The 101,164-nt window shown below is 49.4% G+C and overlaps 1 protein-coding gene across 1 annotated transcript; it reads right to left on the minus strand.

The window, feature by feature from the left end:
* Window positions 1–11,501: 11,501 nt before the first annotated feature.
* si:dkey-246g23.2 (solute carrier family 66 member 2) lies at window positions 11,502–92,818 on the minus strand. Its single transcript, XM_038806321.1, has 5 exons — window positions 91,814–92,818; window positions 68,598–68,730; window position 67,961; window positions 27,362–27,578; window positions 11,502–12,116 (listed from the first exon to the last, which is right to left on the minus strand). The coding sequence occupies exons 1-5, from the start codon at window positions 92,014–92,016 to the stop codon at window positions 11,942–11,944; spliced, it is 729 nt and encodes a 242-aa protein (XP_038662249.1). The 5' UTR covers window positions 92,017–92,818; the 3' UTR covers window positions 11,502–11,941.
* Between the last annotated feature and the right edge of the window lie 8,346 nt (window positions 92,819–101,164).

Below are 101,164 nucleotides of genomic sequence, written 5' to 3' on the forward strand. Positions count from 1 at the left end.
ATTCACACATCACTTAACAAAAGATCAAGTACTCAGCTTGTAAGAAGGGTCAGGCAGTAATGCCATATAAAGGGCCAGGCATTTAATTTGCAAGTATGGTAATTTTCAATAAATTCTGCTGCTGCCGTAGAGGATCTGAAAGTGCCCTGGAGTTTCTTTTGGAATAGTTGTGGTGAGTTGCTGAATTTCTTCAGGAATGTTGCTGGATCCTCACAGGGAGGTTTTGTGCACTTGTCCACACAAAGGCTACAAGAGCTTTGGAGCTGAAGGTGCAGTCCCTTTGAGCCCACAACACAGGAGGGAGATGCAGCAGAGGTCATAGAGTGGGCAAACTCCGTACTATCCAATCTCCCAAATTGGAATTGGACTCGTCCCCAGTGAAGGAGGTTTGCTGGCAGGCCTGCAAACCTCCTCTGATCTGCTTCTAATGCATTTACATCCTTCCTTACGTTAAGATCCCACCTGATATTTACTACTGGACAGGAAAGTCCCAGAATGGAACCCTTGTTCAATGGACCATAACTTGTACTTTTCTTTTAGAAACGTGGATGAACAGAGTCATAAGACTGCCAAATAGCTTTTAAGAACAGAATAAAACAATTATTGAACATGAAAAGATTGACTCTAACACAATACTCCTTCAATCCACCTATATCTTCACAAATGCACACAGATGTTTAAGAATAACTCAAATTGCAGAAAATATCTTATACTATATTATTCTCAGCATGTGCACACAGTCCCTGTAAACCAACAGGCCAACTATGGTTAGGTATACCCTACTCTGAAACCGAGTGACAGGCGCCACCCAATACAACTTCTCTGGATTCCTCATCAAATTCCCTCAGATGCTTATCACACTGAGAGCCATCTCGTCTCTGATTTGCACATGAGTATTTCCAAGCTCCAATCGAAAAGACACGGCTTAGAATCTTCTCCCAAACAATGTTTTCTTTCAAGGGTCTTCACCAAGCTTCCACTTCCAGGATTTCTCCTTTCATGATTTCTCTGCCTTGAATTCCCATGGCATTCAAGCTTCCACACAATCCCTCAGGCGCCCAGCCATGCCAAAAGAACACCTCTGCTTCACACGCTATATGAAGGTATCACCAACCTCAGGATTATTTCAGATGTCTGTCTTTTCGCTAGCCAACTTCATCAGGTCTGCATCCCTCAGCTCTGTATTTAACTGGGAGCCTCTGTCTGCCCCTATCTTTACTTATAATGGACAGTGTCTTCTTCAATTTCCAATTCCTTTTGTCCCTTTGACTTCAGTCTTCCTGCACCTTCCAATTTCATTCTCTGATTTCTAGGTTCTGGGTTTCCTGGCAGCGGAAACCCTGTTGACAACAACGGGACCAGAAGATCCCGCCAGCCAATGGCAAGCTACCTCTGTGGAACACGCGACGAGAGGCGTGGAAATCCCACCAAAAAATGCAAATAATGATTACGTAAAACTATGATTATTATCTGACACATAATTAAGGAGAACAACACTGTACCCAGTACGTCAGATGAGGCCTCACCAGTGCTCAGCATAACTGAAGCATAACCTACCTTCACATTGAACCATAGAAAAGTTACAGCACAGAAGGAGGCCATTCGGCCCATCTTGTCTATACCAGCCCGAGGACACCCAGGTGCCCTTTCAAATCCCACCCTCCTGCACCCGGTCCATAGCCATGTAGCTTACAGCACCTCGTTACTTTTTAAGAGAGTTTAGGCTCTCTGCCTCCACTGCCAACTCGGGCAACAAATTCCAGACTCCCACTACCCTCTGTGTAAAAGTTTTCCCTCATGTCCCCGGTACACCTTCTGCCACTTGTCTTGAATCTATGTCCCTCAGTTCTAGAATTATGCATCAAGGGAAACAATTTTATCCTGCCCACTCTTTCTTCCCCTCATAATTTTGTGCATCTCAATTAAATCACCCCTCAGCTTTCTTTGTTGCAAGGAAAATAACGGCAACATATCAAATCTCTCCTGGCAGCTACAGTTTTCTGGCTCTGGTAACATTCTTGTAAACCTCCTCTGCATTCTCTCCAGAGCAATGTGGTGACCAGAATGGCACATAATACTCCAGTTGTGACCTCACCAGTGTCTAAACCTTTCCTATCCATGTATCTGTCCAAATGCCTTTTAAATGTTGTCAATGTCCCTGCCTCAACCACTTCCTCTGGAAGCTCATTCCACATATGTGTAAATATGTACACATTTCACCCTCTGTGTAAAAAGATTGCTCCTCAGGTTCCCATTCTATCCCCTCTTAACTTAAATCTATGCTTTCTAGTTCTCGATTCCACAACCCAGGGAAAAAGACTGACAGAGGGATTCTTCCGTCTGGGGGACTAAGTCCCCACGTCGCGGGAGAACCGGCGCCAACCACTCCGGCGTCAACAGCCCCCAATAAGTACGGAATTCCCTGCACTTTCGGGGGCTTGGTGGACGCCGGAGGGGTTGGCACCACTCCAGCCGGCGCCGAACGGACTGCACGAGTTCGTGCATGCACCTAAGGGCCGGTGTGATCTGGCACATGCCCGGAACCTCTGGCGTGGTTCTGCGCATACGGCCGGCGTATTTTGGCACATGCGTGGGGGGTTCTCTTCTCTGCGCCGGCCCCCAGGCAATGTGGTGGAGCCCAATAGGGGCCGGCACAGAAGGAAGAAGTGCCCCCATGGAACAGACCCGCCCAGAGATTGGTGGGCCCCGATCACGGGCCAGGCCACTGTGGGGGACTCCCCGGGGTCGGATCCCCCTTGCCCCCAAGGACCGCCCCGCCAACTTACCTGCCAGGTCCCGCCAGTACGTGAGTTGAGTGATTCACTCTGGTGTGACTGTCCAAAAAAACGGACGGCCGCTCGGCCCATCGGGTCCCGGAGAATCGCCAGGGGCGGGGGGGGCTGTCAATGACCCCCGACAGGTGTGGCAGGAATCCTGCCCGAAACACGGCGTCGGAGAATACAGCAGCCGGTGGCGAGGCAGGATTCGCGCCACCCTCCGGGGATTCTCCGACCTGCCGACCCTATCCATGCCTCTCATGATCTTACACACCTCAATAAGATCACCCCTCAGTCTCCTGTGCTCCAAAGAAAAAAGTCCTGGCCTGTTCAATCAGTCCCTTGAGTCCTGGCAACATCCTTAGAAATCTCTTCTACATTTTCTCCAGTTGATTAACATCTTTCCTATAGCAAGGTGATCAAAACTGAACACAATACTTCAGGTATGGCCTCACCAACGTCCTGAAAAATTGCAACATAACTTCCCAACTTCTATACTCAATGCCTTGACTGATGAAGACCAGCATGCCAAAAGCCTTCTTCACTGCCCTATCTACCTGTGACTCCACCTTTAGAGAACCGTGCACCTGAACGTCAAGGTCCTTCTGTTCCATGATGAACCCTAAAGTCTGACCTTGATTTGACTTTCCAAAATGCAACACCTCACACTTATCTGTATTGGACTCTATTTGCCACTTTTCAGCCCATTTCCCTGGGTGATCAAGATCCTGCTGCAATTTTTGATAATCTTCCCCACTGTCTACAATACCACCAATTTTAGTGCCATTTGCAAACTTACTGATCATGCCCTGTACATTTTCATCCAAATCATTGGGATAGATAACAAACTGCAATTGGCCCAGCACTGACCCCTGAGGCGCATCACTAGTCACAGGCTTCCAGTCCAACAAGCATCCTTTCACCATTACCCTCCGCTTCCGACCATCAAGCCAGTTGTATGTCCAATTTGCCAGCTCTCCCTGGATTCCATGTGATCGAACCTTCCAGAGCAGCCTACCCTGTGGAACTTTATTAAAGGCATTACTGAAGTCCATAAGACTATGTCTACCACCCTGCCCTCGTCAATCTTCCTGGTCACTTCAGCAAAAAACTCTAACAAATTTGTACGGCATGATCTCCCAGGCTCAAAGCTGTGATGACTACTGCTGACCAAACTGTGCCTTTCCAATTGCCTGCATATTAGCCCTCAGAATCCTCTCTAGTAATTTGCCCACCACAGATGTTAGGCTTACTGGTCTATAATTCCCAGGTTTTTCTTTGCAGCCCTTCTTAAATAAGGACACAACATTTGTCACCCTTGTAGCCATCTTGGATGGCCACTTCCAGAATGGATGTTTGCAAAGACTATAGGGAAACATGGACAGTGCTGAGCCTGGATGCGTATTGAGAAGGCAACTCCCAGACAAGACTGAAACTGTAGGTCAATTAGCATATTGATGGCCCATCGCCGGGAAAAAAGGAATAGCATTCAAGTAACCGATAGTAAGGCAGACACCCCGGCGCCAGAGAGACACAAAGAAAGCAAGGCCAACGGCCACCTAAGACACGCCCAGCCATCAGGGCACCCAGCCCTTTATTAGTCGAGATCAATACTGATGATCAAGATGCGGTCCAATTAATTGGGGCTAGGTTCAAAGCCCGCCCAAAAGCGCGCGAAGCCCCCTTCAGGTACAGGAAGAAGCCCCCGAGAGAGAATTGCTCTCTTGGACTTGGATCTCGAAGCGAAGAGACCCGCCCACCAGCTGCACCAGAAGCAAGTAAGTCCAAGGTCAACGCTCGCCATCAGACAGACGACCTTAGCTGTTCTCCTGTTACACCTTCGCATCCAACAGCCTCAGATCCAAACAATGGGCATTGTTCCTCTGACTGAGCGGGCACCCGAAGTTAAGTATAGGCGTTAGCGTGAGAGATAGTTTAGTTTATGGTATTTGTGCACGAGTAGAGATTATTGTGTGTAAATAAATAGTATTGACTTTGAACTAACTAACTGGTGCATTGGCTCTTTGATCAGTATTCGGGTTTGAACCTTGTGGCGGTATCGAAAGATACCTGGCGACTCTAGAGCAAAACATAATTAGGATTAAGGAAGGCGACCATATTTAGAGCCAGACAAACAGAGCAACACCCTCCAGTCTTCTGGTACCTCATCCTTGGCTAACGATGATACAAACATCTTAGCCAGGGCTCTCACAATTTTTTCTCTAGCCTTAAACAGTGTCCTTGGATATACCTGGTTAGGGATCGAAGATTTATCTACATTCATATATTTTAATATGTCCATCACCTCCTTTACTGTAATGAGTACTGCCCCCAATATATCACCACTAACCTTCCCTCGTTCCCATGTCTTCATGTCTTTCTCCACGGCAATCAGAGGAGAAATATTCATTGAAAACCTCGCCCATCTCCTGCGGTTCCATGGTCCTTGTGGGGTCCTATTCTCTCGAGTTATTATTTTTCCTTTAATATACTTAAAGAATCCCTTTGGATTCACCATATTTCTCTTGGCTGAAGCCACCTCGTGCCCACTTTTTGCCCTCCTAATTTTCTTGAGTATACTCCTGTATCCCTTGTACACTAAGGGGGCAGCATGGTAGCATAGTGGTTAGCATCAATGCTTCACAGCTCCAGGGTCCCAGGTTCGATTCCCGGCTGGGTCACTGGCTGTGCGGAGTCTGCACGTCCTCCCCGTGTGTGCGTGGGTTTCCTCCGGGTGCTCCGGTTTCCTCCCACAGTCCAAAGATGTGCGGGGTTAGGTGGATTGGCCATGCTAAATTGCCCGTAGTGTCCTAAAAAGTAAGGTTAAGGGGGAGTTGTTGGGTTACGGGTATAGGGTAGATACGTGAGTTTGAGTAGGGTGATCATTGCTCGGCACAACATCGAGGGCTGAAGGGCCTGTTCTGTGCTGTACTGTTCTAAATTCTAGGGAATCCCTTGATTCCAGCTGCTTGTACCTGAGCCATGCCTCCTTTTTCCTGGCCAAAACCTCAATATGTTTGTCATCCATGATTCCCTACTCCTGCCAGCCTTACCCTTCATCCTAACGTGAACATGTAGACACAGAACCCTAGCTATTTCACTTTTAAAGGCCATCCACTTGCCAGAGATCCCTTTGCCCTCAAACAAGCTTCTCCAATCATCCCTTCCATCAGAATTCGCCTTGCCCCAATTTAGAACTTGCACCTGTGGACCAGTTTTGTCCCTTTCCAAAACTATTTTAAAATTAATAGAACTATGGTCACTGGTCCCAAACTGGTCTCCCACCTGTTACTTGCCCTGTCCTATTTCCTAAGAATAGGTCAAGTTTTCTCCTCCCTTACCCCCTGCAATAGGCTCATAAACAATCCATCTGGCCCTGGCAACATATCAATTTTCAAGGACTCCAACATTTCAAGTACCTCCTCGCTATGATTATCCCATCCAATATCTCACAGTGTTCCTCCTGGACTACTATATCTTCATGGTCCACTTTCTTTGTAAACACGGAGACAAAATAATCATTTAAAATCCTTCCCACAGTCTCTGCATCTATATACAAGTTCTCTTTTTCATCTCTGATAGGTCCCACTTTTCCCTCAACTAACCTTTTACCGTTAATATATTGGTAAAACATCTTTGGGTTTTCTTTAACTTTACTTGCGAATCTTTTTTCATGCCCTCTCTTTGATTTCCTTATTTCTTTTGTGACTTTGTCCCTGCACTTCCTGTTCTCGTCTAGGCTATCTGCAGTGCTTAGCTCATTGTGCCTTTCGTACGCTTTATTTTTCTGTTTGATCTTCCCCTGTGTTGCTCAAGACAACCAATTGTAGGAGTCTAGATTTGGCAGTACCACTCATATTTTTGGTTCCATGTCAACTTTGTACATTGAGGATCTCACTTTTTAGTGCTTCCCATTGGTTTTCCACTGATTCATCCTCTAGCTCAATATGCCCACCTCGTCCACCTTAGCCAAGTCCCTTCTCATTCCTGCAACATTTGCCTTCCCCCAGTTCAAAATTTTTACTCCTGCTTTGTCTCTGTCCTTTTCCATGGTAACACTGAATCTAACTGAATTGTGATTACTCTGCCCGATATGGTCGGCAACTGTTACTTCGCCCACTTACTCTTCTTCGTTCCCCAAGACTAGGTCTAGAATTGCATCTCATCTCATTGGGTTTGTCACTAATTAGTTGAAAGATTTTTCCTGGACCCACTGCATTAATGTTTCCCCCTCAGTTCCCCTTAAATTGTTTGAGTCCCAGTTGATATTGGGATAGTTATAGTCTCCTACTATTATTGCTCTCTTTGTACTTACAGGCACAAATCTGCCTACGTATGTATATGCATTAGGATTAAATTGTTTAAATATATATATTAATGCCGTTAATATGAAATAAATGAGAAACAAATTTTCATTTAAGTATTTTAATACAACACTCCGATATTTTACTTCCATATCAGCAATGAAATATTAAACAAGTCATCAAAGTGGAACATTCTTAAGCCATTTAGCAGAATAACATACATTTGTAGAGTGCAAGCTTTTTTTCCTTACAAAACGACATTTGAAAAATGAAATGAAAATCGCTTATTGTCACGAGTAGGCTTCAATGAAGTTACTGTGAAAAGCCCCTAGTCGCCACATTCCGGCGCCTGTCCGGGGAGGCTGGTTACATTTGAAAGTAAACAGGATAATTCATAGATACATTCTTAAAAGTTATATTTGCCCCGGAAGGTTAAAAAGAGACACAAAGGCAGTTTCTTGCATAGATCAATATAAACTTGTCTGCGATGCCTTTGTACATATCAGGGGAAATGTTGCGAAGTTTCCAGCATGGCATGGTGCGTCACCAGAGAAGGAGTGCAGGTCGGAAGAGGAGATGTCACACTATCAGATGAATCAGGTGATCCATTCATCTAGCGAGGCACCAGCGCTCTTTCTTCACAAAATCACACCCCTGCACTATATTTGCACAATTCAGTGAACTACGAGGTGGAACCCCAGTGAAAAACTCTACAGGGGCATAACCGAATCCAATTGGAGGAACTGGAAACATCTCAGATTTGACACCAGTGATGTTGGCAGCACATGAAACAGAGGTCTGGCTCAAACTCTGCTGCTGCTTCAATACCATTCTGAGAGTAGTTCCTACTTCAAATTCATGCAGAGGTCTCTAGTATAAATATGTATATAAAATCACAACTCAAAGCAGAAATCTGATCGAGTATGTGCTTGTTCAATCACTCGGGACTGTATATTGTATCAAAAATGACTTCAAAGAAGACTTGTTCCATATTAAAGCCTCTTCAATATTATCACAAGCTGCTGAAAGTAAAGTTCTGTCGTGCATATATGAATGAATAGCTGAACTAAACTGGACTGCTGTTATATCACATTCTGCATGATTGGTTTTTGAAGCGACTGACTACAATTTCAGAATGCCTAATAAAACCAATCCTGCAATGACTGTCGGCATTTATTTGTTACAAAATTTAAAAGAATAAAACGAAAATGTTTCAGGTAATACTGATTTTAAAAAATGATCGAAAACCTATTTCTGCGGGAGTGGGAGTGGGAGAAATGTGCGTTACTGCCAAAGAAATTATTAAAAGGCTTTGGTAAAAGAAATGACGGATTCATGTCAAATGGTGGACTGCATAGAGACATGCAGCATTCCTGTATTATCTCGATACCATCTTCGCTGTATAGAAGCATGTATTAGACAACAGTTCAAAAACAGTTCAGACAATAAATGACATCGACGTCCCAGGTAAATTCACTGCCAGTGTATGACCCATGCAGAAAAAAAAACATGATAAATAATGTGACATAAAATCGCCCAGCCCTGCTGGGGCCTCAGTAAAACTGAACCTGAGAATTAAAGCGGCAGTACATTTGTAACAGCACAGACTAAAAAACAATAAAGCCTTTCAGAAAGGTGAGGAAAAACCTCATCACCTATAATTGCATATGCACAAACCATCTCAATATTAATTTTTTGCATTGCACTGCTTGAGTCTGCTTTTTTTCTGCAATCTCAGTACATTTTGGAAGACCAAGCTGAATCTTGTGTGCAATTATTCACAGACCAGAAAAATCATATGCAAAAGTTTCAAAATGCGCAAGTTGCAATCCCAGTAACTGGCTGATCACCGTTGGTGCAGTATCACTAAGTATGCCACAGTTGTGATGGTGAGTAAGAGGGTACATCATATCTATAATGATGATAATGATAATAATCTTCATTGTCATAAGTAGATTTACATTAACACTGCAATGAAGTTACTGTGGAAAGCCCCTAGTTGCCACATTCCAGTGCCTGTTTGGGTACACAGAGGGAGAATTCAGAATGTCCAAATCACCTAACAAGCAGGAAGTTAGCATCACCACCGTTGTGGCCATATCTCTGGCACCTGCCTGTCCCACGCGGTGGGAAGTTCAACTGTCTGACTTCCAAGGTCTGAACTTCATCAGCAAATGAAGGCCTCATAACCTCTGGATATACTCCGTGATCCTATCATTTTTACAGACTCACAACCTAAAATGGGCGTAAGGAGCAAACTAAAGAAATAATTCTTGCCAATGTATCTGAACATCTACGTTATGAAATAGTGGGGGTGATTTTTAACTGCTCCAGTCGCTTGAAGTTCAGGCGGTGGCTAACAATTGAAAATCGCTCCACGAGGTGGGATGGATGCATAAAATCTTCCCAATGGAGCTTCCAGAGGAGCGAGTATCCTGCACAACTGAAACAAGGAGCAGAGTGCAGAAGTTTGCAAAGCAGTGCTTATTTGTGCTAGTTATCAGTGCTAGTTGGAGAGCTCAATTGCCATTTTTAGGCCCAGACTGCATTGTCAAAGGCCTGAGGGAGCTCATGACCATAAAAGGAGGGATAAGGGCTTATGAAGGATGGGTGGGGGAGGGGGGAGTGGATGTGAAGAGGCCCCCGGATGATTGGGGGTCTGAAGGGTGGATGGCCTGAAAGAAGGCATGGAAAGGGAGGCCCTCAGTGACCCTCTATTAGGGTGTCCTCACAGGGGGGGTGTGGATAGTGCCCATTTGTGTGGAGGATGGCATTGCCCGTGAGTGGGGGCTGTGGGGGGGGGGGGGGGGCGTCACCCTCAAGTTCACTTAGAGATCGGGGCACCCTTCCAAAATGGTGGCCCGATCTCTGAGGAGCTGGTCTGCCCAGCGAGTCCAGCTCCCCAGTGTGGGCTAGCCCGGAGAATAACTCGGAGAGGAAAATGACTAAGTGTCATTCGATCGCGGTGGGGAACTCGCCCACAGAACCGGGAAGAAGCTTCCAGCAAAACCCACCTGATTTGGATCTCTCCCGCGATCTAACCAGCCTGCACGGATCCTTGCCTGGCGCAACGTGGCCGTTAATTTGCACCCAAAATCTTTCAGCTACAAACAATGTGGGACAATGAGCGCATTCACATAAGGTCATTAGCTGCTTATCTAAACGAAAGGTGCACTACGTAGCTTTTAAGAACTAACTTCCTTAACTTTATCTTAAACAACAGTTTGGCAGGGGAAATCCTAATTTCCTTTTAAGGTAGTCAAAAAATCCTACTGAGCTGGAAATATAATTTAAAACACTTTTGTGGTAATATGTAAATACTCCAGACTCTAGTATTTTCAACAATAAAACACATACTTCTCACTATCATTATTCAAGATTGCTTTTCCTCCAATTATCCACTCACAGGCTTCATTCAGTGCACATTACAGCAAATTGAATTTGGTGTGAACTTGACATGTTTGATTTGGACAACATAATGCTTAGGAAACAGGCCTAGAGTAATGCCACATAGTTGTTGCATTTTGTTCTTTTCAAATAAACAATTGGGCAGGATTCTCTGTGCCTGGTCCCACCGCAGACTTAAAAAACGGGAAGTAGAAATGTTGTAAAACAGTAGGAGCAACATCAATAATAAGCTATTTTCAGTGTTTCCAACAGACAACAAACATCCTGTAGCAAAATGCTGGAATTGATCCTTTCATAGATTCCATTGAAAAAATATGATCCCACTGATTCAGGGTTCAAATCGGCAGTACTTTCCCAGAACTCCCAATCATTTTAAATGGAAATTCTCCTCTATATAGTTTGGTTTTAAAATATTGTCATTACGTGGGACACACGGAACGCTGTAAAGCTTATAAAAACAGCATCAATTGTATTTAGATTTTAAACATTTGTCAGAAAGTATTAAACGATTTAAAAGGGAGTCTTTTTTCTGAATATGGGCTAACGGTGACGGTGAATATGTGCTGACGGTGAGGAACGGAGCACATCACCTGTGCATAGTACAAAAGGACAGACTACACATTCGCAGTGAGTAAAGCTCCCGCCACCAACTTATACACAGAAATTTTAGACAATAATACTAAATGACTATTATCTGAAGGCTTGAGGAGTTTTTTTAGAACCATTTGGGGCAGCAGGGTAGCATGGTGGTTAGCATAAAGGCTTCACAGCTCCAGGGTCCCAGGTTCGATTCCCGGCTGGGTCACTGTCTGTGTGGAGTCTGCACGTCCTCCCCCTGTGTGCGTGGGTTTCCTCCGGGTGCTCCGGTTTCCTCCCACAGTCCAAAGATGTGCGGGTTAGGTGGATTGGCCATGCTAAATTGCCCGTAGTGTCCTAATGAAAGTAAGGTTAAGGGGGGGGTTGTTGGGTTACGGGTATAGGGTGGATACGTGGGTTTGATCATGGCTCGGCACAACATTGAGGGCCGAAGGGCCTGTTCTGTGCTGTACTGTTCTATGTTCTATTCCTATATTCCAGCAATAGTCATCCTATCAGACCTCACTGTCTGCTTTTAACAAAGGTGCGTACTTCTCTGTTTTTGTTGATGCTGTTCTTGTTTATCTATCCTTGCTGAGAGCTAAATCATAAAAGACATTTAAAGTTACCCCCTCCCATTGCACGTTGGAGGTGCAGTTTGGTTGTTGATTTGGAGACTTTAAACAGAATGCATCCTGTAGGAAAGAAATTATCACAGGAAATGTTTTCTTTGGTTAAGGCACTTTCGCTGCTGTAAATAATTTCACAGCACAGGATATATTCTTCTACAGAAATGGGAAGGAAAAAATATTCCAGCCACACTGTGCACAGTATTATACAGCCCAGGCAGCCATTCTCTGTCACTATGCAGTCTTGTTAGACGTATTTTTCATGCTCTCCTTGCCCATAAATGAATACCTGAAGGAAAATTGCAATGTCAATGCAAATCTGAACAGTTCCACAAACCCAGAATTGTACTGGAGCTGCATTAGTGATGAAGTACGTCGTCTTAAAGATATCACCAACAGTCCACAACAGCACCATCTTCACACTGGAAAAGGGATTTAAAGAAAGGAAAATTATTATGCCGCATTCAGGTAATGTGATTTATCAAATGCAAATTTATATTTACAATGTGAAACAGCAATTCCAGCGACTTGCATTCTATATAGCACCTTTAACATCGAAAAATATTCCTAGTCACTTCATCGAGATGTAAGGAGATAAGAATGGGGAAAAATGAGCTGGAGGTCTAAAATCAAATTAACATCCCGCATCACCCTAATCCACCACCTTTCTGGGGTTAACAACACAGTAAGAGGCCACTCAGCCCATCATGCCTATGCCTGCGCTTTGATGGAGCTGTCCAATTAGACCCACTCGCTTTTCCCACAGCCTTGCAAATTGGGGTTCAGACGTACAACCAATTATTTCCTTTCAAAAGTTACTAGTGAATGTGATCCCACCTGCCCAGCATTCCGGATCACAGCAACTCGATGCGTAAAACTAATTCTCTCATCCCTTAACTCCCCTCTGGTTCTTTTGCCAATTATCTTCAACTCCCACTGATTTGACATTTCACCTGTCGCCCCAGTATTGCTGCAATATACCAGAGTGCTGACCTACACATCTTCACCGTCACAACTTTTTCAGATTGCACGATTTTCGCTCAGCTCCTTAACCTTATTAATACGGTGCATGTCTCAGTCTCTACAGTTGCCCACCTGATCCTCTGCCATTTAAAGAAAATCTGGGGGTGAAAGTTAACTTCAACATGTGCACAAGAGGCGGTAGAAAAGGGAAATGGGAATTCAAACAAGGTGCAGAACAGGTGCTTATTTGCTACCACTCATTGTCCACCCCCATTCCCCCCTCTGCTGAAGGTTCGGTTCCCCGCCCCCCACATCTTTTAACTGCAAGTATTAAAATGCAGAGTATCTGGTGTAAATCAAGAAACAGATCAGCAGCAATGGCTTAAAGAAAGGAAAACTGTGCTAATAACATATTGCGCACAAACTTATCATTAAATTCACACATTAAACTCTAACATTGCCTTTTTGATGTATCTTAATTTGTATCCTACTTCAGAGTTTTATCAGATTTAAAATAAAACTTTATTTTATCGTTTATCATGACTATGATTAAGTGCGACGACTTAATCAAATAAAAATACCTTCCATCAATGCTCACTACGCTGAGCTCCAGTCCTAGAGTTTCCATTCATCAGGAAAGCTCACAGGCAGATAGTCAGGTCTGTTTATTACTCAATCACGATTGCTAAACAAGAAGCATTACTGTCTCGGGATCAAATCAGTTGTTTTTCAAATTACGCTAAAAGTAAAACAGCTATAGCACTTTTAATGTAATAGGATATCCCAAAGTATTTCACAGGAGCAGCATCAAACAATGTTTGATACTGAGCCACATATGGAAGTATAAAGCTAGATATCAAAAGCTTGGTCAAAGGGGTAGGTTTTATTCATCATCTTAAAGCGAGGTGGAAATATAGAGAGATTTAGAGAAGAAATTCGAGAGCAGCTGAAGGCACAGCCACCACCTATGGAGCCATTAAAACCAGGAATGCGGAAGAGACCAAAATTGGAGGAGTACAGATATCTTGGTGGGTTGAGAAGCTCAAGATTGCAAAGTTTTAAAATTTTTTTAGAGTACCCAATTATTTTGTTTTTCCAATTCAGGGGCAATTTAGTGTGGCCAATCCACCGAACCTGCACATCTTTGGGTTGTGGGGGTGAAACCCATGCAGACATGGGGAGAATGTGCAAAGTCCACACAGACAGTGACCCAGGGCCGGGATTCGAACCCAGGTCCTCAGTGCCACAGTCCCAGTGCTAACCATTGCGCCACAAGCCGTCCTAAGATTACAAAGATGAGGATGGGTGAGGGGCCATGGAAGGGGTTTGCAAATAATGATGGGAATTTTAAAATCAAGGCATTGAGAACCAAGAGTAACAACGACAAAGAAAGAACCCCAGTGTTAAATTGAAAATTTCACAGGTTACTCTTTACTACCTCCAGAAGCAGTTTAATAGCTCATGACCCCATATTGATTTGCAACTTCAGAGACACTGAGAGTGAATTTCCACATGGGTTCTTCAATCCATGCCCTGTACCTGTGGTGGAAATCCCAGGAAAATGAAGTTATGGCAAATGAGTGAGATTTAATGCCCCTGACAGGCAACAGCAGCTCTCTCTGCCACAATAACGCTTTGCGAAACTGTAAAGAGCTGTGTGCCGTCTTCATGCCTTCCATATAATCTGCTTTCTTGTAAAGAGGAGCCTTTGACCTTCATAAACGTGCAATCAAGTAAGTCACTCTTTGGTAATTCTGATTGATAACATACTTAAAATCCTTGGAGTAGATTTTTTTTTAAAATTTGGTATAAACAAAGGTCCACTTGACAAGAACCATGGTTTATTCCACAATTGGTATTAAATGTCACCAGCATTACTCCTGTAGATAAAACATTTCAAACTACAGGCAATTACTTTTACGGATACAGCAGCTATCTACTAGATTAAGTGGGTAATTATAAAGGTTATATAAAGCTTACTGAAGTATATCTCATTATATGCCTTCTGAAGTAACATACACCCTGAACAATTTTTCTCCGTAGAGTTAATTTTCTTCTCTCCACTCCGAAAGCACTGACTTCTTGCTGTAGCAGAATATGTTGCCGAAACAGCCAGTGGATTTCAGACAATTTTGGACAGTTGACCATGACTGTCAATGCCATCAAGACCAATGTTCATTCTCACACACACACACTTCCTTGAAAGCCCAACATTATTTCCTTCTGTCAGCAAAGCATGCTGAAAGGTTAAGACCATCTTGCTTGAGATCAACAAAGTCAGCACCCAGCAATGCAGGACTTTCATGTCTTCTGACTCAGCTAATCACTGAATGGAGTCACCAAAGAAGCCAAGCGAAGGTGCCAGGACTTGCAAAATGCCTGCAAATTACATTATTTAAGTTGTCTCCCTCTTGTTCATTTATGGTATTTCAAAGATGCCCACAGGCACTGAAAAATGCTGTGATAGGTTCGTTATCTTTCAAATGGTTAGTGTATTTTTATGTAAGACTGATAACTGAAAGTAGGAAGATATTGATAAATTGTGAACAGATTGTATTTCCCTTCTGCAATATTGGCAAGAGGGAAATAACTTGCAATTTATATGGTGGTCTGGATTCTGCACTGGCGTGATTCTCTATTGTGCCGGCAATGCACTCACATCCGGGGATTTCCTGACGGCGTGGGGAAACCCCATTGGCCGGCTGGCGGGACGGAGAATCCCGCTGCCGGCGGGGACACACCGCACCAGAGAATCCCTCCTCGTGTCTTTCATGACGTCGGCAAGTCCAAATGAAGTTCTTTTGGAGTGTAGTCCCTGGTGTAATGCAGGCAAATCCAGCAGCCAATTTGCATGCAACAAGATCCCACAGTCGTGTGATAATGACCAGAAAATCTGCTTTGGTGTTGTTAGATGGGACACATGAAGAACCCCCTGTTCTCATTCGGAGGGCACCATTGGCATCTTTTAGATTCATCTGAGCAGATAAATTTGCTTGAATGTCTCATCACGTCAGCAACAAATGTAGCAGTGCACTTATATGGCACTGTTTGACTGCCACTTGTATAACGTGGTAACAGAGTTCAGCTTTATTTTACTGGATCTAATTTAATATATTTAAAACAAAAATTCCAATTAAGAGGCAATTCAGCATGACCAATCCACCTACCCTGCACATCTTCGGGTGGAATTTAAGTTGAAAACCCCGTGAGGTAAGAAAGGTGGAAAGGTGAACTATATACAGGCACAGAGATCTCTGAAACAGGTCTTCACTCTATGACGCCTTGGTCCACAATGCCCGGGCCCCTGCTCCCAGGGCTCTGGGCTTTTTCTCCATTGGTCGGGGTTCGCCCGCTCAGGCACGATAGGCCCTAAGCTGATCACATGGCCAGTGAGAGATCGCCCCTTAAAAGGGCCCATGCTACCACAAAAACATTATAAGTGTTCAAGAAGGAGTTTGGCCAGCCTCTTGGGCTAAAGGGATCAGAGAAAATGGGGGAGAGTGGGAACAGGTTGCTGAGTTGGATGATCAGCCATGATCATAATGAATGGCCTGTCCTGCTCCTTTTTTATACGTTTCTATGTAACTCTGACTTCCAACTCAAGACAGTGAGAATTGCAATTGTGTTCTGACAACATCAGTTGAGACATCAGTTAAAATCAGGAACAGTCAGCTACTGGCATCTCTCATTGCAACCAGGTAATATGAGCAATTTTAACTGTCCACTTGCCTGATCGGAGGAGGAGGTAATTGCATTGCAATATGGATTAAAGGTGCTGAAAAATGCAGTAGTAGTATTTTTAAAAAGCATTTCAATGTGCGCCGTATCATGCTTGGACATGAAGCAGATTAACTGTTGACATCTGCTTTGATGGGTTGGCACAAAAATAGACCAATAAATTAACACACCTAATATAAATAAAAGCAGAACACACAAAGGACTGATCACGAAGATGCAATCTGAGTTTCTGTTTTGAAAATGATGAACTCTCCACTCCTACTTTGATTACCATCCTGAATGTGTGTCTGACATCCAATTCTACCCTCTTTGCTGTTTGTCTTAGTTCTGTGTGCTGTACTCTGTACATGTGCCATGTAAATACCTTGCTACTTCTGAGATTTCAGCCTTTTAGGAGCTTTCGTCCAGCGGCTATACATTTTTATTCATTCACAACATTAGAAGAATCTCTGGCAAAGCCCATTGCTGATTGCCCTTGAGAAAGTGGTGGTAAGCCACCTTATCAATTGTTAACACACTTCTACCGGTCAAAGAAACCTTGGTTCATCCTGGCAATATATATATGAAAGCTAAAGGCCACAAAAAGCTGAAATAGCAATCACTAAGTGCAACAGGGCTTTTGTAATTTAGAAATTTGTTTCTGTTCCTTGTGCCCCATAGCACAGACTCCGAAAGCTGACTTATAGATGGACGTGCTACTCTGGAAGAGGAAAGAAAAGTCATAGAAAGGCAGAAGGAGGCCAGTTGGCCCATCGAGTCTACACCGGCCCTTGGAACGAATACCCTACTTAAGCCCATGCCTCCACCCCCACCTAACCTTGTTTTTTTGGACACTGAGGACAATTTATCATGGCCAATCTACCTAACCTGCACATCTTTGGACTGTGGGAGGAAACCGGAGCACCCGGAGGAAGCCCACGCACACACGGGGAGAACATGCAGACTCCGCACAGACAGTGTCCCAAGCCGGGAATCGAACCTGGGACCCTGGAGTTTTGAAGCACCAGTGCTAACCATTGTGCTACCTTGCTAGTAGAAGTAAAACCTGTTAAAAATATTCTCTTTAAAGTGGTACTGATAATGTACAATCTTTCCCAGTGATAGTTGAGCAAAGTCGTAAATTAAGAACCAGACTTGTCACAGAATTAAGTTGCTTTATATCATCACCAGATATGAGCAAATCAGTGGAAATTATTGATGCTTCATCTGTAGCACTTTATAAGCAACGTAACATTCCTCTCGGCTCCTTACACTTCCATGTGTGTCAGTAGTCAGGGTTAGATAACTGATAATACAGCAAATTCAGTTTATATGTAATGAAAAATGTCAGGTTAGTTTAGGATTGTAATCCCTTTGCCTGCGAAATTCTGACTAAAAAGATGAGGCATTTTAAACTAAATGAGTGCATAGGTTTGGGTACGGATGAGAGGGTTAAAAGTGGTGAAAGTGTGAGGGCGCAAGACGCTGGCTCCACAGTTGGCTCCAACAGTAACTCAAGTGCATTCGACCATTTGTGCGCAGCTCTCGGTAACGTACACTAATCACTAAATTGAAGCAATGGCCGGGATTTTCCACCTCTCGCACCCTCCCGTGGTGTGTTTTCCCACTGCAGAGGAGGAGCCTCACCATTGACCGCCAGCGAGATCTTCCGGACTCATTGAAGTCAATGGAAATTTGCATGGCTCGCCAATCCAGCCTCCGGGGAATCCATGGCGGGGGTCAACTTCGACGGGACAGGAAGACCCCACCGACAGGAAGGGCCGGAAAATCAGGCCCAATATTTCAACACACTTTCAAAATTAAAGTTGCATTTGTGGATTTCTCAGGCTTCCTGAAACTTGGCCAATAAAACAAAGATGAGACCGGAACAGCGTCTAATTAAAAGTTGCTGCAATCAGTATTCAGAGCTGCCTCCTTACACATTGGTGGGAGAGGGTTTATTCACAGTGCCTCTGCTGGGAGTTTTATTCCTAGACTTTGAAGACTTTCTGAATCTCGTTAAAGTGACTGCTTCGACTGGAGCTCAAACAAGCAGCAATATGATTATTAACACAAACAGCAGTTCCGAGTTGTTCAGAGACCAGCACCTGGACAGCAGAGAGGATGGCAGCAGAGCACTGCAGCTCACAGGAGGCACTAACCATAACACAGGGCGTACACAGTAAGAAGTCTTACAACACCAGGTTAAAGTCCAACAGGTTTGTTTCGAATTACTAGCTTTCGGAGCACAGCTCCTTCCTCAGGTGAATGAATAGGTGGGTTCCAAAACATATATATTGACAAAGTCAATGATGCAAGACGATACTTTGAATGTGAGTCTTTGCAGGTAATTAAGTATTTACAGGTCCAGACAGAGCAACTGGAGAGAGGGATAATCACAGGTTAAAGAGGTGTGAATTGTCTCAAGCCGTGACAGTTGGTAGGATTTCGCAAGCCCAGGCCAGACGGTGGGGGATGAATGTAATGCGACATGAATCCAAGCTCCCGGTTGAGGCCGTACTCATGTGTGCAGAACTTGGCTATAAGTTTCTGCTCGGCCATTCTGCATTGTCGCACATCCTGAAGTCACCTTGGAGAACGTTTACCCGAAGATCAGAGGCTGAATGCCCTTGACTGCTGGTGTTCCCCGACTGGAAGAATCATAGAATTAACAGTGCAGAAGGAGGCCATTTGGTCCATCGAGTCTGCACCGGCTCTTGGAAAGAGCACCCTACTTAAGCCCACATCTCAACGCTATCCCCTTCACCCAGTAACCCCACCTAACCTTTTTGGACACTAAGGGCAATATTTCATGGCCAATCCACCTAACCTGCACATCTTTCGACTGTGGGAGGGAACTGGAGCACCTGGAGGAATACCACACAGACACGGGGAGAACATGCAGACTCTGCATAGGCAGTGACCCAAGCCAGGAATCGAACCTGGGACCCTGGATCTGTGAAGCAACTGTGCTACCACTCCGCTACCATGGAAGAGAAGGTCCGTTCATCTGTTGTCGGAGCGTCCTTTCCTGCAGCGTATGAGGTAGACAACGTAGGCCGAGTCGCACGAGTATGTACCATGTACCTGGGGGTACAGGGTGTACAGGCAGAGGCTGCGTTTCCATGACATGTCGGAACAGCGGTGTTTGAGGAGGTTTAGGTTGTTGCATCAGGTGGTGGTAATCTCTTTTCTAGGAGACAGGCTCCCCGCTGGATCTGGTGGCCATGTTGTCCACTGCCTGTAAATGTCAACATCACATTCCACCTTTTCACCTCTGGATTCGACCAGATCCAGCATATGCTACCTCCTCCTTCTACTATTTTTAAACTGTAAGTCGGACAGGAAGCTTCCTTCACTCACGCCAAGACGGACACCTCAATTTACCTTGTCCTCACCAAGCCATGGCTTCCTATGACTTCATTTTAAGATACAGACTTTATTTTAGAACCCCTCTGTGACCTTGTCTTCTCTGCCTCTGTTATTTCCTCCAAGGTTCTCCACCAACCCAATCCTGCCAGACAAAACTGTCCTCTGACAAGCCAGATCCACGGTGAGCCCCTGGACAATGTGAATCATTTCCCATACCACAGCAGCCTCCTCTCAGCATGAGCAGGCATTGATGATGAAATCCAGCATTGACTCTAATGCACCAGTGCAGTCTTAATACGCCTGAGGAACAAAGTTTCGAAGAGCGAGACTTCAAATCCAGCACCAGAACTGCCGTGGTCCACGACCTCATCAGAAACATGGACAACGGACAGAAGGCACCTCAGATCCCTGAAGAGATATCACGAACGTTTTCTCCTCAAAATCCTGCAAACCCACTGGTACCAATGCGAGCATCCTCTCACAGGCCAATATCCCCAGTATCGAGGCACTGGTAATGCTCAAACACTCTGATGGGTGGGCCACATTGTCCGCATGCTCAACACAAGACACCCGGTGCTCTACTCTGAGCTCGCAATGGCAAGCAATCACTAGGAGGGCAGAGGAAATGCTACAAAGACACTCTGAAAGCCTCCCTAAATAAATGCAACACCCCTATCAACGTTTGGGAATCACTTGCGTTACAACATACAAACTGCAGAAGAAGCATCCGCGAGGGCGTAAATCACCTCGAGCGTCGTAGGGTGGAGCATGCGGAGGCTAAGTGGAAAGAGAACGCGGAATCCAGAGTGTCCCACCCACCCCATCAAACACCACCTGCCAAACTTGTGGCAGAGTCTCCGGACCTAGGATTGGACTGTTCAGCCATCGCAGAACCCTCCTCCAGTCATCCTCGACCCTGAGGGACTGCCCAAGACAAGAAGTTCAACTGAGATTAAAGCTAGGTAACTTTGTTCCAGTACAGTTTGCATTTCACGTCCAATCTTTTGCAGCATTTTAAACCTTGAGCCGTGAATACTTGATTCCAACACTGGGAAAAAGTAGATGCAAATATTCCATTTCCCAGTACAAATGAACACCAAGATCCCTATCCCCAAAACCAGATTTTACTGGCCTAAATTTTGCAGTTAGCAGTAATGCAAGGGCCCTCGCCACTGACCTCGCAGAAAGCCATCCACAAAGATCTAGTGATCCCTGTACATGGTTTACCCCTTTGCTGATGATATCAAACCACAGAATCTCTCCCCTTGGCACCAAGCAGGTAAGCAGCCAACCACATTGAGATATTCACAGAAAGCACACCAGGAAATTTAAAAAACATTTAACATCATTCAGTTCTACTTAAAATTTAGAGCAAAGTAAATGTTTATGATTGGATTAAGTTCGAATTTAAAATAAAGAATCTTTTGTTTTAAGTAAAAAGGAAAAATATTGATTTTTGAATTTAAAAATATGGATTACTTTTTGGCTTATAGAGACATTTGACTTTCCACAAAAAGATCAATTCTTCAGGGCTAGTGATGGTGTTTAACAGTATCTGTGAAATTAGTGAGCTGTTAAAAATCCAGTTACACCGCATTCAAGAAGGTGCAAGATTTACAAGGATTTTTACAGCATATCTGACAGCTCAGAAGTGGAAAGTTTTGTCAATGTATTTCTCTGGGAACAGCAGCCTGTGAGAGCCTGTATCAGACACTTGACAGAACAGCAGATTCAGTGCATTTGCAGGCTCCCCAGACTACTGTCACTCTCAGTGGAGTAAAGACAGCGAATACTGACACTTCCACCATCATTGCCACTACAAAAACTCAGCCCACTATATTTGTCATGAATAAGTAATGAAAACATGGACAGAATTAAAGTACATTATTGTAGATAATCTGTAAATGTTTTAGCCTTTGACAATCTAGAACATTACAGTTACTGAGCGAAGATAAGTATATGCATGGGGTGGGAGAAGAATTTCTGTAAAAATGTTTGGCGGGGCGCAAGAAACATCCCATAGTCTCCTTGGTTTGTGTTGCTGTTTCTTTATTATCCAAAGGAGCAGCCAGAATCTGAATGAAATATTTAATTGAGGGACCTTGTTTCCACATTGGTGTCTCAGAATGTTACAATAAGGCATGAGGGAGGGTCTGAAGCAAATCACCAATCTCCTAAACTAGGAAACATTTGTTACTGTTCTTACTCAAAGGAATGAGTTTGCATATTTCGATATTCAACTTTACTAATTGATGATGGAGAAGCTGTTAAATAAAGTTGATTATGCAAAACTATTCATCTCTTGAGCATTTGACCACAATGATTCAAGGCGTCAGATCTGTGCCTCAATAATCTGTGATGCATTACGCAAAATAAAATTAGAACAAGCTTTGTTTTGATCAAACGAAGTACAACATTTTGTTATTAAACAAATAAAGGAAATATAGCACACTATTTATAATTAAAATGTTTGTGAACCTACCAAAAAATCAAATGTAGGTTTTTAAACAGAACAAGTAGAAGTAAATACCATATACAGAATTAGCAAAAAGTGTATCTGCAGCGTTCAAGATGACGGGGGCGATTCTCCGAGCCCCGCACCGGGCCGGAGAATCGGCGCAACCGCGCCATGACGCTCAAACGGCGGCGTGCGATTCTCTGAGGTGCGGAGAATAGGCGCCATTTGCGCCGGCGCGGCGCTGGCCGCTGGAATCAGTGTGGCCGCTGATTCTCCGGCCTGCATGGGCCGAGCGGCTGCGCGGATCTGACAGAGTCCCGCCGGCACCGTTCACCCCTGATCGCTGCCGGCGGGAACTCTGTGCGAACGGTCGGGGGACGGCCTGTGGTGAGCGGGGCTCCTTCACTAGGGTACGCTCCGATGGGGTCTGGCCTGCGATCGGGGCACACCGATCAGCGGGCCGGCCTCCCCGCCCTCCCCCCCCGGGCCTACTTTCTGGTGCGGCCAGCCCCTGAACACTGATGCCATGTTGAGTCGGGGCCAGGGCGCTAAGGAAGTCCCCCACGCATGCGCAGGGCGCAGGTTGGCGCAGCCCAACTGGCGCCGGCAAAGGAGGCTGGAGCAGCGTGAACTGCTCCAGCACCGTGCTGGCCCCTGTGAACGCCGTTCACGATGGCTTGAACACTTGGGCTCCATATTGGAGAATCGCCCCCGACATCTTTAGTCTTAGAAGTAATATGCTTTGTGCTCACTGATATTGGTAAATAGTATTAAATATGTTGCAACTGATTTCAAGTAATCACTTGAATCTTGGTGGAGCATTGGGGTTTGAAGGGGAATCTATTCTAGAAATAGGTAATTTTGTAAATCTGTGAGAAAAAAATCTTAATTTTTGTTGGCCTACTCACAATGAATCTTCTACGTTCTTTAGTAATGATGAGGCACTGCATGATGGTGCAAAGCTGTTAATTTAGAATGAGACTAAAGTGCAGGCAGAAACAAACTAAGTACTATCTCACATCATTGACAAACTAATGGCTCAGAGATTATGTCAAGGAAGCCAGAAGAGACACCAAAGGACATCTCATGCCTTAATGAGCACATCAATAACTTGGTTTTATCAGAAGTATGTTAACTGTGTATTTCAAATTGGTCTGCCAAGCTGTGTTGCTGCTATTCAACACAGTATGCTATAGTGCAATTGGAATGGTGACTTTAAATTAGTTAAGTGGTTTATGCACCAGTAACTATTTCAATCTGATGGATTGTTCAACTATAAATTTGTGCTCGAGTACAGAGTGAAACTTGGCACAAGTAGACAAATCCCAATGGTTTGGGTTGTACCAAGCCCAAAATAAAAAGGTCTGTCTATTGATCTTTTATGCAGTCTACCCAAGAGAGGTACAAATATTTCATCAATAAGCAGACACAAGCTTGTTAGAAGCCCGATGATGGCATCAGCCCCGGTAACTATGCTGTCTGCTTTCCCTTTGTATTGGTTTCAAAGGAAAGAAAAATTGACTGATGTGTGCAACAGGTAGGTGGCTGGTCCAACATGCCAAGGTTACGACCCAGCAGTAAGCATTCAACTCTGCCCAACCTGCTATTATTTATGTTTTGATTAAATCTTCCCACTCCCTTTGAAAGATCAGTGAAAATATTGCAGACCGATGTCCACATTGGAATTCGGTAAGAAGTCTTACAACACCAGGTTAAAGTCCAACAGGTTTGTTTCAAACACGAGCTTTCGGAGCACGGCTCCTTCTTCACCTGAAGAAGGAGCCGTGCTCCGAAAGCTCGTGTTTGAAACAAACCTGTTGGACTTTAACCTGGTGTTGTAAGACTTCTTACTGTGCTCACCCCAGTCCAACGCCGGCATCTCCACATCATGGCTAACATTGGAATTGCCCTACTTTGCAAACATTTCCATAATTTTCATCTGGCAAAGCCTTGCACAAAATTACAATAAAAACACTAGCCCACTTGCTGTCATTTGTATTTCCAACTCTTTCTTGAAACGAATTTAGATGACCCAATTATTTTTTTTTCCAATTACGGGGCAATTTAGCGTGGCCAATCCACCTAGCCTGCACATCTTTGGGTTGTGGGGGCGAAACCCTCGCAGACACAGGGAGAATGTGAAAACTCTACATAGACGGTGACCCAGGGCCGGGATTCAAACCCGGGTCCTCAGCACTGTACTCGCAGTGTTAAACACTGTGCCACGTGCTACCCTTGTATTTCCAATTAACAAAAGGCATAGCGGGCTGGATTTTCCATTTGGAAGACTATGTTCTCCCGCCGGAGCTGGGCTGCCTCTGGTTTGCATTTGCATTGGGACTGGCACCCAGAGGCGTTTCAATGTCCCTTGCCATGCAGATTTACGCAAACCCTGCCATCATAGAATTTATAGGATTTACAGTGCAGAAGGAGGCCATTCGGCCCATCGAGTCTGCACCGGCTCTTGTAAAGAGCGCCCTACCCAAGGTCAACACCTCCACCCTATCCCCATAATGCAGTAACCCCACCCAAGACTAAGAGCAATTTTGGACACTAAGGGCAATTTATCATGGCCAATCCACCTAACCTGCACATCTTTGGACTGTGGGTGGAAACCAGAGCACCCGGAGGAAACCCACGCACACACGGGGAGGATGTGCAGACTCCGCACAGACAGTGACCCAAGCCGGAATTGAACCTGGGACCCTGGAGCTGTGAAGCAATTGTGCTATCCACAATGCTACCGTGCTGCCCTTGAATGGCGGGCCGCCATTTTCAGTGGCACGATTGCAAGGCCTGAAGGCTGGCCCCCCTCTTCCCGACAATGCCATTCTTGCCCCCCCCACCATGGGAATTGCTGGGTCCCCCCCTCCCACATAATGCACACATGAGTGTGACCCAACCCCCCTCCACAAGAAGCCCCCAGCATACACTCCCACCAGAGACACCCCACTATCAGAGATCCCCCCATATTAGAGCCCCCATATCAGAGACCCCTCAAAATCAAAGAACCCCATATTCGAGATCCTCCCCTTATCAGATTTCCCCCAACCACCCATATCAGAGATTTGGCCATATCAGAGATCACCCTCCCCTTAGAAGTCACCCCTGCCTGGAAGCTGAAGAGCAGTCAAGACAGAAACAGTGAAGAAAAAAACCACTGCTTTAAAACTCACCTGTCCGCTACAGCTGCTGCCTAAGATAGAGAAAGCAGCAGCTTTAACTTCATAGAAAGTAAAATTCACATGCCCAGGGAATAAACCCCTTTGATTGGCAAGGTTACTATGTACTTCAAAGAGAGAAAGTTTTTACTGGGCTGTAATTGACAGGTTCCAGACAGCCAAATGTCTGGATTGTTTAGTTTCATTTCCCTTCATGCTTGAATGGATCTCAAGTAACCTGCTGTGAAACTAACAACAATGTTTATAAACATCTAGCTGTCATTGACAACTGATGACCAGATCAAAAGCAGCTAAGAGCTTTCTGCTGAGAAAAAGGTGAAGAGACGGCACTTAACTCCTAAATGTTTATAAACATTACAGTCAGCTTCAAAGCAGGATGCTTGAGATGCATTCAAACATGAAGAGAAATGCTCTTTCACCTCCAGTAGGGCTGACTGATAGGGGCGGGCTCTCTGTTATGGGAGGTGTGTCTGTTATGTGAGTGGTCTCTGTTAAGGTGGCGGTCTCTGCTATGGGGAGTCTCTGGTGGGGAGGGTCTCCAGTGTGGTTCTCTGGGAGGTTTCTTCTGGGATCCTAGGGTTGGGTGGTCAGGATTTGCTTTGTGGGTGGAAGGGGGTCCTCCAATGGACGTCGGGGGGCGGGGGGGAACCTACCTTAAATACTTCCCCCAGTGGCCCACCACGTCAGGGTCGCGCTGGAACTACTTGCACCATTCCACATCCGCATGAATCCCAACCCAGAGAGCTGGGGAATCCCGAAGGTTTGGACAATCCGGTGCCCAGGCCATTAATAGGATGCAAATGGCTCAATTTCACCTATCCTCCTGCTGTGGCATGAACCTCAATGCCACCGTCAGTGGAGCATCGGGCACCATTTCCGTTCTATCACCGATTCTCCACTGCATCAGGAAGTCCACTACTGGAGATAGGTGGCGGTATAGTCTCATAGTGCTGGTATCATTCTTGTAAACTTTTTTTCACCCTCTCCCTCTATATTCTTTTTACAATATGAACTATACATAATACACTGAGTGTGGACCAACCAAGATTTGATGCAAGTTTAGCAAAACCTCTCTACTTTTCTTTACTTTTGTAAAATTGCAGTGCAACTGGGTAGGCAACAAGCATAGTGCACTCCTCCCCAGCAAGTCACCCATTTACATCACCATTCCCCACTCTCTCCATCAGCTTGCTCCAGTGTGAGGGAGGTGGCTGCCTAAAATTCAAGCCTTAGTGCTCTATTTGCTTTTGTTATGATTTTTTGAGTTGTGTTATAACTTGTAATGATTTTTGTATTTCTACTTGCAGAACACTTTGCTCCTCTATTCAATTTTGGTTATTCAGGGCTGGTTTAGCTTAGTGGGCTAAGACAGCTGGTTTGTGATGCGGAACGAGGCCAACAGCGCAGGTTCAATTCCCGTACAAGCTTACCCAAACAGGTGCTGGAATGTGGCGACTAGGGGCTTTTCCCAGTAACTTCATACTTGTGACAATAAAAGGTTATTATTATTATATTCCAAACGATATACAACCTCCTTATTTTTCTTACCAACATTTTCTACATTGAAATTCATTTGCCAATTATATGCCCATTCTGTAAGTTTATTATTATCTTCCTGTACTTTGTGGCAGTCCTCCTCAGTGTTGATTATCCCATTCACTTTGTTGTCATTGGCTGATTCAGAAATTGCATTGTTGACTCCAAAGTCATAATTGTTAATATAAATTGTGAAAAGGAATGGATCTTTGTTGCAGTCGGCTCGTTATCAATTCTGTTACTTTTTCGCTCACTCCGCATTCACTAGTCTACTATATGGAACCTTATGAAAGGCTTTTTAGTTCTCAAGATATATTACATTTACTTCATTATACTTTCCATAAACGTTCAAAATGAATATTACTACTATAAATCGTCAAGCATATTTTTAAGGGCTTGCACAATATTTGAGCTTTTATGACAAAGAATATTGTCTCACCTCATTCCTGCAGTTGATTTGTTCTTGAAGTTCCGGAAAAGCTGAGGTACTCCCAACATGGCTTCAATGAGGACAGCCGAGAAGCCAAGAGTTTCCACAAAGAGTTGAGAGTCAATCAGGAGGTACGTAACAAAGAGGCACAGCACAGTGAAGGCTAAACAAAACTGAATGTAATCAAGGAAGCGACTCCAGGCCCAAAAATATTTTGGATCAAAGTCTATGAAGAAAATACAAAATAATTTTCAGTGGGCACGAACCTATTGAACATCAATATTAATTTATCACAAGACTACAATAGTCTCTAATAGTCACTATATATATGCTGTTATTTGATGATTGATGTGAGGGACATAAGCTCTGTAGTTCATATTTAAAGTGTCACAATGTCTCGAGAGATTATACATCCCTTCCTAACACCACTGGAGGTTACAGCCAATGTACTGCAGCAGTTCAAGAAGGCGGATAACCACCACTTTCTCAAGGGTAATTCCACAACAAGTCCTGGCTTAACCTGTGACCCTCACATCCCAGCAAAAGGTTTTTTAAAATGTGCAGTGTACGGTAAAATTTTAAAATTCCATCACCCCCCTCCCCCACTCTGCGTACTCTTTGCCTCCTTAACCAAGAGTTCTAAAAGTTAAAGTATTGTAAGTGTCCCTCTTGTTTATTCCCTGATTTCCCCTTTTCTTTTTACTATTGCTGCTTTGATCGATGGATGAGTAATGCGCCTGTGACTTTAATGCAGCCTGTATCTTTGCAAAAGCAAAAAGCAATGACCTCTGCTTTTAATTCTAGCAGGAAGCATCCAGAAGGCATCAGTGATGACTCGTTTTCATTGACTCGGCAGGTGGCTAATGAATTAGCCCAAGAAGCTATGCTCTGCCAAGCAACAGGCAGTGATTGGATATAATTTCTCTGGAATGTCTTTCAGAGTCACAAGGCAGGAGTTAGCTTCACTTTTGTTTGTGTCATAACAAAATACACATATATAAAACAGTTACACAGAATCAGGTCAGGTGGCCCAATTAATTATTTTTGTTATTTATCACCCATATAGGGCAGCATGGTGACGCAGTGGGTTAGCCCTGTTGCCTCACGGTGCCGAGGTCCCAGATTCAATCCCGGCTCTGGGTCACTGTCCGTGTGGAGTTTGCACATTCTCCCTGTGTTTGCGTGGGTTTCGCCCCCACAACCAAAAAGATGTGCAGGCTATTGGAATGGCCACACTAAGTTGCCCCTTAATTGGAAAAAATTAATTGGATACTCTAAATTAAAAAAAAAGTTATCACCCATTTGAACAATTAGACTTTGTCACATTTAGAATATTCCTTCATTCCCTTTCCCTTCATTCACCAATCCGATTTAATCTTTAATCACTGCCCGGGTCGTGCCCTCGGTTCTCCCGCCCCAGATGACACTTTGCCAAAATAACAGCAAAATTCCACCCATGGTTTCTGTCTCAGTCACTAACTCTGGAAATAAATTCCACAGGCCCCCAACTCTCTGTGTGATGAAGTTAGTTCTGCTCAAAAGAATTTTAAGAATGTAACTGCGTAATATTATTTTACAGATCAATACATAGAACAGTACATAGAACAGTACAGCACAGAACAGGCCCTTCGGCCCTCGATGTTGTGCCGAGCAATGATCACCCTACTCAAACCCACGTATCCGTAACCCAACAACCCCCCCTTAACCTTACTTTTTTAGGACACTACGGGCAATTTAGCATGGCCAATCCACCTAACCCGCACATCTTTGGACTGTGGGAGGAAACCGGAGCACCCGGAGGAAACCCACGCACACACGGGGAGGACGTGCAGACTCCGCACAGACAGTGACCCAGCCGGGAATATTAATGAATGGTTAACTCCCTAGGAAAATTCATGGGCACCTACTGTTCTTCTAGTAAGAAGCTTCCCACCCTTAAAAGAAGTACTTACAAAGTATTTCTGTTTTGGGAATGTATTCTCATGACTTCGAACCAGGCTGGGGAAGTGATGAAGCAATTATTCAATCTTATGAAGCACAGCAAGAAGCCTCAAGAATCGAGAGGCGAGACATGGCAGGACATACTAGAGTACGGAAATTGAAAGTGAATTATACTCAAACTAATGAACAATGTGCAATGTGAACAAAAACTTAAATCACCAGCCATAGGCAGAAACCATGCTGTACACTGGATTGGCCTGCACAAGATTAGGAAACATTCTTTTGAAAGATTCAGTAATATAGTGGCCAATGTCTTTTAGCGCAGAAAGTGTGATTCAACTTTGGACAGGATACATCAATCACCTTTGCAGTATTAAGAAAACAAGAAAGACACATAATCACATCCCTAAGGGTCCCTTCAAGAAAAAGAAACAAAGCAATTAGTCAAACCTTGTTAGCACAATGCATTTTTAATACAGCCAGGGGAGCTGACAAATTATACAACGGTAAATGTTCTTTTGTTGCTCCCACGATCCGTGGCAGGAGTACATAATCATTTGGATTTTGTGGTTGTGATGACAGCAAAACTTCCGTGTTCAGCGACATTCCAACTGTGAAGCTGATAGAAACTGCACTCACGCAGTTAATGGTGAAAAGGTTGCTGACAGTGACGGACTGCTCCCCCACAGGGTGTGCCACTGGAATCCTCAAAAACAGAAAACTTTAAAAATCACTGAACAGATGGCAAACCTCCCATTTTAGTCTCGAATATCTCTGTTAAAACGCATGAAAAGACTACGGGTGGGATTTTCTGGCTCTTCCCGCTGCCGGTAACTTCCATTCCTGTCAAAGGTGGGGGCAGGGAGGGGTACACATCGACAGGACCGGAAGATTCCGCCGGCAACCCGTACACTCTTTGGGGGAAGGGGTGGAAAATCCTGGCCTACCCCTTGTTGATCAGGTGTCAGTGAGGCTTTTTGCTCATCTTTCCTAATATCTCTTTATATGGCTTGGTGTCAAACTTCATTCCTGTAAAGCACTTTGGGCAGAATTTTCCGGATGGATCAAGACAGGAAAATTGGCGCAAACTCCTCACCGATTCTGGTACTGGTGAGGGGCTAGCACCAGCGCCGCGTGAATCACCAACGGATCGCGTGGAAAATGGCCGGAGAATCGCCAAGTCCCGGGTCTCACATGCGCAGGCCTGACGAGCAGCTCCGGTCACAACGGAAAACATGGTGCCGGCCATGCTGGAACCCAAATCACCCTGACCCCACAGCCCACCCCCTGTTCACCACCCAACACTCCCCCAGCCCGAGCAGAAGCCCCCCTGGCCAGCGGCACGGATCCCGGACGAGTGTAGTGGCGCTGGACACTGTCCGCAGCTGGAACGCCGGATTGCCAACCGCTGAGACCACGCGTGGTCCGCACCATTGGGAACTCGGCCCATCGGGGGCAGAGCTTCACGAGTGGTCCGGCTGAAGACGCGCCGACGGCCTTGCGACTGCTCGCGCCGTATGTCCTGATGACACCGGTTTGAAGGGGACGTTGCATCGCGAACCGGCGTGAAACCGCCGCCTGCCCCGGATCCGGCGTCGGAAGCCATTCTCTGCCCGATCGCCGATCCCAATTTCGGCGTTGGGCTACGGAGAATTCCACCCTTTATATTTCTGTGGAACGTAAGTATTATAAAGCATCAGTCGTCATTGGCTCAGAACGTTATCAGTTCAAAGAGTACATTACCTAAAATAATACTCTGGTGCAGCACTGAGGGTATGCTGCATTGCTGGAAGTGTAATCCTTCAGTTGAATCAATAAATCAAGCCCTTGTCTATTTGGTGATTTAAATATCCAAATAAGGTGTTGCGGCCGATGTAACCTTCTGTCCCCACGAGAATGGTTCAAGAAAAATGTTTTTTCAAATATTTAGCTCTTGGGCCCTCTTCTGGCGAGGCTGACTGGGTGGCAAGGTCACAACTATTTCTCTGCCTCGGCTCATCGTTAAAATGGTAGTCAGGCCTCAAAGATATCAACAGAAGAACGGTTTAAAATCGAAGACTGCAGGAAAATAATAGGGCATCACATGGCTTTTCCACTATGTGGTGAATGTAATATATATGATATGATAATTCACACTGTCTTTGTAAGCGCAGTAGCGTTATCCAGCCACTAGGCGGAGTAGCTCTGAGAGTACTCAGGAACTTGTACTGGGCTCCACCCGTGGCTCCGCCCATGACTCCTCCCCCTAGTGCTGCTGTATAAATACTCTTGTCCAGAGTCAGCCTGAGTTCACTAAGAGTTCATCAACGGGTAACAGGCTGGCTCTGAAGTAAGTCGATTAAAGCCTAGATTCATATCGGAAACACGTGTCTGGTGAATTGATGGTTCCATCACACTATTGGAAAATAGTGATGCTGCTTGCTTTTATGATTTAGCTGTTAACGACTCCTCTGTTGACAACTGAATTTTCAAAGACATCACACATTTAAAAAAAATCACAACTACAATTGATGGGGACAGCTAACTGCTTTATTTCATGAGAAAAGGAACTGAAAACTGCCACTTTTAGTTAAGTGTAATAATTGGTTCCATGTAAGCATTTTGTACATAATAATAATCTTTATAATAATATAATAATCTTTATTGTCACAAGTAGGCTTACATTAATACTGCAATGAAGTTACTTTGAAAAGTACGGCAGCACGGTAGCATGGTGGTTAGCATAAATGCTTCACAGCTCCAGGGTCCCAGGTTCGATTCCTGGCTGGGTCACTGTCTGTGCGGAGTCTGCACGTCCTCCCCGTGTGTGCGTGGGTTTCCTCCGGGTGCTCCGGTTTCCTCCCACAGTCCAAAGATGTACGGGTTAGGTGGATTGGCCATGCTAAACAGCCCGTAGTGTCCTTAAAAGTAAGGTTAAGGGGGGGGTTGTTGGGTTACGGGTATAGGGTGGATACGTGGGTTTGAGTAGGGTGATCATTGCTCGGCACAACATTGAGGGCCGAAGGGCCTGTTCTGTGCTGTACTGTTCTATGTTCTATGTAAAAGCCCCCAATCGCCACATTCCGGCGCCTTTTCAGGTACATAGAAATGAAATGAAAAATGAAAATCGCTTATTGTCACGAGTAGGCTTCAATGAAGTTACTGTGAAAAGCCCCTAGTCGCCACATTCCGGCGCCTGTCCGGGGAGGCTGGTATAGGAATCGAACCGTGCTGAATGCCGAATTCACCTCACAGCACGTCTTTCGGGACTTGTGGGAGGAAACCGGAGCACCCGGAGGAAATCTACCCAGACACGGGGAGAACGTGAGACTCCCACAGACAAGATGGGCATTTCCCTCCCGATGTGTCTTTCATTTGCAGGACAGAAGGGCTGGGCAAAATAAGCTTTGTAAAAAGTCTGTTTAGCAACAAAGATGGGACAAAAATAAATGTAGCTCTGCAAGTGTAAAATATACAACGTTTGTCAATGTTTAAACACGGCATTGCTTACTTACTTATTGAATGCAATTTTAGAGACAATTCTTTTACATCTTAATAACAACCGTCCATTAGAAATTTTAAAATTTAATGTGCTATTGGAGTTCATACTGAGCTATACAATGGCGTGGTTCAGTCTGATGCTCTTTTTGTGGCACTTCAGTTCTAAAGTTTATTTCCATGGAGTTAAAGTTTGACCTCAATCACTGCTGCTGTTCCCACACGAGGTGCAGTGGACAAGTCAGGAACACTGATCTCTTTCTGGCTCCTTCTAACGGATACGTGCAAAACACCGCATGAATGTTGGAAGCAAATCACAGAGAATGAAATCTGAACACTCCTCCAGACGAGAGTACAAGTAGCAAACTTTGTCGAGTGTGCGTGCATGACTTGTAGGCGCTTTTAATCATTGTTCTAGCTGTGGATAGCAAGCACTTGCCTGTCACACACACTCTCACTGTAATATTTACCCAGGGCAGCTGATGTATTTGCCTGTCAAGCAGGAACATTCCAGAGAGGTCTGTGATAGAATAACGTTATTAAAAAATGATGCATCGCAGCATTGGCTCCTTTCATTTTGCACAATAAGACAGAGGTTAGTGCAGGAAAATGGCCCCGCTTTGTTTTGATATATAAAGCCACAAGCTTAATGGAGAAAATTTTTCTCTGTTGCTAACCCTAGACCTTTCCTGAAGAACGGATGGTCAGTTATAGAAAATGGGACCTTGACACCTCTTAAGACACCCGGGACCTGGTTGCGCCCGTAAATGGTTGCTTAAGTATGCAAACCGGGGCACTACACTGGTTATTTGGAATTTTCAGGGACAAAGCAGACTGTGCCAGGCACATTCTGAACAGTCTGGTCCAGGGGTCCTTAAGATCAGAGAAACATAAGAAATTGGAGCAAGAGAGTAGGCCAGAAGATCTCCAGATGCCATTCTAGCAACACAGTCGGAACATTTTGGTCAGGAGGAGAAGGAAAGCTCCTCCCACATCCAGAAATATAATTCCATCCACTGCTGGGCACTGGGTCTGCCCTGCACCTCCCACCCCATCCACACCACACTATTGTTATCACCAGCTTGGCTCAACCAACAGAGCTACTGGATTTTCAGCCCCCATTATGGCAAGCTGCCAGTGAACACGGATTAAATCCTCTCAGGCCATGTTAGGCAGATGGGGCTCTAATGCGAAAGTGGTAGAGGTTTGCCAATGCTGGCTTCAACAGCTCTCTCAGATTCACAGTCGTTCTGGTTTGAAGTTAACAATTGCTCCAATATCTGTTGACGTAAATGTTGCAGAAGCCAAGTACTTTGATTCGAATATAAACTTTATGGATTCTCAGCCAACTCCATCTTTATATTGATCTTGAATACTTGCTTTGAGCTGTTCAAAGGAAATGAATCCCTTTATGCTGATGTAACATCAACGCGATCGACCACCATCAACAGAGCAGTGTTTCGAACTGATTCTCAGATTGGTGGTTTTTCAAGAATCAAACTGTGGGCAGTGCAAAAAATCCCTGATACTTCATCAAAGGCCAGAAAGGTCCTGTTCTTGTTCAAATTTCTTCTGTGCAACAAGTGTTCCCAGATACATCTCATTAGGATTAAGATTGAGGTTTAGATTTGGGCGAGGACATGAAAACCACAAAATTACCTTTTAAATATTTCAACATTTTTCAATAGTTGGTATTACTGTAACTTCTCTAACCTGCTGGAATTACGAACTGCACCAACAGGACGCTGTTAACTGAACACATTGGGCTCAATTTGAACTCTGTGTAAGTGGGTGGATCTTGAATGAGTTAAAATCTTGCCCAATATTTTTGATGGGTTTGTCTCCTAGTTTGGCAAAACTAGAGGACTCAAGACAGATAATTCACAGACTTCAAATAAAGATCGAGTTGAAATGGATTTCTTACCTCATAAAGAATAACAAATCAGTGGAAAGCCTCCCAGGAAAAAGTCCCACAAAATGTGCATGTCTGCATCAGGCCAGGTGTTTTGAAGCGAAATACTATGAAAACCGTGAGCCCTATGGTCGCAAGAATTACGTTCCTCCTCAAAATTAAATGACCCCATCAGAGAGTAATTAGGTCAGTCATAATTACAACAGCATCGTGGAGGCTCGCACCTGGTCAGGTAGTCTTCTCCAATGATTATCGTGCATTTTTACTGCACTAGGGAGGGAAGTCTATAAATAGCAGCCTATGCTTTAGACCGGGTGGCAGAAGACCAGATCTCCTGGAGAAGGAGCAGTGGGAAGGATGGAGCAGTGGCCAGGCAAAGGTGAAATGGATAATGCAGACAGGATAGGGAGGGATAGTGCAGACAGGATAGGGAGGGATAGTGCAGACAGGATAGGGAGGGATAGTGCAGACAGGATAGGGAGGGATAGTGCAGACACTCCAGGCAGGGTTAGTGTAGACAGTCTGGGGAGTAATAGTGCAGAGAGTCTGGGGTGGGATAGTGCAGACAGTCTGGGGAGGGATAGTGCAGACAGTCTGGGGAGTGATAGTGCAGAGAGTCTGGGGAGGGATAGTGCAGGCAGTCAGGGAGAGATAATGCAGACAGTCTGGGGAGGGATAGTGCAGACAGTCTGGGGAGGGATAGTGCAGACAGTCTGCGGAGGGATAGTGCAGAATGTCTGGTGAGGAATAGTGCAGACAGTCTGGGGAGGGATATTGCAGACAGTCTGGGGAGGGATAGTGCAGACAGTCTGGGGAGGGATAGTGCAGACAGTCTGGGGAGGGATAGTGCAGACAGTCTGGGGAGGGATAGTGCAGACAGTTTGGGAAGGGATAGTGCAGACAGTCTGGGGAGGGATAGTGCAGACAGTCTGGGGAGGGATAGTGCAGACAGTCTGGGGAGGGATAGTGCGGACGGTCTGGGGAGGGATAGTGCAGACAGTCTGGGGAGGGATAGTGCAGACAGTCTGGGGAGGGATAGTGCAGACAGTCTGGGGAGGGATAGTGCAGACAGTCTGGGGCGGGATAGTGCAGACAGTCTGGGGAGGGGGGATAGTGCAGACAGTCTGGGGAGGGATAGTGCAGACAGTCTGGGGTGGGATAGTGCAGACAGTCTGGGGAGGGATAGTGCAGACTGTCTGAGGAGGGATAGTGCAGACAGTCTGGGGAGGGATCGTGCAGACTGTCTGGGGAGGGATAGTGAAGACTGTCTGGGGAGGGATATTGCAGACAGTCTGGGGAGGGATAGTGCAGACAGTCTGGGGAGGGGGGATAGTGCAGACAGTCTGGGGTGGGGGGATAGTGCAGACAGTCTGGGGCGGGATAGTGCAGACAGTCTGGGGAGTGATAGTGCAGACAGTCTGGGGTGGGATAGTGCAGACAGTCTGGGGAGGGATAGTGCAGACAGTCTGGGGAGGGATAGTGCAGACAGTCTGGGGAGGGATAGTGCAGACAGTCTGGGGAGGGATAGTGCAGACAGTCTGGGGAGGGGGATAGTGCAGACAGTCTGGGGAGGGATAGTGCAGACAGTCTGGGGAGGGATAGTGCAGACAGTCTGGGGAGTGATAGTGCAGACAGTCTGGGGAGGGGGGATAGTGCAGACAGTCTGGGGAGGGATAGTGCAGACAGTCTGGGGAGGGATAGTGCAGACAGTCTGGGGAGTGATAGTGCAGACAGTCTGCGGAGGGATAGTGTAGACAGTCTGGGGAGGGATAGTGCAGACAGTCTGGGGAGGGATAGTGCAGACAGTCTGGGGTGGGATAGTGTAGACAGTCTGGGGAGGGATAGTGCAGACAGTCTGGGGAGGGACACGGGGAGGGATAGTGCAGACAGTCTGGGGTGGGATAGTGCAGACAGTCTGGGGAGGGATAGTGCAGACAGTCTGGGGAGGGATAGTGCAGACAGTCTGGGGTGGGATAGTGCAGACAGTCTGGGGAGGGATAGTGCAGACAGTTTGGGGTGGGATAGTGTAGACAGTCTGGGGAGGGATAGTGCAGACAGTCTGGGGAGGGGGGATAGTGCAGACAGTCTGGGGTGGGATAGTGCAGACAGTCTGCGGAGGGATAGTGTAGACAGTCTGGGGTGGGACACGGGGAGGGATAGTGCAGACGGTCTGTGGAGGGATAGTGCAGACAGTCTGGGGCGGGATAGTGCAGACGGTCTGTGGAGGGATAGTGCAGACAGTCTGGGGAGGGATAGTGTAGACAGTCTGGGGAGGGATAGTGCAGACAGTCTGGGGAAGGATAGTGCTGACAGTCTGGGGAGTGATAGTGCAGACAGTCTGGGGAGGGATAGTGCAGACAGTCTGGGGAGGGATAGTGCAGACAGTCTGGGGAGGGGGGATAGTGCAGACAGTCTGGGGAGGGATAGTGCAGACAGTCTGGGGAGGGATAGTGCAGACAGTCTGGGGAGGGATAGTGCAGACAGTCTGGGGAGTGATAGTGCAGACAGTCTGCGGAGGGATAGTGTAGACAGTCTGGGGAGGGATAGTGCAGACAGTCTGGGGAGGGGGGATAGTGCAGACAGTCTGGGGTGGGATAGTGCAGACAGTCTGGGGAGGGATAGTGTAGACAGTCTGAGGTGGGACACGGGGAGGGATAGTGCAGACGGTCTGTGGAGGGATAGTGCAGACAGTCTGGGGCGGGATAGTGCAGACGGTCTGTGGAGGGATAGTGCAGACAGTCTGGGGAGGGATAGTGTAGACAGTCTGGGGAGGGATAGTGCAGACAGTCTGGGGAGGGATAGTGCTGACAGTCTGGGGAGTGATAGTGCAGACAGTCTGGGGAGGGATAGTGCAGACAGTCTGGGGAGGGATAGTGCAGACAGTCTGGGGAGGGATAGTGCAGACAGTCTGGGGAGGGATAGTGCAGACAGTCTGGGGAGGGATAGTGCAGACAGTCTGGGGAGGGATAGTGCAGACAGTCTGGGGAGGGGGGATAGTGCAGACAGTCTGGGGTGGGATAGTGCAGACAGTCTGGGGTTGGATAGTGGAGACAGTCTGGGGAGGGATAGTGCAGACAGTCTGGGGTGGGATAGTGTAGACAGTCGGCGGAGGGATAGTGTAGACAGTCTGGGGAGGGATAGTGCAGACAGTCTGCGGAGGGATAGTGTAGACAGTCTGGGGAGGGATAGTGCAGACAGTCTGGGAAGGGGGGATAGTGCAGACAGTCTGGGGTGGGATAGTGCAGACAGTCTGGGGTTGGATAGTGGAGACAGTCTGGGGAGGGATAGTGCAGACAGTCTGGGGTGGGATAGTGCAGACAGTCTGGGGAGGGATAGTGCAGACAGTCTGGGGTTGGTAGTGCAGACAGTCTGGGGAGGGATAGTGCAGACAGTCTGGGGAGGGATAGTGCAGACAGTCTGGGGAGGGAGAGTGCAGACAGTCTGGGGTGGGATAGTGCAGACAGTCTGGGGAGGGATAGTGCAGACAGTCTGGGGAGGGATAGTGCAGACAGTCTGGGGAGGGATAGTGCAGACAGTCTGGGGAGGGATAGTGCAGACAGTCTGGGGAGGGATAGTGCAGACAGTCTGGGGAGGGATAGTGCAGACAGTCTGGGGAGGGATCGTGCAGACAGTCTGGGGTGGGATAGTGCAGACAGTCTGGGGAGGGATAGTGCTGACAGTCTGGGGAGTGATAGTGCAGACAGTCTGGGGAGGGATAGTGCAGACAGTCTGGGGAGGGATAGTGCAGACAGTCTGGGGAGGGGGGATAGTGCAGACAGTCTGGGGAGGGATAGTGCAGACACTCCAGGCAGGGTTAGTGTAGACAGTCTGGGGAGTAATAGTGCAGAGAGTCTGGGGTGGGATAGTGCAGACAGTCTGGGGAGGGATAGTGCAGACAGTCTGGGGAGTGATAGTGCAGAGAGTCTGGGGAGGGATAGTGCAGGCAGTCAGGGAGAGATAATGCAGACAGTCTGGGGAGGGATAGTGCAGACAGTCTGGGGAGGGATAGTGCAGACAGTCTGCGGAGGGATAGTGCAGAATGTCTGGTGAGGAATAGTGCAGACAGTCTGGGGAGGGATATTGCAGACAGTCTGGGGAGGGATAGTGCAGACAGTCTGGGGAGGGATAGTGCAGACAGTCTGGGGAGGGATAGTGCAGACAGTCTGGGGAGGGATAGTGCAGACAGTTTGGGAAGGGATAGTGCAGACAGTCTGGGGAGGGATAGTGCAGACAGTCTGGGGAGGGATAGTGCAGACAGTCTGGGGAGGGATAGTGCGGACGGTCTGGGGAGGGATAGTGCAGACAGTCTGGGGAGGGATAGTGCAGACAGCCTGGGGAGGGATAGTGCAGACAGTCTGGGGAGGGATAGTGCAGACAGTCTGGGGCGGGATAGTGCAGACAGTCTGGGGAGGGGGGATAGTGCAGACAGTCTGGGGAGGGATAGTGCAGACAGTCTGGGGTGGGATAGTGCAGACAGTCTGGGGAGGGATAGTGCAGACTGTCTGAGGAGGGATAGTGCAGACAGTCTGGGGAGGGATCGTGCAGACTGTCTGGGGAGGGATAGTGAAGACTGTCTGGGGAGGGATATTGCAGACAGTCTGGGGAGGGATAGTGCAGACAGTCTGGGGAGGGGGGATAGTGCAGACAGTCTGGGGTGGGGGGATAGTGCAGACAGTCTGGGGAGGGATAGTGCAGACAGTCTGGGGAGTGATAGTGCAGACAGTCTGGGGTGGGATAGTGCAGACAGTCTGGGGAGGGATAGTGCAGACAGTCTGGGGAGGGATAGTGCAGACAGTCTGGGGAGGGATAGTGCAGACAGTCTGGGGAGGGATAGTGCAGACAGTCTGGGGAGGGGGGATAGTGCAGACAGTCTGGGGAGGGATAGTGCAGACAGTCTGGGGAGGGATAGTGCAGACAGTCTGGGGAGTGATAGTGCAGACAGTCTGGGGAGGGGGGATAGTGCAGACAGTCTGGGGAGGGATAGTGCAGACAGTCTGGGGAGGGATAGTGCAGACAGTCTGGGGAGTGATAGTGCAGACAGTCTGCGGAGGGATAGTGTAGACAGTCTGGGGAGGGATAGTGCAGACAGTCTGGGGAGGGATAGTGCAGACAGTCTGGGGTGGGATAGTGTAGACAGTCTGGGGAGGGATAGTGCAGACAGTCTGGGGAGGGACACGGGGAGGGATAGTGCAGACAGTCTGGGGTGGGATAGTGCAGACAGTCTGGGGAGGGATAGTGCAGACAGTCTGGGGAGGGATAGTGCAGACAGTCTGGGGTGGGATAGTGCAGACAGTCTGGGGAGGGATAGTGCAGACAGTTTGGGGTGGGATAGTGTAGACAGTCTGGGGAGGGATAGTGCAGACAGTCTGGGGAGGGGGGATAGTGCAGACAGTCTGGGGTGGGATAGTGCAGACAGTCTGCGGAGGGATAGTGTAGACAGTCTGGGGTGGGACACGGGGAGGGATAGTGCAGACGGTCTGTGGAGGGATAGTGCAGACAGTCTGGGGCGGGATAGTGCAGACGGTCTGTGGAGGGATAGTGCAGACAGTCTGGGGAGGGATAGTGTAGACAGTCTGGGGAGGGATAGTGCAGACAGTCTGGGGAAGGATAGTGCTGACAGTCTGGGGAGTGATAGTGCAGACAGTCTGGGGAGGGATAGTGCAGACAGTCTGGGGAGGGATAGTGCAGACAGTCTGGGGAGGGGGGATAGTGCAGACAGTCTGGGGAGGGATAGTGCAGACAGTCTGCGGAGGGATAGTGCAGACAGTCTGGGGAGGGATAGTGCAGACAGTCTGGGGAGTGATAGTGCAGACAGTCTGCGGAGGGATAGTGTAGACAGTCTGGGGAGGGATAGTGCAGACAGTCTGGGGAGGGGGGATAGTGCAGACAGTCTGGGGTGGGATAGTGCAGACAGTCTGGGGAGGGATAGTGTAGACAGTCTGAGGTGGGACACGGGGAGGGATAGTGCAGACGGTCTGTGGAGGGATAGTGCAGACAGTCTGGGGCGGGATAGTGCAGACGGTCTGTGGAGGGATAGTGCAGACAGTCTGGGGAGGGATAGTGTAGACAGTCTGGGGAGGGATAGTGCAGACAGTCTGGGGAGGGATAGTGCTGACAGTCTGGGGAGTGATAGTGCAGACAGTCTGGGGAGGGATAGTGCAGACAGTCTGGGGAGGGATAGTGCAGACAGTCTGGGGAGGGATAGTGCAGACAGTCTGGGGAGGGATAGTGCAGACAGTCTGGGGAGGGATAGTGCAGACAGTCTGGGGAGGGATAGTGCAGACAGTCTGGGGAGGGGGGATAGTGCAGACAGTCTGGGGTGGGATAGTGCAGACAGTCTGGGGTTGGATAGTGGAGACAGTCTGGGGAGGGATAGTGCAGACAGTCTGGGGTGGGATAGTGTAGACAGTCGGCGGAGGGATAGTGTAGACAGTCTGGGGAGGGATAGTGCAGACAGTCTGCGGAGGGATAGTGTAGACAGTCTGGGGAGGGATAGTGCAGACAGTCTGGGGAGGGGGGATAGTGCAGACAGTCTGGGGTGGGATAGTGCAGACAGTCTGGGGTTGGATAGTGGAGACAGTCTGGGGAGGGATAGTGCAGACAGTCTGGGGTGGGATAGTGCAGACAGTCTGGGGAGGGATAGTGCAGACAGTCTGGGGTTGGTAGTGCAGACAGTCTGGGGAGGGATAGTGCAGACAGTCTGGGGAGGGATAGTGCAGACAGTCTGGGGAGGGAGAGTGCAGACAGTCTGGGGTGGGATAGTGCAGACAGTCTGGGGAGGGATAGTGCAGACAGTCTGGGGAGGGATAGTGCAGACAGTCTGGGGAGGGATAGTGCAGACAGTCTGGGGAGGGATAGTGCAGACAGTCTGGGGAGGGATAGTGCAGACAGTCTGGGGAGGGATAGTGCAGACAGTCTGGGGAGGGATCGTGCAGACAGTCTGGGGTGGGATAGTGCAGACAGTCTGGGGAGGGATAGTGCTGACAGTCTGGGGAGTGATAGTGCAGACAGTCTGGGGAGGGATAGTGCAGACAGTCTGGGGAGGGATAGTGCAGACAGTCTGGGGAGGGGGGATAGTGCAGACAGTCTGGGGAGGGATAGTGCAGACAGTCTGCGGAGGGATAGTGCAGACAGTCTGGGGAGGGATAGTGCAGACAGTCTGGGGAGTGATAGTGCAGACAGTCTGCGGAGGGATAGTGTAGACAGTCTGGGGAGGGATAGTGCAGACAGTCTGGGGAGGGGGGATAGTGCAGACAGTCTGGGGTGGGATAGTGCAGACAGTCTGGGGAGGGATAGTGTAGACAGTCTGGGGTGGGACACGGGGAGGGATAGTGCAGACGGTCTGTGGAGGGATAGTGCAGACAGTCTGGGGCGGGATAGTGCAGACGGTCTGTGGAGGGATAGTGCAGACAGTCTGGGGAGGGATAGTGTAGACAGTCTGGGGAGGGATAGTGCAGACAGTCTGGGGAGGGATAGTGCTGACAGTCTGGGGAGTGATAGTGCAGACAGTCTGGGGAGGGATAGTGCAGACAGTCTGGGGAGGGATAGTGCAGACAGTCTGGGGAGGGATAGTGCAGACAGTCTGGGGAGGGATAGTGCAGACAGTCTGGGGAGGGATAGTGCAGACAGTCTGGGGAGGGATAGTGCACAGTCTGGGGAGGGGGGATAGTGCAGACAGTCTGGGGTGGGATAGTGCAGACAGTCTGGGGTTGGATAGTGGAGACAGTCTGGGGAGGGATAGTGCAGACAGTCTGGGGTGGGATAGTGTAGACAGTCTGCGGAGGGATAGTGTAGACAGTCTGGGGAGGGATAGTGCAGACAGTCTGCGGAGGGATAGTGTAGACAGTCTGGGGAGGGATAGTGCAGACAGTCTGGGGAGGGGGGATAGTGCAGACAGTCTGGGGTGGGACAGTGCAGACAGTCTGGGGTTGGATAGTGGAGACAGTCTGGGGAGGGATAGTGCAGACAGTCTGGGGTGGGATAGTGCAGACAGTCTGGGGAGGGATAGTGCAGACAGTCTGGGGTTGGTAGTGCAGACAGTCTGGGGAGGGATAGTGCAGACAGTCTGGGGAGGGATAGTGCAGACAGTCTGGGGAGGGAGAGTGCAGACAGTCTGGGGTGGGATAGTGCAGACAGTCTGGGGAGGGATAGTGCAGACAGTCTGGGGAGGGATAGTGCAGACAGTCTGGGGAGGGATAGTGCAGACAGTCTGGGGAGGGATAGTGCAGACAGTCTGGGGTGGGATAGTGCAGACAGTCTGGGGAGGGATAGTGCAGACAGTCTGGGGAGGGATAGTGCAGACGGTCTGTGGAGGGATAGTGCAGACAGTCTGGGGCGGGATAGTGCAGACGGTCTGTGGAGGGATAGTGCAGACAGTCTGGGGAGGGATAGTGTAGACAGTCTGGGGAGGGATAGTGCAGACAGTCTGGGGAGGGATAGTGCTGACAGTCTGGGGAGTGATAGTGCAGACAGTCTGGGGAGGGATAGTGCAGACAGTCTGGGGAGGGGGGATAGTGCAGACAGTCTGGGGAGGGATAGTGCAGACAGTCTGGGGAGGGATAGTGCAGACAGTCTGCGGAGGGATAGTGCAGACAGTCTGGGGAGGGATAGTGCAGACAGTCTGGGGAGTGATAGTGCAGACAGTCTGCGGAGGGATAGTGTAGACAGTCTGGGGAGGGATAGTGCAGACAGTCTGGGGAGGGGGGATAGTGCAGACAGTCTGGGGTGGGATAGTGCAGACAGTCTGGGGAGGGATAGTGTAGACAGTCTGGGGTGGGAGACGGGGAGGGATAGTGCAGACGGTCTGTGGAGGGATAGTGCAGACAGTCTGGGGCGGGATAGTGCAGACGGTCTGTGGAGGGATAGTGCAGACAGTCTGGGGAGGGATAGTGTAGACAGTCTGGGGAGGGATAGTGCAGACAGTCTGGGGAGGGATAGTGCTGACAGTCTGGGGAGTGATAGTGCAGACAGTCTGGGGAGGGATAGTGCAGACAGTCTGGGGAGGGATAGTGCAGACAGTCTGGGGAGGGATAGTGCAGACAGTCTGGGGAGGGATAGTGCAGACAGTCTGGGGAGGGATAGTGCAGACAGTCTGGGGAGGGATAGTCCAGACAGTCTGGGGAGGGGGGATAGTGCAGACAGTCTGGGGTGGGATAGTGCAGACAGTCTGGGGTTGGATAGTGGAGACAGTCTGGGGAGGGATAGTGCAGACAGTCTGGGGTGGGATAGTGTAGACAGTCTGCGGAGGGATAGTGTAGACAGTCTGGGGAGGGATAGTGCAGACAGTCTGCGGAGGGATAGTGTAGACAGTCTGGGGAGGGATAGTGCAGACAGTCTGGGGAGGGGGGATAGTGCAGACAGTCTGGGGTGGGATAGTGCAGACAGTCTGGGGTTGGATAGTGGAGACAGTCTGGGGAGGGATAGTGCAGACAGTCTGGGGAGGGATAGTGCAGACAGTCTGGGGTTGGTAGTGCAGACAGTCTGGGGAGGGATAGTGCAGACAGTCTGGGGAGGGATAGTGCAGACAGTCTGGGGAGGGAGAGAGCAGACAGTCTGGGGTGGGATAGTGCAGACAGTCTGGGGAGGGATAGTGCAGACAGTCTGGGGAGGGATAGTGCAGACAGTCTGGGGAGGGATAATGCAGTCTGGGGAGTGATAGTGCAGACAGTCTGCGGAGGGATAGTGTAGACAGTGTGGGGAGGGATAGTGCAGACAGTCTGGGGAGGGGGGATAGTGCAGACAGTCTGGGGTGGGATAGTGCAGACAGTCTGGGGTTGGATAGTGGAGACAGTCTGGGGAGGGATAGTGCAGACTGTCTGGGGAGGGATAGTGAAGACAGTCTGGGGAGGGATAGTGCAGACAGTCTGGGGAGGGATAGTGCAGACAGTCTGGGGAGGGATAATGCAGACAGTCTGGGGAGGGATAGTGCAGACAGTCTGCGCAGGGATAGTGTAGACAGTCTGGGGTGGGACACGGGGAGGGATAGTGCAGACAGTCTGGGGAGGGATAGTGCAGACAGTCTGGGGAGGGATAGTGCAGACAGTCTGGGGAGGGATAGTGCAGACAGTCTGGGGAGGGATAGTGCAGACAGTCTGGGGAGGGATAGTGCAGACAGTCTGGGGAGGGATAGTGCAGACAGTCTGGGGAGGGATAGTGCAGACAGTCTGGGGAGGGGGGATAGTGCAGACAGTCTGTGGAGGGATAGTGCAGACAGTCTGGAGTGGGATAGTGCAGACAGTCTGGGGAGGGATAGTGCAGACAGTATGCGGAGGGATAGTGTAGACAGTCTGGGGAGGGATAGTGCAGACAGTCTGGGGAGGGATAGTGCAGACAGTCTGGGGAGTGATAGTGCAGACAGTCTGCGGAGGGATAGTGTAGACAGTCTGGGGAGGGATAGTGCAGACAGTCTGGGGAGGGGGGATAGTGCAGACAGTCTGGGGTGGGATAGTGCAGACAGTCTGGGGTGGGATAGTGCAGACAGTCTGGGGTGGGATAGTGCAGACAGTCTGGGGTGGGATAGTGCAGACAGTCTGGGGAGGGATAGTGCAGACAGTCTGGGGAGGGATGATGCAGACAGTCTGGGGAGGGATAGTGCAGACAGTCTGCGGAGGGATAGTGTAGACAGTCTGGGGTGGGACACGGGGAGGGATAGTGCAGACGGTCTGTGGAGGGATAGTGTAGACAGTCTGGGGTGTGTCACGGGGAGGGATAGTGCAGACGGTCTGTGGAGGGATAGTGCAGACAGTCTGGGGAGGGATAGTGCAGACAGTCTGGGGAGGGATAGTGCAGACAGTCTGGGGAGGGATAGTGCAGACAGTCTGGGGAGGGATAGTGCAGACTGTCTGGGGAGGGATAGTGCAGACAGCGTGGGGAGGGATAGTGCAGACTGTCTGGGGAGGGATAGTGCAGACAGTCTGGGGTGGGGGGATAGTGCAGACAGTCTGGGGAGGGATAGTGCAGACAGTCTGGGGAGGGATAGTGCAGACAGTCTGGGGAGGGATAGTGCAGACAGTCTGGGGAGGGATAGTGCAGACAGTCTGGGGAGGGGGGATAGTGCAGACAGTCTGGGGTGGGATAGTGCAGACAGTCTGGGGATGGATAGTGGAGACAGTCTGGGGAGGGATAGTGCAGACTGTCTGGGGAGGGATAGTGCAGACAGTCTGGGGAGGGATAGTGCAGACAGTCTGGGGTGGGATAGTGCAGACAGTCTGGGGAGGGATAGTGCAGACAGTCTGGGGTTGGTAGTGCAGACAGTCTGGGGAGGGATAGTGCAGACAGTCTGGGGAGGGATAGTGCAGACAGTCTGGGGAGGGAGAGTGCAGACAGTCTGGGGTGGGATAGTGCAGACAGTCTGGGGAGGGATAGTGCAGACAGTCTGGGGTGGGATAGTGCAGACAGTCTGGGGAGGGATAGTGCAGACAGTCTGCGGAGGGATAGTGTAGACAGTCTGGGGAGGGATAGTGCAGACAGTCTGGGGAGGGATAGTGCAGACAGTCTGGGGAGGGATAGTGCAGACAGTCTGGGGAGTGATAGTGCAGACAGTCTGCGGAGGGATAGTGTAGACAGTCTGGGGAGGGATAGTGCAGACAGTCTGGGGAGGGGGGATAGTGCAGACAGTCTGGGGTGGGATAGTGCAGACAGTCTGGGGTGGGATAGTGCAGACAGTCTGGGGTGGGATAGTGCAGACAGTCTGGGGTGGGATAGTGCAGACAGTCTGGGGAGGGATAGTGCAGACAGTCTGGGGAGGGATGATGCAGACAGTCTGGGGAGGGATAGTGCAGACAGTCTGCGGAGGGATAGTGTAGACAGTCTGGGGTGGGACACGGGGAGGGATAGTGCAGACGGTCTGTGGAGGGATAGTGTAGACAGTCTGGGGTGGGACACGGGGAGGGATAGTGCAGACGGTCTGTGGAGGGATAGTGCAGACAGTCTGGGGAGGGATAGTGCAGACAGTCTGGGGAGGGATAGTGCAGACAGTCTGGGGAGGGATAGTGCAGACAGTCTGGGGAGGGATAGTGCAGACTGTCTGGGGAGGGATAGTGCAGACAGCGTGGGGAGGGATAGTGCAGACTGTCTGGGGTTGGATAGTGCAGACAGTCTGGGGAGGGATAGTGCAGACAGTCTGGGGAGGGATAGTGCAGACAGTCTGGGGAGGGATAGTGCAGACAGTCTGGGGACGGGGGATAGTGCAGACAGTCTGGGGTGGGATAGTGCAGACAGTCTGGGGTTGGATAGTGGAGACAGTCTGGGGAGGGATAGTGCAGACTGTCTGGGGAGGGATAGTGCAGACAGTCTGGGGAGGGATAGTGCAGACAGTCTGGGGTGGGATAGTGCAGACAGTCTGGGGAGGGATAGTGCAGACAGTCTGGGAGTTGGTAGTGCAGACAGTCTGGGGAGGGATAGTGCAGACAGTCTGGGGAGGGATAGTGCAGACAGTCTGGGGAGGGATAGTGCAGACAGTCTGGGGCGGGATAGTGCAGACAGTCTGGGAGGGAAGTGCAGACAGTCTGGGAGGGATAGTGCAGACAGTCTGGGGAGGGATAGTGCAGACAGTCTGGGGAGGGATAGTGCAGACAGTCTGGGGAGGGATAGTGCAGACAGTCTGGGGAGGGATAGTGCAGACAGTCTGGGGGGGATAGTGCAGACAGTCTGGGGAGGGATAGTGCAGACAGTCTGGGGAGGGATAGTGCAGACAGTCTGGGGAGGGGATAGTGCAGACAGTCTGGGGAGGGATAGTGCAGACAGTCTGGGGAGGGATAGTGCAGACAGTCTGAGGAGGGATAGTGCAGACAGTCTGGGGAGGGATAGTGCAGACAGTCTGGGGAGGGATACTGCAGACAGTCTGGGGAGGGATAGTGCAGACAGTCTGGGGGGGATAGTGCAGACAGTCTGGGGTGGAATAGTGCAGATAGTCTGGGGAGAGATAGTACAGACAGTCTGAGGAGGGATAGTGTAGACAGTCTGGGGAGTGATAGTGCAGACAGTCTGGGGAGGGATAGTGCAGACAGTCTGGGGAGGGATCGTGCAGACAGTCTGGGGGGGGGGATAGTGCAGACAGTCTGGGGAGGGATAGTGCAGACAGTCTGGGGAGGGATAGTGCAGACAGTCTGGGGGGGGGTAGTGCAGACAGTCTGGGGAGGGATAGTGCAGACAGTCTGGGGAGGGATAGTGCAGACAGTCTGGGGAGGGATAGTGCAGAGAGTCTGGGGAGGGATCGTGCAGACAGTCTGGGGGGGGGATAGTGCAGACAGTCTGGGGAGGGATATTGCAGACAGTCTGGGGAGGGATAGTGCAGACGGTCTGGGGAGGGATAGTGCAGACAGTCTGGGGAGGGATAGTGCAGACAGTCTGGGGAGGGATAGTGCAGACAGTCTGGGGAGGGATAGTGCAGACAGTCTGGGGAGGGATAGTGCAGACAGTCTGGGGAGGGATAGTGCAGACAGTCTGGGGGGGGATAGTGCAGACAGTCTGGGGAGGGATAGTGCAGACAGTCTGGGGGGGATAGTGCAGACAGTCTGGGGAGGGATAGTGCAGACAGTCTGGAGTGGGGGGATAGTGCAGACAGTCTGGGGAGGGATAGTGCAGACAGTCTGGGGAGGGATAGTGCAGACAGTCTGGGGGAGGGATAGTGCAGACAGTCTGGGGAGGGATAGTGCAGACAGTCTGGGGAGGGGGATAGTGCAGACAGTCTGGGGAGGGATAGTGCAGTCTGGGGAGTGATAGTGCAGACAGTCTGGGGTGGGATAGTGCAGACAGTCTGGGGAGGGATAGTGCAGACAGTCTGGGGGGGATAGTGCAGACATTCTGGAGTGGGGGGATAGTGCAGACAGTCTGGGGAGGGATAGTGCAGACAGTCTGGGGGTGGATAGTGCAGACAGTCTGGGGTGGGATAGTGCAGACAGTCTGGGGAGGGATAGTGCAGACAGTCTGGGGAGGGATAGTGCAGACAGTCTGGGGAGGGTTGTGCAGACAGTCTGGGGAGGGGGGATAGTGCAGACAGTCTGGGGAGGGATAGTGCTGACAGTCTGGGGAGGGATAGTGTAGACAGTCTGGGGAGGGATAGTGCTGACAGTCTGGGGGGGAGGGAATAGTGCAGACAGTCTGGGGAGGGGGGATAGTGCAGACAGTCTGGGGAGGGATAGTGCAGTCAGTCTGGGGAGGGATAGTGCAGACAGTCTGGGGAGGGATAGTGCGGACAGTCTGGGGAGGGATAGTGCAGACAGTCTGGGGAGGGATAGTGCAGACAGTCTGGGGAGGGATAGTGCAGACAGTCTGGGGAGGGATAGTGCGGACAGTCTGGGGAGGGATAGTGCAGACAGTCTGGGGAGGGATAGTGCAGTCAGTCTGGGGAGGGATAGTGCAGACAGTCTGGGGAGGGATAGTGCAGACAGTCTGGGGAGGATAGTGTAGACAGTCTGGGAGGGATAGTGCAGACAGTCTGCGGAGGGATAGTGCAGACAGTCTGGGGAGGGATAGTGCAGACAGTCTGGGGAGGGATAGTGTAGACAGTCTGGGGAGGGATAGTGCAGACAGTCTGCGGAGGAATAGTGCAGACAGTCTGGGGATCGATAGTGCAGACAGTCTGGGGAGGGATTGTGCAGACAGTCTGGGGAGGGATAGTGCAGACAGTCTGGGGAGGGATAGTGCAGACAGTCTGGGGAGGGATAGTGCAGACAGTCTGGGGAGGGATAGTGCAGACAGTCTGGGGAGGGATAGTGCAGACAGTCTGGGGAGGGATAGTGGAGACAGTCTGGGGGGGGATAGTGCAGACGGTCTGGGGAGGGATAGTGCAGACAGTCTGGGGGAGGATAGTGCAGTCAGTCTGGGGGGGATAGTGCAGACAGTCTGGGGAGGGATAGTGCAGACAGTCTGGGGAGGGAGAGTGCAGACAGTCTGGGGAGGGATAGTGCAGACAGTCTGGGGAGTGATAGTGCAGACTGTCTGGGGCGGGATAGTGCAGATAGTCTGGGGAGGGATAGTGCAGACAGTCTGGGGGTGTAGTGCAGACAGTCTGGGGGAGGATAGTGCAGACTGTCTGGGGAGGGATAGTGCAGACAGTCTGGGGAGGGATAGTGCAGACAGTCTGGGGAGGGATAGTGCAGATAGTCTGGGGAGGGATAGTGCAGACAGTCTGGGGTGGGATAGTGCAGACAGTCTGGGGAGGGATAGTGCAGACAGTCTGGGGAGGGATAGTGCAGACTGTCTGGGGAGGGATAGTGCAGACAGCATGGGGAGGGGGGATAGTGCAGACAGTCTGGGGAGGGATAGTGCAGACAGTCTGGGGAGGGATAGTGCAGTCAGTCTGGGGAGGGATAGTGCAGACAGTCTGGGGAGGGATAGTGCGGACAGTCTGGGGAGGGATAGTGCAGACAGTCTGGGGAGGGATAGTGCAGTCAGTCTGGGGAGGGATAGTGCAGACAGTCTGGGGAGGGATAGTGCAGACAGTCTGGGGAGGGATAGTGTAGACAGTCTGGGGAGGGATAGTGCAGACATTCTGGGGAGGGATAGTGCAGTCAGTCTGGGGAGGGATTGTGCAGTCAGTCTGGGGAGGAATAGTGCAGACAGTCTGGGGATCGATAGTGCAGACAGTCTGGGGAGGGATTGTGCAGTCAGTCGGGGGACGGATAGTGCAGACAGTCTGGGGAGGGATAGTGCAGACAGTCTGGGGAGGGATAGTGGAGACAGTCTGGGAGGGATAGTGCAGACAGTCTGGGGAGGGGGATAGTGCAGACAGTCTGGGGAGGGATAGTGCAGACAGTCTGGGGAGGGGGATAGTGCAGACAGTCTGGGGAGGGATAGTGCAGACAGTCTGGGGAGGGATAGTGCAGACAGTCTGGGGAGGGATAGTGCAGTCAGTCTGGGGAGGGATTGTGCAGTCAGTCTGGGGAGGAATAGTGCAGACAGTCTGGGGATCGATAGTGCAGACAGTCTGGGGAGGGATAGTGCAGACAGTCTGGGGAGGGATAGTGCAGATAGTCTGGGGAGGGATAGTGCAGACAGTCTGGGGAGGGATAGTGCAGACTGTCTGGGGAGGGATAGTGCAGACAGTCTGGGGAGGGATAGTGCAGACAGTCTGGGGTGGGATAGTGCAGAGAGTCTGGGGAGGGATAGTGCAGACAGTCTGGGGTGGGATAGTGCAGACAGTCTGGGGAGGGATAGTGCAGACAGTCTGGGGAGGGATAGTGCAGACAGTCTGGGGGGGATAGTGCAGACAGTCTGGGGAGGGATAGTGCAGACAGTCTGGGGGGGATAGTGCAGACAGTCTGGGGAGGGATAGTGCAGACAGTCTGGGGAGGGATAGTGCAGACAGTCTGGGGATCGATAGTGCAGACAGTCTGTGGAGGGATAGTGCAGACTGTCTGGGGAGGGATAGTGTAGACAGTCTGGGGAGGGATAGTGCAGACAGTCTGGGGAGGGATAGTGCAGACAGTCTGTGGAGGGATAGTGCAGACAGTCTGGGGAGGGATACTGCAGACAGTCTGGGGAGGGATAGTGCAGAGAGTCTGGTGAGGGATAGTGCAGACAGTCTGGGGAGGGATAGTGCAGACAGTCTGAGGAGGGATAGTGCAGACAGTCTGGGGAGGGATAGTGCAAACAGTCTGGGGAGGGATAGTGCAGTCAGTCGGGGGGGGGGGGGGGGGGGGGGGATGGTGCAGACAGCCTGGGGTGGGGGGATAGTGCAGACAGTCTGAGGAGGAATAGTGCAGACCTCCAGACATTTATGTCTGGAACGCCGGGATTTTATTCCGGCACCGTTGGCTCCCCACCGGACAGAGCATCGGTGAGGGGGCAGCGCCGACTTTTTCATTGTAACACTGGACACTTCCTCCGGACATGGCCTCAAAATCGGAGAATCAAACCTTTGGTTTATTTACAAGTTGATTAAATTGGCAAGTGAATTAAAGGTTAAGGTGCGATGAATGATAAGAAGGCAGAGATATACAATGTATTAGTTGAGTGCTTGGGTCTGTTAGAAACACAGAGACCCCATGAGCAATTAGTCCAGGTAGTGCAACTGCGGGTAAACCCATCTGGAGAGCGTTTGGTTGCTGTTCGAGCATGAGAGGGAATTTTTAAATATGGACATGTTCGTCTCTGCATCTCCATTAGATTTCTTATGCCTGAGCCCAGAGGCTCATCATCCGACTGGGGCTGGGCAAGAATCTGATCTTCAGCAGACCACCGAGTGACAACAACCTCAGTTGTCACTTCCTCCACCAGCTGTGGACCCGTGTCTGTGATGTGCCCTCCAGGCTGTGACCCAGAACGTGCTCTGGAATTTGCACCCACTGAGGCAAAAGTCTCTGCGTTGGTGGAGGGTGCAGGTGAATACCATGGTGGTGCATCCTCTGAGGCATCTTGCTCAGAGGTGGGTTTGGGCTGGACTTGAGGGCGGCCGTCCTTCTTTCTTCACCTTTTCTTGTTGGCACTGGGAATGAAGAAAAGAAAGATCTAGTGGATCTGCATGTGCATCTCGCAAGCGAGAGTGGAGGCATCCTCACTGGTTTTCTAGGGGCTTTGATGTCTCTGCTTTGGCGCAGACATCATCCTGCGCCTCCCGTGCTACCTCTGTGGCCTCCTCCTCAAAGGTCATTTGAATTCTAATGTCAGGAATGCTGCTGCCACCTATTTTGGGTATTCTGGTTCTCCAGGCAAACAAAAGGATTGATTGTCATCCCACAGGGTACACAAGCGGTTTAACAGCATGCATGTTTATAGCAGTTCCTGAGCCCTCCCCAGTGAGTGAATCATGCCCAGACCTTCGACCCCATACCGACTTCCTGTCTCCACCGCTGCGAGATTTGCCGTGGTCTTCGCAAATGCATTCATGATGAGCCGAACAGTGCAAGATGGCACGTGGCTAGCCATCCCACCTCAAGCGGAAAACACTCTCACTTTCGCCCTCACCACCAAACTTACGACACCGGAATAAAAACATAGAAAATAGGTGCAGGAGTAAGCCACTCGACCCTTGAAGCCTGCACCACATTCAATATGATCATGGCTGATCATGCAAATTCAATATCCCACTCCCGCCTTTTCTCACCCCTTGATCCCTTTAGCCACACGGGCCACTTCCAGCTCCCTCTTGAAAATACCCAACGAACTGGCCTCAGAGTTTTCTGTGGGAGAGAATTCCACAAAACACAACTCTCTGAGAGAAGTTGGGCGGAATTCTCCGCTCCCGCGCAAAAATCGGGGAGGCCGTCATGAACTCGGCCGAGTTTCACGAGGGCCTCGGAGGCCGCTCCTCTCACCTTATTCACCCCCACCCGGGGGGCTAGGAGCAGCGCTCCCTAACTCTCGGCCGCCTGGCCTTGACGCCGGCGTGCCGAGAGTGACGCGACGGCGGCGCCTGAGTGACGTCAGCCGCACATGCGCAGGCTGGCTGGCTCCAACCCGCGCATGCACGGCTGACGTCACGACGGCTGACGACTCAGACCCGCGCATGCGCGGTGGCTGTCTTCCCCTCCGCTGCCCCGCAAGACGTGGCGGCTTGATCGTGCGGGGCGGCGGAGGTGAACGTGTGCGTCCCTTTGAGACGCTGGCCCGACAATCGGTGGGCACCGATCGCAGACCGGTCCCCTCCCGAGCACGGCCGTGGTGCTCACTCCCCTCTCCGCCCCCACAAGCTTCAATCCAGCTTTTGGCGCCATGTTCACGACAGCAGCGACCAAGTGTCGTTGCCGCCGACGTGAACCGGTCGCGAACAGGCAGGCCGCTCGGCCCATCTGGGTCGGAGAATCACCGCTCGCCGTGAAAAACGGCGAGCGGCGATTCTTCCAAGCGGGGGGTGGGAGAATTGCGGGGGGCGCCAGGGGGGCATGTCGTTAGTCGCCCGGCCCTCCCGCGATTCTCCCACCCGGCGTGGGGAGCGGAGAATCACGCCCGTTGTTCCACAGTCCTGAATGGCTTACCCCTTATTATAGAACATAGAACAGTACATAGAACAGTACAGCACAGAACAGGCCCTTCGGCCCTCAATGCTGTGCCGAGCCATGACCACCCCACTCAAACCCACGCATCCACCCCATACCCGCAACCCAACAACCCGCCCCTTAACCTTACTTTTATTAGGACACTACGGGCAATTTAGCATGGCCAATCCACCTAACCCGCACATCTTTGGACTGTGGGAGGAAACCAGAGCACCCGGAGGAAACCCACGCACACAGGGGGAGGACGTGCAGACTCCACACAGACAGTGACCCAGCCGGGAATCGAACCTGGGACCCTGGAGCTGTGAAGCATTTATGCTAACCACCATGCTACCCTGCTGCCCAGGGTTATTCTTTGGCTGTGACCTCTAGTTCTGGACGTCCCCAACATCAGTAACATTGGGCGGGATTCTCCCGTACCTGGCGGGGCGGGGGGTCCTGGCGTGACGAAGTGGCGTGAACCACTCTGGCGTCGGGCTTCCCCAACCTGCGGAGTGGTTGGCACTCCACCGGCCGGCGTGGAAGGCCTTATGGCACCGTGGCAGCCGGGGCCGAAGGGACTCGGTCGGTCGGCGTGGGTCCGCACATGCGCGGGGGCGAAGCAGCTGTTGACATCATCCCCGCGCTTGCGAAGGGGGGGGTTCACCTACGCGTCGGCCATCGCGGTGGCTTACATGGCCGGTGCGTAGGAAAAGAGTGCCCCCACGGCACAGACCCGCTCGCGGATCGGTGGGCCTCGATCGCGGGCCAGGCCACTGTGGGACCACCTCCCAAAGCCAGATTGCGCCCCCCCCCACCAGGACCCCGGAGTCCGCCCGCGCCGCCAGGTCCCGCCGGTAAGGGACCTAGTCCAATCTATGCCGGCGGGACTGCATAGAACGAGAGGGACCTCGGCCCATCGCGGGCTGCAGAATCGCCGGGGGGGTGGGCCGCTGCGAGCGGCCACTGACTGGCGCGATTCCTGCCCCCGCCAATTCTCCGGTGCCGGAGAATTCGGCGGCTGGAGGGGGCGGGATTCACGCCGCCCCCTGGCGATTCTCCGACCCAGCGGGGGTAAATGCGAGATAATCCACTTTGGTGGCAAAAACAGGAAGGCAGATTATTATCTGAATGGTGGCAATTGAGGAAAAGTGGAAGTGCAACGAGACCTGGGTGTCATGGTGGAACAGTTCCCGCATCTTCCCTCATCTAACCTCTCCAGTCCCAGCAGGATTTTATATGTTTCTATGAGATCCCCTCTCATTCTTCTAAACTCCAGTGAGTACAAGCCCAGTCAAGCCAGTCTTTCTTCATATGCCAGTCCTGCCATCCCGGGAATAAGTCTGGTGAACCTTCGCGGGACACCTTCAATCGCAAGAATGTCCTTCCTCAAACTAGACCAGAATTGCAAATAATACTCAAGGTGTGGCCTCACCAAGACCCTATATAACTGCAGCAAAACATCCTTACTCCTATATTCAAATCCTCTGGCTATGAAGGCCAGCATGCCATTAGCTTTCCTCACTGCCTGCTGTACCCGCATGCCAACCTTCAGCGACTGTTCCACCATGAAACCCAGGTCTCGTTGCACTTCCACTTTTCCCAAACTGCCACCATTCAGATAATAAACTGCCTTCCTGTTTTTGCCATCAAAGTGGATAACCTCACATTTACCCACATTATATTACATACACCAAGTATTTGCCCACTCAGCCAGCCTGTCCAAGTCACTCTTTGCATCCTCCTCACAGCACACACTGCCACCCGGCTTAGTGTCGTCTGCAAATTTGGAGATATTGCATGCAATTCCTTCGTCCAAGTCATTAATGTATATTGTGAACAGCTGGGGTCCCAGCACTGAACCCTGCGCTACCCACTAGTCACTGCGTGCCACTCTGTAAAGGACCCGTTTATTCCCACATAGAGGTTTCCGCCCACTATATGTATTTTCAATCGATGTAGCCTAGCCCAGCCAGAAGAAATGTAAAATCTCAGCAGAACCTGTCCAAGTAATTGGATAATTGTGCAGAGTACATAGTGTCAAAAATGAACTGTGCAAGGAAAGGATTCGATGGGCCAAGCAGACATTCACAACTGTAGTATGAATGGTCATCTTAAATAGAGGATATTGTTGAACGGATTGCTTGATAAACGGATTACTATTGTCTGTCTTTATATTGACTTTCTCTTACCAAGCTTCATTACTTCATAATGATTACAGTAAGAAAAACAACATATTTATAATTATTATGGATCTCATGTTTTCCATGACATTGTGGCATCTCCAAACTGGTTCACCAGCATTCATCAACATGCATTGAAATAGCAGTCACTGATTAACTCATCCAGCTGACAGAACAAGTCAAAAGATGTCCTGATCTTGTGCATTTTTATCAAAAGATTCCAACCAGCAGCCTGCTTTCTAGTGGGTTGTTTGTTATTGATTTATATTAATGTAGTTACATTCGCGCACAGCAGCAAGCCTTTTTGGCTTTATTCATAAATCAATCAACCTTTGAAGTCAGCAGGGAAAACCACCAAAGCTTATTATTCTGCCAATTCTCAGAAGTTACACACGGAAGGCTTGAGGTATAAAGGAACTTGTATTTGCATGGTGCTCTCAAAACATCACAAAAGGTCTTCACATCCAATCTGACGTAAAGTTTTGTGAGTGAATGTGTTAGCCAATTTGGATACAACACTGTCAGACAGCAGAAAGGTGTTTCGGTGGCGTTAGTCCAGCGAGGCATGTTAGCCAGGATACCTACAGAGCTCTCTGTTCTTCTTCAATAGTACATCTAATTGTGCTGCACTAGACATTTTCTGATAAAGGACATTCAGATACCACCATGAAAGATCTTTGATTAAAGTCCAAAGACTGGGTCGGCACGTGGCACATTGGTTCGTACTGATGCCTACGGCGCTGAGGATCCAGGTTCGAATCCCGGCCCTGAGTCAATGTCAGTGTCAGGTTTGCGCATTTTTTTTCTCCTTACTTGAGAAAGGACGTCTGGCACTGGAGGGTGTGCAGAGGAGATTCACGAGGTTAATCCCAGAGCTGAAGGGGTTGGATTACAAGGAGAGGTTGAGTAGACTGGGACTGTACTCGTTGGAATTTAGAAGGATGAGGGGGGATCTTATCGAAACATTTAAAATTATGCAGGGAATAGATAGGATAGATGCGGGCAGGTTGGTTCCACTGGCGGGTGAAAGTAGAACTAGGGGGCATAGCCTCAAAATAAGGGGAAGTAGATTTAGGACTGAGTTTAGGAGGAACTTCTTCACCCAAAGGGTTGTGAATCTTGGAATTCCTTGCCCAGTGAAGCAGTTGAGTCTCCTTCATTAAATGTTTTTAAGGTAAAGATAGATAGTTTTTTGAAGAAAAAAGGGATTAAGGGTTATGGTGTTCAGGCCGGAAAGTGGAGCTGAGTCCACAAAAAGATCAGCCATGATCTCATTGAATGGCGGAGCAGGCTCGAGGGGCCAGATGGCCTACTCCTGCTCCTAGTTCTTATGTGCAGGTTAGGTGGATCAACCATGCTAAATTGCCACTTAGTGTCCAAGGATGTGTAGATTAACTGGGGTTACGGGCCCGGGGGAGATGGTGGCGGGGAGAGGGCCTGGGTAGGGTGCTCCTTCAGAGGGTTAGTGGAGGATGCGATGGGCCGAATGGCCTCCTTCTGCGCTGTGGGGATTCTATGAAAAGAGAAAAACTTGGATTTATGCTTTGAAATGTTAAAGGCTTTGCAAGTTGTTTCTGCAAAGCTAGGTAGATGCACTTTATTGTATGAAACCTGAACTGCAGATACCAAGATGGTACTGGGATCCATCCCAGTGCTGATTCCAGTCTCACGAGAGGCCCGCGACTTTGGAAATTATTGCTGAGCTCTGCAGCTCCCTCCCTAAACTCCTCTACCTCTCACTCTCTCCTCCTTCTAGATATCCCTTAAAACCAAAGGACGGGATTCGCTGGCCCTTCCCGGCTGCGGGATCACCCCACCCCCACCCTCTACCTCTTGCCATGGGTTCCCCAATGGCGGAGGGTGTGTGTAATCAACTCCAATTGGCTTTATTGGTTGGCCAATTGGAGTATGAGCTCCCTCAATGATAGCTCATTGAGGGGGCCCATATAAGCACCTATGTAGGCTTTGTGAGCCAGTCTTAAGTTGACTGGACTGCTAGCAGCACTGTTTGTAGCTGCTCCTGTAATATCGTTACTGTAAATAAATATTGGTGTGGTGACGGAACTCCTGCCTCCTGTGGATTGGTGACGGGGTAGGAACCGTCTTAGCCCATAGAGGAAGGAATGGGGAAGAACGGCCAATAGCCTATGCTTCGAGGACCTTGGTGATGGCTGAGAGGAAGTACGCCCAAATCGAGAAGGAAGGACTGGCGGTGATATTCGCAGTAATAAAATTTCACCAGTATCTGTACGGGCGGACATTCACCATAGTGACGGACCATAAGCCGTTATTAGGGTTATTAAAAGAAGACAAGTCAATACCCCCGATTGCATCAGCTAGAATCCAACGCTGGGCGTTGCTACTGACGGCGTATAGATACGTTCTGGAGCACAGACCGGGAACGCGAGTAGCAAATGCAGATGCTTTCAGCAGACGTCCCCTCCTGGACACTCCGTCGCAAATACCAAAAGTAGAGGAGACAGTAATGACTCTAAATTTTTTGGACTCCCTACCAGTAGACGCACAACATATTCGGTTGTGGACGCAAAAAGACCCAGTTTTAGCCAAGATGAAGCATTTACTACTAACGGGGAACTGGAAAGACCAGTGGAGCCCCAGATGCACCAATACTGGAGCAGAAGGGAGCAAATGACCGTAGAAGACGGTATCCTATTATGGGGAGCCCGGGTAATAGTCCCAGCTCAGGGCCGTCAGGCAATCTTAACTGAGTTACATCACGACCACCCAGGGGTGTCTAAAATGAAGATGCTAGCTCAAAGCTACGTTTGGTGGCCAGGTTTGGACACAGACATAGCAGCCGTGGTACGTCGGTGCCAGGAGTGCCAACAGGGGCAAAGAGTCCCACCAGTGGCGCCATTGCACCCGTGGGAATGGCCAGGCAGACTGTGGACCTGCCTGCATATTGACCACGCCGGCCCTTTCATGGGCTCAATGTTTTTGGTGATAGTGGACGCCCACTCCAAATGGTTGGATGTCCACCGGGTAAACGCGGCAAGCATAGCATCGACAATTGAAAAGCTCAGGGCTTCGTTTGCAACACATGGATTTCTGGAGGTATTGGTGTCGGACAACGGAACGGCATTCACAAGTGGGAAATTTGGAAAATTCCTGAAGGAAAACGGAGTCCGTCACATCAAAACGGCCCCTTACCATCCAGCGACCAACGGCCTGGCAGAGAGAGCAGTCCAGACACTTAAAGGGGGACTCAAGAAGCAGCCGGCAGCGTCAATAGACACAAAGCTCTCCCGCTGGCTGTTTGATTACAGGACCACACCGCATTCCACAACGGGCATACCGCCAGCTGAACTCTTAATGGGAAGGCGGCTGCGAACGAGGCTGAGTCTCCTTTTCCCAAATTTAACGGGGAAAGTGGAGAAACAACAGGAGGCCCAACGCAGGGGCCATGATAATAGTCGGCAGCAGAGACATTTCCAGGTGGGGGCACCGGTTTGGGTCAAGAATTATGGGAATGGACCAACGTGGGTCAAAGGCACGGTAGAGTCCCAAACAGGGCCCACATCCTATGAGGTTTCAATAGGAGGTAAGGTGCTGAAGAAACACCTAGACCAAATAAGGGCAGCGGAACCACACCTGGAGGCAGGCGAAGCACGACTGCCTCAAGCTGGGATAGCCCAGACAGAAAGGATACCCACACCCCAGCCCCGAGCAATTTCTCCAGACCCCGTCATCCAGTCGTCAGAGTCGGAGATGGACACGTTCGACGAGGCCGCCTCAACACCTCTCCCAGAGGAGGAGGAAGAACAACTTCCAAGGAAGTCGTCAAGGAAAAGACGGGCACCTATAAGGTACACCCCGCCCACTTCGGAGAACGACCCAGCGGACGACACAGAGGTGACAGACCCAGACATGAGGAGCAGGAAGAAGCTCAGTGGAATGCCAGCTGGCAGGAATTCCTCAGACCTTGGGGGGGGGGGGGGGGGGGGGGGGGGGGGGGGGGGAGGGGTGTAATGAACTCCAATTGGCTTTATTGGTTGGCCAATTGGAGTATGAGCTCCCTCAATGATAGCTCATTGAGGGGGCCCATATAAGCACCTGTGTAGGCTTTGTGAGCCAGTCTTAAGTTGACTGGACTGCTAGCAGCACTGTTTGTAGCTGCTCCTGTAATATCGTTATTGTAAATAAATATTGGTGTGGTGACGGAACGCCTGCCTCCGTGGATTACTACAGTGTGAACAATGGGAAACCACGTTGACAGGGACTGGAAGGTCCTGCCACCAGCCAATGGCAGGCTGCCTCCGACATTGCATCACGTCGCAGGTAGGGGGGGGGGAGGGATTTCCACCCTAACCCTTTCACCAAGTCTTTGGACATTTGTTCTAATAGCTCATTATGTGGCTCACGGTGCTGCTACAAAGCATCTTGGGACATATGACTGTGTTAATGTTTCTACATAAATACAAGTTGTTGGTTTTGTTGTTTTGATCATTATCCACTGACCCTCGCTGGAACAATATGCATGTGGGGTCATGAGTTGTGGAGGACCAAGCTTGGCTTTGATGTCCATAACCTGGTCAGTGAGCTTGCAAATACTCACACAATAATGACTAAATTTAAGCAAGAAAAAACGACCAAATGGCAAAAAAGTTCCAAATACTCAAAGTCAATGTTGCTCCTAAAGCAGCCATGTCTCAACTGTTCATTAATCAAAATATTAATGATGATTCATTTTGCACTGTTTCACTTTAAATGTGCCACATGAACCCCCTTTGATTACTTATTTGTTTCCCTTAAAAAGGAGGCATTTAAACAAAGTCTATGAAAATGGCAATAAAGATTTCAAAAAAAAAATCTATTTGACTACAACACATAAATCTAAAATAACGACAAGAACCAAAGTCTTCCCCTTTCACAAAGATGTGAAGTAAACATAAATCTTAACATGCTCCCAGAGATTTTTGCTGCAACAAAATAATTAAGTTAACTTTGACTTTGTACTGATTTCTATCCTAATCTTCAGCAAAGAAACAGCTCAGTTTATTGATTTTCTTCAATAACCTGTTAAAAGCCTCCAGAGATACTTGAGGCAGAATGTCAAACATGTGGAGAGAGAACGGAGCTAACGTTTCGAGCCTGTCTGCGGGTTGATTGCTCAACCTGACCTGTCCATGGAGGTCGCCATCTTGTCACAAGTCATCCAGACTCGGACCGTTAGCCCAGTTCTCTCTCCACAGGTTCTGCGAGGCCTGCTGAGATTGTCCGGCATTTTCTGTTTTTGATTCAGATTTCAGCATCTGCAGTGATTTGCTTTTACCAGTATTCCAGCCTCGCTTCTGACACAGCAGCTATTCAAGCTCCGCAGACAAAGATTGGAATTTAATCAGTGGTTTGGCATTCCTGATGATAGAACTGCCAGTGGGTGCCACTTCGGCTTCCTTGTTGGGAGGTGCCTCATCCGAAAATTGAAAGGGTCAGTGGCGGGAAGATGAAGCATGTTCAAAAGCGTGGCAGGGGTGGGTTTCCATTGGAGGATCCCTCTGGCAGGTGACAGTTCACCAAGTCAGGGCAGGATATTAAAGAGCTGCCTGGATAAGCAGAGAGGCTCTGCATTAAGGTGGTTCAGACCCACCTCCATTGGGTTTACAGTTGTCACTTTGTTTTTACAATCCTTCACAACCCTCAGCCCCCCTCAAACATATCCCCCCAGAGCGTCTTTCTTTTTTGTTCTCCTTCACAGGTGCTCGTAATCCAAATTCCAACCACTGAGGCCTGAAGACTCCACCTCTGGGTACGGTAACACCAGTGACCCAGAGGGTGCACTGTCACTGCCTCTCCCGCAGCCTCCATCAGTTCAGCTACACCCACCTTGGCGGGCACAGCACAGACACGTCCCAGCAACAGAGGAAGGCTGTGCAGCCGAGTTCCCATTCACAAGTGGGATCGTCGGGGATCAGGTCCTCACTGAGCCCCACGCTGCTGACAGATCTCGTCTCAAGGCCAAAGAAGCCTGCTAGAAATGCGGCCGTGGTCACGGGAACATATTCTGGAGATGCCGGGGGTTATGCACAGCATTGCGTGGAGTGTAGAGGATTGCCTACATGCCATGAGTTCTGCCACGTCAGACATGTGAGTGCACAGTTTCAGAAGATGGCGACCACCATGGAGAGTCAGGTTGAGCAATCGGCCCGCATGCACGCTGCGCTGCATTCCATTGCTCCAGTGAGTAATTCTATCGAGCAATGGCTGGGTTAGAGGGGAACATGGCACCTTGACCTCACTCCAGGTGCCCTTTACACCCTCAGGGAACAGAGAGGTGCCAGGTCCACCCAAAATGGAGGAGGAGTACGTGTCAGTTGCTTCAGGGGTGTCTTCTCAGGGCACCACAGGGAAGAAGCTGCTCATTTTTCCCAGTGCCATTGACGCCATGCCTTCCGAGGTGTGGCCGGGGAGATTGTTCGGCCCCGTGTGGGACATCCCCACAAGCCTGAATCCCTCAGGGCCAGATCTCCAGAAAACACCAGACAACGGGCATCACACAGCAGTCTGCCCCACCTCAGCTGCTGATGTTGGGTTTGCACCAGGATGTAATGGTAGGAAAATAATTAGGAGTTTATGACATCACAAAGGTTAGCACAGGTGTTTAATCAAATTCAATTGTCACATGGAAATATTGCACAATACAGTCTTTCCACTTTATTCATATGTGCATTATTATGCTTTTAAGGGACTTGTTCAGTCAAAGACCGAACGATACCGGCATGCCTCAAGACTGGCACTCATTGATGGCAGCAGTTAGAATATTCTCCTACACAAGAAGTAAATATGGTGTTGTGTGTTTGTGATCAGTCTATATTTAATGTTCAGTGTATCATGGTCTCCTTCTGTGCCGCAACTGAGACTTAAGTTCACACGGTCATCTTAGTAAGGTAGGCCACTCAGCCCATCTTAATTCGTTCATCCAGAACGATTGCCATTGGCCCCACACACCTTATAGCAGTCTCTGCTTTAGGTGAAGTTAAGAATCGGCATCTATACATTGCTACAGTTTGAAGCGGACACCATATATAATGGACAATTGACTGAAGAAGACTGCTCCTAATTCTGGAAAGCAGAGAATAATCTGGACAGAAACAAGTACTTTTAGGAGATATACTTTACACACGGTCCAAGATAAATCAGACAACATGTCCCCAAACTAAATTATGACATTGACATTTCACCCATGAAGTGAAATAGCTCTGATATTAATATTAACATGATGGTGTAAGATACTCAAATTTATTTTGAAGCTCACTAATAAATAAATGGAATGGCTTCTTTACCACTAAAATTATTTAGGTGGGCGTTATTAATTTTTTAATTGCTTTCAGATTAATTAACGTCTCTGCCTTAATTCCACCTTTGTAAATACAACTAGTATTGTAGTGCATCGAGTAAACAATGCATTTTGTGGTGGAATAGCTACACAGCCGAGTTCAAACGTCTGCATTGTCCACAACTCAAAACAAAACACATCGACATTTTTTTTTTCAGTTGCGCAGAAAATTTATATTTACTTCAATCGTTATTTTTTCTCTACAATAACGTTTCAAAATTATTTCTAGGTCACTACTTTATTTCAATTCAATTTTGGTTTAGTTAGAACTGAGGCAGACTGACTGAACAAAATGCAACATTGTTTATTCTCACCTGTTTTTTGCATTTGCACAGCAACTACATCAGTGCCGGGATTCTCCGCTTCCCAGCTGGGCGGGCCGTTACCGGCGCCGAGGAGTGGCTCCTCCGCACCTTCAGGGGTAGTCCGGCAGCTGGCGTCGTGCCACCGGTGCTGAAGGGTCTCCTTTGGCCGGCGCGAGTTGGCGCATGCGCGGGAGCGCCAGCGTGTATGGTGTCATCCCAGCGCATGCACAGGGGTTTCTCCCTGCGGCGGGACATGGCGGACCGTTACAGCAGCCGGCGCAGAGGGGAAAGAGTGCCCCCACGGCACAAGGCTCGCCCGCGGATCGGGGGCCCTGATTGCGGGCCAGGCCACCGTGGTTCCCCCACCTCCCCCGGGGCCAGATCCCCCCGTTGCCCCCCCGAGGACTCCGCAGGCCGCCCGCAGAGCCAGGTCCCGCCAGTAAGGAACTGGTGTAATATACGGCGACAGGACCCGGCGGAAACTGGCGGACACTCGGCCCATGCTGGGGCGGAGAATCGGCGAGGGGCGGCGCAAAGGGATTCCCGCCCCTGCCGAAAAAACCGGAGCTGGAGAATCCGGCAGCTGGCATCAGGGCGGGAGTCCCCCCCCCCCCCCCAACGATGATTTCTCCGGTCCGGCGGGGGATTCGGAGAATCCCGCCCCCAATCTGGAATTCTCCGTTTATGGGACTATGTTCTCCCGCCGGAGATGAATCGCGATGATTTGTGCTCACACTGGGAGCGCATAACCAGAAGTGATTCACAAACCCTTGCCATGCAAATTTATGTATTTTTAAAAATAAAGTTAGAGTACCCAATTATTTTTTTCCAATTAAGGGGCAATTTAGAGTGGCCAATCCACCTAGCCTGCACATCTTTGGGTTGTGGGGGTGAAACCCACGCAGACACGGGGAGAATGTGCAAACTCCACATGGACAGTGACCCAGGGCCGGAATCGAACCTGGGTCCTCAGCGCCGTAGGCAGCAATGCTAACCACTGTGCCACTGTGCTGCCATGCAAATTTATGTATGGCGGGGATTGCAAGGGATTCTTAGAGAGTCCGCTATCGGGCCACCCGCTCCCTTCCGCTTTTTTTTCTGCAGAAAGCACTTCCTGTCTTTGAGGTGGTCAGGAGCTGTCATTCGTAGCTAGATGTTGGAAACACTGCAGTTAGTTTCACAGCTGGCTACTTGAATGTCTCTCAAGGATTGAAGGGAGATGAATTTAAACAATGCAGACCGCTAGGGTGTGTGTGGAATGCTCTCAATGACAGCCTAGTTAAAGCCATTTCACATAGATATGAATGAAATGCCTGCAAATCATAGAGCTGAGAGCGTTTAAACCCAGCTGAATGTTTTTTCTCCACAGAAATTGATAGGTGCTGATTCGCTCCTGCATGAGCCAGCAGGTGTATGCATGGGTGAATTTTAAAGCAGTGGAGTTTTTGTCACTGCCTCTGTTTGGTACCTTCTAGCTTCCAAGCAGGAGCCACTGTTATGGGTGCTTTCTAGGCAGGTGTCTCTCTCATGGTTTGGTGGGGGGGGGGGTGGGGGGTGGGAGAATCTCTGGTGCGGGTCTTACTCACTCAGAGGCGGGATGTCTCTCATGTGGTTTTTCTGGTGGGAGGGGTTGTGAGCAGGATTTGCATTGTTATGGGGGGGTGGGGTGTGGAGGGTGGCCCTCCAATGGACTTTGGGGGCAATTCCCTTAAACTGTTACCTCCTTGGTCCACTGTGGGGTCCACCATGTCACGGCCACATCTGTAAATACCTGCACCATTTCTCACCCATGTCAATCCCAGGCAGGAGGACCGGAGAATCACGCAGGCTCGGAGAATATTGTGCCTGGCCGTTAATAGGATGAAAATGGGTTCTCCGGGCACTTTTAGTGATGGGGGTGGTTGCTCCTTGGGGTTGAGGGATGAGGGTGCCGGGCATAGCGATGTCCCGTGGGTGGGGGACCCTCAACCTCATTTTGAAGTCTGGGCACCCTTTAAAAATGGCGCCCGATCTCCGAGGAGCCGGTTTTCCCCACTGCAGAAAACAATTGTGGATTTTCCAGTAAAGAAACTCCGCAAGCTCCAAACAAATGACTAAGTGTAGGAGAATACTGCTTTGGATCGCATGCAAGCACCCGCCGGGAATCACCCTGTCAAACCCATCCAAAATGACACGTGGGGCGGGATTCTCTGGTCGCGCTGGCACGGAGACGGGAAATTCCCCCCCACTAGGACAATGGACCTTTACATGGTCCGCGTCCTGCCCATGGCGATCTTGTGACGGGCAGCGTGGTAGAATCCAGCCAGTAGCCCTTTTTTGGGAGAATCAGCCCATTACATCAAATTGCAAAATTAGAGTTGAAGGGCAATTCTTTCATGTTTCTCTTCTGGGATTTGGACTAACCGGCATTTACCATCAACCCTGTTCTTAACACTCAGAAACAATATCTCATCCAGCTTTGCGCCATCCAAATCACTTACGTATATTATGAACCTCTGGGGCCCAAGTACTGATCTTTACAGTGCTCCACTAGTCACAGTCTGCAAACTTGAGAATGACAAATGTATCGCTCCTCTGCTTTCTGCCTGTGAACCCAATCCTGAATCCATGAGAGTACTGTTCTCACCCCTGTGGAGGCCCACAGTAGAAGGACAATCAGATTGCCTCAACAAACCTCCCCAGACTATGAACTTCTCTGGTAACGGAGGGCAGGATTCCCCCTTAACAAGGTGAAACCTCATCAGTATATACACCATTATATGTGAGAACCACCACCCACCAGGTACGCAGTACATACTCGTGCGACTTGGCCAATGTTGTCTACCTATATGCTGCAGAAAGGATGCCCCGAAGTCTGGTACATTGGCGAGACCATGCAGACGCTGCGACAACAAATGAACGGGCATCGCGTGACAATCACCAGGCAGGAATGTTCCCTTCCAGTTGGGGAACACTTTGGCAGTCAAGGGCATTCAGCCTCCGGGTAAGCGTTCTCCACTGCGACCTTCAAGACACGCGACTACGCAGAATTGCTGAGCAGAAACTTATAGCCAAGTTCCGCATGCATGAGTGCGGCCTCAACCGGGATCTTGGATTCATGTCGCATTACATTCACCCCCCACCATCTGGCCTGGGCTCGCGAAATCCTACCAACTGTCCTGGCTTGAGACAATTCACACCTCTTTAACCTGGAGTTAACCCTATCTCTGGATCTGTAAAGATTTGATTACCCGCAAATGCTCGCATTCCAAGCATTGTCCGGCATCTCTGACTTTGTCTACATAAATGTTTCTGGAACATACCTCTCCATTCACCTGAGGAAGGAGCAGTGCTCCGAAAGCTCGTGTTTGAGACAAACCTGTTGGACTTCAACCTGGTGTTGTAAGACTTCTTACTGTACAGAAAACATGTTAAAGCAAATAGAGAGGGTACAGAGGAGATTTATAAGGATGTTGCCAGGACTGGAAAATTGAAGCTATGAGGAAAGATTAGATAGGCTGGAGATGTCCTCCTTGGAACAGGGGAAGCTGAAGGGAGATTTGATTGAGATGTGCAAAATTGTCTGGGGCTGGATAGAGTGGATGGGAGGGACCTATTTAGTTTAGCAGAGAGATCAGTGACTAAGTGGCATAGAGTTTAAACTTGAATTAATTCAAATTTTTCTTCCTGTAACCTAACTCGTGACAACTTTCATTCACCTATCACCTCTATGCTCATTAACTTACATTGGCTTCTGGTTGCAACACGTGAAATTTAAATTTCTCATGTATGCTCTCTCATCCCTCCATGGCCTTACCCCTCCCTAACCCTGTAATCTCCTCCAGCCTTACAACTCTCCAAGATCTTTCCACTTCTCCAATTCTGGCCTCTGGCGAATCCACACTTTCTATCCGCCCACCCTTGCGGTCGTGCCTCGAGTTGTCTCACATCCAAGTTCTGGAATTTTCTACCAAAATGTCGCAGCTTCTATACCTGACTGCTGCTCTTTAGAGACACTCCCTAAATCTACCCGTTTGACTGAGCTTTTGTTTGATTGTTCCTCTCAATGCCTTGGGGTGTTTTATTACGTTAACGGTGCTATATAAATACAAGTTGTTGTTGTTCCATATTTCAACTAACACTGGCGGAGATACTGTTGTTTCACTTATCCAGTTATTATTACAGCTTGCAAAAAACCATCATTCAAACGAGTTTTACAATTTATTCTTGAATGCCCTGAAAGATTGTTACCATTTATAAATTATCATTTTTAAGTCTCATGTGCTATAATAATAATAACCTTTATTGTCACAAGTAGGTTTACATGAACACTGCAATGAAGTTACTGTGAAAATCCCCCAGTGGCCACATTTCGGTACCTGTTCGAGTACACAGAGTGGGAATTTAGAATGTCCAATTCACCTAACTGCATGTCTTTCGGGACTTGTGGGAGGAAACCGGAGGAAACCCACGCAGACACGGGGAGAACGTGCAGACTCCCCACAGAACAGTGGACCCAAGCCGGGAATGAAACTGGGACCCTGGCGCTGTGAAGCGACAGTGCTAACACTGAGTACTTGCTGTCATGCCGCTCTGTATGTAAAAGCTTTCATATCCTTCTGATGTAGCAAGGTGTTCCTACTGGCTTATCATAAATACGATGTGGAGAGGCCGGCGTTGGACTGGGGTGGGCACAGTAAGAAGTCTTACAACACCAGTTTAAAGTAGAACAGGTTTGTTTCGAATCACTAGCTTTCGGAGCACAGCTACTTCCTCAGGTGCCGTAAATAAAAGTAGCTTTCTGACTACAATAGGCTGCATTCCTCAACAGCAAAAATGAAGTCCAACAAATGGTGTGCCTGTTTGGTCTGTTACGCCTGCCTCAAGCCTCAGAAGTACTAATTTTCTAGGTACAAGGCCACAGGTCTGGGATTTTGATATTATCACGTATCTTAGATTCTTGTTTCAATTCCAGTTGTGCGCAGATCGTGCGATTCTGAAAAGGGACAGATACCAACTCCACTCGTGAACAGACTTCACAACAGAAGCAGACGAATACGAATGGACATTTTACTTTCTTTCATCAGCTCCAATATGATTAAGCTTCTCTTATTTGGAATCTCAAATGACAATTATTTATTGCCACGTTGACATGATCAACACATGAAGGTACAAACCTGTAAAAAATGTCTGCTGGTGCTCATTCTGGCAGATTGCTGGACAGCACAGCAGAGGTGGAGCAAGGCCAGCATGGTGATTATCAAGACAATGCTCTGCCATAGGAGGGTAAGTTCAAAATGTTTCCCAAACCTGTGGAAATAATGAGTGATCTTGTTAGAAATTTTCATGCATTGTAAGTTTTCTTTGTTTCAAACTGTCAACTTAACAATGACATAAACATGGATGACAAACAAACTCCCTAATGGTCAACCAGTGAGTGGCTAAGACTTCAAATCGGTGGTTCCAGCCTTAATTCCGGTTTTGCTGATATGACCTCACCACAACCAAGTTAGTACGATGACATGTCAACTGACCACAGGACTCCTGGGTTGTAAAATGGGAAAATTAACCCTGCTATTCAATAATACGATTGAAAGTGCATCAGCTAAATACTCAGTCAGGACACTCTATGAGCAGACTTCTCAACAACCTGCTGCAGGTGGCGGCGGGTGACCTGCTATTGGCCGGCGGTCGCATGTTTTTGGTTCCACCATTATCAACGAGGTTTCTCGTTGAAATTGTCTCCTCGTCACCGAGAAATTCGTAACAGGAGTATGCCGTCAGCGGGACCTTCCAGTCCCATTGGCACAAACAGCCGGAAGGTTCCGGCCCATATGGCCGAATAGTTAGTGTCAATTGCTAGAGAAGCTTGCACATTATTCTTAATATAATCAAGGAGAGTCAGCATAGCTTCCTTAAGGGGAAATCATGCCTGACAAATTTATTCAAATTCTCTGAAATGGTAACGAGCAAGATAGATAAAGTGGAACCTGTAGATACAATATACATAGATTTCCAAAAAAACATTTGATAAGGTGCTGGGCAAAAGGCTACTGAATAAGATAAGTATTGGGGCAGCACGGTGGCACAGTGGTTAGCACTGCTGCTTCACAGCTCCAGGGACCCGGGTTCGATTTCAGCCTCGGGTGACTGTCTGTGTGGAGTTTGCACTTTCTCCCCGTGTCTGCGTGGGTTTCCTCCGGATGCTCCGGTTTCCTCCCACAGTCCAAAAATGTGCAGGTTAAGTGGATTGGCTGTGACAAATTGCCCCTTAGTGTCCAAAAGGTTAGGTGGGGTTACTGGGATAGGGTGGGGGGGGGGGGGGGGGGGGGGGGGGAGGGGGTGGAATTAGTAGGATGCTCTTTCTAAGGGCCGTGCAGACGTGATGGGCCGAACGGTTTATTTCTGCATTATAAATGCTATGATTCTGATAAGAGCCCATGGTGTTGTGGGGGTAGTATGGATAGAGGATTGGCTAACTAATGGCAAAAACTTGGAAGATGGGATTTAATGCAGAAAAATATGATGTTATGCATACGAAGAATAAAGGAGTTGAGTATTATCTAAATGGAGAAAGACTACAGAAAACTGCAGCACAGAGGGATTTGGGAACCTTCGTGCATATATCACAAAAAGCTGGCAACAAGTTCAGCAGGTAATAGGGAAGGCAAATGGAATATTTCAAAGCAAATAGGGTATAAAAATAGGGAAACCTTGCTGAAACTTTACATGGCACTTGTTAGACCACACTTGGAAGAGTTTTGGTCCCCTTATCTAAGGAAAGATATACTGGCATTGGAGGCAGTGCAGAGAATTTCTATCAATTAACTGTGCCTAAATTTTCAAAAAGCCACAGCAATAAGAGTCGTAAGTTTCACCTTTCTGTGACAGGTTAAACAATAGCGGATAGATCATGGTTGACATTCCAGGACAGTACTGAGGGAGCACTGTACTGTTAACATCTCTCTTTGGGGTGAGATGTTAAACTGAGAACCCGTCTGGCTGCTCGAATAAAGGATCTTGCAGCACTATTTCGAAGGTGAGCAAGAGAGTAATCTCATGTGTCCTGGTCAACATTTATCCCCCGATCACCGTCACAAAATAAACAGGGGGCTGAATTCTTCGATTTTGCGGCTATGTCCAGAGGAAGCATCTAGTCATACGACCAAAGAGTTGGCACCGTGCCCGCACTGATGTTCTGCCCGGTTGGGGGCCAGCAGCTGCGCCACGTAAAGTGCCCCCGCTTTACCTGCAGATACGGACGTAGAATAGCTGGGTCTGTAGCTGCGCATGCGCATAGCGGTGGCCTGTGGCGGCTGCACCGTACAAAATGACGCCAGCCGTGCGCGGACCCGGACTGCTAGATAGTGCCCCCATGTAATACCCTCGCCACCCCCCACGTGTCCCCCCAATCCCCGCTGAAGCCCCCTCAGCCAGCAGAACGGCTCCCCCCCCCCCGACTGTGGCGCCACTGGACACAGTCCGCAGCCGCCAGGCAAGGTCCCCAAAATTGAGAGGACACGCGACCGACACAGTTGGGAAGTCTGCCCATCGGGGGCAGAGCATCGGGGGAGAGCCTCAGATGACGTCCTGAGACCATCCCAACGGCATGCGGAGTATTCGCCACGTACGCTGTTTGTGAGGGGTGGAGCATTGAAAAATGACAGCCCACCGATTTCGGCGTAAAAGTAGATTCTCCGGCCAAATGCCAAACACGATTTCTATGTCAGCAATCGTAGAATCCCGCCCAGGTTACCTCGTCATTGTCACATCGGTGTTAAGTGGAGTTTGCTGAATGCCTATTGGCTGCCACGTTTTCCACATTGTGTCATTGGTTGTAAAATGCTTTGAGGTGCCGGTGGCCATGGAAAGCGCTTTGCTCTTCTACACTACTGCTATCCTACAACCTACATCTGAGATGTATAATGCACTAACTATTTTAATTTTGAAGGAAAAAGTAGTGACTCAGGAAGGGAAGAGTCGTATTAAAGAACATCCATTCTTGTTTTACGAACAGATAAAAATGAGCGGGGGAGGCCCTTCTGCATCTCGAGACTGTTCCGCAACTTAATAAGATCATGGCTGATCTGACCATAACCTCAAATCTGCATCTCGCCTCCCCCCCGATAACCACGGGTGGCACGGTGGCACAGTGGTTAGCACTCCTGCGTCACAGCTCCAGGGACCCAAGTTCAATTCAGGCCTTGGGTGACTATGTGGAGTTTACACCTTCTCCCGATAATTGCGTAGGTTTCTCGGGATGCTCCAGTTTCCTCCCACAGTTGAAAGGTATGCAGGTGAGGTGTATTGGCCATGATAAATTGCCCTTTCATGCCCAAAATTGATTTCATTTCGATTTGATTTTTGATTTGATTTGATTTATTGTCACGTGTGCCGAAGTACAGTGAAAAGTATTTTTCTGGGGCCAAGGGAACGTACGCAGTACGTACATAGTAGCTAAAGAGAATCAGCAACAGAGAATATTGACAAATGGTACATTGACAAACAGTGATTGGTTACAGTGCGGAACAAGGGGCCAAACAAAGCAAATATATGAGCAAGAGCAACATAGGGCTTCGTGAATAGTGTTCTTACAGGGAACAGATGAGTCCGAGGGGGAGTCATTGAGGAGTCTTGTAGCTGTGGGTTGTGCAGGTTGAGTGGGGTTGTGGGGATATGGCAGGGGTGTGAGCCTAGGTAAGGTTCTCTTTCAGAGGGTCGATGCAGACTCAATGGCTTGAATGGCCTCCTTCTGCACTGTAGGGATTCTGCCACCACCTTGCTTACCAGGAATCTATCCACCTCTGCTTTAAAAATATCCAAAGACTCTGCTTCCACCACCTTTCCAGGGAAAATTCCAAAGGCTCACAGCCCTCTGAGTGAAAGAATCACACCTCATCTCACTTTTAAATGGGAGACCCCTTGGTTGGGATTCTCCAAGACTCGGGGCCGATATCTCGCTCGGCGCGGGGGCGGACAATGGGGCGTCAGACTCGTGATCCAGATGTAGCGATAGGGCCCGTAAGGCCAGAAAGTTAGGCACCTAGTAAGTTGGCACGGTTGCAGGGCACAGCTTCGATATAGGGGCTGGGGCACATGTGTAGAACTTTTGTTTTGAAACAAACTGAAACACCAGTGAGAGCTGCCTCTGTGCTCTGTCCAATGTGTGCGGGGGTGGGGCGGGAACTGAGCGCCACTGTGTTGAGGGGTGATGGAACGTTGAGCCCCGGTGGGTGTGCAGTGCGCACACCCCCCCCTCCCCGGACGTCCACGCCACCCCACCCCCAGCGAAACGACAGAGACATGGGATGGAGTGTCCAGCCCGCATACAGGGTCCACCCAGGTGGAGGAAGTAGCTGTGGCCATGAGTCAGACATTGGCTGATGATGTGGAGCTCAGAGCTCATCGCAGAGCAAGCTGTCATCCTCTTCCATGGCATGGACCAGACCAGCTATCACTAGGAACCGTGTGAGTCCAGACCGGTGTGCCGCAGGTGGATGTGTCATGGAGGGGTGCTGTGCATGTGGGTGATGTGATGGTGTGGGAGCTAAGGTTGGTCAGTAGTGGGGGAGGCGAGTCTCATGGGTGTTGTGGGTGGTGAGGGCGGTGGACGGTGAGGTGGTGCTGTACTGTGGTGTCTGTGCCCCTGCTCAGCAACCCCCCCTAGTCGGTGAAACGTATGGTTATAAACTCATCCCGTGCTCGCTGGCCCTGCCAGTGGCATTGGGCAGCTTCCCATCCATGTCCAGCCCCCATGTCCCGTACATCTCGACCACACCCCTGGACGCACAATAGGCAGCGTTGTAATGGGTCTCCGCGTCAGTCTGTGCCCTCCGTATAGGCGTCATCGGCCACGACCGCAACGGGTAACCCCTGTCGCCCAGCAACCAGCCCGGCAGCCGGGGGGGGGGTATCCCTCGAACATGCCAGGGTTGAATGATTGCGCCAGGATAAATGAGTCATGCACACTGCCCGGGTACCGGGCACAGACGTGCAGTATCTTCATCTGGTGGTCACAGACCACCTGCACGTTCATGGAGTGATACCCCTTCCTATTCATGAGCATCGGCCTGTTTTACAATGGTGGCCGCATGGCGACGTGCACCCCATCGATCACCCCCTATACCATGGGTACCATGGTTCTCGCTGACTCAGGGTGAACGTCCGCTCTCTCTCTCTTTGTGCTTTATTCCCGCTGTCTCGTAGAATGAGCTCCTGCTCTCTCTGTGCATTTATCCCTGCTGTTCTCGCTGACATCCTATTTTCTATGCTTCTATTGCCACTGTTTCTGCAGAGTCCCGGAGTGATCTCCCGCTCTCTCTCTCGTTGCGATGTATCATCCAGTGTTCTCACCAACTCTGGGGGTGAACTCCTGCTGTCTTTCTATGCGCTTTAATGTTAAGCTCCAAGAGGTCCCAGAACAGTCTGGTTGCCATGTTGCAAAATGGTTGTTTTACCATCTGTACCTGTACTCCTGAGTCTTTTCACTCATTAAACCCATCTGTTTTCTAATGTGCCATGTCTCCCTGTTTGAAAATAGTTTCCATGAATTCTTGTTGACACTTCTGCTTTAAGGGTTGCATTTCTGCACGCATGCTGTCCATTCAGATTCTCAGAAAAGCTGACTTCCGGTGGTGACCATGGAGTGAGAGGTCGCTTATTTGGTAGCTCCCGCTCGTGGTGGACCTTTGACCCTGGCTTATTGGGGATTCGATTGGTAAAATTGGAGACTGGTGAGGTAGAGGAGAAGAATTCCCCCACCAGTTTATGGAGTCATGGACCAGAAGTGGTCTACAAAGGAGAGATTGTTGGGCAAAGAAGGGAGTGAAGTCTGCAGCACAGGAAAACATGGCAGAGGCACAGGGACTGGGATTGTCGGTCCAGTGGTCAATGGAGCAGCTGGTGGAATTTCTTCAGGAGAGCTTCGCCAAGCGAAGACAAGAATACCTGGAACCGATGGGTGGAGCAAAGATTGGAAGCCCAAGGACAGGCGATCCAGAAGGTGGAAGAGGCGGTGGCTGAGCATTAGGACCAGTTAACTGCAATGGCGGCGAAGATGGGGATGATGAAGGACCACTAGAACAGGCTGCAAGAAAAAGTGGAGGATCTGGAGAACAGGTTGCGCCACCCGGAGGGCATTGAGGGATCGGACGCAGGGGCATACGTGGCATGTATGTTAGAGAGGCTGCTGGGGGAAGGTGCGTTCACTCGGCCCTTGGAAGGGGACAGGGCGCACAGAGCCCCTTTGCAAGGAAGCCTCGGATGAATGAGCCACCGAGGGCGATGGTGGTACGAATGCACCGGTTCCTGGATAAGGAACAGATCTTGAGGTGGGCCAGGCAGACGAGGGGCTGTACATGGGAAAATAACGAGCTGCACATTTACCAGGACATGGCTGCAGAACTGGCCAAAAGAAAGGCGAGCTTCAACAAAGTTAAAACAGCCCTCTTCAAGAAGGGAGTAAAAGTTCGGCATGTTGAACCCAGCTCGTTTGTGGGTCACTTATGAGGGGCAAGAACTTTATTTCTGATCGCCGGGTGAAGCGATGAACTTTGTTAAGGACAGGGGACTGGCAGGTGATGGAGGACATTGAACTTGGGAGCGAATAATTCAGTGCCAGTGCTGCTAAAATGTCTTTTCTTTTTTGGGCTGTGTATGTAGTGTTTTTGTTCCAGTTTTAGGGCTGTTGCTCAGTTTTGTATGCGGGTTAACTTTGTTCTTGTGGGGGGGATGGTGGGTGGAATTTTCTTCTTTGTGTTTGTTGGGGATTGTTATGTTTTGCATAAGTATGTTTGAGCGGGGGTGGGGGGGGGGAGAGAGAACAATGAGGGGTAGGATGCTTGGCACCATGGGCGGCGTTACCAGGCTGTCATAATATACACCAGTATATCATGGTGCAGCCACACACTGATGGACACACACAGGGACCAATCAACATGTACAAACATCGCAGCCAATCACCAGTCAGAATACACACACTATAAAGGCAGAGGGCACCACGGTTCCCACTCATTCTGGGTGCTGCCTCTCAGTGTAACAAGAACTCACCCAGCCCAGCACAGACTTCCAACATGTGCTGAGAGAATCAACTGGTTCGCACAAGGCTTAGGTCTCTAGTTTAAGTTAGCATAATTTAGACCCACAGTCATCGTGTGTTAGTTAGTTAGAAGTAGTTAATAAAATTGAGTTGAACCTTCATCAGTGTTGGAAGTGTCTGTTCATCTCTCAAGTCTACACTAGCCAACACAACATGATAGCAGGAGTTGAGGGATGCTCGCACTTCTGAGACATACCTTTCAGTGATCTGCCTTTCACCAGTCTTGCGCCATCCTACAGAATGGACTCAGTTCGCCCGCCGCCGCCTCTCCACATTGCAGGGAATCTGGGCTCGAACTGGAAACTTTTCAAACAGCGCTTCCAGCAGTACCTCGAAGCCAGGGACCTGGAAGCTGACTCAGACGCACGGAAGATTGCTGTCTTCCTCTTCACAGCCGGTGACCACACTCTGCACATTTACAACTCGCTCACCTTCGATGAGGGGGAGGACAAATCGAAGTTCAAGGCCATAATTCTGATGTTCGACAGCCACTGTGCGGTCGAGGTCAACGAGAGCTTCGAGAGATTCATGTTCCAGCAGCAAATTCAGGGTAAGGACGAGCCTTTCCAGTTCTTTATCACCCACCTCCGCGTCCTTGCGCAGTCCTGCAACTACGGGTCCACCTCTGACTCCATGCTCTGTGACCAGATTGTTTTTGGTGTTCAATTTGATCCCCAGCGCCAGCAGCTACTAAAAGTAAAGCAGCTCACTCCCTCCACAGCCATTGAGACCTGTGTGCTTCATGAACATGCCTCCACGCGCTACTCCTGCATCCAGGCTGCTGAAACGGCGCGGCTAGCCCCTTACGAGGCAGAACGGGTCCAAATGATTAAATCTTTTCAGGCTCTGGATCTGAACGATCGCACGCTTTTCGCGGAGTCTCGTTCTTACACGCAGCGAGCGTGCTAACGTCACGGACCGCTTCGCGCAGGTGCGCGCTACACTGGATCGCCCCACGCATGCGCGCTGGCGCGACGAACGTCCCGACGCTCCGGCGTGCAGAAACTGTGGCTCCGCCCACTTAAAGCGGCAATGTCCCGCGAAGTCCCGACACTGCCTGCAGTGTGGCAAACGAGGCCACTACACTGCAATGTGCAGATCTTCCCTGCCTGCTGTTTCTCGAAGGTCCACCCAGCCCCACAGAGACGTCAGGGCCATCCAGCCTGCCATCAATGAACCGACTCCAGACCTTGATTCCGACTGTGCCTGCAATGACCCACATGTCCCGCTCCAAATCGGCATCGTCACTACGAACAGGATGTCCCCCAAGTGTAGCACTGAACCCGTCCACAGCGACAGCCAGGATGATGAGCGGTGTGCCACCCTAACGGTCAACTGGCCTCCTGTCAGGTTCCGCCTGGACACTGGCGCTTCTGCCAATCTCATTGCGTCGTCTGATTTTCCCAAGCTCTGCTGTCCTGCCATCTGCGTGTAAATTGATGGACTACAATGGCAATGCCATCGCCGCCAGCAGCTCCTGCCGCCTTGAGGTGACACATCGTGCTCACACAGTTATTCTCCTGTTCGAGATTGTTGCTGCCTCAAAAGCCTCCTTGCTTGGTGCGCAGGCATGCAAGCTGCTCCACTTAGTGCAGAGAGTACACTCTCTCTCTTCAAGCGATGTGTCTGCATCCTCTGACACAGACTTCAGGGCGCAACTCGACTCCATCATCCAGCAATACCATGATGTTTTCGAAGGCATGGGCACGCTCCCCTACACGTACAAAATCTTACTCAAGCCCAACGCCACGCCTGTCGTTCACGCACCTCGCAGAGTTCCCGCGCCCCTCAAGGACCTCCTGAAGCAACAGCTCCAGGACCTCCAGGACCAAGGAGTCATTTCTAGGGTCACGGAACCCACAGACTGGGTAAGATCCATGGTCTGCGTCAAGAAGCTGTCCGGTGAGCTGCGGATCTGTATTGAGCCTAAAGATCTGAATCAGGATATCATGCGGGAGCACTACCCGATTCCGAAACGTGAGAAGCTCATGTCCGTGATGGCCCACGCCAAGCTATTCCCAAAACTGGATGCCTCGAAGGGTTTCTGGCAGATCCAACTAGATGAGTCAAGCAGGAAGCTGTGTACGTTCAACACACCCGTTGGCAGGTTCTGCTACAACCGGATGCCATTCGGCATCATCTCTGCGTCCAAAGTTTTCCACCGGATCATGGAGCAGATGATGGAGGGGATCGACGGCATCCGGGTATATGTCGACGACATTATTATCTGGTCAACCATCCCACAGGAACACATTGCCCGCCTTCAGCGTGTTTTCAGGCGCATCCACAAACACGGCCTCTGCCTCAATAGGGCTAAATGCTCCTTCGGACAGTCGAGTATCAAGTTTCTGGGGGATCACATCTCCCACCAGGGGGTGCGTCCATGAAGACGCCCGAGGACAAGAAAGTGGTCCTCCGGTTCCTGGGTATGGTGCATTTCCTTGGGAAGTTCATCCCGAATCTCGCCTCACACACCACGGCCCTCAGAGACCTGATTCGCAAAACCACAGATTTCCAATGGCTGCTCATGAGCGTGAATGGCAGGAGCTGAAGGCCAAGCTTTCCACGGCCCCAGTGTTGGCTGTTTTTGACCCGACCAAAGAGACCAAAATCTCTCCTGATGCCAGTCAGTCGGGGATTGGTGCCGTGCTCCTGCAACGAGATGAGGCCTCGTCATGGGCCCCCATTGCGTATGCGTCGCGGGCAATGACTCCCACAGAGCAGCGCTATGTACAAATTGAGAAAGAGTGTCTCGGCCTTCTCACTGGAGTTGTGATGTTCCACGACTACGTCTATGGACTTCCGCAGTTCACAGTTGAAACCGACCACTGCCCCCTTATAAATATTATCAAGAAGGACTTGAATGACATGACGCCTCGCCTCCAGCGTATCCTACTCAAGCTGCGCAGGTAAGACTTTCAACTGATCTATACCCCTGGCAAGGACCTTGCTGTTGCCGATGCCCTCTCAAGGTCGATCACAACTCCGTGTAATCATGACAGCTTCATTTGCCAAATAGCTGCTCATGTTCAATTTGCAGCCTCCCATTTGCCAATTACGGATGCACGACTGATGCAAATTCGCCACGAGAGAGCGGCTAATCCACTTCTGCAGCGGGTGATGCGCCTGATGTTGGACGGGTGGCTCAAGGGCCAATGCCCGCAATTTTACAACGTCCGCGATGACCTGGCGGTTGTCGACGGGGTGCTCCTGAAATTGGATTGCATCGTCGTCCCACAAAGCATGCACCAGCTGGTGTTGGAGCAGCTCCATGAAGGGCACTTAGGGATTGAGAAGTGCCGCCGCAGGGCCAGAGAGGCCTTCTACTGGCCGGGCATCAATGATGACATCGCCAATGTGGTGCTCAACTGCTCTACCTGCCAGCACGTCATGAGCTCGTCACATCGCCTTGGACCAAAGTGGGCCAAAGTCCAAAGATGTGCGGGTTAGGTGGATTGGCCATGCTAAATTGCCCGTAGTGTCCTAAAAAGTAAGGTTAAGGGGGGGTTGTTGGGTTACGGGTATAGGGTGGATACGTGGGTTTGGGTAGGGTGATCATGGCTCGGCACAACATCGAAGGCCGAAGGGCCTGTTCTGTGCTGTACTGTTCTATGTTCTATGGGCATCGACCTGTTCCATGCATTGGGCAGGGACTACGTCATCATCATCGACTACTTCTCCAGTTACCCGGAGGTCATCAGGCTGCACGACCTCACATCCTCGGCTGTGATCAAGGCGGTTAAGGAGACATTTGTCCGACATAGCATTCCGCTGACGGACATGTCAGACAATGGCCCCTGTTTCGCGAGCCAGTAATGGGCCGGCTTCGCCCGACACTACAACTTCGAGCACGTTACGTCCAGTCCCCTATACCCCCAATCCAATGGGAAGGCGGAAAAGGGGGTCCACATCATTAAGCGGCTCCTCAGCAAGGCGGCCGACGCCGGCTCAGATTTCCATCTTGCTCTGCTAGCCTATCACTCCATCCCGCTCTCCACCGGCCTGTCGCCTGCTCAGCTGCTAATGAACCGCACCTTCAGAACGACGGTGCCATCAATTCTCACTCCCAACCTCGATTATGTCCCCGTGCTCCACCGCATGCACATGTCTCAACTGCAGCAGAAAACATCCTACGACTCACGGGCTGCTGACCTTCCCAACATCCATCCATTCGACAAGGTTCGCATCCACCTCCTGGATGGTGGCTGGTCTGCGCCTGCTGTCGCTCTAAGGCAGGTGGCTCCTTCCTGGTCCGCTTACCAGATGGATCCATTCGGCGCCGCAACAGGCGTGCTCTTCGCCTGGTTCCAGGGTTGTCACGGGATCCTCCGACCAGCTCTTCTACTGATCCCGCCGTGGACTGTGTGGCGCTTCCGCTCACTCTGCCTGCCCCTGACAGTGCTGCAGCCCTCCCGGCTGCTGAGGCGCCAGCCATTGCCCCACTCTTGAGGCGGTCAACCAGAGTTCGTCGCCCACCTCAGAGACTGAACTTATGAACTCTGTACACATGTGGACTCTCTGAAATTTTTTTTTGCCTATATCCTTTATTGTTGCATTCGTTATCCAGTGATTTGTAAATAGATTTGTTGGTAGTTCCAGTTCATGGCAGTCATCTGCACCAGGCACCTTCCTCTGTAAATAGTCTTGTTCCCTGTATATAGCTTTGTACATTAGCCAACACTTCACAGGCTAGCTGGGCAGGCTAGCTCACAGAGGCACAGTGGGGTCGAGCAGGTGACTAGTTTGGTATGGGGGGTTGGGATTATTGTTTGTTAGTGGGGGGGGGGGGGGGGGGGGGGTTGGGATTATTGTTTGTTAGTGGGGGGGGGGGGAGGAGTGGTTGGGAGGGGGGGAATTGTTCTGCTGACAGGGGAGGAACTGGCGTTGGGAGATGGCCCGGTTAGTTGAACAAATGAAGGAGGACTTTCGGAGGTGGGACATGCTCCCGTTGTCACTAGCGGGGAGGGTACAGACGATAAAATGAGAGTCCTCCTAAGATTTTTGTTTGTGTTCCAGTGCCTCCCTATTTTTATACCAAAGACCTTTTTTAAGCGGGTGAATATGGTGATTTTTGGGTTTGTGTGGGCGGATAAAACCCCGCGAGTAAATAAAGTACTGCTGGAGCGGAGCCGAGGTGGGGGAGGGCTGGCACTGCCAAACTATAGGAACTACTACTGGGAGGTAAATATAGCCATGATTAGGAAGTGGGTAGTGGGGGAGGGGTCGGTGTGGGAGCGGGTGGAGGCGGTATCATGTAAGGGCACAAGTTTGGGGGCATTGGTAACAGCTCCTCTGCTGTTCTCTCCGGCCCGGTACACTACCCGCCCAGTGGTAGTGGCGGCCCTGAGAGTCTGGGGGTAGTGGCGGAAGCATATGGGAGTGGAGGGAGCATCGGTATGGACTTCAATTTGTGGTAACCACCGGTTTGTTCCGGGGAGGATGGATGGGGGTTTCGGAGGTAGCAGAGAGCGGGGATTGAGAGGCTGGGGGATCTATTTATTGAAAATGAAATGAAATGAAAATCGCTGATTGTCACAAGTAGGCTTCAAATGAAGTTACTGTGAAAAGCCCCTCGTCGCCACATTCCGCCGCCAGTTCGGGGAGGCTGATAGAGGAATCAAACCGTGCTGCTGGCCTGCCTTGGCCTGCTTTAAAAGCCAGCTATTTAGCGCTGTGCTAAACCAGCCCCTATGGGATCTTTCCCAGTTTGGAGGATTTTGGGGAGGAGTTTTAATTGCCGGGAGGGAATGGGTTTCGGCATCTCCAGGTAAGGTATTTTGCGCAAAGGCAGGTTTCGACCTTTCTACTTCTGCCACCGCAGGGAATACAGGACAAGGTAGTCTCTAGAACAGGATTAGGGGAGGGGAAGGTCTCGGAAATCTATAAAAAACTTATGGAGTGGGAGGAAAGCCAGATAGGTGTGATAAAACGTAAATGTGAAGATGAGTTGGGTAAGGAGTTAGAGATGGGTCTGTGGGAGGATGCTCTGAGCAGAAGCAACATGTCCTCATCATGTGCCAGGCTCAGCCTGATATAATTCAAGGTGGTTCCCCGGGCACACATGACGGTGGCCCAGATGAGCAGGTTCTTTGGGGTGGAGCACAGGTGTGTGAGGTGTGCAGGGGGCCCGCAAACCATGTCCACATGTTTTGGGCATGTCTGAAGCTTAAGGTATTCTGGCAGGGATTTGCAGATGTCATGCCCATGGTACCAGAAACAAGGGTGGCGCCGAGTCCAGAGGTGGCAACCTTTGGAGTGTCGGAAGACCCGGGAGTCCAGGGTGCGAGAGGCTGACGTTTTGGTCTTTGCCTCCTTGGTAGCCCGGAGACGAGTATCGCTAGCATGGAGGGGCTGAAAGCCCCCGAAATCAGGGGTATGGGTTAGCGACATGGCTGGGTTTCTCAGACTTGAGAAAATTACGTTCGTACTGAGATGATCAACGTTAGGGTTCGTTCGGAGGTGGCAGCCATTTATCGACTACTTGGGAGAAAACTAAACTGTCAGCAGATTCAACGGCGGGGTGGGGTGAGGGGGGGGGGGGGTTAGGCTATTCTTTGTCTAGATTAGGCGGGAACAGTGTGAGATGGAGGGATGTGTTATGCACTGAGCTATGTTTACATTTGTATTTGTATTGTTTATTGTTATAAACCCATAAATGCCTTAATAAAATGTTTTTAAAAAAAAGAGAAAAGGTAGACCGATCGTAGTCCCCTCCCAAGCCCCCAACCATCTGTAGTGAATTCTTTGCATTCTAAAGCCGAAGTAAATTTGCAATTTGGCCTATCTACCAAAATTTCATGAAGTATTTCATCTATCACAGCATGATTTCTCTCCCAGTCTTTTACTAAATGGGTTTTCTGCATCTGAATTCATAACTATTATGTTCAAGTTCTCACACATATCCCGAAATTCACCATTAGAAAATATTCCCTCCCATTATCAATGAGGGACTTTACCGGTGGCCCAGTCCTGTCCCTATCCAATTCGCCATTACCTGTTCCACAATAAATTTTCTTTTCTTCACTGCATCTTTACTCGACTAAATAAACCTCATTGACAAGTCGACAAAGTGTAAATGAAAATGTTTTTATCTTTATCCCACACCTTAGGATAGACATCATACCCACCGTCACTGTTGGTTGGGATGGGGTTCTTCTATATTTCTTGCATATATCACATCGATTGCGTATCTGTTCTATATAAATTTGGTATCTCTTATACCCACATCCCTGAGCAAAACATTTTTCACCGTTGGGAAGACTGATGGGCAAAACTTCAACGCAATCAACTTTTTGTTTTCTAGACTCCTGTTCCCTGATGCTAACAGTACTTCCTTAATGGCCAAGAAAATTTAGAATTCATTAATAGAATACAATAATGTCCCAACTGTGCAAATTGTAAGTCCGTGGTTTTCCCAAATATGACAGCCTTGTCGTTTTTCATGTCAAGTTTCATATGAATGGTCAACTCAATAGTAAAAGGTATTTTGCTGGGTACGATATCCGTGCCAATAAAATGATTTACTCTGGTGATTTTAAAAGGAATCACTATTCTTTTCAGCAATTTAAGGGAATTATCATCCCCCAAACCTGAAATTCCGTCCATTGTTAAGAATCCAGGTAACATTACAACCAGCCTATTCCACACACTGTAGATGTACATCCACTGTCTAATACGGCACAATTGATGGACTCGGCAACCAGCACATGCATCACCGGTCTGACATTTCTCGTTACTAAGTCAATGCCTTCTCTTTGGTCAATATCTCCCTCTTCCGTTTCTGAGTCTTTTGTCTCGTGTTTGATTTTAACCCCCCGATTATATTGCCTCGGACAGTTTACATTGCATGATGGAACTTCGAATCACATCAAAAACACGGGGCATTTTTGGGGTTCATTTTTCTGTTGACATTTCCCAATTCATTTCTTCTGCCAGAATTGTTATTTTTAGTTAAATCTTTTGTGTGGACGCCTATGGCCTGTTTCTAGACCAGCTCACCATCCTGTATACATCCTGTCTTCCATCGTCTATCTTATTGCCAAACGACCTAATTGTGGCATGAATGCCGCAGGGAAGGACTGCTTCCCCAGGAATTTCTTTAGATCCATATTTGTAATTTTAGCACAACTTAAAACGGCAGTATTGGCTGTGATTATTGCTGGCGGGAATTTCTGTAACCAAGTATATAGTCTGTTGAATTCCATTATATATTCTTCTATGGAGGTATCCTATGACTTTCTAAATTTGTCAAAGTCAGACCAAGCATCACACAAACGTAATAAGTCACCCTTTAGGTAAAGCTTATCCATAAAAGTCATTCATGTCTCCAAACCTTCATCTGAGTTCAAATGCTTCAGCTTCAGTTCTGAGAACACCTTGCATCGTATTTTCCTTCTGTACGGTGTGAAAGTGCCAAGGCCATTCCTGTTTTTTTTTCTTCGGTAATGACCATTGTCCACATGTTAACTTCATTCTTCTACTGGGCATATAGTAGGCACTCATCAAACAACAGTGGGTAGTTATAACCCAATACTCTACCCTTAGATTCAGTCATTTTCCCAAGTTAATTCAAGCATTTTTTCAGGTTCGAATTCAAAAGTGCAGTCTTTCCTCTGAAGAAATCTTAGATTGCAATCCTTTTTGTTTGACATATTAGCAGTTAAGCTCCAAATGTAACAATGTCAATAAGGCTATAAGCAACTCTTGACGTGTTCAAATCCAGGTTTATTCTAAACAGTAGTCACTTCCCCATCAACTCACCCAGTGCCACCTGTATCCCTTATTTATATGGTGCAGTTTAAATATTAAGTGAAATCTATTAAACAATAAAGCAATTAAGGCATCAATTCTAACTCAAAACGTTGGTGAACTTAACTGTTTCCTCATATTTAATACCCGGTCTTCTCGACAACTCTCAGAGATAACTCTTGTTTCCTTACTCTCTATCTCCCTCTGAGCTTTTGCCCCCGCTGTTCACGTTGCCTCTCAGAGTGAAATCTCACGGCCTTGCTCTCGCCACTCTATTATCTCCTCTCTTCTCACCGCCTCTTGGAGTAAACTTCCGTTTTCTTGCTCTCTCTCTCCTTTTTTATAGCCCACTAGCTTTGCTGACTGAGAATAAACTCCCGCACTCTCTCTCCCTCTCTCCATGATTTTATCCCCGTTGTTCTCGTTAGCTCTTGGCGTGAACTCCGGCTCTCTCCCTGTGCTTTTTTCTCCTGCTGTTCTTGCTAAACCACAGGCTAAAGCCCCGCTCTCTCTCTCTCCTCGCTTATATCCCCACTGCTCTCACCGACTTTCAGAGTGAACTCCTGTTTTCTCTCTCTCTCTCTCTCACTGCACTGTATCCCTGCTGATATTCCTGACTCTCGTATTGATCACCCACTCTCTCTGCGCTTTTATGCCTCTCGCCAACTCTCAGAATGAACTCCAAATATCCAATTCCACTTCTCTCTGTCGGCAATTTATATCCCTTTGTTTTCATGGACTCTGGATTGAACTGCCGCTCTCCATCTCTCCAAGCTTTTATTCCCGCTGTTTTCACCGACTCTCAGAGTGAACTACTGCTCGTCCGTTCTCTCTGTCCTCTCCACAATTTTATACCCCGCAATTCTCACTCGGACTTCATTCTCTCTCTCTCTGTCTCATGTTTTTATGACTGCTGTTCAGACCAACTCTCAGAGTGAATTCCTACTCCCTCTGTCTCTCTGTCTGTGCTTTTATCCTTGCTGTTCCCGTTGACTCTGAGTGAATTCTGATCTCTCTCTCCCTGCAATTTTATCCCTGCTGTTCTCACTGCCTCTCAAAGTGATCTGCTCTCTCTTTCTCCACGCTTTTCCCCCTACGGCCGGCAGCGATTCTCAGCTGTTCGATGGGCCGAGTTCCCAGCCCTTTACGGCTGTTTTTACGAACGGCAAACACACCTGGTCTGGCCGTTCGTAAAAACGGCCATAAACTCTCGATCTTTAAAACCATGGCACCGATTGGCACGGCAGTACCACGGCCGTGCCAAGGGTGCCATGGGCCCGCAATCGGTGGGCACCGATCGCGGGCAGCGGGCCCGCTGCCCGCGCACTCTTTGTCCCTCCGCCGCCCCGCTGTATCACTTTGCGGGGCGGCTGAGGGGCATCCCGGCCAATGCGCGATGACGTCATCCGCGTATGCGCGGGTTGGAGTCTTCCAATCCGCGCATGCGCGGCTGACGTCATATGACGCGTCAGCCGGCGCTAACTCTGGCAAGCGGGCTTAACGAAATTCGTTAAGCCCGCGATGCCGGAGTTTACGGCGGCGGCATGCTAGCCCCGACCGGGGACCAGAATCGGTTCCCGGTCGGGAAAGGGGGGGCTGGCGTCAAACCCGCCCGGATTTGACGCCAGCCTTACGATTTCTCCCCATATGGGAGAATCGCGCCCGAGATGTTTTGGTGCGATGGTATAGGGCATTGATGAGGCCACAACTGGAGTATTGTGTGCCGTTTTGGTGTCCATATCTGAGGAAGGATGGGCGGGATTCCCCCAACCCTCAGCCGGGCTGGAGAATCTCCGCGACTGGGCCACGCCGCCACTGCGCTCTGCGGAGAATCAGCGCCATTGGCGCCAGCGTGGTTGGCGTGGCGCCGGTCGCGGGCCGCTCTACCCGCCCCCCCCCCGCAATTCTCCGGCACGTATGGGCCAAGCGGCTGTAAAAAAAGAACGAATCCCATCGGCGCTGTTCTAACAAGTTCTCAGCCAGCGGGACCTCGGCGTTGAAGGGTGGGGCGGTGCCCGGTTTTGGGGGGGAGGGGGTGGGAGGGCCTCCAATGTGGCCTGGCCCACGATCTGGGCCCACCGATCGGCCGGCCGGCCTCTCTGGCTTGGGGCATCCTTTCCTATGCATTGGCCCCTGTAGTCCTGCGCCATGTTGCATCGGGGCAGGCGCATTGGAGGCCACTGCGCATGCGTGCGTTGGCGCTGGTGCCACTGCGCATGTGCGCGTTGGCGCTGGTGCCACTGCGCATGTGCGCGTTGGTGCCAGCACAACTGCACATGCGCGGATCCCGCGGCGCACAGTTCCCACCGGGATCGGCAGCTGGAACGGCGCGAACCACTCCAGCGCCGTGCTGGTCCCCTGTAGGTGGAATTATTCCTGGCAGCGGTCCGTTCACGCCGTCGTAAAATGCAACAGCGTTTACAACGGCGTGGACACTCTGCCACATGATTAGAGAATCCCGCCTGATGTTCTCGATATGGAGGGAGTGTGGCGAAGGTTTACCAGGCTGATTCCTGGAATGGAGGGACTGTCATATGAGGAGAGTCTAAATCAGTCAAGACTTTGTTCATTGGAGTTTAGAAGAGTGAGAGGCGATCTCATAGAAACTTATAAAATTCTAACAGGGTTAGACCGGGTAGATTCAGAAAGAATGTTCCCGATGGTGAGGGAGTCCAGAACTAGGGGTCATAGTTTGAGGATAAGAAATATCTTCATCCAGAGAGTGGTGAATCTGTGGAATATGCTGCCACAAAAGGTAGTTAAGGCCAATGCGTTGTGTGATTTCAAGAAGGAATATAGATAGAATTTACAGTGCAGAAGGAGGCCATTCAGCCCATTGAGTCTGCACCGACTCTTGGAAAGAGCACCCTACCCAAGGGCAACACCTCCACCCTATCCCCACAACCCAGTAACCCCACCCAACACTAAGGGCAATTTTGGACACTAAGGGCAATTTATCATGGCCAATCCACCTAACCTGCACATATTTGGACTGTGGGAGGAAATCGGAGCACCCGGAGGAAACCCACGCACACACATAGAACATAGAACAGTACAGCACAGAACAGGCCCTTCGGCCCTCAATGTTGTGCCGAGCCATGATCACCCTACTCAAACCCACGTATCCACCCTATACCCGTAACCCAACAACCCCCCCTTAACCTTACTTTTATTAGCACACTACGGGCAATTTAGCATGGCCAATCCACCTAACCCGCACATCTTTGGACTGTGGGAGGAAACCGGAGCACCCGGAGGAAACCCACGCACACAGGGGGAGGATGTGCAGACTCCACACAGACAGTGACCCAAGCCGGAATCGAACCTGGGACCCTGGAGCTGTGAAGCGATTGTGCTATCCACAATGCTACCGTGCTGCCCCTTGTGGAGTCATATGAAGGCCAGACTGGGTAAGGATGGCAGATTTCCTTCCCTAAAGGAATTAATGAATCAGGTGGGTTTTTAACGACAATTGACAATGGCATCATATTCGTCATTAGCACTTTACTTTCAGATTTTTAAAATTCAACTCAAATTTCATCCGCTGTAGTGGGATTCAAACCCCGGACCCCAGACCTTTACTTCGAGTCTCTAGGTTACTAACCCAGTGACAATACCACGATGCTATCGCCTCCCCCATTATGATATGATATAGCTCTTAGGGCTGAAGGGATCAAGGGGATATGGTGGAAGGCGGGATCAGGGTACTGAATTTGGTGATCAGCCATGATCATAATGAATGGCGGTGTAGTCTTGAAGAGCCAAATGGCCTCCTTCTGCCTCTATTTTCTATGTATGTATGATCAGCAAATCATTGGGATATAGGTCTATGTATCTGGCATTGCACCAATACTGAAATTCATACATTGCTCAATTGTGTGGTTGGTAGAATGTCTTTCTGGCCTGAAGGTAGTGGAAAATGCCACTCAAATCGTCACTGCATATTAGCAGCACGGAACGACTTGCTCAACTTGCTATTCGGTTTTTTAAAGAACCATTGCCTCTCCAAGGTAATTTGAGGCAGACCGGGCTTTTTCAGGTTCAAAAGTGGCCTGATCAACATTCTTCTAAAAAGAGCCTCGCCATTTGCTCAGCTTGCAAGCTTTTCGCAGAGTTAGAGAGTACGGTATTAAAGTTAACCCACAGAACGGCTATCCTGATGCGATCATTATTTATTGTGTATCGCACAAACTCACAAATGGGCCAAAGCCCAACATTTGCCGAACTAATAAGTATCCATTCTACCTCAAATTACCCTGTAAAAGGAAAGTATCTCAAAAATGTTAAAAACAGTTTATGCAAGCTGCTGGGTGCTGTTGCAATGCAGTGGCGATACGAGTGGTATTTTCCACTGATTGGATGCTGCCTTCCGTCCAGAACGATATTCTGCCCATCACACAATATAGCAATGCCATGTATAAATTTCACTGCTGGTGGGATGCCAGGTACATAGGTGGTGCATTTCAACCACTGTCTGATCAAAGCAAACGACAGGGTGGCAGGGTGGCACAGTGGTTAGCACTGCTGCCTCACAACTCCAGGGACCCAGGTTCAATTCCGGCCTCGGGTGACTGTGTGGAGTTTGCCTATTCTCCGTGTCTGCATGGGTTTCTTCCGGGTGCTCTGGTTTCTTCCCACAGTTCAAAGATGTGCAGGTTAGGTGGATTGACCATGCTAAATTGCCCCTTAAGCGTCCAAAAGGTTAGGTGGGGTTATTGGGTTTCACGGATAGGGCTTAAGTAGGGTGCTCTTTCCAATAGCCAGTGCAGACTCGATGGGCCGAATGGCCTCCTTCTGCGTTGTAAATTCCATGCTTCTACATATCCTCCAGCTGTCTGACCAGGCAGAGTTTAGGCCATACTCGAATAGTGTGTCGCATCCCTATCTCTGAGCCGTCCCAGGACTGGATAGCCACATATGGGATGTTTGTGGTATGGCCAAGCAAGTTGATTGTCAACCTGTAAATCCTAAGGTGGGCAATAAGAGTGGGAGAGTTTCCTGATAGGCCAGAACCGTGTGGTGGCTGCAGCACAACAACAACCTCACATTAAAGGACTCCATGTGCAAACTCTTGCCACGCCAAGGGACTGCTTGAGAAAAGACAGATAGGAGTACCCTATTTATAATACCTGCCCAAAGACATGCTGTGTGTGCCCAGAGCTCCTGACCAGTAGTTAAAAGTTTAAATGTTTAGAACTTGTAGCAACATAATATCAAAATATTTAAATTAGCTGGAAGTAGGTGTAAAAGTATCAAAGAAGTCTGAGATCACTTTAAAATGTGGTCTGACCGTTTACTAGAGTGACACTGCAGTTTAGAAGTGTGCATGCGTCTCCCAGTGAGTCTCACGCTGCATCCCTGGAGCTCAGTTGGACCCTAATTCTGGATTTATAATGCAACTTTAATAAGTCACTAATGTAACAGCATGACAGGGAAGCGTGCTGAGCACATCAAAATCATGAAGTGTGAAACCTCTCCAGGAACTCATTTCACACTAGTCTGCATTTCAAAACCCTATAGGATAAATTCTGCCTAATCCTGACATAAGTAACGTCTCAAAATATAATTACAGCTCAATGAGTTTAGGCCACGATTAGTCCAGAGGCAGTGCAGAAAGAAGCATGAATTGTGAGGGAAATCTAGAAAAATTTGGAAGGAAGCAACCAGGAGAGGACTTCATTGCATAACAAATATGCAAATTGCATGGAACAAATAAAACCGGGACAACAAAAATAACTTGTACTTATCCAGCACATATGTCCCAGGGTGCTTCACAGAGACCTTATCAATATACGACATGGACCATGGGGAGATTTTATGGCAAATTTAGTCAAAGAGAAAGGTTTTAAGGAGCATTTTGAAGAGGAGAAGAATGGCAAAGAGGTTTAGGAAGAGAATTGCAGAGTTTTGGCAGCTGAAAGTCACAGTCAGCAATGGTGCAGCGCTTAAAATTCAGGATGCTCAAGAGACCAGAGTTGGAGGAGTGCAGATATCTCAGAGGGTTGTGGGTTTGAGCAGATTGCAGAGATAGGAAGGAGCAAGGCCAGGAAGGGATCTGAAAGCAAGCAAGAAAAGTTCAAAAACGAGAAGTTGCTTAACTGTGAGCCTGTGGAGGTCAGCGAATGTACAGGGGGTGATGTGTGAACGGAACAAGATGCAAGTTGGGACATGGGCGGCAGAGTTTCAGATCATCTCAAATTTATGGAAAAATAGATCGAACATGAGAGGCCAGCCAGAGGGCTTTGGAATAGACTAGAGAAAATAGAGGGAAGAGGACTCCCAAGTATTTCATGAAAGCAGAATAAGTGCAAATTGTGAGCTATAAAGTTGTTCCAACGTCAGAATATTCACTCGGGTGACTGACATTTCTGGATAATGAAAACGGAGCCAAAAAGCTGGAATATTTTAAGATCTAGAACATAACGGTTACGGTTTATTTATCTGTTAAAAGGAGAGAATCTATCTCCACGTGCCAAGGTGTGATCAGGGATAGTCAACATGACTTTGTCAGAGGTAGGTCATATCTAACAAATTTGATTGAATTTTTTGAGGTGACCAGGTGTGTAGATGAGGGTAGTGTAGTTGATGTCGTTTGCATGGATTTCAGCAAAGCCTTTGAAGAGGTCCCACATGGAAGACTTAAAAAGGAAAATGCACATGGGATACAAGGTAATTTCATAAAGTGGATTCAAAATTGGCTTAGTTGTAAGAGGAATTGGGTGATGACAGAAGGCTGCTTAAGTGATTCAAAGCCTGTGTTCAGTGGCATACCACAGGGATCTGTACTGGGTTGCCGATTATTCGTTATTTATATAAACAGCATAGATGACTATGTGGGGGGGAAAGGATCAGTATGTTTGCGGGTGACACAAATATTGGCCAGGTGGTTAACAGCAAGGTTGAGTGTCTTGGGTTACAGGGAGATATAGACAGGTCAAATGGGCAGATGAAATTTAACCCTGGGAAGTGTGAAGTGATACACTTTGGGAGGAGTAATTTGACAAGGAAGTATTCAATGAATGGCCTGACACTGGGAAGTTCTGAGGTTAAAAGGGACATTAGCATGTTTGTTTAAGTTATGAACAGAGGTTGGATAGGGTGGGTTGTTTTCATTGGAGCAGAAAAGACTGAGGGGTGACCTGATTGTTGTGTACAAGATTATGCAGGGCATGGACAGAGTGGATAGGGAGCAGCTGTTCCCCTTAGTGGAAGGGTCAGCCACGAGGGGACACAAGTTCAAGGTGAGGGGCAGCAGGTTTTTGTTTGGAGGGGGGGGGGGGGGGGGAATGTTAGGAAAACCTGGTGACGATGGCCTGGAATGCATGGCCTGGGAGGGTGGTAGAGGCGGGCTGCCTCCCATCCTCTAAAAAGTACCCGGACGGGTACTTGGCACGTTTTAACATTCAAGGATAGGGGCCAAGTGCTGGTAAGTGGGATTGAGTAGGTAGGGCAGGTGTTTCTCAAGTGTCAGTGTAGACTCGATGGGCTCTACAACGCTGTGAAATGCGAGGCCACCACCCCGCCAAATGACTTCCTCTTGCCACTTACCAGAAGAAGAGGCGGAGGATGCTCGCCAGCAGCATCAGCAGACACACCCGGGTGGAGAAGCCCTCGGCGTTGCCGCTCCTCTGGATCTGGCGGTATTGCGGGAAGTAGGGCACGGCGCCCCCAAACACCATGAGGAAGGAGGAGGTCCAGGAGAGGAGAGACCAGGCGGGATGGAAGCCGAGGTCAGACTCTGCATCAGCCATTGGGAGGAGGGGGAGGGGGGGTCAGAAAACAAAATGAAGCCAAAAAAAAACAAACAAAAAAGAGCGGTGTGGGGAGCGTCACTGCCTCGACCTGCTGACCTCCCAATGGAGCACCAAGTCTGTCGTTCAGAGAGATGCGGCTCGCTGCCGGCTTCGTGGGCGAGCCGGAGCTGTCATAACATGTCAAACTTCAGCAAACTCGGCAGCATCAGGAAGTTTCTCTGTTCCTCTGCAGCTTTCACACTTCTTCCTGTTCTGTGGGTTTCAAACAGGACAGACGGTCAAAACTGCAAGGTTATCTGTCCAATGTTTCAGCTCCCACTGTGCACAATCACGGGACTGGTTTCAGTTTAAAATGATCTCTGGTTGCCCTCCCCTCCCCAAGGCAATGTGTGTGACACGGGATAAGCCCTGCACTGGTGCAATCTGCTGTATTTCTGTTGTTGTACAGGGGGATTTACCAAGCTGCCTGTGTTGCAGACTGGAGAGGGACTGTTTGCTGAATGCTCCCCGCCTTGCATTTAACCGCACTGGCGAAGCGAGCCTCCAGTCTTCGCCATCCAAACCCCGCTATCCGCCCATGTCCGAACGGAATGGTGAAGTCGAGGCCATAGGGGCTTCGGGCTTACCTTAGCCATGCCCCAGGACGGACTCCGGAAATCGGTTCGGCTACATTATAGCATCTCAAGACTGCACTTCCTGCAGGATAGAAATACAACACTGCTCGCTCGCCGTGACCAGCCCCTGTGTGCACTGGCATGGTTACTGTTACTCTCGTCCACTGCTGTAAATCTACACTTCGCCCCCCCACCCCCAGAATGTGCAGCTCGATATCCAGACACAGATTGGGGGCAGAGCCTGAATCGGACACTTTCACTTTCCCCTCACCTTCACCTTCACCTTAAATACGGTTTCTCAACTGGTGTTGGTTAACGAGGTCAAGTCTGTCGATCCCACTCTCCCTGCTGTGAATAAATAGCCAAAGGGGTCATGTAACATTGTAACAGGCGCCCCAGATCACCACACCAAGCGTTAGTGTTCACATGCCTGTGTGTGAACAGATGTAATAAAGCTGCAGCATTATATCAAAAGGCATCTGGACAAATACATGGATAGGATGGGTATAGAGCATTAGGAAGTGCTGAGGGTTTTGGACAAGGGTGGTATAGCTAGTACAGGCTTGGAGGGCCGAAAGGCCTGTTCTTGTGCTGTATCGTTCTTTGTAAATACATAAACGAGGAATCTTTCAACCGAACTTGCATGGATTAGGCAAAAGCAAAGTACAGCGGTTTGCCGGAAATCCCAAATTTAAAACTAAGGAATGGATAACGCTGGAAATCCTCAGTAGGCCAGGCAGCGTGGGTGGAGAGAGAATCAGGCGGAGTTCACCTTTCAGGTCGATGACCTTGAGCTGCTGCCCTGACCTGCTGAGCATTTTCGGAATTGTGAGCTGGATGCTCCTTTTGTCCCCCTGTCCCTGCGCCCCAAAGTTACAAAGTTTCACTCAGTGTTTCCAGAGAGTGGGGTGGATACAGTTGGGACGCACGGTGTCCCCTGGAATGGCTCAACTGCTCAGTCAGGATAATACTGAAGATTCCTGTTGGCAAACCCTCCCTCAGCCTTCCATTTATACATGTGTCAGCTTGCAAGATCCGATGAATTCATGTTCCTGTGCTGCACACACTTCCCTCTTCTGAGCCCGCCTTTTGACTGAGGCGAAACTCAACCTTGACGTTTGGGTCGAGACTCACATGTTTTTTTTGCAGCGTGTTTAAAAATTCTGTATTTTAGATCTCTCACCCCTCCCCCTGTCTCGATAATCTCCTCCAGTTCCACAAGCACCCAACATAACGGTGCCCCCTTCTCATTCTGACCTCGGGTGTCCTCAGAGGTTCTGGGCTCCTCTGGGTTTGACAACGCCTCCAGCTGCACGGGTCCTAAAGCCTTGCCCCCCCCCCCCCCCCCCCCCCCCCCCTAACCCTTGACCGCCTCTCTGCCTCGCCCTCCACCATATTCTTGAGGACCTACCTTGACCCTCCCATGTCTTTACACCCCTTTCTGCGAAGGGTGCCGAATTGTGTTCGCTATCTCCTCTCGCCTGGGCATGTTTGATGACCTAAGAGGCGCTACACAAATGCAATTTGGTGTTGTTCAGCAGCAGCCTTCGATTGTGGGATCAGAACGCTTCAGATTATAAAAAGCAAAACATCCAACAACTGTGCTTAAAATAACAGGAGAAAAAAGTTGGGTTCTCCAATAAATTGCACTTTGCAAAGTGGGGGATACCCGATCCCTGAACTTTCCCTCTCGTAAAATAACAAATCAGAATCCAGAAGCTGGTGATCACTACTGTAAACATTCCTAACTGAAACATTCCCACAGCAGCTTTGGAAGTGACCGTGGACACATAAAAGGATCAATTGTGGTGCTGTTAAATTCACCAATATGTATGTGCCCCACCCTCCCCTCGACAAAGTGGGGTCCACGGAGGTAAGTTTTCGTAAAGCTCAAAGGAACGTTGCCACCCAACAAGACAGGAACGTTGCCACCCAACAAGACGTGACTTTGCGTCAGTTATTACTCTTCAAGCCACATGCTATGCCGAGACTATCATGTGGTCCTGGGAAAGCCTGGGTAAGCTCGCCAGTGTTGATTCTGCTGGCTGAACATACTGACTCAGTGGAAGTTTATAACAGACCTTCTGATAGCAACAATGATAGCTGGGAAACCAGCTGGACATGGAAGGAACACGCTCTCCCTTGCATTCCCTTGCATCAATTTACTGGAAGAATTAATGTCCCGAGTCGTTCCATTTAAAAGCAGAAAATATACGATGCTTTCCACTGTATCGTTTAGCAGGACTTGAACAAAAATCAATTTTCTAATTATTGTAGCCGAGTGGCATACTGGAAGACTGGCGAGGAAATAGGATGGACGTGGGCCGAAGGGCCTGTTCCTGTGCTGTACTTTTCTTTGTTCTTTGTTCTTTATCTGTGGAGCAGATGTGGTGAAAATAAAATATTACTGCTAAGCTATCCGTGAGATCTTGTCCTCCACATAAAACGATTTTGTTTTCAGGCTATTTTAAGCAGGTGCTCATTCTATACATAGAACAGAAAGATGGATATTGGTCCAGATGTTGTTTCAAAAATAGGTCTGCAATTAGGTTCAGTATCCATGAGCCGTAAAGGGAAACTTGATTCTATTCTCCTGGGCTATTTTTGTTAAATATAGGCCATTTTACACAGGCAGAGTAGCAAAGACTAGTAATGCTGTCGATTGACTTATCATTATTTGTGACAGCACATGCTCCGCGAGTTGTCCATCAAGATAGAATACAATAAGATTCAGCACCAGTCCTCAGTTGCCCAGGATGTTGCCTGGGAGGGAACGTTTAAGTTATGAAGAGAGGTTGGATAGGCTTTGATTGTTTTCGCTGGAGCAGAGAAAACTGAGGGATGACCTGATGGAGGTGGACAAGATTATGAGGGGCATGGACAGGGTGGATAGGGAGCAGCCCTTACCCTGAGTTGAAAGATCAGTTACGAGGGGACACAAGTTCAAGGTCAGGAGCAGGATGTTTAGGGGGGATTGAGGAAAAACGGGCGAAATTCTCCGACCCCCACGACGGGTGGGAGAATAGCGGGAGGGCCTTCCCGACATTTTTGCCGCCCTCCCGCTATTCTCCCCCCCCCCCCCCGAAGTCCCGATCCGAATCGCTGCCGCCGAATCGCTGCGGCAGTACCACGGCCGTGCCAATGGTGCCATGGGCCCGCGATCGGTGGGCACCGATCGCGGGCAGCGGGCCCGATGCCCACGCACTACTTGTCCTTCCGCCGCCCCGCAGTATCCATTCGCGGGGCGGCTGAGGGGCAACCCGGCCCGCGCATGCGCGGGTTTCGCGTAAAAATGCGATGACGTCACCCGCGCATGCGCGGGTTGGAGTATTCCAAACTGCGCATGCGCGACTGACGTCATATGACGCGTCAGCCGGCGCTAACTCCAGCAAGCGGGCTTAACGATTTTCGTTAAGCCCGTCTTGCCGGAGCCTACGGCGTCGGGCTGCTAGCCCCGACCGGGGACCAGAATCGGTCCCCGGTCGGGAAGGGGCGCGCTGCCGTAAAACCCGCCCGGGTTTTACGGCAGCTTTACGATTTCTCCCGTTTTGGGAGAATCTCGCCCAACATTTTTATCCAGAAGTTGGAGACGGTCTGGAAGGGACTGCTTGGGAGGGTGGTAGGGGCGGGATGCCTTACATCCTTTAAAAAAGTAACTGGGTGAGCACTTGGTATGCAACAATATTCAAGGCAACGGGCCAAGTGCTGGCAAATGGGATTAGGTCGGTAGGCCAGGTGTTTTACATGTGCCGGTGCTGACTCGATGGGTCAAAGGCGTATTCTGCACTGTATTGTTCTGTGACTCTGTGATTCTGCCCAGGCACAGGAAACACGCTGGATTGCTGATGATTGACCTCTGATTCACCCGCCACGCCTTGACCTCGGCACTTCCTTACTCCTGGCACCATATTTAAACAGAATCCATGTGAAACCCAGGATTGCTGCACGATGCAGAGATGGCCCCAAAGACAAGAAAACTGCTTCCCCCAATCCCCTGGGCTTGCGGCTGTGGAGGCCGCTACATCACCTTGGCCACTTTGCAGGGCCATGTCATGTTTATTCTTGTAAGAAGTCTTACAACACCAGGTTAAAGTCCAACAGGTTTGTTTCAAACACGAGCTTTCGGAGCACGGCTCCTTCTTCAGGTTCACCTGAAGAAGGAGCCGTGCTCCGAAAGCTCGTGTTTGAAACAAACCTGTTGGACTTTAACCTGGTGTTGTAAGACTTCTTACTGTGCTCACCCCAGTCCAACGCCGGCATCTCCACATCATGTTTATTCTTGGCTGCGTACGATCGAGGCGCAGGTGTTCTCCTATCTCACCTGCATTCTTGAAAGGTGATGGTGCGGTATAAAGAAGCATGTGTTCGCTCATGGAGAAGGGTCATATATTGTGCTATTCCAGGTGCTCTCAGCCTGTTTGCAGGCTTTTGTGCCCAAACCCACAGCTTGTGTGTGCCCCTGTCAGCCAGCCCCGTTTTTGACTTTTAGAGTTGACATCTGCTAACTCAGCAATACGTGGGAGCACATTGCCACCTCAAGGTAACGAGGCTCAGCCACATTATTATCCTGGCCCTCCAATGTCCAACTTACAGCATCTCTCACCCTGGAGTAGTGTCAATTGTGGGGAACCAGGTTCTTGTCACCAAGTAGGGATGGAGCACTATGCATCCCGTCAGCGGAGCAATGGCCGAAGTCACTGTTGCAAATTCAGAATGGTGATTCCTGGTGGACAATACCGCATTTGGACATGCTCTGGAAAGACAAATAATTGCTTTAGACAATGTGGAGGGGAGCAATGGGACAGGAGCGAAATAACTGAAGCTGAGGTGCGCTCTTTGTTAGCCACAAAGCGTGTTCATGGGGGTTTCATGGTGTCTGAGCATTTTGGATTCTGCAAGAGCCGGGGCTGGCCATTAGGGCACACTGTGTTGGAGAGGACGCATTTCAATATCTGGCAGGCAAGTATTTGATATTGTCTCGCTTAGGCGGTCCGCATCCATGTTCACCTGAGGATGAATGGAACCCAGGATCCCTCACTGAGAGTGCCGGATATCAATGATTTGGACGAATACACCACAGACAACTGAATAATCAGCGGAATGCCATCGGCTGCCTTGTCCCAAGTGTGGCTTATCTGATTTGCCATCAATGTGAGACAGAGTGCATTTTTCCATTGCTTGAGATGGATCTCCTTGAGGAGCCTGGTCAGATTGACGGCATGCAGCTGCGAGGCCACTGACGATTCTGCAACAACTCCTGCATCTTATAGCCTTCCATTGTGACTGGGATGCTGGAGAGACACTTGAAAAGGCAGCACCTTCTGACGCCTGATGCCGGGACCTCCCCCTTCAGTTAGTATGTCATTTCAGCAAGGAGACATGCTGCCGAGGCTTCCTCATCCTTCATAGGATCCGGACAATGTGAGCTTGATGTGTAACTATTCATTCTCATGTTGAAGTGCTTGGCTGAAACGAGAGGAATGGCAACGCTGGTTTTCATGTTGGTCCATGATGGCAGGCACTTGTCCAAGAAGGTACTCACTACAACGTATCATCCTTCTGGTGGAATCTGGTGGAAATGTGGGCCTCGTGTGCATGCCCGCCTCATCTGGACCCTGCTATGGCCTCTTCACCTGCGACCTCAGCTTGCTCAAACTAATCACCCTCATCCCCTTCATATACTAGACGGGACAGGGTAGATGCAGGGAAGATGTTACCAATGATAGGTGTGTCCAGAACCAGGGGGTCACAGCCTGAGGATTCAGAGTAAACCATTTCGGACAGAGATAAGGAGGCACTTCTTCACACAAAGAAGCATAAATGCTTCACAGCTCCAGGGTCCCAGGTTCGATTCCTGGCTGGGTCACTGTCTGTGTGGAGTCTGCACGTCCTCCCCCTGTGTGCGTGGGTTTCCTCCGGGTGCTCCGGTTTCCTCCCACAGTCCAAAGATGTGCGGGTTAGGTGGATTGGCCATGCTAAATTGCCCGTAGTGTCCTAGAAAAAGTAAGGTTAAGGGGGAGTTGTTGGGTTACGGGTATAGGGTGGATACGTGGGTTTGAGTAGGGTGATCATGGCTCGGCACAACATTGAGGGCCGAAGGGCCTGTTCTGTGCTGTACTGTTCTATGTTCTAAGAGTGGTGAGCCTGTGGAATTCATTCCCACAGGAAGTAGTTGATGCTAAAGCTTTGAATATATTCAAGAGGTGGCTGGATATAGCACTTGGGGAGAATGGGATCAGGGGAGAATGGGGAGAAATCAGGATTAGGCTATTGAGTTGGATGATCAGCCATGATCGTGATAAAGGCCTCCTCCTGCTCCAATCTTCTATGTATCTATGTATATCCTCCCCATGGAGGAGATGTGCAGCTCATCTACCTCGGCATCTGGCCACTCTCCCAACTGAAGCACCAAGTCTTTTGTGGTTGCACAACATCTACACATCTATACACTGAGCAACTGGTAGCTTTTCTGATTTCTGTATCGCAGTGCCTGTTGCTGTGGAGCTTTTATAGCCACACGAGTGCAGTCGATGGCTCCTTCCACCTGTGGAAATGCAGAAATCTCAGCATAGCCTGTGCTCTGGAATTCTAGCTTGTTTGATCTCTGTCGACGTTGACATAATTGTGGACTTTGGGAAGAAGGTTGTCTGTGACCACTTGAATGCATTTGTGCATGGATGCCTGAGAGATCTTACCAGGAAGGAGCCAATGCCGTAGAGGTTCAGAGTGACTATTACTTTCACAGCCACTGGCGATGGATGCTCTCACTATCCCTGTGATGCCAATTCCTGGAGAATGTGGCAAATGTAATCAAATCCCTGGACATGTAGAGCTGTCATTGACACTGATCTTCATTCAAGCAGATAGGAGGTGTGAATTACAGAGATCCTGAGTCTTGCGAGCCACCTATGCATGGCATCTCTGTGAGCCTCATCCTGTGTCTGGAGGAGGCCCTGCCTATTTTGGATCTTGGGGGTATTGTTCCTCCCTTTGGCTATTGAGTTGCATCCGTCACAATCTTCTTCTTCTCTCCTGCCCGAAAATGATAATGCAGGCAGCGATAAATCCAACTCCATCTACCTGATGGTCTCCTCTCTGTAATACCAATGAGAAACATACAAGCATTAGTCTCTGAAGATCCTCTTTCAGTCAATGTGAACTCAAGGGATTTGTTACCGTGCGGGAGAGTACTCGCCCCTGAAATGGTCACTGCTCAAGGTCTCCCACAACTACCCCGCCGCCTTCCCACCCATCCCTAACATGAACAGTAGCTATGACATTGCTATGGCCAGATGCTTGGATGTGTTGCTTTCAGCCTAGGAACTGTGATCCTCACTCACTGCACTTTAATACTATACTCTTTGGGATAAACATTGAATTGGATTTGTTTATTGTCACATGAGTGTAAATGTTTAGTGAGAAAATGGAGATTATTTGAGGAGGTCCTGGGGCATCTCTTCTATAAACTGTCACTTTCTAACAGAATTCTGCAGCTTGTCTAGTTGCCCACTTGCTCCGGGGTTTGTTATGAGTGGAGAATATCCACAGTACAAACCACAGCTTGAAACAAAGAGATTGATCAGTGACAGTTTGCGGGATTAGTCTCGTATGAATAAGCATGATTGCTTAACTTTCCTGATTCCCTTCATTGTCACTGAAAGGCTCCTAACATGCCTCAGCTCTCGCCTCATTTGGGAATGCATAGTTCAGTTGGATGACCCTTTAATCACACCACTACCCCCCCCCCCCCCCCCCCCACTCCCCAGTGCACACACCTTCGCTCCAATCTGCTCTGACAGCCCTCACTAGCAGAGCTTCCACTCATTTTAAATTTGTACTGTGCCATTGTTGTAGGTTGGAAGATGGTGATGGAGGACTCTAACTGCCAGACCAACTTATACCCTCCCTGTGTAAGTATGGAAACCTCAGCTATCATCCCAAAGGAGCTGAATGTTCAGGTTTCCCTCCCTCACACACCTCTCAATCTTTTCCTTGTATTCCTTGATCCCATCGCATTTGTTGTAGATTGAGTTTTTTAGCCCCCAGACATTTTGAGGTGGATTGTGTGGACCTCACCCCTCTCCATTTTGAGGCCACTTGCAAAGTAAAAAATATACCAACCCCATAGCGTTGATGTGCCCACAATGCTTTTCCACATCTGTCAGCCTCAGATGCCTCCCCTGACTGAGTGTGCCAACTGCAGCCCATTCTGCTGGCAGAACCCCCACCCTCCCCAGACCAAGGCACATGGTGCCCTGAGCACAACATGCTGGGCATGACTGAGAATTTGTTGAAAGACTTTTCTTTAATTCCTTCTTTAAATCTCTCACTGGAAGACAAAGAGAAAGCTGAAATATTATTTCACTTAGAAAGTCAGTTGAACATGGAATGTTTTACCATAAATATTATAAACATGTTTAAAATAAAATTGTACAGATACCTCACAAAATACAAAACAGGGAAGTAGAACATAGAACAGTACAGCACAGTACAGGCCTTTTGGCCCACAATGTCGTGCCGACCATTTATCC

The sequence above is a fragment of the Scyliorhinus canicula genome, chromosome 9 (genome assembly GCF_902713615.1).
Source record: "Scyliorhinus canicula chromosome 9, sScyCan1.1, whole genome shotgun sequence".
NCBI classification, from domain to species: Eukaryota; Metazoa; Chordata; class Chondrichthyes; order Carcharhiniformes; family Scyliorhinidae; genus Scyliorhinus; species Scyliorhinus canicula.

What these genes read in the sequence shown, in the direction of transcription:
- si:dkey-246g23.2 (XM_038806321.1), bottom strand. Translation starts at nt 92,016, where the DNA reads ATGGCTGATGCAGAGTCTGACCTCGGCTTCCATCCCGCCTGGTCTCTC. An exon ending in ATCCTCCGCCTCTTCTTCTG is followed by an intron (nt 68,731 to 91,813) that starts GTAAGTGGCAAG and finishes TTATTTCCACAG; the next exon opens with GTTTGGGAAACATTTTGAAC. An exon ending in AAATCAACTGCAGGAATGAG is followed by an intron (nt 12,117 to 27,361) that starts GTGAGACAATAT and finishes TCCCTTTTCCAG; the next exon opens with TGTGAAGATGGTGCTGTTGT.